Source organism: Schistocerca nitens, chromosome 2 (assembly GCF_023898315.1).
Source record: "Schistocerca nitens isolate TAMUIC-IGC-003100 chromosome 2, iqSchNite1.1, whole genome shotgun sequence".
In the NCBI taxonomy this organism is placed as follows: domain Eukaryota; kingdom Metazoa; phylum Arthropoda; class Insecta; order Orthoptera; family Acrididae; genus Schistocerca; species Schistocerca nitens.
The window spans coordinates 389,562,203-389,689,657 of NC_064615.1; the positions used below are offsets into that span (position 1 = coordinate 389,562,203).

The 127,455-nt window shown below is 42.0% G+C and overlaps 1 protein-coding gene across 1 annotated transcript; it reads left to right on the forward strand.

Moving 5' to 3' along the window:
* Nucleotides 1–5,079: 5,079 nt before the first annotated feature.
* On the forward strand, nucleotides 5,080–102,032 carry LOC126234415 (uncharacterized). The gene is made up of 7 exons (XM_049943105.1): nucleotides 5,080–5,211; nucleotides 25,993–26,056; nucleotides 72,125–72,189; nucleotides 75,527–75,562; nucleotides 90,784–90,928; nucleotides 100,133–100,197; nucleotides 101,807–102,032. Exons 1-7 carry the CDS (start codon nucleotides 5,125–5,127, stop codon nucleotides 101,840–101,842), a joined length of 498 nt encoding a protein of 165 aa, XP_049799062.1. The 5' UTR covers nucleotides 5,080–5,124; the 3' UTR covers nucleotides 101,843–102,032.
* Nucleotides 102,033–127,455: the final 25,423 nt, after the last annotated feature.

A 127,455-nucleotide genomic window follows, 5' to 3' on the forward strand; every position in this document is an offset into this window, starting at 1 on the left:
TGCGCGTGAAATAATTGGAGTGGAAGAAACAGAAGAGAAAAACTGTGGCTTGTGGTCGTCGCGACGACACAATGAGAGATGGAGTGGGATCTAGAATTAAACAATTATGTAACAAAAAATAGACACGTCCTCGTATTATCTGCCTTAGGCAATGTGGAAGAGCTACGGAAAACCTAAATTTCTCTCACAGAATTGGGAACTGAATTCCGTTTCTCTCGAACGAAAGTATAGTGCGTAAGCAGTTATGCGAGTTCCTGAAGTGTCATTGGAAACTCTCTTAAGAAATTTCGCAAAACGTATCCGACTTCTTACAAAGATGGTAGTCACAATAAACGTTTGTAATAGTCAGTTCTTGAACCACTGTTAACAGTTTAGAATACAAACTTAGTCTACTTATCAATTATAACTCAGTCACTTCTGTGTCTTACATCCATCGGTGTTTATGGCACTTGTTGATACGCTCATCTTGTTTCATCGACATTGTCTATTGCAACTGTCTCTTTATCACATGCATAACTATGGAGAGTATATGTAGTGTAGTTTCCCGCTCGTTTTTCTGGCAACGATTATGAAAATGACAGGAAGGGAGAGGATGAAACACGATGACGGCACATAGGCTACTCCATACATACATACATACATCGCCAATGTACCTGACAATATTAATGCCGTCATTCAAAGGTACCGATAACCATGAACACTGTTAACGTTTCCTTCCGGTTCGAGAACTAACGGGTCAGTGTTGTTTGCGATTAAGATGAAGAAATCAAGTTGAATTAAATACAAGTACAGATAGCGTAACTGAAAGTTTGCTGATCAGTTAAGGTAAAGCACATACGATGAAAGTCTGAATGATCCTTGTTGTAACAAAATTTGTCAAGTGTTCAGAGGTACATAGTATAGAAATATGTATGAATGTATTCCACAGTAGTTGCACGCCTGGAGAGTTTTAACAGTCGAGAAATTATTGCTTATCGGACATTTCAGATTTGTGGTTCAAAAAATGGCTCTGAGCACTATGGGACTTAACATCTGAGGTCATCAGTCCCCTAGAACTTAGAGCTGCTTAAACCTATCTAACATAAGGACATCACACACATCCATGTCCGAGGCAGGATTCGAACCTGCGACCGTATCGGTCGTGCGGTTCCAGACTGAAGCGCCTAGAACCGCTCGGCCACAACGGCCGGCCCACAGGATTGCGCGACCTTGTAGCGATGATGAGACGCCTTGCGCATCGAAACACGTGCCTTTGTTTACTGCCAGGTCTTCGTAGACACTTTGAAAGCGCCTATGAGTATCTGCGATGCTCTGGTTTTCCACCAAAACAAATTCAATGATACCTCTCTGCTTGTAATGCATCTCCTCTACAGACGCCATTTTGAAGGCTACGTAAAGCGCCGCCATATTGGAACTTCGTGAAACTACACGGCCTGAAGCAGGAACGCTCCACGATATCCCACAACAACTTCTGCATTTTTTCAACGAAACTGGCCTAGAAAAAGAATTAGTTACATTATTTATTGAATTTCCGTCGTATTATACCTGTCCAGTATATGATATCACGTATACCGAAGTTCTCGTGTTGTAACATGTTTTGGATAAGATTGTATATTTATCTGGCTTCCAGAATTATACATTAAGCTGTAATATTTCGGCTAATATCATTTGTGCACCATGTCTTTGCCGCAATTACATTGTTCAATAGAATATTGCATATGTCACGGCAGTGGTTGTGCATAATCCAAAATGTTGCACGGGCTTCTGATACTGTGAAGTCACCGTCAAATGTTTCGGTTGGCATCGTCGTTGCCTGAAATAATTGGAGAATTACCAAGGTCTCAGTAACTAGTACAACAGGGAACTTTCCTGAAAGAAGAGGGGACGATTTTGCAGCATCAGGAAAAATATGGTTTTGCGGACCCCCTTATGTGTTGAAGAAAAATGCTCAGCTTTCTACCATCTATCGATCCCATCAATTCTGATTATATTACTCGTCATGAACTGTAAGGGTAGTTTTTTCAAAAAGGTGGGAGGGGGGGGGGGTGTTGAGCCAAAATTTCTTAGGCTGCACACAAGCGACTTGCCAGATATGAGCCTAATTGATTGGCCTCTTTGAGCCCTTCCCACCAGTGAGCAAATGTGACTTCAGAGTCACCCAAGGTAACGCGATCAACGTTAATCTCTCCGAACAGATGACATTTTACACGTCATTCCTATTATTGTACCTAGAACACTCTCCTTCCAGGTGAATAAAGCAGAGCGCAAATTGAAGTGGCATTTATCTTCTCAGACCATATTCCTTCATTCCTTCAGCCTGTGATTTAGACATTTCTCACTGACACGAGTGAAACACCCAATGGCGGAGGTAACCATCTGCTAGGAGCTTCCGATACATTGTTTGGAGGTAAGCTGCCCAATTCTCGAGACTGTTGCCAGCTCCCTATTACAGATGTTGTTGCGTTTGGTCACAGAGACAAGGGACCATACCCATTCAGTTGTGAGACGGTTACTCTTTGTCGACGTTGTACTGGTCTGTGAAATGGCGTTCGCCGGCCAGTGTGGCCGAGCGGTTCTAGGCGCTTCAGTCTGGAACCGCGCGACCGCTACGGTCGCAGATTCGAATCCTGCCTCAGGCATGGATGTGTGTGACGTCCTTAGGCTAGTCAGGTTTAAGCAGTTCTAAGTTCTAGGGGGCTGATGACCTCAGATGTTGTCCCATAGTGCTCAGAGCCATTTGAACCATTTGAAATGGCGTTCACTGCGCACGTAAATACTACCAAAGCTTTGAAATGACACTTTGGTGCCAATACCTTACCGCCGAGACCACAGATTGTGTCTGATCTCCTTCATGAAGTCCGAGGATTCCACCACGAATGAAAAGACCTCACTATTTCCGCTGCATCATTAAAATTCCAACATTATACCACACTCTGTTCCCAGCGAAGGTTAGATTACACTGGTACTCTATGGATACATTGAAATGTTTTCGTTTTTTTTTTTTCTTGAAGAAATAAGGACGGATGTTTGGTGTTTAACGTCTCTTTCGACGTCGAAGTCATGTGTCAGATGTAATACAAGCTCGGATTAAGGAAGGGCTGGGAAGGAATTGGGCCGTGCCCATCCAAAGGAAGCGTCCCGACATTTGCGTTAAGCGATGCAGGAATATCACGGAAAACCTAAGTCAAGATGGCCAGACAATGATTTGAACAGTCGTCCTCGCGAATGCGAGTCCATTGTGTTAACCACTGCGCCAGCTAGTTCGGCCTTTGAATAAAGGGTGTTTTTCGGTAACATCCAGCCGACAATCGGTCATTTCACTCAAATCACAAGCGAATGAATTGGAAGTAAATAGTCCGTTTTCTAATTCAAATAATATTTCAAGCATTCGTGTTAAGAGGTATAGGGAAAACATGGGAAACTTAAATCGATCAACTGAAGACATTAAGTCTGTAAATGAGACTACTATCATTATAGGCTCTTTATTCATACACATACGTCTTCATTACATATATTTTACAATTCACAATTACCGGTTTTGGCTTAATGCCATCATCAGACCATTAAAGCTGTTGTATACAAGTTTCAATGCCGAGAAGTCTGTACAAGTAGATACATAACAAGTGATTGTTTGGCGTTGACACTGTTGTATTAGGTTTTATTTTTAATGATTTGATGACGGCAGTAAGCCAAAACCGGTAATTGTGAATTGTATAGTATATAATGATCAAGACTGACATTTATGAATAAACGAGAATCTGAATTCGTGAACGGGAGTTTCATTTGTCAAGCTCCCTAACGCTGGCATTACCAGAAGTCGAACGCGGGGCCTCCACACACAAGCCAGACCCACTCACTACAGGGCTATGGAGTAGGACGCGGCATTTTTAAATACCATAAAAAGTAAGTTCAATTCTCATATCAGCTACTAACAGTCTTTCGAGTCGAAACTTTCTGGCAGATAAAGACTGTGCTTCGAAATGTTACTCGAACTCGGGACCTTTACCCTTTGCGGGAAAGTGTTTTACCGACTGAGCTACCCACGCATGATTCACGATTTACTTCTAGCAGCATATTATCCTCTACCTTCTGAACTTCACAGACGTTCTCTTCCGAACCTGTCGGGACTAGTACTCCAAACACGGTCGGCAGAGCACTTCCTCGCGAAAGGCAAACATCCCGAGTTCAAGTCCCAGTCCGACACGCAGAAGTTCCTGATCACCGAACACTCCACTGCAGATGGAGAATTTCAATCTGTCTTTTGAGTCGATTACGGTTCATCACTGGGAGAGACGTAGAATCTGCTGTAAGGATCATAGGAGTAGAGATGGTTCAAATGGCTCTGAGCACTATGGGACTTAACTTCTGAGGTCATCAGTCCCCTAGAACTTAGAACTACTCAAACTTAACTAACCTAAGGACATCACACATATCCATGCCCGAGGCAGGATTCGAACCTGCGACCGTAGCGGTAGTGCGGTTCCAGACTGTAGCGCCTAGAACCGCTCGGCCACCCCGGCCGGCTAGGAGTAGAGTCATCAAACACAATACATAGCGGCGCAGCCTAATATTTCACACAGCGTGATTATCGTCAATTGCCAGTATCGCTGCGTATTTATCGTACGACATTCAGTGCTCTTTCAGGTTCCCGATTTTACGGAAACGATCTGAGCGAGAATCGACAGCTGATTATAATCGTGCATTGCACGTGGAGCAGGAAATGTGTCACTGTGTGCACAATGGTTCGGGTAATACTGAAATAAAAGAAATTAATGGAGACAAAATTACACAGGGTGCGGTTTAATGTGGAGGCAGTGGGTGTCGCAGAGAACGTAGTACAGTGCAGCAACGGAACTGTAGCATTGTTGACGAAGCTGATGCTTCACCGTTTTGAAAACAAAGCCATTATCTGGCAGCGATCCCGAATTTGGCCGGACAAGGACAGAGCAGTTACGGCAGTTAGCGAGCCCCTAGCTGCGTGTAGCTGGGAACGACATGGCTTCCTGCCGGGAACAAAGCCACCGATCGCCATCTGCGGAAGCGCCGGGGAAACCCGAGCTGCTGCCACTGCGTCAGTGCGCTGTCCACAGTGTCCAGTCACTCCGCAACCTACAGCCGCCCAACATGGCCAGCCACTGCCACGCCACCGTAGCCGCCGTGATTGTCGCTGCTGCCTTTGCCGCAGTGGTTGCTGAGCCTCCGCCACATATGGTAACTACTCCCACAGTTTTTCATTTCTTTTGTGTATGCTACAACACGCTAAGGTGACGAAAGTTATGGGGTAACTCCTAATATCATGTAGTATCTCCTCTTGAACAGTGTAGGGGTGCAACTCGACGTGGCATGGACTCCACAAATCGTTGGAAGCACTCTGCACAGATATTGAGCCATGCTGTCTCTGTAGCCGTCCATAATTACGAAAATGTTGTCGGTGCAGTCTTTTCAGCGTGAACTGGCCTCTCGATTATGTCTCATAAATTTTCGGTGAGGTTCATGTCGGACGATCTGGGTGCCTCTATCATTCGGTCGAATTGTCCAGACTGTTCTTTAATCGAGTCACGAACAATTGTGAGCCGATAACATAGCGCATTGTCACCCATAAAAACTCAATCGTTGTTTGGCAACATGAAGTCTATCAACGCCTGCAAATGGTCTCCAAGTAGCCAAACATAACTGTTTCCAGTCAATGGTCGGTTCAGTTGAACTACAACATCCAGTCCATTTCATATGAACACAGCCCACAAGGGGCTTGTAGAGTGCCTTGATGTTTCAAATGGCTCTGAGCACTATGGGACTTAACATCTATGGTCATCAGTCCCCTAGAACTTAAAACTACTTAAACCTAACTAACCTAAGGACAGCACACAACACCCAGCCATCACGAGGCAGAGAAAATCCCTGACCCCGCCGGGAATCGAACCCGGGAACCCGGGCGTGGGAAGCGAGAACGCTACCGCACGACCACGAGATGCGGGCGTAGAGTGCCTTGTTGACCACTTGAGACTATGGCTTCCTGGGAGCTGCGCCACACTCGAACTGTACCATCAGCTCTTAGCGGCTGAAATCGGGACTCATCTGACCAGGTCACGGCTGTCCAGTCCTCTAGGGTCCAACCGATATGGCCACGAGCCCAGGAGAGCCGTGTGCTGCAGTTAGCTAAGGCAGTCGGGTCCGTCACCTTCTGCCATAGCCCATTAATGCCAAACTTCGCCGCAATGTCCTAACGTTTACGTTAGTCGTACGTACCACATTGATTTCTGCGGTCATTTAACGCTGTGTTGCTTCTCTGTTAGCACTGAGAACTCTACGGAAACGCCGCTGCTCTCTACATCTACATCTACATGATTAATCTGCTATTCACAATAAAGTGCCTGGCAGAGGGTTCAGTGAACCACCTTCAAGCTGTCTCTCTACCGTTTCACTCTCGAACGGCACGCGGGAAAAACGAGCACTTAAATATTTCTGTGCGAGCCCTGATTTCTCTTGTTTTATCGTGATGATCATTTCTCTCTATGTAGGTGGGTGCCAACCGGATGTTTTCGCAATCGGAGGAGAAAACTGGTGATTGAAATTTCGTGAGAAGAGCCCGTCGCAACGAAAAACGCCTTTGTTTTAATGATTGCCACTCTTATTCACGTATCATGTCTTTGAAGTTATCTCCCCTATTTCTCGATAGTACAAAACGAGCTGCCTTGTTTGTACTTTTTCGATGTCATCCGTCAGTACCATCTGATGGGGATCCCACACCGCACAGCAATACTCCAGAATAGGGCGGACAAGCGTGGTGTAAGCAGACTCTTTAGTAGACCTGTTGCACCTTCTATGAGTTCTGCCAATGAATCGCAGTCTTTGGTTTGCTCTACCCACAATATTATCTATGTGATCGTTCCAATTTAGGTTACTTGCAATTGTAATCCATAAGTATTTAGTTGAATTTACTGCCTTCTGATTTGTGTGACTTATCACGTAATCGAAATTTAGCGGATTTCTTTTAGTACTCATGTGAATAACTTCACACTATTCCTTATTCATGGTCAATTGCCACTTTTCGCACCATACAGACATCTCATCTAAATCATTTTGCAAGTCGCTTTGATCATCTGATGACTTTACAAGACGGTAAATGACAGCATCATCCGCAAACAAACTAAGAGGGCTACTCAGATTGTCTCCTATGTCGTTGATATAGATCAGGAACAATAGAGGGCATGTAACACTTCCTTGGAGAACGCCGGATATTACTTCTGTCTTACTCGATGACCTATTACTACGAACTGTGACCTTTCTGACATGAAATCACGAGTCCAGTCGGACAACTGAGGCGATACTCCGTAGGGACGCAGTTTGGTTCGAAGACGCTTGTGAGGAACGGTGTCGAAAGCCTTCATGAGTAAAAAAGAGCTAGTTGTGTTTCACAAGAACGATATTTTCTGAAACCGTGTTGACTATGTGTCAATAAATCGTTTTCTTCGAGGTACTTCATAATGTTCTAATACAGTATATATTCCAAAACCCTACTGCAAATCGACTTAAGTGATATAGGCCTGTTATCCAGCGGATTACTCCTACTTCCCGTTTTGGGTATTGGTGTGACTTGAGCAATTTTCCAGTCTTTAGATACGGATCTTTCTGTGAGCGAGTGGTTGTATATAACATAAATATGGAGTTATTTTATCTCGGTCGTCAAGTGAAGACCATCGGCTACTGCGTTGTCTGTGGTGAGAGATAAACCTGAAATCTGGTATTCTCGGCACAATCTTGACATTGTGGATCTCGGAATATGAAATTGCCTAACGGTGTTTGTAATGGAATGTCCCATGCGTCTAGCTCCAACTACCATTCCGTGTTCGAAGTCTGTTAACTTCCGTCGTGCGGCTATGATCAGGTCGGAAATTTTTTCACCTGAGTTCAAATGACAGCTCCACCAATGCACTGCTCTTTTACACTCTGTGTACGCGATGCTACCGCCATCAATATGTGTGCACATCGCTACCCTATGATGTCTGTCACCCCAGTGCACAATGTGTTTGAAAAAATATTTTCGCATTTCAAAAGCCTATGTTTTCTCTGCGAATAAAGAAAAGACCTTAGGGTGCATTTTTGCTTTGTCATCGAATCTAAACTTAATCTGTGTGCCCGTTCCAAGTCTCAGACCCATGTGGTTGCCGGTGGTGTTCTCATGTTATGGCTAGCTTATTATCTCAGTACAAACTTTTGTGATCACATCTGGAGTTTTGCATTCCCTAATGTTTCTACGCTGCGTTGCATTCGACCCCCAGTTGATGGAATAGCAACTATCCCTATGAACGATCCACCTGTGAGGCAGCTCATTGTTAATAAAAGATATGTTTGCAAACTTCGGTGAATGGTCTCATAAAGTAAATGGAGAAAGAGTTAAAACAAAACAACTTTATAGGCAGTCAAAATAATTACCATTAGCGACAACACACTTCTAACATCTGTTATAAAGTAGTTGGAAAGTGTCACTTGACCATTCTTGTGGGATCAGTCAAGTCACAGTAGTCGCTCGTTGTTGGATATCCACAACGTATGTTTGCTTAATGTTCTCGCCCAACGCAAGGTGACTGTTCTTCTACCTACACCCTACTTATTCTCCAGATTTGCTCCAGCAGATTCCCCCACCTTAATTTAGCCCTGAAAAGCTTACGCTTCGCAGACGCTGCGTATGACCACGATGCTTCGAGCAGTTCCACAACAATCGTTTTCTGACAATTTCCAGCAGCTTTATAATCGGTGTCGGAAGTATATTGTAGTTAATAATGATTACTTTGAAGAGCAGCAAATGCAGTTTGTGTGCAACTCTTGGACCCCTGTTTCCTTTGTTTTGTGAGATCATTCATCGAACGTTTCACACACACTTCGTAAATGCTCTTATACGTAGATCTCAGATTGTTGCTGTCCCAGCCAGTTGAAAAATTACATTTTTGGCATATTCTCTCATTTTCGGGAAATGGAATCATGCTGTCTTTCTACAAAAAAGAATTCAGCGTAAATCTTACCACGTGAAAATGCGCAAACACATGATGCTTTGTAGAGCGTCTCCCATCGTTGCTGTTTTCTCTGCATTATTACGCTGTGACCGCTCACTTTTTCACTTAAATGAAATATAGTATCATCACTGAACACTAAATGTGAAAGGATTAATTCACGAAACACCCAGATGAAAACAGTTAATTATGTAAGGCACGTTGGACCCACCACTGAGAACTCGTACGTCTCTTGCTATATAACTAAAATTGATAGAAATTTGGATTTAAATTGATTACAACACAGTTTACAAATATCTGGTAAATGACAAAACATAATTTCAATTTCTAAAAAAAAAAACTCGGTGCTGCAGGTATCTGGAAAAAGACGAAATACAGTGTAAGTTAAAATGTTTTACGTGACTAAAACTGACGCGTTTCGATGGAGCAAGCACTCATCATCAGCAGTATTATCTTACTTCAATTTTATAAAAGTGTGCGTCGGAATGGTTTTCTGCTGCTTTCCTCCTAAAGCAGAAAGTACTCACCATAGTGAGCTCTTCAGATGCTCGGCCTACCTAGAAGCATAATGATCCTCAGCTGAGAAAAGCTGCAAAAATGTCAAGAGAGTGCATTGATGTATGTAGCCGATTTAACTGCATTACACTGTTGAAGTGAGTTAATTTTGTCTGACCGTAACTTTTAAAAGAAGGGAAGTGCTTGTTGTAGAACATCTCCTCTGCATTAGCACTTGGTGTACGCGTATTTGCTACTACTCTCATTCCAGTAAGCAGTTTCAAAAATAAAGGAACCAAAATAGAAACATATCTCACTAATCATTTCACACTTACAGCACCCTCTAATTAGCAGCCAGTTTAAGGCTTTAACTCTGACCTTCTACGCAGAGACAGAGAGAGAGATAGACAGATAGATAGATAGGTAGATAGATGGATGGATGGATAGAGAGAGAGAGAGAACAGAAATGAACAGTCGTTTGTTTGGCAATATTTGCTTCGTTAGTTGGGCAATATTTACGAAAAAGTAAGAAAAGAGGCATCAAGCGAACATACAATACCGACAGAAATCACGCACAATTCTCGTAAAAAAACTCCGCAGTTAGTGCCATATCAGTATTGGCGTTCAAAACCACAGCAATCATCTTGAAGTCAGTAAACATGAAAGCAAAAATATCCTAATGTGAGAAAATGTCAATGTTTTATAAGTGAAATGCCATTGTGATACTAGAGGCATATTTCGACCGTAAAAACGAATACCTGCAAATAATAATTTATTAATGTAAACATTTTGATAAGAACTGTTTTCTGATTTGAAAGTTTGAAAAAGACGTTTGTATTTATAATATGCATATTTATGTACATGTTGCTGATGATGGCCATGCCAAAAAACTTGTTAAAACTTTTAATCTTACCAGCCCAATTGCTGATGCTCCCTGACTGATTTTTCCGCTCGCACACCAAATTACATACGTTACCAGAGTGTAGGTCGGTTTTATTACTGAATTCACAAGCCAAAATATTAATATTATTAGGCTGTTATTCTGTTCGTAAACTGACATTTTTCTTAACATCAAAAGCATTTTGGTTCATTGTAAATACTGATGTTGCAAGTATTTCTTGCTCGTTTTCTGTTTTATTTTACTCATTCACAAATTCCTGTTTAATTTGCCTTCTAGGAAACACAACAGATTTAACATCAGCTTCCATTGCATTCTGTTCATTTACATCACCCTGATTAGTGCAAACCAAATTAGAAAAGCTAAAGTCGTTCAATCGATCGACTATTCTTAAAATTGAACCTGTTCGCCAAACTGGCACCCAACAACGAATTCTGCTAGAATTTTTCTTCCACAGTTAGAGGTAACTGCCGTACATTTTCAGTAAAAATTACTTTGTATTCCTGCTCCCTGTCTTTGTTCTGGGGTGTTAGTTTGACTTGCACCCACATTGAAACGTACCGCATCAACTTCCTACACAGATACTAAATTATCATTCATTTCCGTGCTAATAATTCTTGTAACACAAGTAGGCACCAAACGAAATAAGTCGAACTGGTCCTTCATTGTCTGTGGCAAATGCGAAGTGTCGTCACTGCGAGTCTGAAGATCATGCCGAGCGATGCCTAAACACTGGACTTCGCCCGCTATGCCACGCGTCAGTTCCACGCCAGCCAGGCGATCCGTTGTAAAATTTGCAGCTCCTGCCGCCTGCGGCTATGCTGTCTCCACTGTCGTGCGATTGACGTCTGGCTGTGGCATCATGCTGTAGTAATCCAGTTTCACCATCCAGAACTTTCCTCTTCTCGTTTGCCACATGTATTAATCCTATTTTTCATCTGTTAATAAACAGTTGACAAAAACATACGGTGTTTGATAGTTTTGAATGCTCAATACAGATAATCACTTTTGCACTGTGAAAGTTCATTATAATGACTCTACAGTACATCATGTTGAAATTGTACCCTCTGAAAGAAAGCCTCAATTACACTAAAAAGTGAGGTCTTCGCTACGTGACCAAGGAAATTACTCTACCAGCACCAAAGGACGCAAAGTATCTCTTGTCTCAACACAGTATTCAATCAGTTTCATATTTCAATCCATTTAACGCAAAACTGTCCTCCTTTGAACTAATCCCAGCTCAAATTACAAAATAACCCAGCCTCAAAAATCAGATAAAAGCGAGTTGACCCCATTATTAAACGTCTGAAGGACAGAGGTAAGTTTTACGTTTATGAAATACCGAAAACTGCTTGTTTTACAATTATCATTTTCTTCCTCATGTGTTACTCTTATCAAGATTATGCAGTCTGATTCCGACTCTGACTCGCAGTTTCAGTGATTCATTTTTTACATACTCCCTTATCCACTTGGACAACAAAACAAATGAAATGGGTATCTCCAAATTTACAGTGAAGCGGCAAAGAAACTGGTATAGGCATTCGTATTCAAATACAGAGATATATAAACAGGCAGAGTATTCTCTGCAGTCGGCAACTCCTCTATGAGATAACAAGTGTCTGGCGCAGTTGTTAGATAGGTTACTACCGCCACAATGTCTGGTTATCAAAGTTTAAGTGTTACAGTCGGCGCACTAGCTATAGGACACAGCACTTAATTGAGGATCTAATATATCGTTAACATTCTTCACTGCTCCACAAAATCACTGTAACTTGTCGGGAAGTTATCAACGAGAATGATAAATTCTGAGTTTTAGGTAATGTTTTTGTGCACCGTAAGTTACTTCAGGCCAAACCCGGAAATCGTAATGTCGTAAATATTACCTTTACAAGAGGTTGTACAAAGTTTCACAACTATCGGGTTATTAAAACTTTCTTTAAATTCATAGCCATTTATGCAATATTTGATGACTGTTCAGCGTATGCTCTTGAAGAGCCCGCGGAATTACATGCGAACATATGTTACTCTCAGCGCATGAAGCGTTCTCGGGGATCATGAGTAACTGCGTGTGCCATATTTCACACGGACTACTGTATGTACATTGCTACGCCTCAGCCGATGGAGATGAAAATGTAAATAAAAATATGAACAATTCTTGGTCAGTCTCTTGTAACCGTGTCACGTCTTTACCGAATCAGGGTTTATTACCTACCTCCTGAACATGCGGCTTGTGCCATATACAAAATGTCTCGTTTCTGAGTTTTTTCAGTGCTTATTCCACGTCATTCGACGTACGTGGTGTTGCCTGATTGCAACTGCATGTTTCTGGTGACATGGTCGAATCATCTCTGCAAATACGTGTAGCACCATTACCCTTTGCTATTGCATCTAATGATACATTATGTGAGTTGCATTTCTCTAGAGTTCACCTCTTTTTGTCTTATTTCACACACACACACACACACACACACACACACACACACACACCCTGTAGTAACCAAAACCAACTGTGGGAACGCCTTGGGCTGCGGATCGGAGCCGCCAGGCGGGGAAGCCGCGCCCGCGAGACTGCTACGGTCGCAGGTTCGAATCCTGCCTCGGGCATGGATGTGTGTGATGTCCTTAGGTTAATTAGGTTTAAGTAGTTCTGAAATCTAGGGGACTGATGACCAAAGATGTTAAGTCCCATAGTGCTCAGAGCCATTTGAACCATTTTTTTTGGGGAAGCCGCCGGCGGTGGAGCACGCACCACCCGGTAAACACAAGGACGAGTCGAGCGACAGACCAATGACAACTGACAACAATCGACCACGACCGACTATGACCGACACAACAAGGAAGAGATAAACAACGGAGGCTTGTGGAAACCACAACACCAAACACAAACAGTAAATCCACTCAGAACCAGAACCAGGCAAATGTCAACAACGAGCAATGACCAGAACGCAGTACCGCCGAGATAGAAACGAAATCAAGAGCGAGTACCAGACTGACTGGACTAGGTTTTTTTTTCTTTATTGTATTTCAATTCCCCATCGGGGCGGGCTGGCAGCAGCATATGCGCTGCTCTTCAGCCGAAAGACATAGAACAAACAATAGAAGACATTTAAAAATAACAAAGGAGAGAATATGGTAAACATAGATATAAAAAAGGGGGCACATCATGGAAGGCAATACACAAAAAACGGGGTGACTGTAAAATGGAGATAAAAAACTGTTTAAAAGTAGCACACACAAAAAGCCACACACTGCGATAGTTGAAAGAACACAAGGCACAGTATGACTGGAGCATAAAAGGTATCGACGGATGGCGTAGCACATAACAAACACTGACGGCGAACCTCAAGGCATTACACAATTAAAATCACACCTCTTGACGCACAGGAGAAACAGCACTAAACACAACACTGATGTGGCACACTGACGATGATCAAAATGGAGGATCTGCCAGTCGCAAGGAGATGAGGGAGACCAGAAGAAGGGAGGGAGGGGAAGAGAGTTGGGAGTTGAGCGGGGGGCGCGCTGAAGAGGGCCAGGTAGGGAGGGATGTGGGAAGGAGAGAGGCAAGTATGGGGTGCAGGGTCTCAGGGGGGGGGGGCGAGGGAGGAAAATCCGCTGTGGGAGAAGGAGGGGAGAGGAAAAAGGGGGCCCTGGGGAGGGGGGGGGGAACAAGGCCAGGTTATAGTTGGAAGGAAGGGTAGATGTCACGACGAAGTTCGTCATCTGGGAGGGGGAGGCGTTGGAAATTGCCCTGATGAAGGAGATGGAGGGTGTGGAGGTGGAATGAGGGAGGGATACAGCGATAGATGTGCGGCAGCGGGTGGGGAGTGGAGAGGAAGGAGGAAACCAGAGGGTGGGGGGGATCAAGCCTGCGGACAATGTAAAGGATGCAGAGATGTTGTTGGAACAGGAGGCGGAGGGGGAAGGGGATCAGTTCATACAGGAGCCGTGTGAGGGAAGGAAGGCAGATACGGAATGCAAGGCGCAGCACATGGTGTTCAAGGATATGGAGGGCCTTGTAAAAGCGGGTGGGGGCGGAGATCCAGGCAACGCTGGCATAACAGAGGATAGGACGGATGAGGGATTTGTAGGTGTGGAGGATGGTAGAAGGATGCAATCCCCATGTCCGGCCAGACAGGAGTTTCAGGAGGCGGAGGCAGGAATGGGCTTTCTGCTGGACGGTCTGGAGATGAGGGGTCCAGGTGAGGTGTAGGTCGAGAGTGAGGCCAAGGTATTTCAGGGTGGGGGTGAGCTGGATCGGATGACCATAAAGGGTGAGGTCGAAATCATGGAGGCGAAAGGAGCTAGTGGTGCGGCCAATGATGATTGCCTGGGTTTTGGGGGAGTTGAGACGGAGGAACCACTGGTTACACCTAGTGGTGAACTGGTTAAGGTTGGTTTGGAGGGTATGTTGGGACCGTTGAAGGGTAGGATAGAGAGCCAGGAAGGCGGTGTTATCAGCATACTGGAGAAGGTGGACTGGTGGGGGTGGCTTGGGCATATCAGCCGTATACAAGAGATAATGGAGAGGGGAGAGGACAGAACCCTGGGGGACGCCAGCCGTGGGATAAAAGATACAGGAGTTGGTGTTGTGGAGGGTGACATAGGAAGGACAGTGCGAGAGGAATGAAGCGACCAGACGGACATAATTGATAGGCAGGGCGTAGGTTTGGAGTTTAAAGAGGAGACCGGGATGCCATACACAGTCATAGGCATTTTGGAGGTCAAGGGAAACAAAAATGGTGGAGCGATGGGAGTTGAGCTGGAGGGACAGAAGTTGAACGAGGTTGAGGAGTTGGTCTTCAGCAGAGAGGGATGGTCAGAAGCCACACTGGGTAAGGGGCAGGAGGTGGTGTTGAGCAAGGTGCTGATGGATACGGTGGGAGAGGATAGATTCAAAGACATTACTGAAGATGTAGGTGAGGCAGATGGGACGATAGGAAGAGGCGGCAGAAGGGGGTTTGTTAGATTTGAGGAATAAGAGGATGCGGGAGGTCTTCCACAGGTCAGGGTAGAAGCCAGTAGAGAGGATGACATTATAGAGATGGGCGAGGACAGTCAGGAAGGAATAGAGGCTTTCTCGAAGGTGACGGTAGGTGACACAGTTGTGACCAGGGGATGTGTTGCGATTGGACCGGAGGATAAGTTTAATGTCTTGTGCTGTGATGGGAGTGTTTATGTCGGAGGGGGGGGGCCAACTGCCCCAAGTACTGGAGACTAGGAGCAAGTGGAGCGACCGAGGTATCGGCATGTTCCATGACGGTGGGGAAAAGAGAATAATCATCAGGGATGGAGAAGACCTCGGAAAGGTGGGAAGCGAAGTGGTTGGCTTTACTGAGGTTGTCAGGAAGGGGGCGATTGTTATGGAAAAGGGGGTAGTGGGGAGCGGAAAGGGAACCAGTAAGGCGATGGAAGGCGGACCAGTACTTGGAGGAGTTGATAAGGAGGGTGGTGTTGAGTCGTGTGCAGGTCTGGCGCCAGTCTCGGCGTTTCGTTGCTGTAATAAGCTTCCGTACGTGTCGCTGTATTTGCTGGTGGCGTTGGAGTGTATCCCTGTCACGAGTGCGCAGGAAGGAGCGATAGAGGCGGCGGAATTCACGGAGGAGGAGGACAGCCCGCGGAGGGAGAGTGGGACGGTGTGGGTGGATGGTTTTAGTAGGAACATGGGCCTACACGGCATCAGTAATTACCTTCTGAAGGAAGGACGAGGCGTGGATGATGTCGTCAGGATGGCAGTATGTAAGAGGGTGGCTTTCGACCTGGGTGGAGATGGATTCCCAGTAGGCATCCCAGTTGGCACGGTGATAGTCATGGATGACCTTGGGAGGGGGTGCAGGGTGCGGAGCCAGAGGGGGGCGGTGAGCAGACGTTATGGTGAGAAGGCCAGGGAGGTGATCACTACCTGTGGGGTCAAGGAAGGCGACAGCGATACGCCCAAGGAGGTTGGTGGAGGCAATGACAACATCGGGGGTGGTGTCACTATCAGGTCGGGTGTGCTGGGGAAGGGGAACAAGGTCACCTTGGATTGTGGAGAGAAACTGATGCCACTGCCGAAGGGCTATGGATGTTGAGGTCGGCGGCAATCACATAGGTGGAGAAGGTGCGGTCAATGTGCAAGATGAAGTCATAAGGAAGAGGAGCAGTGGAGTGGACATAGATGGTGGCACAGGTAATGGTGATGGAGGGGAAGAAGACGCTAAGGATAAGGTGTTCAGTGTGGTCATTGAGTAGAGGTTGTGGGCAAACGGGGATAAGCTTAAGGTGGCCAATCGCGACTCCACCCTGCGCACGAGGACCAGGAGCGTCAGTGCAGTGGAGGATATAGGGAGAGGTGCGGATAAAATGGTGGGGCTGGAGAAAGGTTTTGTTCAAGAGGAAGGTGTCGACCTGGTGGTGGGAGAGGGTGTGCATGAGGAGGTATTTGTTGGAGCGGAAGGAGCGAATGTTCTGGAAGAGGATGCGATACTCATGCTGCGCCATGGTGGGAAGGAGGGGGGGAAGAGAGGGAAGGGAAGAGACTTAAACTAGGGTGTCCAGGCGGGTGAAGGTGAAGTGGGCTCGGTTGTGGGAGCAAGTGGCGAAGGTGTTGAGGTGGAAAACGGAGGGAGCGGCAAGGGAGATTTGTTGGAAGGTGTGGGGGCACTGAAAAGGGTGAATGTTTTGGAGTACAACGGTAAGGAACCGGATGATATCCTCTGCCGTGGGGGTGGATGGAGGGAATTGGTGGCATGGACAGGGGGATCGATGGGACGAACTGGGACTTTAAGCTCAGGGGTGGCTGGAGGGGGTTTAGCTTTACACTTGTGGGAGTAGGTGGGATGGGTGCCATTGCAGGTATTACAGGAAGGAGGAGCAGCGAGGTTGGGACAGTTCTTAAGAAAGTGGGACGCCTTGCAATGGGGACAGGTGGGGGGTTTTTGCAGTTGGGAGTGAGGTGGTCATTGTACATCAGGCACCGCTGGCAACAGTAGGATTGGGGATGGGATTTGGAGGATTCAACAGGGTGGCGACGGTGGTATATCATGGCACCCTGGGTGAGGAGATGGTCAATGGATGGGGCGGACTCAGAGAATATCCGCATGAGGTAGGTGGGACCAGAGGCATTGTGGATACGGCAGGCAGAGCGGATTTCCAAGTCTGGGTGGGAGTTCAGTTCTGCCAACACTTCATCCTCCGTGATCACCGGGCTGAGCTTGGTGATCACAGCGGTGTAGGTGGGGGGCGACGAGGAGGCTGGGGCTGACGAGGAGTGGAAGCAGAGAGGAAGGGTGTCAGATAGGCGTGGGGGCCAAACATAAATCGTGGGAGTTTTCGCAGGAGGTCTGTGTGAAAGGATGGGGACGGGGACTTGATATGGACTGAGTCCCTGTGGGGAATGAGTTGGGAGATGGGAGCACCAGGTAAGTACTTTCGTATCTCCACAGTGAGGGTACGAGCGTCGAGGAACTGAGGAACTTAGGATTGGGAGTTGACAGGACAAAGGTGTGGAGGGTGGTGGCCAAGGTATGGGTGGCAGGAGGAGGGGTGGTGTCCGTGGAGATGGCAGGAGGAGGGGGAGGTGGCGTTGACTTTTTGTGGGAAGTGGCGGGAGCAGAGTCGGTAATGACGCGCTTTTGGGGTATTTTGGAGACTGGAGGCTGGGAGGAGGGGAGAGGGACGGGGAGGAGAGGGAGGTGGTGGGTGGCAGATCTTTGTGGCATAGTGGAGGCGCCGGGAGACGCAGCTGGTTCAGTGGTGGCGACGGTGGCTCGGCGCAACATGATGCGTGCGGGAGGTGCAGATGACGAAGCAACGGGGTGGATGAGAGAGGGGAAGCCGACCACCTGAGGGGCGGCAACAGAGGCGGCAACAGAGTCGTACGTGAGGGCGGGGGTAGTAGTGGGAGCTGTTGAGGATGTGGAGGATGGAGGAAGGGTGTAGAGGTGTGGTTATACAGCAGGGGAGGAGATAGGGGGATGGGTAAGTGGGGGAAGGGGAAGGGAGGTGTAAGGAGGGAGGCCAGGGGCGGCACTCCAGGAAATGATTGTGGGAAAGGGGGAGGGGGAGGTGTAGATGACAGTGGAGGTGGGAGTATTCATGGCAGACGAACGGCGAATGACAGACGGACGGGCAGCAGGCGGCGGCGGCGGCGTCGGAGGCGGAACCCTCTATGGGCTGACCACGTCCATTTGTTGTGGCGCGTGTTCGACTTCCGCGGCGGAAGGTACTAAAGTACGCGTCATATATCTTGGCGGCCGAGTTTAGGTTCGTTCTGCGCATCTGACGTCAAAACATACAGTCAGCCAATGAACAGAGAACGACGTTGCCAGATCTCGACTGTAGTACAGAGCACGGACGAGTCTCTTCAGTTTTAGAAACGTTCAGTCACAAATAAAGTAATAGAACAAAAGCAATGTCTTGATAGCAGACTTTGTTTTTTGAAAGTTTGGAAAAACCATTCTTTATGCCAATTGCTTCATTTTCTATTAATTAATTAATCCAAACAAGCAATAAGACTCTTAATTCAGGCGATAGCAAGGAAAGGTGTTTGTATCAATTTCACGAACCGCTTTTTCGCAATAAAGAACAGCAGTAATTGTTTATTTCCTATTGTACTTCGACGAAGTGCGAGTAATTCATAGGCATACCAACAGTGTTTGTCAGAATTCTGCGTGACGTGTTAGAGTCCTTAGGGAGTAGTATTGCAGGACGAGCTGCGTTAGCGTAATGGTTAAGGCGTTGGATTAGAAGGCGATAGGTAACGAGTTCAAACCTTGTGCGATGTTAAATATCTTTTTTTTATTTTAAAACAATATCGAAGTGTCTTACTTCACGAATTTTATTCGTTTGAATGCAGTTTTTTGAAATTTCTAGTGGTTTGTCTCTTCATTAACCCTTTCGCTGCTGCAGTCACGTGCTCCCCGCATTCCGCGCTGTGCGCAATTTTGTCATCACTGCACTGCTCGCCTGTGCAGACACATGGTGTTTCCACTTCTTTGACACACTTATCATTCGATTTCACAAAAACTATTTGGCCCAAAAATTAGATTTTTACACATCTTATTGACTGATACCTTCCCCCCATAAATGACTTAATTTTGTTTCGATGTTCAACCCAGTTATTGTGCAGCATTAAATGTAGTAAACCATTGCACGAAATTTTGAAGAGTTTGCAGAGGTAAAAGTCCATAGCGTATACTTTCCGTGTGGTCGATTTTAGTTGCCACAATGTTGAGAATGAAATGTGGACAAGGTACCTAAATTTCATATAAAATTTACTGTATAACAATATCTCATTTAATTTAAGTACCACATAGGTGTCGTATGTAATATTGAGAAATATTCCGTCTTTCGCGACTGTAATAAAAGTTTTATTTACACCGGGCGCGTTTGGCTTTATTTTAAAGCACTTCAGTCAGTCAAAGGAAGTGGGGGGAAGGTATCAGTCAAGAAGATGTGTAAAAATCTAATTTTTGGGCCAAATAGTTGTTGTGGAATCGAATGATAAGTGTGTCAAAGCAGTCGGAAACACCATGTGTCAGCACAGGCGATCAGTGCAGTGACAAAATCGCGCACAGCGCGGAATGCGGGGAGCACATCTCTGTAGCAGCGAAAGGGTTAATGCGGCCGTGGTGGCTTTACTTCATAAACTGCGCGCTCCCCCCTAAACGTAAGCTTGCGAACTATACTGTACTATGGCGCTGTTTCTCTTGGCGCGTGCGTCGTGTGCAACTGGCAACGCAGCAATCTCCCGCGTCTGGGCGGGCATGCGCGAGCCGCCAAGATAAAAGAATTCAACTATAGATACCCGCGCGCGCGCGCGTGCAAACACAAGCATGCATGAGATGCAATAGCGTTGGCTGCACAGTGTTTAACACATGAACTTGTATTGTGGAAGAGCGAAGCTCATTGTACCATCCGGCCACTGAAGGCAAATACTGTAACAACACCTTAAACAACATCGCGATTGACACCATTTCAATACGAAGTCGTGCTCTCCGTTTTCATCTACGCCAAACTCAATGGGATAGTGAACTATAATATTTCTTCGTTTGGCAAACGAACAAATACATATACACACATAAATTACATGCGAATGCCCACTATTACTGTCCTGTAAAACCAAAATTAGATGGTTCACAATATCGATAAGGGTTCTGACTTGGTACCTCTTCTTGGACTCAGGACTCTACGCCTTTTAGTGTAGTTGCAGGTGACAAATATATGTACGAAGTTGTGTTTGAGCTGGTGACGTTCATGGGGTTGAGGGTAGAGGGCGACCTCTGTGCCAGCGCGGTTGTCTACCCCACAGAAGCAGCAGAAAGGAGGCCACTGTCCATTGGACCGCTCGCGTGGTCTCACTCCATAAGACACTGTGGAATTGACTGCAATCCAAACCAGCATACGTACGTATATTCTAATGTTAGAGGAATGTGAGCGACAAGATTCCTTCACAACACCCAAATGATCATTTCTTTCACCAACAGGATTTGAAACGACTGCACTGGAGTGATCTCATGTACGTCGATCGATGGCACAGACACGGAAACAGTAATGTCAAAGAGAAAGAAGGCCTTTACTGATAGTAGGCTCTGAGCACTATGGGACTTAACTTCTAAGGTCATCAGTCCCCTAGACTTAGAACTACTTAAACCTAACGAACCTAAGGACATCACACACACCCATGCCCGAGGCAGGATTCGAACCTGCGACCGTAGCGGTCGCGCGGTTCCAGACTGTAGCACGTAGAACCGCTCGGCCACACCGGCCGGCGCCTTTACTAAGGTTACCACCTTTTCCTAAATTATGACGTGTAAATATTAGCACGATTCCCTCGAACTGAGTATTTTATATATTCTATAAGCGGAAAATATATAAATTAGTTTGATAGTCAGGAACTGTACGTGCTAAAACTAGTTTGGTTTCGGAATACACTGTTAGTTAAATACATTCGAATGAAATCGAACTGTCACAGCACCTGGAACTAAAAGGGACCATCAAATGAAATGTGCAGGAATGCTTTTTTCCTTGTCTCCTGTTTGCACATTACAGCAACCAGTTACTGCTTCAGCCATTTTCATTGTTTCATGATTCCAGAGTACGGCGTAATTATTCTGTGGCGTTATACACTGGAACCGACCAATGTATGCGACTCAATCTCTTGTTATGAGAAACACAAAGTGATAAGAAATATTCATGGATATTGTTATACACGTGGGCTTTGATACATACTTCAGATACTGGACTCAGGACTGCTAACTGCATACAACTAGTACTCCGCTCTTATGGCATTTCCACTTTTCGTGTTATGTGGCAGCCAATGTAATTTAGCTTTCTTAATGAAGCAACATGCCGAAATAGGTGATGCGCTGGATAAGAAAATTATATCCCCATCTAACCGCCCATATTAATGTTTCTCCATGGTGTCCTATCACTCATTCGAAATATTGGGATGTTTTCCTTCGCTGCTCTTTCCCTATACTACCTGCCCTTCATCTCTAATCGTTTTCTTCTTCGATGGGAGGTTGAAACCCAAATAAAATTAGTGTCAGCCATTCTCAAAGCGTAGATGATACCGCACGGGACAGCTCAGTGGTTTGCTTTGATTCGATCCATACTACCGTCCCATATCCAATTTTTGTATCGCTCTCTTATTCGGTTTTAGGAACGCACAAGAAGAGCACGTTAGGCGACAACTTCTACGGCTGACTGCTTGAATTCAAACGCGCAACAGCTTGGCTGGCTTACTTCAATGCTAATTTCCTCGGAAACGGAGCGACATATCGAATTTTTGTTCGTAACTATAATTTCTGAGCACGACCCATCCCGCAACACATTTACAAACTGTTCAGATTGTTTCTGACCACCTTGTACAGATATTTTTGGTCATCAACTTCTTCTATGCGGCTTGTCAAAATTTACTTTCCTGTTCCAGCCACGTTATCATTGAGTAGCACTTACACAAATAATCACAAATATTTGTTGCATGTATAAGTGCAATTTCTTCAGTGGCCTACGTTCACCGCTACCTTTACCTCCAGTTTATATCAGTGTTTCCATGATGCCTTAGCACCTCCCCTGTCTTTTCGAGCTTTTGCTGATCTGTTTTACTTATTGTGGAAGATGGATAGTTCAAATCTCCATCAATAAAATCTCATTTATACTTTCTGTGATCTCCCAAGATCGGTTAAGGCGAATGCCGGGATGTTTCCCTTCAATGGCCACTGCCGATTTCCTTCACTGTTTATTCCCAATGCGACCATGTGCTCAGTCTCTGATGATCTTGTCGTGGACGTGACGTAAACCCTAACCATCGGTCATTACTTTTTTGGTTATTGTTTTGCCACCTATGTTGAAGGGAACTTCCTCATGTCTTATTCAGTACCGTTAATGTTCAGCTCCTTCTCTAACGCTATGTCTCGAACTATTTCATTCTCTTCTTTTCCGATTTTCCCACAGCATGTCATTGCGTTCTATCTAACGCTGTGTTTCATATGAAAAATTCCTATACATTTATTTCTGATATGTAGGAGCAAGTTTTATTTAATTGGGGAGAAATATTGACTTTTCTTTGATAGTCTGTATCTTATGTCCTCCTTGTTCCGTCCGTATCTCACGGTCCCCAGTTCTGATATTTTTTGTAGGCCTCAAAACTTACATCTTTCATTGGTTCACGCTTTACTTTTACGCTCAGTAGACTGTTAATTCCTTTCAATAGCTCGTTTAACTAGCGATGTCACTAGAGAAACACATAATTGATATCCCTTCGCCGTGAACGTTAGTCACACTCTTAAAGCTTTTTTTATTGTTAAATCTTTATTAAATCTTCGATATACATGTCGAACAGAACAAAGACTGCATCGCCGGCCGCTGTGGCCGATGAGTATCGCAGGCAGGCAAAAAAAAAAAAAAAAAAGAAAAAAAAGCGGTTCTAGGCGCTTCCGTCCGGAACCGCTCGACTGCTACAGTCGCAGGTTCGAATCCTGCCTTGGGCATGGATGTGTGTGATGTCCTTTGGTTGAGGATTTCAACCAACATGCGCCATACATTTTTGGACATATTTCGTGTACCCATTTCTCTTAAACTCCAATGAACTTGATATTGATTTCATTTCTAACTGATATACGTTTTACTAGCTAATAAATCCGGTATTGCCCGAATATTTATTTTGCCAATTTTCTTTTACAAATGGACAGTTTCTGTATGCCCGGCACAGCTGTTTCGCGTGTCTACAACACGTTTTCGTGAATGTCTCTATGGCAACGCCTGTTCGTAGCTCTGTACACGGCTATTGTTTTTGACTAAGCCATTTGCGCTTCGCAGTTGAAAGCTGACAAAAGCACTCAAAAAGTGCCATGGATTTCCTTAATATGACTTCACCGAAGGACTGTCTTAGTAGCAAGGAATAAATGTATTAAGAATTCATCCATGGTGCTGCATTTTTTTTAACGCATCTCAGTTCATGGCATCATTTCTCTTGAACTATATGTGTTACCATGACATAATCCTGTAGGTAAATTCATCGCCATATGTGGATTCTGTGTGCAAAATGTGTTGCGAGTAGAGTTAGTGTCAAAGAAGTAATAAATTTGAACGTAATGTACATTGCGACAATTTTTCATGCATCTCATTGTGTATGACGTCAAACTACGTATGGTACAATTTTCTAGGTGCATTTAACGGCGTACGTAGATACTGTATGCGAAATTTATTGCGAATAGAGTTAGCATCACATAAGTAATAAATTTAAACGTCATACATGATGCCGCAGATTTTTACTCATCTCATTGTTTAACGTCATGTCTGCTTAACTATGATAGGGAGGTGATTCTTAGTGCAACGATGATTGTAGCCTGACAGTTACTGATATGCGTACCAAGTTTGGTTGATGTCGACTTGTCGGTTTAGGAGGATATGTGGAACGTACACATAGACATACATACACACATACATTTTTATAATATATTTGCATTCGTTTCATTCCCTAAACATTTTTGCGTTTCCTGCTTTCGCCCAGCTGAATTGTTTCTTATGTTACCACTCTTTTCTCTCTTCATCTTTGTTATATGTAAATTTCTCTATTCAAAACTTGTAAGTACTCTTGTTATCGATATTCATTACGGAATCAATCGTACCAGTTATTTTGATATTTACTATCGAAATATCTGCATGGCTAGGGAACACTGAACACACAATTCCAGAACACATAATTATACCACTTTCTTATACTTTAATTCTTCCTCGTAAACTTTAACGTATTCGTAATCAATTCTATGTTGTTATCAGAGTCTATATCTGTTACTGAACATCTTATCTCTAAATCTCTGTTTTACCATGACGTAAGGAAGCAGGAGTAATCCTGTGTCTCGTGGTCTCTTCGAATTATCCTCCCTCTTTAATGACTATCATTTCCTGGCATTTACTGTAGAAATCGAGAAGTCGAACACGTATCTTTCGTGTCCTGCTAGAGTGAGTCGTTCCCGCCTGACAGATAGATTTTAGTCTCCTTTGACATACTGTTACCTGCTAAAGTCCATCACACACCTTTCCCTCTCGTCCTTTGTTTGTCAAGAACGGATATTATGTCACAACTATAGTTGCTGGCGATGGTTTGGTTTCAGTAGGAAAAGTGTAATTCTATATCCAGACTCACTCTTTGGCCTTCCTTCGTATTGGTAGTCTCACCCTACTCCCATCAACACATTTTCTGTTGCTGCTCATATTGCCTTGTATTCTCCTGATCAGTGATTATCTTCTCACCATATTACTTCACTGTCCGCTACCACGTTTGGATACAGTCTCTACATTTCAGGCTTCGTATTTATAGTTTCCCTATCGCAATCAGACTTACGATGTTCCACGCTCCGGCTCGTTAGGCTTTCGTTGGTTATCTTTCTTTTTCTCATGGTCATCATATCCTAGAAAGTCCTCTCCTGAAGATCCGAATGGTGAACTAATCCGTAGTCTTTTTAAGATGGAGTATCTTCATAACATTTTTATATCTATATCCCATATTTTCTGTGGATACACATTAAAAGTCTTTAATACAGTGATTTCCATTAGTTTACGCAACCGTTTTGTCCGTTAATCAAAGATGATTCCTCCATCTTTAGAGCCGGTTTCCCACCTGAAGAGCAAGAAGCTACACAGAAGCTCTATTCAGTCATCCGCTCTCGTTGGAAAGGCAGTTGGTACAGTTAGTGTGACTCGTTATACCGGAGGTATTAGCCCAAAATTACCGTGATTTTTATCCAGTATGCAAGCAGTGGCAACAAACCAACCTGTGATCCACGACCTTTCGGTTAATAGTTTCAGAGGCTGCCCTTAGAGCATTATGATATATTCATTACAAACTGACAAATTCAAGGAATGGCGAAGAATTGTATGCCACTGTGCACTCACAAGGGGAACCACTTTATCATATTTGAAAACAATTTCCACCTCAAATAATCTTTCTCACAGTCCTTATATTGGTTTGAGGAACTACCACGAAAGACAACCCTTACGTGTAGTCATCTCACAACGTGTACTGATGTACATTACTCGTACATTATTACCAATGAAATAGCACCTGATGACATGCGCATTCATGGATTATCTTTTTTGTTTCAGGCAGCTTTGGCGTTCACGAAAGAAATGGTGAGCAAATGTCAAGAGAAGTCGGAGATATCACAAGGTAAGAATATGTTATTTCATGTAGTGTTATTAAAGGCTAACCTTTGTGAACAAAGCGATACTTAAGTCCAAAACACATACAAACTAAAAGATAAAATACTCTGCTGGTCTCTCTCCCTCTCTCTCTCTCTCTCTCTCTCTCTCTCTCTCTCTCTCTCACACACACACACACACACACACACACACACATCCACAGACGACAGACGAGAGAGAGCGACGGAGACGGAGAGAGGGAGAGAGAGGGAGAGCGAGAAAGAGAGGGAGAGAGAGGAAGGGTGGGAGGGAAAGTAACAGATGCTGAAGCAGACAGAGAAAAGAAGCAGGACACACGAAGCGTGGCCATGAAATAACGGGACTATTGCTTAAAACATTTTATTTCAACAATTTTCATATTTAGTTATTGTCATTCTACATATAGTCCACTGCTCTATCCCTAAAAACTTCCCATTTATGGGAACAGTGTTGAATGTATTCCTTTGTTAGCTGCCTGAAAACACGTGTCGTTTTCCTTGCACTACTTCAACAGACTGAAATCTTGTTCCTCTTAATGCAGATTTGATCTTGGGGTGCTAGGTCAGACGAATGTGGAGGGTGGTCTAACAGTCACTACGTTTACATGCGACACATCTTCCGTAAGACGAAAATCGAATTTCGGAAACCGATTTTCGCTATCGTGTTTACATGTTAAGATCTGAAACTGATTTCCTAGCGCAGGTAAATAGGGCACCTGGAAAACAGTGTGTGATTTAGTCAACACAATCACTATTTCTCTTTAATTAGAGGAGATGAAAACATATTTAATCTAAAATTTTTACTTATTCTTCAATGTAAAAAAAAAGCCACTCAGTCCATATTAACCGGAAATTTTTAAAAACAGGATGAAACCTGGCATCCCAAGCACGTTTCAAACCCGGGCGCGTTTACATGGGAGCAGAAATCGATTGCGGAATTGGAAGCGGATTTCCAGAATGGATTTTGAAGTGTTTACATGACCAGCCAGAAGCGGAATGGGATATCAGTATACGAAATCCGGTTTTGGGAGCCCTATGTAAACGCGGCGACTGGGGAAGCTGTACCTCACTTCAAACCTCTTAAAAGGTAACGCAGTGCGAGCCGATGCTTATCTTGATGCTCACACCATGACTTGTTCTTCCACAATTCGGGTCGTTTGTTTTCTTATTTTCTCACAGAGTTGAGCAAGAACCTCAAGGTAGTAATGTTAATTAATAGTTTGACCTTCAGGAATCCAGTGAAGAAACAGAATTCCATGAATATTGAAAAAAAAAAACAATTATCATCGCTTTGAACCTTGATTTCCTCATTGGGGCTTTTTTTACTGTCGGTGAGGTAGCCACAAGTGGAGAAACAAGTTTCGTCACATGTCAGCACTCTTTCCAAAAAATTGGGATGATTTTCAATGATATTGAAAGTGTCGGTACAAATATTTGACGATCTTCTTTTTGTACGAACATGGGAATTTGCGGCATTAGTTTCGCACACACTTTTCTCATGTTAAACAGATTACGTAAGATTTTCCTCCCATCTTTGTCAATTCCATCAGTATCAGCAATCGATCGAATACTCCACCGCGGTCATATCAAATCACATTACCTACTTTTCCGATATTTTCATCCGTTTTCGAATTTGGAAGAGCATCCTGGGCATGAAACCTCTTCAACTTCTCGGCCATCTTGGAAACGCTTGAACCACTCAGAGACTCGCGTACGTGATAAACAGTCTTCGCCATCACGTGAAAATTCATGACAATTCGTTGTTCTGTTATTACATTTATCATTATCCCGGCAAAGCAAATTAACAGCTCTTACTGAAACGAAACCCCACGCTACAATGATTTCTCTACAGAAACCAGAGATGCCGCAGTCAATCAGGCTTCACGTTTCACAGATATCGGGCGTTCATCTTTGGCACTAGCGTGCTTTGTGACGGCATCAGCCCCTTTACTTTACAGCCACATCTGAGTACAGTTATACCACTTATGCAACTCCTGACTGACGTGAATTACCTTTTAGACAGTTACTTCCTTTTCTTGCTGATCATAGTCATGATGAACATTGCTACATGTTATGTGCCAGCTAAAAAAAAAGTAAATAAATAAAATAAAATAAGAAAATAAAAAAAATTGTAAAGTTTTACTTGAAACTGAATATAACAAGCTTTCAAATGTTCAAATCTGTTTAAAATCTTATAGAACTTAACTGCTATGGTCATCAGTCCCTAACCTTACACACACACACCTATGCCCGAGGGAGGACTCGTACCTCCGCCGGGACTGCAGCGCCTGAGACCGCTCGACTAATCCCGCGCGGCAAATAACAAGCTTTACAGTCGGCTAGAAATTTCATTTCCGTGGTTGCACTGAGAGCATTCAGGTAGTTTTTTTTCACTCTTTCTTATGTGAAGACAGTCCCTACGGCCGCAGGTTCGAATCCTGCCTCGGGCATGGATGTGTGTGATGTCCTTAGGTTAGTTAGGTTTAAGTAGTTCTAAGCTCTAGACGACTGATGACCTCAGAAGTTAAGTCGCATAGTGCTCTGAGCCATTAGAACCGTTTTGAAGACAGTCCAGTTTATCCTTCGTTCTTGAATAGAATCTAAGAATATTTTTGTAACCATCAAACTCAAATGGATTATTGACCGAAACTTTCATTGGCGATCCAATGTACTAGGCAATTACTTGTTCATTATATGTTTACTATATTTACATACGTAAATCTCACACGTAAATCTACTGATTTTGCACAATGAATACGTTTCGCATGACTGATGAGTTTCCCAAAACTATAGTCGTATATGATTTTCATAAATATAAAAACACCACCTTGTAAATACGGCAGTCGAATGAAAACAAAACAGAGGGAAAAACGCTAAGTAAACGATATGTCATTACAAATGTAATTGCTGTAACTGTTAATACATTTATCTATCTGCGAGACAAGACGGTCAGTACTTTCGCGGAAAAATGTTTGCGGTTGCCTACAGAATTACGATTGTACCCATGACTGTACCCGAAACAAATCGACGGCAACCATTGTCTTTCTTCAGGACCCCAAACATACGGAATTCACGTGAGACGAGATCGAAGCCATGTATTGTCCACATCGTGTCGGCCACGCTGCTGAAGTGTCCCTGGAAGTCCTTACACGTCCTGCATAACTCCAGACCTCTCCTCACGTGATTTCCATGTTCTTGGAGCCCTGAAGAAAGACAAAGGTTGCGTCGATTTGTTTCGGGTACAATCATGGGTACAATCGTGGCTCTGTAGGCAGCCGCAAACACTTTTCCTCGAAAGAACTGACCGTCATGTCTTACAGTGGGGTAACTGTGTTAACTGTTCTGGCGACAACTTTTGAAATAAGAAACAGTTACATTTTTACCGTCTGTCTCATTTTCATCTCACTTCCTCTTATACACTCCTGGAAATGGAAAAAAGAACACATTGACACCGGTGTGTCAGACCCACCATACTTGCTCCGGACACTGCGAGAGGGCTGTACAAGCAATGATCACACGCACGGCACAGCGGACACACCAGGAACCGCGGTGTTGGCCGTCGAATGGCGCTAGCTGCGCAGAATTTGTGCACCGCCGCCGTCAGTGTCAGCCAGTTTGCCGTGGCATACGGAGCTCCATCGCAGTCTTTAACACTGGTAGCATGCCGCGACAGTGTGGACGTGAACCGTATGTGCAGTTGACGGACTTTGAGCGAGGGCGTATAGTGGGCATGCGGGAGGCCGGGTGGACGTACCGCCGAATTGCTCAACACGTGGGGCGTGAGGTCTCCACAGTACATCGATGTTGTCGCCAGTGGTCGGCGGAAGGTGCACGTGCCCGTCGACCTGGGACCGGACCGCAGCGACGCACGGATGCACGCCAAGACCGTAGGATCCTACGCAGTGCCGTAGGGGACCGCACCGCCACTTCCCAGCAAATTAGGGACACTGTTGCTCCTGGGGTATCGGCGAGGACCATTCGCAACCGTCTCCATGAAGCTGGGCTACGGTCCCGCACACCGTTAGGCCGTCTTCCGCTCACGCCCCAACATCGTGCAGCCCGCCTCCAGTGGTGTCGCGACAGGCGTGAATGGAGGGACGAATGGAGATGTGTCGTCTTCAGCGATGAGAGTCGCTTCTGCCTTGGTGCCAATGATGGTCGTATGCGTGTTTGGCGCCGTGCAGGTGAGCGCCACAATCAGGACTGCATACGACCGAGGCACACAGGGCCAACACCCGGCATCATGGTGTGGGGAGCGATCTCCTACACTGGCCGTACACCACTGGTGATCGTCGAGGGGACACTGAATAGTGCACGGTACATCCAAACCGTCATCGAACCCATCGTTCTACCATTCCTAGACCGGCAAGGGAACTTGCTGTTCCAACAGGACAATGCACGTCCGCATGTATCCCGTGCCACCCAACGTGCTCTAGAAGGTGTAAGTCAACTACCCTGGCCAGCAAGATCTCCGGATCTGTCCCCCATTGAGCATGTTTGGGACTGGATGAAGCGTCGTCTCACGCGGTCTGCACGTCCAGCACGAACGCTGGTCCAACTGAGACGCCAGGTGGAAATGGCATGGCAAGCCGTTCCACAGGACTACATCCAGCATCTCAACGATCGTCTCCATGGGAGAATAGCAGCCTGCATTGCTGCGAAAGGTGGATATACACTGTACTAGTGCCGACATTGTGTATGCTCTGTTGCCTGTGTCTATGTGCCTGTGGTTCCGTCAGTGTGATCATGTGATGTATCTGACCCCAGGAATGTGTCAATAAAGTTTCCCCTTCCTGGGACAATGAATTCACGGTGTTCTTATTTCAATTTCCAGGAGTGTATATGTATATATTTCTGAAAGTCTTAATGGATGCAGCGCGAAGGTGTTTTTTTTATCATCAGTGTACACAGACAATAACATAGCACTTCTTGACAACAACGAGGTCTGTTTGACAGTGGAAAACTAGTCAGTCGGTGATGGGAAAAACATGTACGTAATCCACACAAAATATCAATTTTCGTTTCCTACTACGACGCTTCCTTGCTCCGTTTCACAATAATACATTTACTATCTGTAGGTCGAAATTTTGTTCCTCGAGTCACATAAAATGGAATATCATTTACGCAAAGCAATAGAGGCAGTAGACGTATGATATAACTTGGTGTGATGTAGATTATAATTTCACCTTACGCAGATGATGTGCTGTTGTAACTTTATGTATCTTCCTTTGTAAATATTGTCTAAACGACGCATGTGCTGAACCATGAATGAACTAGAAATACGTATAATTCCTCTAATAGAATATATTTACAGAGCCAGTCAAATGCTTTCACTTGCAGTAGATCCCAAGTGATAGTACTTAATTACTTACGTGCTAAATGAATGTGTGTCAGTAGAGAGGTCCTTTCGAAATGCAAATGGTGACTGGCAAGTATCTCGTAATTTCAGAGAGGAGTGGAAAGCCCTGGGTACGTTATCTCTCAAAAAGTTATCGAAATTACAAGAGCGAGACTGACATGTACAGTGTGGCGTCTTTGGAGTCACCTTTCTTAGACCGATGTCTAATTACCAAAGACTTTAATTTATCTGCAACGCATTAAAAACCTAATTATGGAATCCCCACATTGCAGCGCCGAATAATATCTATCAGTAATCATTTGAGAACATTTTCTTTTCAGAGCCGTTATGATTTTCCTAATTTTGCTGGGAGATGTAAGAGACATTGTTGACTAAATTTTCTTTGCGTCTCTTCATCAATGTTAAGTCTTCTTTGCGTATGAACTTTTATCTCCTACTTTTAAGAATTAGTCATTAAAATATTTGTAACACAGGATTTGCCTTTAATAATGTTCCCTGTCTCTTCAACAGCACTAGCATCATCTCTAGATCTCTCCCTTTTTTATTTGATCATCTGAGCTGTCAGTTTCAGGTGAGATGGTCTTACTCCTGAATATTTCTACATCCTTTATTAATATGTTAGAAAACTGTTTATAACACAAAGTGGTTTCAGGTCATTGCAGGTAATATCTCGGGACAAAAAATTATTCTCCATCCAAGGGTACCTACCGGTCGCCCTGTCGTGCACTGCCAGTGACGCGTTGGAAGCGATATGGATGGGCGTGGGAACAGCATGCCGTGTCAAAAACAGTTCACAGATTCAGTTACCGTAGAACAAACTTCCTGAGCTGTTCGTTATTGTCGCTAATTATTCACAAATTGTGAGCCAAACCTGTTAACTGTTACGCCACTTTTTTACTCTGATACTCTATTCGAAACTGTCTTTATTTTCATGCAATTTAGACCGTATATATAATTGAATGTTAATTGTATTGCTGACTGATGTCTATATTCTACGGGGGATAATCGAAACGTAAGGAACGATCGGTCGCGAAATGGAAACCACAGTGAAAATCCGATGAAGCTTTGTGCAGCCGGCCGGTGTGACCGAGCGGTTCTGGGCGCTTCAGTCCGGAACCGCGCGACTGCTACGGTCGCAGGTTCGAATCCTGCCTCGGGCATGGATGTGTGTGATGTCCTTAGGTTAGTTAGGTTTAAGTTCCAGGGGACTGACAACCTCAGATGTTAAGTCCCATAGTGCTCAGAGCCAAGCTTTGTACAAATGTGTTGGACAGTGTAGCTAATATGCCAGTAGATAGCGTCGTGTCTCCCTGCTCAGTTCTGAGCGTACAGTGAGCGTGTAAAGATGCCTAGAAAACAAATGCCATTTCGTAGGTTTCACGGAAGTACTGCCACTTCGTGGCTGGACGTCCTAGGGGTAAGGGGTGAAGGGCTAATTTTCTCTTTATTTCCGCATGAGAAGGGCGTTGGGGACTAGGTTCTTTGGCCCTCGTAAGTTGTTAGTTACTCCATTAATTTTTTTTAAATGTTACACACTGTTCCAATTGACTTTAAATTTCTCTCACAAGACGTAACATTACTTTCTCTCCTTTTTTTGTTTATCTACGTATATAACTCTGTTATGTCATTGGCGTTCCACGATGAGGGCGTGGGGAGCTCTGATGACATGCCAACTCTCAGAGGCGACTGATCCCGTATAACTAAGGTATCTCGAAGTGGGCCCCAGTGCTTCGAGGCGCGGTGTTTTGGTGCGGATTCTACAATTACTTCCCTGATAGTTTTCATATGCAGTTCTTGATCCTTACCCATATAAATGCTCCAAGGATTAACCATAGGTATCGGTTTTCTCCCCCCATGATCCATGGACCTTGCCGTTGGTAAGGAAGCTTGCGTGCCTCAGCGATACAGATAGTCGTACCGTAGGTGCAACCACAACGGAGAGGTATCTGTTGAGAGGCCAGACAAACGCGTGGTTCCTATAGAGGGGCAGCAGCCTTTTCAGTAGTTGCAGGGGCAACAGTCTGGATGATTGACTGGTCTGGCCTTGTAACAATAACCAAAACGGCCTTGCTGTGCTGGTACTGCGAACGGCTGAAAGCAAGGGGAAATTACAGCTGTAATTTTTCCCAAGCATGCAGCTTTACTGCATGGTTAAATGATGATGGCGTCCTCTTGGGTAAAATATTCCGGAGGTAAAATAGTCCCCCATTCGCATCTCCGTGCGGGGATACTCAGGAAGACGTCGTTATCAGGAGAAAGAAAACTGGCGTTCTACGGATCGGAGCGTGTAACGTCAGATCCCTTAATCGGGCAGGTAGGTTAAAAAATTTAAAAGTGGAAATGCATAGGTTAAAGTTAGATTTAGTAAGAGTGAAGTTCGGTGGCAGGAGGAACAAGACTTCCGGCCAGGTGAATACAGGGCTATAAATACAAAATCAAATAGGGGTAATGCAGGAGTAGCTTTAATAATGAATAGGAAAATAGGAATGTGGGTAAGCTCCTACAAACAGCATAGTGAACACATTATTGTGTCCAAGATAGATACGAAGACCACGCCTACCACAGTAGTACAAGTTTAAATGCCAACTACCTCCGCAGTTAACGAAGAGATTGATGAAATGTATGATGAGATAAAAGAAACTATTCAGATAGTGAAGGGAGACGAAAATTTAATAGTCATGGGTGACTGGAACTCGATAGTAGGAAAAGGAAGAGAAAGAAACGTAGTAGGTGAACATGGAATGGGAGTAAGGAATGAAAAAGGAAGCCGCCTGGTAGAATTTTGCACTAACTTCATCATAGCTAACACTTGGTTCAAGAACCATAAAAGAAAGTTGTATACATGGAAAAAGCCTGGAGATACTGGAAGGTCTCAGATAGATTAGATAATGGTAAGACAGAAATTCATTAATCAGGTTTTAAATTGTAAGACTCTGACCACAATCTGTTGGTTATGAACTGTAGATTAAAACTGAAGAAACTGCAAAAAGGTAGGAAATTAAGGAGATGGGACCTGGGTAAACTGAATAAAGCAGAGGTTATACAGAGTTTCAGGGAGAGCATAATGGAACAATTGACAAGAATGGGGAAAGAAATACAGTAGAAGAAGAATGGGTAGCTTTGAGAGATGAAATAGTGAAGGTAGCAGAGGATCAAGTAGGCAGAAAGCGAGGGCTAATATAAACCCTTGGGTAACGGAAGAGATATTGAATTTAATTGATGAAAGGAGAAAATACAAATGTACAGTAAATGAAGCAGGTAAAAAGGAATACAATCGTCTCAAAAATGAGATCGACAGAAAGTGGCTAAGTAGGGATGGCTAGAGGACAAATGTAAGGATGTAGAGGCGCATATCACTAGGGTAAGATAGATACTGCCTACAGGAAAATTAAAGAGACCTTTACAGAAAAGAAAACCATTTGCATGAATAGCAAGAGCTCAGATGGAAACCCAGTTCTAAGCAATGAAGGGAGAGCTGAAAGGTGGAAGGAGTATATAGAGGGCGATGGTCTTGAGGAGAATATTGTAGAAATGGACGACAATGTAGATGAAGATGAAATAGGAAGCAGGACATATTCCGAGGCATCAAGGGATCACCAATTTAGTATTGGAGGTCAGCGTGGAGGATAAAAATCGTAGAGGAAGACCAAGAGATGATGACACTAAACAGATTCAGAAGGATGTAGGTTGCAGTAGGTACCGGGAGATGAAGAAGCTTGCACAGGATAGAGTAGCTTGGAGAGCTGCATCAAAATAGTCTCTGGACTGAAGACCACAACAACATCGGGTTTGTAGGGTTTGCGGCGGTTCAAGATTATCCCCCAGGAGGAGCATCCGTATCAGATTGACGGTAGGAGTGTTGTTCGGCAAATGCTTTCTTTTGTCTTCACGTTCAGATATTGACACGACTGGGTATGTTTGGTGAAACAGTTGCATAGTGCTGTTGTGTTTTCCCTGAACATGGTCCCTGAAGAGGATATTCCGGTCCAATATCACTCCCAGGCATTTCACCTGATGTGTCCAACGGAGTGCCTTGTGCAGTGTGAAACGGTCTCTGAGTTATGGCCGACGGCGAGTAAACACAATGGCCTGCGTCTTCTCCGCATTCAGGGTAATGCGATTCGCTGCTGTCCTAGTTGAATAAGTCTAAGCTGACTTGTAGGCGCCTTATCGCTGCATCGCTGTGGCAGCTGCTAAGGATCACTCTATCGTCTGCAAACTGCGCAAGGGCGACTTGTGGAAGAAATAGCTAAAAAATGGCTTTGAGCACTATCGGACTTAACAGCTGAGGTCATCAGTCCCCTAGAACGTAGAACTACTTAAACCTAACTAACCTAATGACAACACACACATACATGCCCGAGGCAGGATTCGAACCTGCGACCGTAGCGGTCGCGCAGTTCCAGACTGAAGCGCCTAGAATTGTACGGCCACCACGGCCGGCGGAAGCAATAGCAGGTTATTCACGAACGACAGAACGGAGCCGTGAGGGATGCCCTCCGGCTGTTGATGAATGCTGGACCACTGACCATCAGTTCAGACAAAGCAGCGTCTGTCCTGAAGATAGGTGTCAGTAATCTTCGTCCAGTAGTCTGGAATGGTGGGGACGCCATGCAGTTTGGTGAGCTGCTTATTTCTCCATACTCTATCATACGCTTTTCGAACAGCGTAAAGGATTGTTCTCACCGCTCATATTATATACTATGTACTCTGTAAGCCAGAGGAGCTGGAGTTCGGTCGGCAGGCGTGACTGAAAGGCGAACTGGTCTGGGCATATCGCTTTCCCTTCAGTGGTTTCTGGGCGAAGTCGCTGGAGTATGATCCGTTCAAGTACTTTGAAGAGTGGCGGCATTAAGCTGATGGGACGATAGTTTTACAGTTCGCCATAGTCCTTCCTGAGCTTTGTTAGTGGTGTTAAGTGTGCAATCTGCCAGTCAGATGGGAAGTATCCTAGTAGGTGGCAAATCCTAAAAATTCGAGTTATCAGCACCAGTTGTTCGTTACTCGTCCGGTACGGTGGTTGAGTGGTTGTCGAAAATAGTCTCTCGCGAAGTGTGGGTGTTTGTCGTGAGATTTGGCCTGATTTCAGGCACCCCATATAACGTAACTGTCATGCATTTCCTTCTTTATAAAAGTTCTCAGCCACACACTGTATGCCCAGCGACCGCTCCAGCACTGTTTTCGATGGGAAATGTTTGGTCACCCACCACAGAGCCCCGGCTTGGCTCCCTTTGATTCTCATCTCTGTTTAAATGAGCCGCTGGCCACGAAGTCAACATTTTGGCACAGACAACGAGCAGCACACAGCGTACAAAAATTGTGTGTAGGCAAAGGAGGGTGCCTTCTACGACGAGGGTATTGGAAAGTTTGTACAATGCTACGACAGATGTCTAAGTCGGAGTGGCGACTGTGTAGAGAAGTATCTGGAGGCGTACAGCAAACAAAACAATTTTGATTACTCTGTAGTTTCGACTTCGCGACCGATCTTTCCTTACTTTCTCAATAGCCCTCGTATTTCATATTACATGTACACTGTCTGCTTAGCTTTAAGTCAAAACTCATTAGTATGGATAATTCAAATAAGCTTTATTATGTATTAATTTACTGTAGTTGTTATTGCTTGCTAGCGTTCGCATCCAATGGGCGAGCTCCCACGACAAATTGCTGGTACGGTCAAACACGGTGAGATATCTCGTTACTCCAGTGCCATGCAGAGGCTTGTGATTCGGAGAATGGCGACTGGGAGAGGGCGTACAGCGCGGGGTGAGTTTTGGGGTAGGGGGAGTAAACGAGCCCGTCGGTACGTGCCATGGGCTATCGGCTGGCGACGATCGGCTGCACAAAAGCTGCCAGCGGCCGTGGCATGGCATACAAAAGGCGTCCCCCATTAAATGGTCAACTGCCTCTACAGAGGGGCTTTAATCTAGGGTGTGCAGTGACTGGAAGTAGGTGGCTCGCTACTGAGTGCTGTGCACCTCACGTAGCAAAGGATACGGGTCACAGAGTTTTCTCTGCAGCAACAAAGCGAAACGACTGCAATTGGATTTCTCGACTAGTCAGCACAAAGCATAATAAGGACTTTAAAAATAACAGTAGGATGGTCCAATAAACATCTGCCTAAAAACATATTACCGTATTTACTCTTCTTTTTAAACTGACCCACTTATGAAGGCTATTCATAAGGTCTACATTATTACCCCAAAAGAATCTGGCCTATCTCAAAAATATCTATTGGAAAATTTTAACGAATTCACATTGGTTACATATGGTACGTCGAGTCAGCGAACTTATATATAGAGTCAGTAACATTACATTTAAAAGTCAGTGAATACTATATGTAAGTCAGTGTAGTCTGAGCTGTCAGTACCAAAGAGCCGTGTAGGAACTATAGTTCATTCAGTTCGATGACAGGTGTAGTTGAACAGTTGTGCACAGTAGTACTTGATTTTAGTTTCAAATTCATTTTTCGGAGCAAAAGCTCCGTCATCGGGTTACCCAAGTATTAGTTGACACTTTTCGACATGGCCTGATGAAATAGTTGCACTTACCTAGTGACAAAATTTGCTTCGCCATCAACAACCTGTTTCAGGCAAAAAAACGTGAAGAAGAGAAGTAGGAAGGTAAAGAAGAAGAAAAGTGAAGTAAAGTTAGAAGAGAAAGTATTGGAGACCACTAAAATGAAAAGGGGGCGCCGACGTACGACAGTATGTCGAGAGCAGATTCAGACTGGATTGTGATGAGCAACATTTCCGAAAAGCCCACCTCTCCATGGTATGAGCATGCCTCTGCCTTGTTTTTGGCTATTAGATGAAGCTATTATCATCTTGCCAAGTGTACCAACGCAACGAAAGTGTCAAGAACATATTTTACGTTTGTTTTGATTGTTTTGGCTCTGCATTGTTCAGAAATGACACAGTGAAAAAGGAATCGCTGTATTGTTGCAGGTAACGTGACTCTTAAGTATGTGTAGCGCTACGTTTTTACTTGTGAAGAGATGAAAAATTGTGGAACAGTGTGCCTTTTTCTTAGGTTTAACGTCTTGTTGAAATCGATCTATGATTAAGCACCGATGAGGATTAAAGAAGACTGGACATATGTCGGTGGAAGAAAGGAGAGGAGTCGTAGGGAGAGGGGTGCAGGGCATATGGCCATGGACGCCAGTTACCCTCGGTAAATAACACACCACTCCTATATTCGACGGAAGTCAGTTCGCCATACTTACATTATATTGATAAACGTTTCAGGTTGGCCAAGGTTTGATTTTCGCTTTAACAGTGGGTTATCACACAGACGCATTGCTATGCTAGCTATTGTTGAAATAAAAGATTGTGACTTGAATGTTAAAGAGTATCATATTGTTGTGTGATCAACGGAGAACTGATACAAATACAAAAATAAATCATGACTGAATTGATTAAGGTAACCAAAGTCCAATACCTGTTGCAGATGGGTACGTAAAGGGCGAGGGACAGTGTAACTACAGCCTGATAAAAATGGTCATCACTTTCGAACACCTGTAATTGGACGTTTATGCCACCTATTTGACCTACGCTGACCTTCAAAGACCTTACTGTTACACATAATTGGATTCGTCTCGATAGCCGCTATCAGAAAATAAGTGCCTAACAACAGCATCCCATAAAAAAAAGTTGACCTTCATATCTCTGACACGACCCCACCTAGCAACAAAAAACCAACGTCATACTATGGCCCCCGTTGTCCCATGCAACATTTGTCCCACGAACTTCTCATCTACTATGATACTTTCGGAGTTATTCTAGGTGGCACTAGTTAGTGACTCACCCTGTATGTTGAATGGTCAAAGATGCAGTGGCCGCCTGGCTAGGAACCAACCAAGTAAAGCACGAAAAGGCATCCCCTAAAACAAGAATATACTTATTTCCATTTCTGGTACTAGGCAGAGGTCCGACACTATCGATATAGGGCTAGTCCATAGAATGATCTTCACGGATGGAATCCAAAATGCCTTTTCGATAATGTGTGTTGGATTTGGCTATTTTACATTTCTCGCATTCCCCCACCAAGCGCCGGACGTCCTTGTACAGTGAAGGCCACGTAAGATGTTCCCTAATTTTAGGAAGGGTTTTGTGAAGTCCCAACTGCCCCCCAAATAAAGAGTAGTGAAAACATGGAATACGGTAGGTATCAGATGTCTAGGAAGGCCTATTTGTAACCCACGACCCCGACCATCCTTAGCCCCTTGGTCAAGGTATAATCATAGAATTCTTCACCCGTTTGTAAACGACACTTAATCGAGTAAATACCTGGGTCTTAATGTTTCTTATGTTGTAAATCAGAAAATAACTCTGAGACTACAGTCTGCACCTATGAAGCAAAAAACCCTTCTCAGAGCTAGTCATCCTTTTGAAACATTCGATTGAGGGCGTCGGCAACTTGGTTGTGAGTAGCTTTAATTTTTCCAACATTAACTTGAATGCAGATATACGGACCACCCTAAGGGCAATTCTCCCTGTTTTTCTTGGGCGCCCTAGAACCCACTCAAAGCTTAATCGACCGTCGCGAGCTCAAAGTCCCTATGCTCCAAATAAAATTTGAACTTTTCTAATGTAAAGAGCATGGCAAGGATTTCCCACTCGTACACAGAGTATTTTAGTTTGGCTAGAGATAACCTCCTCGTGGGGGGTTAGGCTATAGGACGTCTTTGGCCCTCAGGCTCTTGCAGAGGGACTGCAGTAATTTCTGAATTAGAGGCGGCCGTTTGCACAAAAAACGGAAGTTCAGAATTAACGATTCCCAAAACGGGACGGTTAGCTAGTGCTTCCTTAAGAACTTCAAAGGCCGCTTGTTGGCTCTCACCCTGGTTAAAGGACTCCACATTTTTGGCAACTTATTACGAGAAGCTGCAAACTGCGCAATATTCGAGACGAGTTTGCTGAAAAAAGTTTGCCATTCTAATAAGCCTGGCCACCCGTTTCTTCTCCTTTCGTGGGGTGAAACCTACAAAATTCAACATATGTTCCTGATCAATTCTAACCCAATCAGCTTACACCAAATGGTGAGGAAATCTGAGTGCCATACCAGTAAGAATTGCCACCCCTTTCTTGTGCTTGGGAGGGGGAAACCAACGCAAATCACACGTACGTTCTTGATCAATTCTAAATGTATCAGCTGGCACCAAATGGCCCAAAGAGGAAATCTGAGTGCGGAATAAGTTAATTTTAGATGGTTTAACCTTCAATCCAGCGCATCTAAAGCGAAGCAAAACTTGTTCGAGATGACTCAAGTGCTCGTCAAAAGTTCTGCTATAAGCGACAACATCATCGAAATTTGATATCTCCATGAACATTACCGCAACCCTGTAGAAAGGCCGAAAGGAACCCTCTTAACGTAATAAAGGGTCCAATGGGTACAGAAGGCAATAAGATGTTTGCAATCCTCTGTCGAAGAAATCAGATAACAAGCTTGCGATCTAGGACCGTAAAGTAACAAGCTCCAGAAAATTACGTAAAACAGATTATAAGATAATCTCATTCAAGTCCCTGTAGTCAATAACCGCTTGGTAATCTCCTCCCTGCATTTTAGGATCCAAGAAAACTGGAGAGACACAGGGAGAGGTGGGCGCCTAACAAAATTACGTTTGCCCCCTCCCCCACCCCCCACCCCCTTACTGAACAGGAACAGGGAGCAATAAGTATACTCGGAAAGAAAGTGTTACCTCCATAGTCTAGAAAGAGATCTGTATATCATACTAACAGTCCAGCAATAGTTTAACAGTAAGATCCTCAACCACCAACAAATTAATCGGCCATAAAAACCCTACGATACTCAATTTGCCCCACACTTGGCCCATCAGAGGCGAAATATGCCCATTCGCCGCACGTCATCTCTGATCGGAAGCACGTAAGGAAATAGAAGAGCAACTGACGAAAATCCCAAAATTCAAGGTACGATTGATAATCAAGAAGTGAAAAGATACTACCTGAATCAAGTGGTCCACAGACAGGCTCCTGATTACGCTGTGGAAAAGCGTAAGGCAGTGTCCCATCTACGGCGGGTCTAATATGAGCACAATGTCTAGATGGTTTCGAAGCACTACCCACACTACTCCTATCCCGACGTCAGCAGTTCAGACGGGGACCTCGCTTCATTGGGCAAGCTGACATCAAATGCCCTCCAAAATGGTTTAAATGGCGCTAAGCACCATGGGACTTAACATCTGAGGTCATTAGTCCCCTAGACTTAGAATTACCTAAACCTAACTAACCTGAGGATATCACACACATACATGGCCGAGGCAGGATTCGAATCTGCGATCTTATCAGCAGCGTGGTTCCGGACTGAAGCGCCTGGAACCGCTCGGCCACAGCGGCCGGCAAATGCCCTCCATCAACACAGCGATAATATCGCCTAGCTTTAGGCTGAAAGGGCGGAACACATGCCGAATGCCTGACATCCTCATAATCATGAGGGACAAGATTATTAGTTTCCTTATGGCTTTCATCGGCAATCCTCAGCGCCTCATTATAAATTACTAGTTCCCTGTCCATCATGTAAGTAGGCTTATTACAAAATAGGACATTCGTATCATGCCCCCTAAAATATTCTGAACAACATCTAAGTGACCTGAAGCTCCGGGGCAGCCACAGCAGCGTGAAACCTCTCAATATAGTCAACAAAATTTTCGCAGGTCGATTGTATAAGCCAAAAATGCTTGTGCTGAAGCTCCCATTTAATACGAAAAGGCAATTTAAGCTGTATTAATCGCTTCCTCAAGTCACTCAGGAACCTTGATTGAACAATACTTCCAAAAAATCCTATTTAAAATTTGGGGGGGGGGGGTCAATAGGTGTCGTAATTCCATAATGACTCTTTGCGAAATCCGTAATGCGTCTGCATGATATTCAGAACGAACTGTTAACCACAAAATGCTTTCGACTTGGGGCAGCTCGTTCAACAGAAATATCAGAAACTTCACGCTATAAAGAAACAAGGCGGTTAGGCAGTTCAGCATACTCTTCGCCAACAACCCTACTTGCCGAGAACTTTCCCACTCCAATGGCGTTTTTAGAAATCTATCTAGTAACTCCAACCTGATACTGAATAATAGTTCTAGCCTGTTCGAGCCCACCGACACTGACACTAACCTGCAACTTTTTGACTTGTTTAAGAAACCGTCAACCAAACTAAAGTGATCCACAGTTAACTGTAGTGATTTTAAATAAGAGACTCGGTTTCCCCAATGCGCAAGTTGCTCTTGCACGCAACACAACTGTCACGGGCAGGCTGACTATCCTTAAAGAATGTGATATTTTGAGTCGGTTCTACAAGAGATGAAGAGTAACGATTGATTGCCAGACTTACCTCACCAATACTGTCAGGGACGGCGTTCACAAGACGCTCAACAGCAAGACATAAGCCAGTTGCCAATCACCCACATTTTCCTCGGTTGATTTATCATGAACTTTCATATTCCAGCTGATCATGGCGAAGAATCGCTATTCCTGGGGACGTCCAAGCCTCCATGGTAGAAGTGTGTTTACCTGCAACAGCACAATTCTTAACAGCTAATATTGGGAAGCAGCCACCAATGAATGAAGGTGTCTGGACTCAAATTAAATAAAATCTCCTCCATCACCAGAGCACAACCACGCTCCGCTATCAGTTTAAATGGGAAATTGCACCCTCTTAAGAGGCCAGAACGGTTTATAGGTAAGGCTAGGCCCAAGGGATTTCAAATGCTTCGACTTAATACACATAATTTATGAAACAATCTTCGTTACAAATCACATAAACTTGGTCATAATATTTAATATAAGGAGAGAAATACGCTGTCACAAACAAAGCAAGTACCCCAAGTAACAAGGTACTTTTGAAAAAAAAAATTATAAGCACTTATATTAATGATTAACAATTTTAACAAGGAAACTGAAGGAAAAATATAACAGAAAAAGTTAAGCGTAGAATATGCTTAGCAACAGTAGCAAAATGTAGAATGGGTTACGCGGAATCAGCACTTTCATTGGTTATGTACAAAATATGCATTCCCGCACTCTTTGAATATGGAATCCAAATTTCTGAAGGCATCCTTTTAAACTAACAATAACTAATAATATCATGATGCTACGAATAGCTGGAGACCGTGTTTACGACTTTCCTACTACCTTGTTACATGAAAGTAATCGTTACAAAGAAAATACAGGATAGAGTCAAGGAGAAATGTTTATACAAGGGCACAGACGATTAAAATAACCTGGATCTAAGAAATCTCTCCTACATTTCCCGAATTATTGCTCGTACTGACATAACCTGTTAACACGATTGTGCACAAGCTTGCTCGCAGTAGCTTACAAATTGAGATATTCTTTTGTGCGACGGCTTCAGCTGTATGACAGCATCTCCCCTACCGCCCGGTGGCCGTTTACAACGGCATCTCCACCACCATCACTGTTCCCACCCCTAGAGCCTCAAGCGCGCAAGTATAGGCCAAGTTACTTTGGGTATTCTCTACCTCGTGTAGTGGGAAATAGCAAAGTATAATTAAATACTTTCTGGCAGTTACTCTTTTACAGGGAAAGTTGGAGCAATTCCAAAGTATGTTTCAAGTTTTAAGAAACTACTGTTTCCGTTGTAAAGGAAAATTTAATGACAGAAAATGAATGACCGTTTATCTTACAGAGAACATTTAAGCCGAACTGCAAGCTCGTCACCTTTTTCGAATATTCGAATTGTATGTACCATGAGAAAGCTGAGTCTGAACGGAGTGCATGACGTCCTGAATGTGGGAATCGCACGCCGAGGAAAGTTGCTCGCAGGCAACAAAATTCGCGAGAAGTTGAAGCTGCAACTGCGCTTCTGCCCGAGGGAGGACGTGTCCCAAGTTTCCCCCATCCCTGCACAGTGCCCGATGGAGGGGTGCTGACATGGAACCACGAATCTGGGTCACACCAGCTATGGCGGAGAAGAACGTCCTTCCCACGCTGATAAAGACTCGTCCTCACAAATAGGTCGCAGTAGGTTTGTCGTTCGCATTGAAGACGACACGATCAAGTCCCATTCACATTTATCAGCCGGAAACCCAGTGCAGTATATAGTGAAGGGAAGGTATAAGACCACTGTCTGCTACTGTTATACCATAACCTAAAAGTTGGAGTCGGGTCGTGAAATAAAACTATCTTATTAATGCAATTATTGTATAAAGCAACAGAGCAGTGTTACCCTCTGAGAGGAATTTTGTTATGTTGACCGTGTTGTACCTAACGGAGGTGGCTTATCGGAAGTGATAGTCAGAATTACGTAAATGTTTAAACAGTAAAAAACAATATTTTACCTAGCTACACTGTTCAAAGAATAAAGAGTAACTTTAACGAACAAACGCAACCTATACAATGACACACACGAGTGCAATGTACTCTGGCAACTGAATACAGCATGTTCACGTTAAGGTTGGAGTTAACAGATCAGAACAAACTATTTGCATAAATATAACAGATAACAAAATACACTATTACCTTGAGGACTTAGTCAAACTGAATGGTCTCAACAACGCTACTATTAATATTCACTGTAGAATCCTAAATTTGACATAGGTTTAGTATTACTTTTCAAACAAATTCCTATCTGACATGAAATATGGATATGGTTCACAGCAAATTTGGTTACTGCGCGTAGATTAATTCTCTCACTGTCAAACACCTTTCTACTTAGAATGAAAATTAAGTGGAGTTCACTAACAAATTAATACTCACTCTCCTTTTAATAAAGAAGTTACTGTTTTCATAGATAGTAGTTTTTCTGTTACTTGTTACCTAGCATAAGCACAACAGACAAACTGCTGATCCTGTTACAACATTAATATGCACTTTTAATACACAAGAGGAACCCAATATTGTACAGAATTTGACTTGACTAGCAAGAGTAATTGAAACTTTCTATAATTAAGTAACTTGGTGCATTTGAACTACCTTTAATCGAGGGGGGCCCTTAATCTTGACCACTGTAGCAGAGTAAACTAAACACACTTTCAATACAGTAGAGAAACAAGTACTTAGCAAGCATTAACATATAACTCTCAATAGTTGCAGTTCTGAGATCCTTTCAACAAACAATATTAATTTTAGCACACTATACTGCCATATTAATTTTAATATGCCTTCAATAAAGGACACTCGGCAAACAATTTAGCGTGGGAGGGACCCTAAGTGGATATGTGACTAAGGATAAATCACGGTAGGTGCAAGAGTTCAGTCAAATTTTACCTTATATTTGGGTACGCTATAACATCCTATGAGCTGATTCTTCACTGTACATTATTATAGTGTTCCATTGCAGTGATTGCGCAATGTGGTGGCGATTGCATGTTGGTAGGTGGATTTGCAAGTAGAATTGCTGGACTATTTCTTGGTGGCGATGATAGATACCAATTCCAGAATAGTTTCAGCTCTTTATCCATTGATCTGAGGCATTGGAAAGCGTCAGGAAGAGCCTTTCTCGGAGCCAGCACAATACACAACTTTTACATGAGCAGTTGATAGTTTGATAGCTCGTCCCCCAATGACTCTTGTTTCCATGCCAACCACAATTTGCGCGCGCTACGAAGTTCCGTTCCCGAGGGGAACCACAACACCTTTTACATATGAAATAACTAAGAACCATAAGTGAAGGTCAACATTTTACATAACAGTAACCTGAAAGTTCCCCTTAGAAAAATTAATGAATTACTGTGCTGATAAACCCCTTACGTTATTTGATTTTCAAACAGCTGAGCAGAACTGGACGTACTCAGCCGTTTCTCTCTTTACTTATTCTGATCAACACTAAACTGACACACAATATTTTTAGCGCAACGCAATAAGACTCTCAAAAATCCCTAGAAAAGAATGGCCCTGCCTAAAAATAACCTATAACTTTCATGAATCACTTACCTCACAAAAATCTCCGTTACTCGAACTACTGCAATACAGCGAGCGCCACTACTGCCAGCTAAATAAAAGATTCTAACTACTGAAGGGACTAACTACTGATAGGCATAGTTAGTAAATGAAAGATTTTGATAAAGAACAAACAATGTATTTACCTTAATAGTGTTCAAAAGTCATATATATATATATATATATATATATATATATATATATATCAGTTCATGACATCCAGTCTTACAAATTTACTGTCTCTGATGGACACACGTCCAGATCATCCGCTCTCAAAACTCCACCATCTCTCTCCCCACATCCACCACTGCTGGCGGCTCACTTCCAACTGCGCAACGCTACGCGCTGTTAACAGCCAACTGCCCAACACTAGAATAGCGACTATGCCAACAATGCCACCCAGCCACAAACTGCTGACAGCACAGCCAGTGATTTTCATACACAGCGCTACGTGGCGTTACCAATATAAAAACCTAAACAGCCTACTTACGAACCAAACATATTAAACAAAAGAGAACATTTGCACATATTGACATTTCTACGAAACATTATTTAAACAAAATTGTTCAACCTCAAAGTTAACGAAAGAGATTATGTAAGAAAGACAAAACATATAATTTGCTCATATTGTACATATTACAGAGAATACACTTCCTACATTCTAAAAGACATCAAAGTTATTAACAGAGAAAAGAATAAACATTCTCATGGTGTCGATTCAATCCAACAACATTTACAGAAACACAATGTTATAACATTAAACAAAACAAAAGGCAAAATAAATCAGTATTGCATTAGAGTTATGGTGTTATAAAAGTTGTGCAGAATATTTATATTTTATTCTACCTGGTGAAAGCTACTGTGTGCTCCTTTCTGTTTGTGTTTATTCTTTCTCATTTCTACACTTGTGTGATGTATGTGATGCGGAAAGTAGCATTTTTTGTAATCATCTGACAGCAAAGCCACTCGAGATTTTAGATGACAAAATCCTCTGAGTTATTTGACTGCTTGACATTCCGCCACAAACTTCACTGATCGACGTGTCGATTCCACTGCTGGGACTTCCTTCAGGGTTCTGCTGGGATTCAAAATCATGTAGATGAATGAACCATTAGAGACTGAGCATAAGTCGGACTACACACGTATGGATAGACATCGAACATGCCCTTGCCCGAGGATTCACTACGGAATTCGCATTAAGCAATTTAGGAGAACTATCGGAAATGTTAATCTCGATGGTCGGACGTGGACTTAAATCACGCACCTCGTAACTCCACAGGGTGTTCCAGGGGGAATGATCAGTATTCAGGGATATGACAGGAATTATTACTTGAAGCAAAGGAGTCTAGTTAACATGATCTCTAAAACGAATATCAGAATACTTATGAGCGTTTGTTCAGTAGATGAGATGTGTTTCACGGTAGCGAAGGTGAACTAATACATATATTTCTTAAGATATGAACATTAAAGCCAATGTTTACGGTAATTTTTTTCTTGTTTTGGTATAAACTACCACCTCAAAATGTGGAAAGCGAACAACCTTCAGCAGAAAAGATTTTTTTCACTGTATCGGAGATTGAGAAGTGCTCATATCTCTTAAGTTATGCGTTTTGAAGCCCGTGTTACTAACTGTTTTGCTTCGAATCACGGAATACTTAGCATACCTCTAGGACATCCTGTATCGCTCAAACAAACGTTAACCACAGCACCGTTTTTGTCGCTTCTCTGGTGCCCTAGTTTGAGAAATGACGATTTTCGATGGCTTATCAAAATAAAATGTATATCACTATTGTAAGGCTATCCACTCCATGACAGTTTTAATTATGTTTCTTTCTTTAGTTAATTTTCTCTTGTTTCCTAATGGAATAGTGCAGTTCAACAAAACGAAATGGGGAGTAGAAGGGGAAAAAAAGAAGTTGACAATTTTTTCCTCATCTTGTTCAGTCACGTAAGTACCCAAAATACAAGCGTAACTTTGAGCAATTGTCTAAAAAATGCAGCTTTATTAAAGTCGTAAGATTTATTTCCACCAAGATGTAAAATGTTTCTGTTTCGTACAGTGGCTGTTATGGAATCGAGGCTAATGAAATAGCCCTCCCCAACAGCTTTTCGTAACGTACGAAAAGGACTACGAAATTACTCTAGAAACCGACAAAAATATTGCAAGACCAAATAATTAATGTAGAGCAATTAAATTTCCGGAAAAAATTGGCCTATGTAACATAATTATTTAACATTACAAGATCACAGGTTAATGTAAGCACGAGATAAGCCGCAGGAAGTGTTAAGTGCTGGCACACTAAAAACCGGTGTAACCGATAGAATGTTGAATGTAAGTACGCAAACTTCTATACATTGTGTTGTACAGGTGTCGGATGTCACTTTGTGGGATGGAGCTCCATGCCCGTTTTACTTCATCTGTCAATACAGGGGCGGTCAACGCTGTTCGTGGATGATACTGGATATCGTCCGATGGTGAGCCATATGTGCTCGATAGATCTGCTGATTGAGCAGGCCAGGGCAACATGTCGACAGTCGGTAGAGCGTGTTGGGCTACAATAGCGGCATACGGGCGAGCGTTATCCCGTTGGAAAACACCCCCTGGAATTTTGTTCACGAATGGCGGCACAACAGATCTAATCACCGAATTTTGCTGTCAGACATCGTGCGATAACCACGAGAGCGCTTCTACTGTCATACGAAATCGCACCCTAGGCGATAACTGTACGTGTAGGTTCAGTTCGTCTAGCATGCAGACGTGTGGGGTCCAGATCCTCAACTAGCCTTTTTCTAACCAACACACGGCAATCACTGGCATCGAAGTAGAATCAGGTTTCATCAGAAAGCACAACAGACCTCCACCATGCCCTCCAGTAGGCTACACCACCGAAGTCGAGAATGGTTGTGGTTTGGAGTCAGTCGAATACCGGCTCGAAGCTTGATTTGTAACAGTTCGTTGTATGTTGTATCTCTGTGGCGTCAAGTACTGCTCACATTGCTGCTGCACGATGCACCAGAGATATACGCATGACACGAGGGGGGGGGGGGGGGGTGTCTCCCCTCTCGATCTTCTTGTGAACCCAGCTGCCAGCAATCATGGACAATGGTTACATTCCTGCCGAGCGTTTCTGCATTATCACAGAAGGAACATCCAACTTCTCGTAGTCCTACTACGTATTCTCTCTCAAGCACACTGAGGTGCCGATAATGGCGTCTTATTCATCTTAAAGCCATCCATCACTAACATCAAGTGTCCAATATCAGAGCTAATTAACGCTCAAGACCGTTAAAGCGTATGTTTTAAGCAAACCTTGCTTGCGTCCTCATAATGGAATTACTAACTCCACCCTTATGCGACTGGAGTCAAATATGAATAGACATCGTCTTTCAGATGTAGAAGCACACATATCGACTTTCGTTTATGTCGCACTTCTTGGTGTTGCTATTTCTTTTTCCGTCGGCGTATAATAAATAATGACTACTGCCAAAAGAAGTCTCAAAAAGCGTCACACTTCGACCTTCTCAGACACTTAACTCTGCTTCCAATAGTATCTAAGTGGAATAAAAGAATGTAAACAGAGAAATAGTTTGGTATACTGTTCAGATATACAGGGTGAGTCACCTAACGTTACCGCTGGATATATTTCGTAAACCACATCAAATACTGACGAACCGATTTCACAGACCGAACGTGAGGAGAGGGGCTACTGTAATTGTTTAATACAAACCATACAAAAATGCACGGAAGTATATTTTTTAACACAAACCTAGGTTTTTTTTTAAATGGAACCCCGTTAGTTTTGATAGCACATCTGAACATATAAACAAATACGTAATCAGTGCCGTTTGTTGCATTGTAAAATGTTAATTACATCCAGAGATATTGTAACCTAAAGTTGACGCTTGAGTACCACTCCTCCGCTGTTCGATGGTGTGTATCGGAGAGCACCGAATTTCGTAGAGAAGCAAAGGGAACGGTGATGGACCTTAGGTACAGAAGAGACTGGAACAGCACATTACGTCGACATGCTAACACCTTTTTATTGGTCTTTTTCATTGACGCACATGTACATTACCATGAGGGGTGAGGTACACGTACACACGTGGTTTCCGATTTCAATTACGGAGTGGAATAGAGTGTGTCCCGACATGTCAGGCCAATAGATGTTCAATGTGGTGGCCATCATTTGCTGCACAGAATTGCAGTCTCTGGCGTAATGAATGTCGTACACGCCGCAGTACATCTGGTGTAATGTTGCCGCAGGCTGCCACAATACGTTGTTTCGTATCCTCTGGGGTTGTAGGCACATCACGGTACACATTCTCCTTTAACGTACCCCACAGAAAGAAGTCCAGAGGTGTAATATCAGGAGAACGGGCTGGCCAATTTACGCGTTCTCCACGTCCTACGAAACGCCCGTCGAACATCCTGTCAAGGGTCAGCCTAGTGTTCAAATGGCTCTGAGCACTATGGGACTTAACATCTATGGTCATCAGTCCCCTAGAACTTAGAACTACTTAAACCTAACTAACCTAAGGACATCACACAACACCCAGCCTAGTGTTAATTGCGGAATGTGCAGGTGCACCATCATCCTGATACCACATACGTCGAGAGGTTTCCAGTGGGACATTTTCGAGCAACGTTGGCAGATCATTCTGTAGAAACGCGATGTATGTTGCAGCTGTTGAGTGGTACTCAAGCGTCAACTTTAGGTTACAATATCTCCGGATGTAATTAACATTTTACAATGCAACAAACGGCACTGATTACGTATTTGTTTATATGTACAGATGTGCTAACAAAACTAACGTGGTTCCATTTAAAAAAACGTAGGTTTGTGTTAAAAAACATACTTCCGTGCATTTTTGTATGGTTTGTATTAAACAATTACAGTAGCCCCTCTCCTCACGTTCGGTCTGTGGAATCGGTTCGTCAGTATTTGATGTGGTTTACGAAATATATCCAGCGGTAACGTTAGGTGACTCACCCTATATAGAGGCGTCTCTAAATAAACTTTATATGATATACTAATGTGTAAGAATAGTAGAAGATTATGTGCAGATGTAAAGTGAAGACAGGTGTTACAAAACGAAATCAAAGAAACAGGAACTTTAAGCGTCAAGATGTATTTGCAACGAAACACTGACTGGTAACTCCACCATACGGCTCACTGCACACCTGACATCTTTACATCATCTACAGTACCTATATTGAAAGACAGTAATCGCCAGTGGCGTTGCCTCTGGTCTGACTAGGAGCTCAAGAGCTATTTTTTTTTATCAGCCTTTATGTCTGCTTCGGCTAGCATAATTTGTGAGGTATTCTTGCAGAAATTTTTAAAGTAATGAATACCGACTGGTACGTGGTACGTGATTTGTCTCGCAGCAATATTCTCCATTTCCATCTACATATAAGACTATACGACTATACTTCGCAGGTCAAGGTGGAGAGTACGTCTTGCCAGTAATGTTGATGATCTATCCGGAGGGTAAAATGACTGTCTATAGAGCTCTAGAATGGAGATAATCTATTGCACCTTTGTTTTCGTGATCCCTCGCAGGGTATTGGTGTACGGTGGTGGCAGCATAATGATTGCACAATTTTATTCGAATGCAGGTTCTCTGAATTTACCCTAGCTGGTATCGCGAGAGCTACATTGTCTGTCTGCCAAAGATTATCAGTTAAGTTCCCCGAACATTTCTGCTACACTTTCGCAAATTCTGGCCTGGTGGCAGCATAATGATTGCACAATTTTATTCGAATGCAGGTTCTCTGAATTTACCCTAGCTGGTATCGCGAGAGCTACATTGTCTGTCTGCCAAAGATTATCAGTTAAGTTCCCCGAACATTTCTGCTACACTTTCGCAAATTCTGGCCGGCTTATTACGATCCGAGCAGCGGGTCTCTGCACTCGTGCTATGTCTGTTGTCATGCCTAATTTATAAGGATTCCAAACGTTGCAACAATAAAATTATGCGTCTCAGCTTGTTGTATGATATTTACTATACAGATGTAATACAGTTTCCCATACACCTTTCAACAAGTCTGCCTCTTGTGTTTCATGTGATCCTCCCATTTGATATATTTTCTAAGTACTACTCCGTACACTTACACAATGTGATGTTTCCACCTCTTATCTTGTAGTCAGACACCACCCAGTATTTTCTGATCGTTATAGGAATTGTCTTACATCTACTAACGTTTAAAGAGAGCGTTCAAGTGGCTGTTTTGTCCAAGTCGCTCTGCAATTCCTTATGAACGTTCAGCACTTTACATAATAGCATCGTCAGCAAGCCTGGCTGTAAGGGAACAGCCCGTCTTTTAAGGCGGAGGTGTGTAAGCTGACACTGTAATCTGACAAAAATTAATTAGATGCCCTCCAAAATAATGGATCAGGAATTCAGTGGGTACTAAATGGAACAAGAATTACAATTAATTCGGTTCATTTCGTTAAATTTACTTGTAAAACACTTCTACATCTACATGGATACTCTGAAAATCACATTTAAGTGCCTGTCAGAGGGTTCATCGAACCACCTTCACAATTCTCTATTATTCCAATCTCGTATAGCGTTCGGAAAGAATGAACACCTATATCTTTTCGTACGAGCTCTGATTTCCCTTATTTTATCTTGGTGATCGTTCCTCCCTATGTAAGTCGGTGTCAACAAAATAATTTCGCATTCGGAGGAGAAAGTTGGTGACTGGAATTTCATGAGAAGATTCCGTCCCAACGAAAAATGCCTTTGTTTTAATGATGTCGATCCCAAATCCCGTATCATTTCTGTGACACTCTCTCACATATTTCGCGATAATACAAAATATGCTATCTTTCTTTGAACTTTTTCGATGTACTCCGTCAGTCCTATCTGGTAAGGATCCCACACCGCGCAGCAGTATTCTAAAAAAGGACGGACAAGCGTAGTGTAGGCAGTCTCCTTAGTAGGTCTGTTAGATTTTCTAAGTGTCCTGCCAATAAAACGCAGTCTTTAGTTAGCCTTCCCCACAACATTTTCTATGTGTTCCTTCCAATGTAAGTTGTTCGTAATTGTAATACCTAGGTAATGTAGTTGAATTTACGGCATTTGGATTAGACTGATTTATCGTGCAACCGAAGTTTAACGAGTTCCTTCTAGCACTGATGTGAATGACCTCACACTTTTCGTCATTTAAGGTCAACTGCCACTTTTCGCACCATTCCGACATTTCTTCTAAATCGTTTTGCAGTTATAGTTTTGCTGTTAAAGTAAAACCATGGCGCATCCGAAGAAATGGTATAGGGTAGGAGTGTATTAAATGCGTAAATGAAACAATTGTCACGAGGCTGCACCGTGACTGATGTGATATCAGTATAAAAGACAGACTGTACTAAAGAAGGGGATGTGTTGCATCTGTGGCCGGAACTGAAAGAAAGACTGATTATTAGAATCTGAATGCAGCTTCGAAGTGAAGCCTTAGGTTATTGAAGGTCTATAGGAATGACTTCACTGTCCCTGTCTCGCGGTCACAGCTCGATCTCACCATAGCAAACTGAAGGTGGAGGATGAAGCTGATGCACAATCAGTCACTGGTGGCTCACCAATGGCCTTCCCCAGCGCCTAAGTTACAGTCAGCCTGAAATCTTCCTAAAACTTTCAGCTCCTGTGCTCTGGCTGCTTTGGAGAAGTCCGGCGGCGGAGTCTCCCAACGGAGAATAGTCGAAGCAATTTTGTACCGAAAGCTAACTAAGAGGAAAACCCGTATTTCTAAAAATATTCCTTAGAAAATGTTGGACCCCTTCCCTGAGTTTTCTTCAGGGAGTTAACATAACGACCTTCCTACCATGTAGTATTTAAAAAAAGGCATCTCACCGTCCTTCTGTCTCCCTGTGTCGCCACTGAGGTGGATCCTCGTCTGCACAGTCAAGTTTTTCTCTCTAACCTACAGTATATTTACGTTACACACTCCTGGCTGGTCCCGGCGGAGGTTCGAGTCCTCCCTCGGGCATGGGTGTGTGTGTGTGTTCGTCCTTAGGATAATTTAGGTTAAATAGTGTGTAACCTTAGGGACTGATGACCTTAGCAGTTAAGTCCCATAAGATTTCACACACATTTGAACACACACAATCCTGGCAGCGGCAGCGTCTCGAGCTTTCAAAGTGCCCCAAATTGCAATTCTCATTGCGTTCCCTAGATGTTATCTACAGTATCCTGTGCATTTCAAACAAACACGAACTTCTACGTTTTGTGCACATTAATTCCTTGCTGGACCATTCTAAAAACAGAACTGCTTCTTTTTCCACTTCTGGGCCATAAAATGGTTGCTGCTGGGGGACTTCCTAATTGCGTGACCTGCCGTGCGACCGGTGCCCAAGCGCGATAATACAAGATACAGGAGAGAGTCCGGTGGACTGTATGGAAGTGACCTGTGCACTTCCCGGCACGCCCTCCTGAGAACTTCTCCAAGGGTGGTTCCTCTGTTGGCCATCGGGACTCCGCTGATCGCCCGAGCAATGTCACCTCAGCCCAATCGGCTTTCGACATCCTCCTACTTATGTAACGTACACAAATTCGAATGAAAATGCAAAGAACGACAAATGACTGACGACAGTCACTAGTACTCTTATGCATTACAGTACTCGGTGTTGATTAATTATTCCGATCTAACTGATCTTTTTATTCTGATTTTATATTCGTTATGGGACAGTTTTGGAAAAATTGGATACGTAACATGACCCTGTATGATAAATCTTTGAAAACGTTAACGCTCCTATCCTTGGGACACACCAATAAAAACTTTTCCCATTTCTGTGTAACATTCGCCGTCCAGTATAATGTCTACTAGTCAAATATTCTTCGATCCAGTCACATATCTACGAAGACACTCCATTCGATCATATCTTGATTAGTAGCCAATGAAGTGTTACAATGCAGAATGCCATTTGGAAATTTGGGAAGGCGGAAGCTACCTGTTCACCAGTTGTTTGCAAGATGTCGAACATTAAAAAGGCAAGCTGTATTTCGTGCAAGTGCTTTTTCCTGAATTCGTCTCATTCTTGAAGAGAATCCTGCTTCACTCCAGAAACGTCATAAAGTTTGAGCTCAGAATGAGCTCTAGGATAAAGTAACTGACGCAGGTTACCAGTGATGCTCAGTAAATCTGTGCAACCGATTTTTCAGCCCTTTTGTAAACAAGGGCGTCCTGCGCTCTTTACGAGTCACTTGTGATTTCCACTGCGGAAGAGATTCTCGATGTATGTATTCTAAGAAAGGAGCTAATTTCGCGATGTATTCAATATATTCAATATAAAATCCAACTGTAAATCCGACAGGTTCTGGTGCCTTGTTCGCTATAAGTATTACTACTGTTTTTCAATCCCAAAGACGCTAATATCAGCATGTCTCATTTGTGAGTCTGTGCAACGATCCCAAATATGGGGATAGAGTAAAATACTCTCGCGTCATTACATTTTTAAATGCGAAATTTAAAATTCGTGCTTTTAGTCCGCTGTCTCTCGTTACGATATATCTTCTGAGGTTTCATTTTGTGTTAGCATCGATAAACACACACAGTGTAAGAGGTGTCTTGATAATTTTATGTTTATAGCAGTTCTGTCGGCTACATTTTGGCTATAAGTACTATACAGATTTAACTACTGTATTACGTAATTTTGAACGAGTGTCTAGACTCATGTTAGATTTGGTGTAAAATCGATAGTAAAGATGAATCCCTGATGTTCGTTTATACAGCAAATTATTATGGAAGCAAATTATTATGGAAGCAATGGATAACGATAATTGCCGGCCAGAGTGGCCGAGAGGTTCCAGGCGCTACAGTCTGGAACCGCGCGACCGCTACGGTCGCAAGTTCGAATCCTGCCTCAGGCATGGATATGTGTGATGTCCTTAGGTTGGTTAGGTTTAAGTAGTTCTAAGTTCTATGGGACTGATGACCTCAGAAGTTAAGTCCCATAGTGCACAGAGCCATTTCAATCATTTTTGATAACGATAACTGTCACGAAAATCGTAAAGTCGACTTTTGGAAGTCCACAAATACTTACCTTCTATGTGAAGCAAGTGCTTGTTCTTCGACGTGGCATAATGTTTCGCGTTACCTATTGTTCGAGAACATGTTACGTTCTTAGTGCAAAATTAACACACTGGCAAACAGGCGTCACACTGTAATCATAGTAGTACACAGGTAGACAAAATCATTTCACCTTTACTGGATTATACATTTAGCTTATGAGTAACTAGTGCAGTAAATGACTTGTATAAGCATACTTCCATGGGCACAAGGACCAAATTCTTTACATTTGTAACTCTTCTATATTCCTTTTTGTCAGATTTGATGGCGTATCAATATAAAACAGATCCTCATCAGCGTTTTGTGTTCCGTACCTCTATCATTAAAAAGGGAACTCTTATAGGATCACTTTCTCGTCTGTTAAGGTTCCTTTTTCTCAGGAACGGGAGAGGTATTAAGCTGAAATTTGTCGATGTAAAACAATTAAGCTTCTAAGTCAATGCATTAAAAAGATACGGCTTAGTGTGTTATAGATTTCGATACCCGGTAAACCACTCATCAAAGCCTGCAGATGAATTGTGTAGACAAAGCTAAGTTTGTTCACAGCTATCAGGGCACGAGTCCTGCTCGAATTTTTTACGGTTTTTGTGTTTTTTTTATGTTTTACTGACTTGAAATATTGTACAGGTAAACGTTCTCTACAGATTGTTCCGAAACTACTCTTTCACATTAATGCCGGTGGTAGAAGGCTGGCTCTGAGCACTATGGGACATAACATCTATGGTCATCAGTCCCCTAGAACATAGAACTACTTAAACCTAACTAACCTAAGGTCATCACACAATACCCAGTCATCACGAGGCAGAGAAAATCCCTGACCCCGCCGGGAATCGAACCCGGGAACCCGGACGCGTGAAGCGAGAACGCTACCGCACGACCACCAGCTGCGGACTGGAGGTAGAGAACATCAAAACAAATATACAGGGTGAAACGAAATTCGCGCACTCGGACTTCGCAGTGCAACTCATCACATGCCAGCGATAAAAAAATGTCACAAAATTTCGTCCAGCGAGTACATCCGGCAGAAAAAGGAAGTTAAAGAGTGGCAATCTGGCAACACTGTAAACACATGTAAGGTGTCAGCACTTCAGATTGGTGCTGTACGGTTGGTGCAGTGGCTATAGTTTTGGGTTAGCATACAGCAGGTCGATGGTTCCATCGTGGGTTGAGGCCTATGTTTATTTGGTAAATGTAGTGCAGGTGGTACGGTATCTGGCATCTTAATCGCCAACAGAGATTGCAGCCGGTCCTCTAGAAAACACTTGCAGTTACATACTACAATCGTAGAAATGGAAGATTGGTCAGCTTTGAAAGTAGCCCTTTTCATGTCATGGAATTTCACAATTACCTCATCCACTAGATGCGATATCTGTTCTTTTTGTATCCTCCTCCAGTGATCCCAGAGATCAGTAGCAACTATTATTCTTGCCTCATTCAGGTCCATACATTTCGTTAGGACCTTACCTTACCAGTAGGACTACCAATGTACTTTGCGAATAATGTCCGAACTCGATTACTATTTGTATGTGTTATCAGCATGGTTCCATGCCTTTCAAGACTGAGTCTGGTAACTGCATGCTGTTCAGTACGTATTTCAGTTCATTATTATTATTATTATTATTATTATTTCTTTACTTTCTCAGACTTTTTTTAAGTCTGGTTAAGAATGGAGTGACGCGGACCTTTATCAAGCGTCACTTCCTTTTTGCTGTACGGTACATGTTATATTGCATTTATTATTATTATTATTATTATTATTATTATTATTATTATTCAATCGATGGGATTGTGTAATCATCACATCCATTACCGTTAGGGACACAGTGTAATTCGAAACAGAATATTTCACAAATAGCGATGTCGGTATGATCATGCAGAATAATGTCTGTCAAAGGGGTAATGCGCATAACATGGAACAGGAGCATCTTAAGCATATCAAAACTGATATTGTTTTTGTAGTAATTCTGTCCTATGACAGATGATTTGCTCCAACTGTCTATTTCTTATTTGTCTCACATATTTCTTACGTTCAAAGTTACAAAATGTTGTAAATTTAGGATACATATGACGTATGAAACGTCTTATATTACAGTATGAAATGTCAGAATGAAATAAGCAAATAAAAAAAAATGCGCCACAACACAGGATCGAACCCACGACATCCTGCATGCTAACCCGAAGCTCTATCTTCTGCACCAACTGTGTAGCAGATCTAACACCTCCTAAGAAAGCTAATTACCATACACGTGGTTACAGTGTTGTAGATTGCCACTCTTTAACGTCCTTTTTCTGCCGGATGCACTCACCGGACGAAATTCTGCGACAGACATTTTTTTATCGTTGATATGTGAGGAGTCGCGCTGCGAAGCCCGAGTGCACGAATTTCGCTTCACGCTGTATTTAGTTACGGTACCAATGGTCCCTGACAGCAGTTTCTGATGATAGGAACGTTGGCGCGGGAGGTAGTTTGGCACGCTACTTACAGCAGCGGCATTCACATGAACTGCCATGTATGCGCGCCGTACATCGTCGGACCACTGACTGTCACGCCGCCGGCCGCGATGGCCGAGCGGTTCTAGGAGCTTCATTCCGGAACCGCGAGACTGCTATGATCGCAGGTTCGAATCCAGCCTCGGGCATGGATGTGTGTGATGTCCTTAGGTTAGTTAGGTTTAAGTAGTTCTAAGTTCTAGGGGACTGATGACTTCAGATGTTAAGTCCCATAGTGCTCAGAGCCATTTGAAAGTTTTTTTTTACTGTCACCCCCAAGCGAATATCCCCGGCACGTCCACAATGATATCAGTAGCGACGTCAGTTCTAGCTCCGAGGTCTTCCTCTGTTTCCACAACGGTTTCTTACACCTGCAGAGAAAGAAATCCAGTCACGTGAGGTCAGGCGACCTGTGTGGCCAGACCACAGGGCCACCTCGGCAGATCCATCGATTCCCAAAGGTGGCTCTCAGATGATTCCTCCCAGAAATGCTGAAATGAGCTGGCGCTCCGTCAACCTGGAAATCTTTATGAAACATAAAGCGGCACATCCTCCAGCAGTTGTAGCAACAGAGGTCCACGAAGATACGATATCTCCGAATGGAGGAATGTATGGCCCAATCAGCGTATCACCGTTGTTTTTATGCGGTGGTGATGTGTATGAATCGGTGTGATTCCAAAATATCTCAGAGTCAACTATCCGGAAACAGAGCAGTTCTGAATGTAGGCACACGTTCCCAGTCAGCGACCTCAACACAACAGCTTACGCCAGCACCGCTAACAAAATGTTCCGCAACATTGCAAGCTGGCTTCAGAGACCATGTGTTCCTCATCATAGAATATTCGTTGGGATATTCTCTACCTCCTGTATTAAGCTGAACGAATAGTTTCGGAACACCCTGTAGATTCGCCATTACAACAAAATTCATTAGAGCCACGGTAATTCGTCGAAAATATGTTTTACGGAGACAGCAAAATATGTATGAAGCGCAATGGCTGCAAACCTTAACGCCGAATGTGTTGTAAGGTGGCTATAATTTCGCACCTTACAAGCACTCATCCACATACTTTGCAGTTCAAATGGTTCAAATGGCTCTGAGCACTATGGGACTCAACTGCTGTGGTCATCAGTCCCCTAGAACTTAGAACTACTTAAACCTAACTAACCTAAGGACATCACACACATCCATGCCCGAGGCAGGATTCCAACCTGCGACCGTAGCAGTCGCACGGTTCCGGACTGCGCACCTAGAACCGCGGCCGGCTACTTTGCAGTGATCTACAGCCACATTAGGTATTATTTGATGGGTGGTACATCGTATATATGAATATTTAAAGGAGACTGACATTGTCACATACGGCTTATAAATAATTGTTAACGTTTATTGCTTGAAAGGTGACGGAATGTCTTTTATTATCATACTAGTAGAGGTTGGAACGACAATGGAAATGAAACGGCAGACGGATCTCAAGTCCTGGGTGGAAGGCGCACACAGGTGTGTTGGTCCTGCTTAAACACAGGAAATTGCAAGACGGACGTTGTAGCACCTAAGCGCCGGAGCCGAACCGGAAGAATTATAAGTCAGAAACTACGAAAATCGTGGACGCAGGTGAGAGGAACGAAGAAGCGGCGCATCGGAAACCACGCAGGCTGGGTTACTTCCTAGGATTTTTACTCAGAAGCATACCATTGTACGAGTATAGGTTTTTGCTCGCGAGCTTTCCGCGCTGGACGACAAAAGACTAAAATATGGGTGGTCGGCGTTCGGAAGAATCTGTCGACAGGGAGAATATTCCGTGATTTCGGGAATATGATTAGTTTTCGGAATTACGATGGTGCGGAGCCGAGGCTTGCTGGTAGACCACGGGTGGAGAGAAGAGATCATACGTTGTGAGCGCCCGTGTGTGACGGTCGCATTATCTTGCTGAAATGTAGGATTTCGCAGGGATCAAATGAAGGGTAGAGCCACTGGTCGTAACACATCTGAAATGTTACGGCGACTGTTCAAAGTGCCGTTAATGCGAACAATAGGTGACCGAGACGTGTAACTAATGGCACCTCATACCATCACGCTGGGTGATACGCCAGTATGGCGATGACGAACACACGCTTCCAATATGCGTTCACCGCAGTGTGGCCAAACACGGATGCGACCATCATGATGCTGTAAACAGAACCTGGATTCATAAGAATAAATGACGTTTTGCCATTCGTACACCCAGGTTCGTTGTTGAGTACACCATCGCAAGTGCTTCTGTCAGTGATGCAGCGGTAACCGCAGCCATGGTCTCCGAGGTGATAGCCCATGCTGCTGCAAACGTTGTCGAACTGTTCGTGCAGATGGTTGTTGTCTTGCAAACGTCCCCATCTGTTTGCTCAGGGATCGAGACGTGGCTGCGCGATCCGTTACAGCCATGCTGATAAGATGCCTGTCATCTCGACTGCTAGTGATACGAGATCGTTGGGATCCAGCACGGCGTTCCGTATTACCCTCCTGAACCCACCGATTCCATATTCTGCTAACAGTCATTGGATCTCGACCAACGTGAGCAGCAATGTTGCGATACGATAAACCGCAATCGCGATAGGCATCACAACAACGTTTCACCAGGCAACGCCGGTCACTGCTGTTTGTGTATGAGAATCTCAGCACGTTGTAGGGGTCGCCACCGGCGCCAACCTTGTGTGAATGCTCTGAAAAGCTAATCATTTGCATATCACAGCATCTTCTTCCTGTCGCTTAATTTTCGCGTCTGTAGCACGTGATATTCGTGGTGTAGCAATTTTAATGGCCAGTGGAGTAGTTTAAATTTCAGTACCAACGCTCTCTTTGATATGAGAATGGACAGTGCCGCAGTCATGGCTTCTCGACGACTCTTGTACGTAAGAGAAAAGCCCCTGACCTATAAATGCACCAGTAGGAAAAGCTGAGTTCGCTTCATTCGGTCTGAAATAATAGGCGCAGCCATACGAAAACCGAACACCCTCTACAAGGGGACCATGGAATGGTTCCATTCAAAAATAATCACCAGACGCGTTAAGATATTTAGCCCACAAGGAGGCAAAACGATCCGTTCTTGTTTCGTAGAACACGGTCGTCCGCTGACAGCGACAACAGCGTCCGCTCGTGCATTTCCTCATCCCACTGAAACAGCTGTCCACTCGTGTCTTTCTTCAGGTCGTGAACGATGTAAAAATCATACGTTGACGATCCGACCTGTAAGGAGGATGTTGCAGTGTTTCCCAACCAAATCGCTGAAGCACAACCTTCGTCCGATCGGCAGTTTGGGGACGGGCGTTGTCATGCAACAGCATTATTATTGGGAAAGGATGGAAAAGAATTCGACTGTGGCCTTATCATAAAGCATTCTACTCAAGTGATTTAAGGAATGCATAAAAGGCCTTCATGAATACATGTGGAATCTGAAATCACAAAATCGAATTCAGAGTCTGACAGACTATACCGTCTTGATCTCTTTCGACTAGTATACAATATGCCATTAATATCAGCATTAACCATGGACCTTGCCGTTGGTGGGGAGGTTTGCGAGCCTCAGCGATACAGATAGTCGTTCCGTAGTTACAACAGCAACAGTGGGGTATCATTTGAGAAGACAGACAAACACGTGGTCCCTGAAGAGGGGTAGAAGCCTTTTCAGTAGTTTCATTAGCAGCAGTCTGTATGATTGACTGATCTGGCCTTGTAACATCAGCCAAAACGGCCATGCTGTTCTGGTATAGCGAACGGCTGAAAGCAAGGCGAAACTATAGTCGTAATTTTTGCCGAGTGCATACAACTCTACTGAATGGTTAAATGATGATGGCATCCTCTTGGATAAAATATTCTGGAGGTAAAATAGTTCCCTGTTCGCATCTCCTGGTGGGGACTACTCAGGAGGACGTCGTTATCAGGAGAAACAGAGCTAGCTTTCTACGGAACAGAGTGTGGAATGTTAGATCCCTTAATCGGGCAGATAGGCAAAAAATTTAAAAGTGGAAATGTAAAGGTAATAGTTTAATATAGTGGGAATTAGTGAAGTTCGGTGGCAGGAGGAACAGGACTCATGGTCAGGTGAATACAGGGTTAGAAATACAAAATTAAACAGGGGTAATGCAGGAGTAGGTTTAATAACGAGTACAAAGGATAGGACCGAGGATAAACTTCTATGAACAGAGCAGTAAACGCATTATTGTAGCCAAGATAGACAAGAAGCCCACAACCACCACAGTAGTACAAGTTTATATGCCAATTATGCACGCAGGTGAGGAGGAAATTGAGGAAATGTATCGTGAAATAAAAGAAATTATTCAGATAGTTAAGGGAGCCGAAAATTTAATAGTCATGTGGGACTGGAATACGATAGTAGAAAAAGGAAGCGAATGGAAAGTAATAGGTGAATATGGACTGGGGTGGAAAGAGTATATAGAGGGACTATACAAGGGAGATTTACTTGAGGGCAATATTATGGAAATGGAAGAGGACGAAGAGGAAGATGAGAAGGGAGAGATGATATTGCGTGAAGACTATGATAAAGCTGTGACAGACTTAGTCGAAACAAGGCCCTGGGATTAGACAAAATTCCGTTAGAGCTACTGATAACCTTTGGAGAGCCGGGCATGATAAAACTCTTCCATCTGGTAAACAAGCTGTTTGAGACAGTCTAAATACCCTCAGACTTCAAGAAGAATAAAATAATCCCAATTCCAAAGAAAGCACGTTCTTACAGGTGTGAAAATTACCGAACTAAGTCAGTGCTGCAAAATACTAAAACGAATACTTTACATAAGAATGGAAAAACTGGTTAAAGCCGATCTCAGGGAAGGTCAGTTGGGATTCCAGAGAAATGTAGTAACACGCGAGGAAATACTGACTCTACGACTTCTCATAGAAGATGGGTTATGGAAAAGCTAACCTATGTTTATGGCATTTGTCGACATAGAGAAACCTTTTGACAGTGTTTATTGGAATACTATCTTCCAAATTCTAAAGCTGGCGGAGGTAAAATATAGGGAGCAAAAGCCTTTTTGCAATTTGTACAATTTCTGGAAAGTATGAAAAGTAGTCGTCCACGAATGCCTTAATATTTCCATTGCACACAAAACATGTTCGAACCCATAACTTTCTTTAGATGTGGCGGCAGAAGGAAGTTAAAGTGTATTACGTTTGCCAAGTGGGATAGGTATTCCCACAATTCGTCCTCAGAATCCCTCAGGATCTCTAATTGTCTGAGAACGTATATGTTAAAATGAAACATCTTTTTGAAATGCATATTTCAAATACTTTGCAATCAAAGGCTCTTATCAAAATATTTTAAATCGTTTAGTTATGAACACTTCAGTAATGTGTCAGTTATTGCTGTACTGTTAGCGAGATAATCATAGGAACATCACGTTTCCTTCACAACAAACACTGGCTGTTATTGGTACAGAGTCGCTCACTTCGTTTTGGTCGCGAAATGGCGGACTCGTATTTCTTCTTCAGTGTCAGATGTATGTGCGAAGCATCGTACTTGTTAATACCACAGGGCCGGCCGCGGTGGTCTCGCGGTTCTGGGCGCGCAGTCCGGAACCGTGCGACTGCTACGGTCGCAGGTTCGAATCCTGCCTCGGGCATGGATGTGTGTGATGTCCTTAGGTTAGTTAGGTTTAAGTAGTTCTAAGTTCTAGGGGACTAATGACCACAGCAGTTGAGTCCCATAGTGCTCAGAGCCATTTGAACCATTTAATACCACAGGCACTGCAATATCGTATTTAGCCGCCGACACCGGGCAAGCTACTTCCACATAAAATGTCTCCCCCGTACGGAAATATGCATAATGGGTGAATGTGTGCAGGTTATAGACACGTGGTTGACGAGATACGGAAGTTTTGGTTTGGGCGTGAAGCGTGCTCCATTAGTCTAATGGTAAGGCTACCGCTCACGATAAGTGGGAAATCTGGGTTCCTGTGCGTTCCGGCACAACTTTTCATTGCCGTCATTCCCTTACACAGACGATGGTTGCCCATATTCACAACTGCGAATACATTCCATAGAATGCACTTTGCCTATTTCGTTAATGTTTGTGATTTATAACCTTCATTTAAATATTTTACCTTTCCTAATATTTATTTCTTCAGTGCGCTACAGATTCTTATGACGACGAATGAAATTAAACGAGCAAGCCGTCGACAAATAAATTACTATACAATGAAGACAATAGCGATACCATTTTAGTTTCGTTAGCTTTCTTTGTACGTAAGATTGCTTATATTATGATTTCGCTTTTGCTTTGTGAATAATTGCCTCTTAAGTCTATGCATATGTAATCTTAATTTTATAACATTCCCAGCTTAATGTTTTATGCACTCCTGTGCAACTCCTATTCTTAAATAATCTTCTAGCTTTGTGTCAGTTTTCACTGTAGACCTTACGGCACCTGTGCCTTAGGAATCTCTAGACCTGTACAATTGATCTATATTTTGGTAAATTAGAGTCCGCTTATAGTGTTGGCTCTATTTTATCATTGTGAAGTCCACTTTTAAATTTATTTTCTACTTAAAGAATTTTAAAAGAACAAATATTTTTATGTTCTCGGCAAATTCTACTAACGTCTGACCTCTGGCATTTCTTGTATCAGATGCACAGATTCCCACTCACGAATCGTTACTTCACGTTTCTCTTACTTTCACATTCAGTTCTCCCACTATCACACTGTAGCGAGATTGTTATCACTTGTCAGTATTTATACGTGTTCGGTGGGATTATCTACCACCTTACCACAATGTGGGCGCTTAGGATCACTTATTACTAGGCAAAGCGAAGTGGCAGTCGCATCATGATGACAGCACCGTCGTGATTACGCCCGAGAAACGAGTACGTGGAAGCTGTACGGGAGTACACTCCTGTACTCTTAAAGGTGGATTAGTGTCACATGCCGCCTATCTATCACCTCGTTTACAAGCTACATAATTTACGAAAGACGAAAATCTGATTTCTAAATATGAATGTAATGATTTCTGCCATGTCTACATGTCAGGCCAGAATCTATTTTAATAATCTCATCAAATATCGATTTCCGAAAGCCACTTGTCTAACCATATAGATTACGCAGATCTGCTGTTCCGACTTAATCAACTCTGTGAAGCAAGATTATCAGCGTCTTAGTCGTTCCTTTTGTTCCTTGTTTAATAGAGAGAGAGAGAGAGAGAGAGAGAGAGAGAGAGAGAGAGAGAGAGAGGAGGTTGTTCAAGACGAGATGTTTAAAAATTTTTCCGTACGACAACGTTTTATTATTCCCGCCAGATCACGTGCATTGTGGAAAGTAACTACGAAGCGTTTCAGTGGTTGAACGTTATTCTAACCAAAAAGTTAGGACACTTAGAGGGCCTAGAAATATTCCCAAGATGTAAAGATTTTGCTAGTAATCAAGAAAAACTATTTCGCATGATTTTACACAGCATTAAGGAAACATAATACAGCATGCCGTTTCTGCAACTATGTATTCTCGTTCGCAAACAACATGTTCAGTAGTGTTGTCCAAACTAGTGGCGTAGCGTAGTGGATTGCGACATGGTTGAGATGAACCACAGGTTATCAGTTTGCGTCCCAACAGTGAGCTGGAAATAATTGCTTTTAATTCTTGATCAAAATGATCGTATTCATTAATTTTATTCAACCAACTGTATTTGTTTTATTTCTTACCCTTTGCCACGTCTTTTTAATCGTCGTATGAACGTTTTTATTAACCCAACACCATATAGATGGTTTCGAAAAGACGATGCCTCCAATCCCATTTAGATTACCGAGTGTTTCGTTAGCAGCGAAGGATTGCGGACGAGAGCGTTTTCCCGTAAGTGAAATTTGGTATAACGATTTTCAAATTAACCTGCTGCGAAGGATAACACAGTTGTCACCAGTTTGTTTTCTTTCATTCCTTTAGAAAATACTTCAACATTTCTGTATCTTGTTTCGTCAAAGAAAGATAAAACGTGATTTCCTTTAAATAAATAAAGTAATGAGTTCATGGTCCACTTTTTGAGTGATACCCCGATCTCTTGGTTTTTGATTCACATATGAGAAGTGAACGAAAGCTCAATGAAACCCATCTCTCTACTTACATGCACGACAATTAAACGCTGACCTGCACTTTCATGGGACAATATTCCTCGCATAGTATCATTTCTCCAATATTTATTTACGGTGTAGAGTGTGTGAAACCATGTTTCAGCTAAGCAAACCATTGACCTCTTTGATTCTAGTGCTTCATTGTTCCATGAAAACCTAATGTAATACACCCTTTCTGCAGCTACGTCTTCTCGTTCGCTAATAACATAACAATAACTAAATTTTGCCACCTTTTAAAAACAAATGTCATAGATAGAGCACTTATTTTTCTAAATGTTTCCTTGCTAGCCTTGAAGTTCAGGTCTGTGCGTCGAAAGCTGTGCAGGCTTCGCAAAGTTGACACTTCTTTATATTGTTCGTAATAGCGTGGAAATCATTGCCGAATAATACATTTGTCCATATCGTCAATTGAATACTTACAGCGAATCCCTCCCTTCTCCTTCTGTGGCGTAGGAACTTAAATTCCATTCTCCTCGGTTTCGCGTCCCTACTTCGTAATTTGCAAACCATTCTGTTGCTCAACTTTGGCATTATCGCTGTACGTTGCATCGCCTTCTCCGCCGGTACGATAAATCCCTTCTCCACGTTAACCGGAAGCCGTCGTATCGGCCCACAAAGACATTTTCCCCGCTCACCTGCCATGCTTGCACTGCGGCCTATCAGTGCACACTACTTCCGTCGGAGTATCACTGTTCCCTGTCACTTGACCAAGTTAGTTCTTGCTATTGCCGCGTTACCACTTCGTCTTGCCGAAAAATACGTGAATTATATCATAATACACTAATGGCCATTAAAATTGCTACACCAAGAAGCAATGCAGATGATAAACGGGTATTCATTGGACAAATATATTATACTAGAAATGACATGTGATTACATTTTCACGCAGTTTGGGTGCAGAGATCCTGAGAAATCAGTACCCAGAACAACCACCTCTGGCCGTAATAACGGCCTTGATACGCTTGGGCATTGAGTCAAACAGAGCTTGGATGGCGTGTACAGCTACAGCTGTTAATGCAGCTTCAACACGATACCACAGTACATCAAGAGTAGTGACTGGCGTATTGTGACGAGCAAATTGCTCGGCCACCATTGACCAGACGTTTTCAATTGCTGAGAGATCTGGAGAATGTGCTGGCCAGGGCAGCAGTCGAACATTTTCTGTATCCAGAAAGGCCCGTACAGGACCTGCAACATGCGGTCGTGCATTATCCTGCGGGGCCGGCCGAAGTGGCCGTGCGGTTAAAGGCGCTGCAGTCTGGAACCGCAAGACCGCTACGGTGGCAGGTTCGAATCCTGCCTCGGGCATGGATGTTTGTGATGTCCTTAGGTTAGTTAGGTTTAATTTGTTCTAAGTTCTAGGGGACTAATGACCTCAGCAGTTGAGTCCCATAGTGCTCAGAGCCACTTGAACCATTTGAACCATTATCCTGCTGAAATGTAGAGTTTCGCAGGGATCGAATGAAGGGTAGAGCTACGGGTCGTAACACATCTGAAATGTAACGTCAACTGTTCAAAGTGTCGTCAATGCGAACAAGGGGTTACCGAGACGTGTATCCAATGGCACCCCATACCATCCCGCCGGGTGATACGCCAGTATGGCGATGACGAATACACGCTTCCAACGTGTGTTCACCGCGATGTCGCCAAACACGGATGCGACCATCATGATGCTGTAAACAGAACCTGGATTCATCCGAAAAAATGAAGTTTTGCCATTCGTGCACCCAGGTTCGTCGTTGAGTACACCATCGCAGGCGCACTTGTCTGTGATGCAGCGTCAAGGGTAACCGCAGCCATGGTCTCCGAGCTGATAGTCCATGCTGCTGCAAACGTCGTCGAACTGTTCGTGCAGGTGGTTGTTGTCTTGCATACGTCCACATCTGTTAACTCAGCGATCGAGACGTGGCTGCACGATCCGTTACAGCCATACTGATAAGATGCCTACCATCTTGACTGCTAGTGATACGATGCCGTTGGGATCCAGCACGGCGTTTCCTATTACCTTCCTGAACCCACCGATTCCATATTCCGCTAACAGTCAAAGGATCTCGACCAACGCGAACAGCAATGTCGCGATACGATAAATCGCAATCCCGATAGGCTACAATCCGACCTTCATCAAAGCCGGAAACGTGATGGTATGCATTTCTACTCCTTACACGAGGCTTCACAACTACGTTCCACCAGGCAACGCCAGTCAACTGCTGTTTGGGTATAAGATATCGATTGGAAACTTTCCTCATGTCAACACGTTGTAGGTGTCGCCACCGGCGCCAACCTTGTGTGAATGCTCTGAAAAGCTAATGATTTGCATATCACAGCATCTTTTTCCTGTCGGTTAAATTTCGCGTCTGTAGCACGTCATCTTCGTGGTGTAACAATTTTAATGGCCACTAGTGTATATCTGTTGCTGCTTGGAATGTAGGTTCTCTCTGCGAATTTCATTGCTGAAATATTCTCGGGTTATCAGTCGAGCCGAAGCATCATGTTCTTCGCAACGTCTCGACGAGTTTCCTGGCCTTGATCTTCAGGCGAGTCTTCTTCCTTAGGTTAATGTTCAGCGGAGCCGACTGCCATTCGGAGAAGCCGGGTTCGATTCTTGGTGCCGTTAGGAATTTTTCGGGGTGGGGGGACTGCAACGCAGTGCACTCAGGTTCTTCATGCCATTTGAGGAGCTACTTGACCGTGTGGTGGTGGCATCAAGCCTTCTATCTCGACATTGGCCGAGATTGTGATGTTCTGGCCTGCACTCCGCATCCGCATAATACGAGGGGGGTTTGAAAAGTCCGTGCAAAGTACGAGAGATGGCACCACCGGCGCGTATCGATGTCATCTTTAGTTAGCAACATCTTTGGAAAGAACGCACCCCAAGTTTCAGTTATATTGTTCCGTTTCTTTGTGTTTGGCATTCGTGTGAAGCAAGGAAGTCGAGTGATTGTCAAAAAATGGACGAAAAAGAATTTCGTGTGGTGATTAAACATTACTTTATGAAAGGTAAAACGCCTCAGGAGACTAACGAGAAGCTTGATAAACATTATGGTGACTCTGCACCTTCCATTAGAACAGTTTATTAGTGGTTTCAAAATTTTCGGACTGGCCATATGGGCACAAGTGATGTTGAACGTTCTGGACGCCCTGTGGAGGTTAAGACTCCAGAAATCGTTGATAACATCTGTGATATGGTGATGGAGGACAGAAGAGTTAAGGGGCGTGAGATTGCTAGTGCTGTGGGCATCTCGAATGACCGGGTACGGAACATTATATTTTGCATAAACATTTGGACATGAGAAAGCTATCCGTAAGATGGGTTCCGCAATTGCTCACACTTGACCATAAACTGAATCGTGTGAAGTGTTGCAAGGATGGTTTGCAGCTGTTCAGGAAGAATCTGCAGGACTTTAAGGGTCTTTTCGTCAATGTGGATGAAACATGGGTACATTACTGTACTTCTGACACCAAACAACAATCAGAAGAATAGGTTACCAAGGGAGAATCTGCACCAAAGAAGGCGAAGACCATTCCTTCGGTCGGAAAGGTTATGGTGACTGTCTTTTGGGATTCGCAAGGGGTTATCCTGATTGGCTATCTGGAAAAGAGTAAAACTATTACAGGTGACTATTATTCATCGTTATTGGACCGTTTGAAAACCGAGCTACAAGGAAAACACCGGTGATTGGACCACAAAAAGTCCTTGTCCATCACGACAATGAACCAGCACACACCTCGGCAGTTGTGGTCGCAAAATTAATGGAAATATGATTCCAACTCATTTCACATCTCATCTATTCTCCAGACTTGGCTCCCGCAGACTACTGTTTGTTCCCCAATTTGAAGAAATGGCTGGCAGGACAAAGGTTTTATTCAAATGAGGAGCTGATTGCAGCAACTAATGGCTTTTTTGCAGACGTGGACAATTCCTATTATTCGGAACTGATCAACAACAGCGTTGCATGAAGTATGTAAGTCTAAAAGGAGACTATGTCGAAAAATAAAAAAGGATTACCCGAAACAGGTAAGTAGTTTTTATTTTTGCACGGACTTTTCAAACGCCCCTCGTACCATTGGCTGATGGAGGGCACGGCAGTCGGTCGGACGTGCTTGGCCTGTCTGTGGTCAGAACAGTGGTGCTTACCTTCAAGTGAAGTGTCGATTTCATATTCAGTTCGTTCGTTTTTAGCCTCTGGACAGCAGACTCCTCTGTAGAGGTTAAGATGGGTCAGTCTCTTGGCTACGTAAGATCAGGGTTGCAAGATGTTTAGAACATGTGAAAAGCATTCTCCTCGGTCAAACTGACAAGTCTAGTGACTCAGCGCAGTATCAACGGAGGACACAAAGATGCCATGCCACGGTACGGATTCTGGGACTCGATCGTAAAACTATCAGTAAAAATAAGAATATACGACGATCTTGTCAGCACTTTCCATCTGAGGTCAGCATGGGATATGACATTAGCAAAAGTTAGTCAGCAGCGATTTGATGTGAAAGCAGTGGAAGGAATAAGTAGACAGCAACAGGACTTGGCACCTGGTCCTCCCACCACTCTTTCTGGGTCCCTCCCATCACTGGCTACTTGTTGGGCCCTCGGAAGACGTTTATGTGGTTCAGCGGCTATAAAGAAACGAAGTGGGTGTGAAACCGATACTTTGCCTGAAGTCGATAGGTAAAAAAAACACATCGAAATGTAGTGACAATACGACACCTCAATTCTGCTGAAAACTCAAGAAATTTTCATCAGTATCTTTTGTTTATTTTGAAAATAAGTTTTGTCCCTCTTCCTGAGATTCATTCAATATCTGTAATGTCGTTTTAATTTATTATTTCTTATTTTCTTTTGACGGATAACAGAAACTTTGCAAATTATATTAATAATAATAATATATTTCTAAACTTTACAGCTGAAAACGATTCATGAAACACATTAAAATCAAAGGATATGTCTTAGCAGAATAGTTCTCTCACGATCTGTTCAAAATATGATACAAAAATATGCTCAAATGTGCTCTGTAAGTCATTATTACCTAATTTATTTATGAATTCTTATGAAATGTTTATAGAAGAATGTAGAACAAACAGTAAAATCATATGTACCTTATTTTCAACAGTAATTTTCTCTTACTTTTCCAGAAATCGTTGACGAAATGCAGAAGAACAAAGGCTTATTACCTGATGAGAGTTCAGTTGCGCAAAGGGTAAGTGTATTTAACAATTCCATAAGACTAAACATGCATTATTCTATTAAAAAGATTGTGGAAATCAGTTAAGATGCTATCAAAATTAGAGCCGAATTTTTAAAGTATAACTTGAGGTAGCCATAGATTTCGATATTGTGGTTACATTTACAAACAGTTTTAGTACTTAAGAGTCCAAGGATTAATTAATTCACGAAACTAGAAGCTCAATAAAATAAATTTGTTGGACACAGTATTGAAATACTTACCTGTTTTACTGTTAAATGACTTTGCAGTATAGTAGAGTTAATGTTCACAATTGATGAGTTGCAATTAATCATCACACATCACAAAACTTTGTATCTCTAAAGATGAAAATGTGTTCATGTTTGATGCCTACCATTAAAGAATCAATTATAATGTAAAACATTTGTATTCTCAGTAAGAATGTCTGCTCTCAATTACTTAAACATCGTATGCAAAAGTATTCTCAGTAATATACTTCAGTACATTGGGTGGTTGTAGCTTCTTGATGGCAGGTTCAAACGTATTTTTATGGCTGTTTCATACGTACTACATACTCCTGTGGACTCTTAATGGCATGTGTATCTTCTCACAGTTGTTAGTCGTTTATGTGTATCTTCATTTCATTATCAGTTTCTTTGTGTGGATGAGGTTCTATTTGCTCATAATTTTATTTCTAATATCTGAAAAATAAGCGAAAAGCTCCAGTTTTACATAACACAAAGCATGCAGTTATTTCACCCCAAACCACCCTACGGTTTAGAATGTGTGTGTCCACATTTCACTTTCCGCTATGTTCTACTAAAAGCTAACTTCGATTATGTGTTACTTGTAAATCATTTGCATTTGCAGCTCATCTTGAGTCACGGCGATAAAATTAGGAAGCAATGACACATGAAAATCAATAATCGTTAGTGACGGAAGGTAAGGTTAACTTGTGTGTTGCAAAAGTGAACTTCATATTACTGTCAGGTTGCAAGACAAGACGTTAAAATGAATGCGATAAAAGCAAGCCACGCTATATGAGTAATTCGATCTGTGATAAGACTTCTAACTTCAAGAATTGGCAATACTTGTGAAATTCTCGATTAACTGTGTGAAAAATTCAGGCCTACCGCAATGAGGAAAGAAAAGTGAGATTGCAGTGTCACGATTTCAAGATATTGCGTTAAAATTTTCACGATGAGCAGAAAATTAGTATACCTAATGTTTGGATTGATCATATCTTTGCGGGTGTAAATGCGGAACTGGAATAGAAACATCGATAAGGTAAGAAGTATTTACCTGTAGTTTCCATAAACTTATATACGAGGGCCGTTCAGAAAGTAACCTCTGGTTGATTTAAAAAAATACACCAAGTTAAATAAAAATATTTTAATATATACATCTTACAACTACATCTTTGCACTATTTTTCTACATAGTCTCCATAGCGATTGAGGCACTTATCGTATCTCTTCACAAGCTTTGAAATTCCTTCTGCATAAAAATCACTCGCTTGTGCCTGGAGCCAGCCTGTGACCGCATCTTTGAGCTCTTCGTCGTCATCAAACCGCTGTGACCCGAGCCATTTCTTCAAATGCATGAAGAGGTGATAATCACTTGGCGCCAGGTCTGGGCTGTAAGGTGGATGGTTGATGACGTCCCACTTGAAGGACTCAAGAAGGGCCGTTGTTCTGCGAGCAGAGTGAGGACGGGCGTTATCGTGCAACGTTTTCTCGTCCACTTTTAAATAAACGTACCCATTCACGGACAACTCCTTCACTCATAACTCTTGGTCCGTACACGGCACAAAGCTCACGATGAATAGCTACTGCAGAATATCCTTTGGCTGTAAAAAACCTTATGACAGCACGCACTTCACATTTGGCGGGGTTTTCTATTGCAGCACACATTTCAAACTTCCACAAAAACTAAACTAGCGCAGGTACGACGTTCACTCGACCACGGCTTGATGCCGACTGACCTGTTGAGTGCGTGAACGCACAGATGGCGTCGCTACTCCCCCCACAACCCGCACTGTGACCAATCGGAGGTTACTTTCTGAACCGCCCTCGTATTTCTATTTACCTGGGACACGTAACTGACGCACCAAGCTTTCACTTGTTACATTCTCGATGGACGCCTCAGCTGTACTTTTGCACACGCCTGCAAGCGCCACAAATGCAGTTACAATATTTGGGTGGGAGATATTTATCATATCCGTTATCGCATTACTATGGTGTTCTCTGATTTCTGTTTTCCTTGAAATCTCAGACTGAAGTGCGTCGAAACAATATCAGGAACGTGAGAAACTTGAAATCACACTGAAAAACTAAGCCCCCAATAAGATTTATATGGAAGGTTTACATAAACGTTTTGAGGAATCCTGTGTTACCATGTAAGAAAAGTTAATTGTTTAATCACTATAGTTACGCAATCCATCTATTCAGAATCGTCAAAGCGACTTCGGCATTGAATGCAGGGTTTTTCAGAAAGATGGATCCAGTTCGATTAATTTTTGTTTCATAGTTTTTAAATTAGACGTTAATAACTTATGTACAGTGTCCATCGGTAGACCAGAATTGTTTCAATAGGTTGAACGTAAATTGGCTCTTTTGCCAGCCGCACAAACGTCATATGGCGTGTGGTCAACAGATAATGGTGACCAGATAGTAAAAGCCAAGTCTCTTCCTATGCAACTTATGTAACTATTGCCATCCAAAAAATCAGGACCAAATTGATAAAACGCACATGAGGACAGAACACCATGTCGCAATAACGTTGACCGGTCAGTGTCGTGTTGAAAGATTTGGAGGTAAATACGTCCATATAACGTCATACCTCTCTACACCATAATACCCAGATCACTAGAACGATCATGTTCGACAGTGTTCTTGGGTGCATTGGGTACGCTCATGAGGCGAGAGATGTGTACACGTAATGCTGAAACTGCCTTGAGGCCTACGTCTTTTGGTGTTCTGTATGAAGGTATGAGTGTGACAGAGAGAGTATCCCAGGGTTGCTGAGTATAACTTTTTATATTTTCCCTTTGGTGCATACTTTTCACGCATTCATATCTAACTAGTTGAGTAAGGGCGTTAATAACCTTGCTTTGGAACGCCTTATACATACCATTGCCACCAGCATTCATTTATCCCAAAGAGAAGAATTTTCTTTATACATTATTTATCCTTCCCTTTCACTTGACTGCAAAAACAGAAAAATCGTTTTGTTCGTGTATAACTTTTCTTTCTTTGGTTTGTACTAAACTATATAACTGATAGTGTGAGTCATAAAAACTAGTATTTCATCTAACTTCTCATGAGTTTTCTGAGACACGTTTTTTGTTTCAGTGTTTTCAAGAATGCATGGCTAAAGAGATGGGACTGGTAAGTTAATACAGAGTGCGCACTGTGTAAGTAATTCATATAAAAGGTTCACACAACAAGCTGCAGAGGATGGTTAATTGATAGACGAAGTCTGTAGGTTAATTATGTTAATATGTTATACACTCCTGGAAATGGAAAAAAGAACACATTGACACCGGTGTGTCAGACCCACCATACTTGCTCCGGACACTGCGAGAGGGCTGTACAAGCAATGATCACACGCACGGCACAGCGGACACACCAGGAACCGCGGTGTTGGCCGTCGAATGGCGCTAGCTGCGCAGCATTTGTGTACCGCCGCCGTCAGTGTCAGCCAGTTTGCCGTGGCATACGGAGCTCCATCGCAGTCTTTAACACTGGTAGCATGCCGCGACAGCGTGGACGTGAACCGTATGTGCAGTTGACGGACTTTGAGCGAGGGCGTATAGTGGGCATGCGGGAGGCCGGGTGGACGTACCGCCGAATTGCTCAACACGTGGGGCGTGAGGTCTCCACAGTACATCGATGTTGTCGCCAGTGGTCGGCGGAAGGTGCACGTGCCCGTCGACCTGGGACCGCACCGCAGCGACGCACGGATGCACGCCAAGACCGTAGGATCCTACGCAGTGCCGTAGGGGACCGCACCGCCACTTCCCAGCAAATTAGGGACACTGTTGCTCCTGGGGTATCGGCGAGGACCATTCGCAACCGTCTCCATGAAGCTGGGCTACGGTCCCGCACACCGTTAGGCCGTCTTCCGCTCACGCCCCAACATCGTGCAGCCCGCCTCCAGTGGTGTCGCGACAGGCGTGAATGGAGGGACGAATGGAGATGTGTCGTCTTCAGCGATGAGAGTCGCTTCTGCCTTGGTGCCAATGATGGTCGTATGCGTGTTTGGCGTCGTGCAGGTGAGCGCCACAATCAGGACTGCATACGACCGAGGCACACAGGGCCAACACCCGGCATCATGGTGTGGGGAGCGATCTCCTACACTGGCCGTACACCACTGGTGATCGTCGAGGGGACACTGAATAGTGCACGGTACATCCAAACCGTCATCGAACCCATCGTTCTACCATTCCTAGACCGGCAAGGGAACTTGCTGTTCCAACAGGACAATGCACATCCGCATGTATCCCGTGCCACCCAACGTGCTCTAGAAGGTGTAAGTCAACTACCCTGGCCAGCAAGATCTCCGGATCTGTCCCCCATTGAGCATGTTTGGGACTGGATGAAGCGTCGTCTCACGCGGTCTGCACGTCCAGCACGAACGCTGGTCCAACTGAGGCGCCAGGTGGAAATGGCATGGCAAGCCGTTCCACAGGACTACATCCAGCATCTCTACGATCGTATCCATGGGAGAATAGCAGCCTGCATTGCTGCGAAAGGTGGATATACACTGTACTAGTGCCGACATTGTGCATGCTCTGTTGCCTGTGTCTATGTGCCTGTGGTTCTGTCAGTGTGATCATGTGATGTATCTGACCCCAGGAATGTGTCAATAAAGTTTCCCCTTCCTGGGACAATGAATTCACGGTGTTCTTATTTCAATTTCCAGGAGTGTATAATGGTGACAACAAGCTGAACTGAAACCTTAAAGACTGAAATGAAAATACTAACATTCACAATAAAGGGGATTTTGGTGCAAAAGAAGGGCATACAATTAAGAACATGTCATCAGTGGAGAAATTCATATACAGCAACTGAAAACACAAAACTGAAAAATGATCCAAAACAAAAACATATCAAATGTTCATCTTTAACTTGAAAATGATCATGTGGAACTAAAATTTTAATTTTTGCTGTTTGTTATTAGAATAAAAAGAACTGTATATTACAAAATTTCATTGAAAGGTAGTATGCCATATTAAATTTAATGTTTTCCATGTCATAGGAAATTAAGGTCATACTCATCTACAGGAAAATTGCAGTACCTAACACGGGTGATTATGTTCACAGTGAAATATGTTGCATGTATGAAGAGAAAAGGTGTGGTGAGAGTCTGAAGGAAACAGTAACAGGAACGTGGTGGAAGACGCCGACATAAACTAAAATTATTTGTGAACATTTTCAGTAGGATAAATGAGAGTACATTGGATATTTTGAAGACAGACGATTAAAACAACAAAACCATAAATAAAATGAAATAGAGATTTATGCTTGGTTATCACCACACTTAATTCAACATCAGTTGCCATGGTTACTAACAACCAATTTTACAAGCATTCCCCATTACTTTTAAAATTTTGTGCTGTACAAGAAGTTGATCAGAAACACATATCCTCAATAATGAAAATAACAGCGTTCCAAAAGTAAAGCCAAGAGACAAGTAAAGCTATTCCAATAGAAAGATAGGAAATTACCTATGGGGCTAATTGTCTGTCAGTAGAGATGACAAACAGGAGGAAGCTACAAAGAAGGATTACACAACAGTAGTTTCAGAATACTTGTGAAAGTAGAAAAATCCACAAAATTTGAATAGTTTAGTAACCATTCCCCTTAATAATAACAGAGACAGGCTATATTTAGTAAACTATGATTACCTGAACAACACATCTGTAATGTTCATGTCATTCACTTAATTAAGTGCAGGTGGGAGGGACATTTAACCATGTGAATCGGGGTGTATGGTGAAATGTAGCTCTGCGGGAAATTAACAGATAAGAGCAGCCAAAACACCAACTTAACCCGAAGTGGGTAGATGATGTCATGAAACAAGATGCAGCAACAGCGGTGCCTACAACTGAAGCAGTTCTTCATACTTCAGTAAATATGAAGTGAATGATAATAATGATGACAACGACAAAGATATATTTGTCAACACATCTCTTATATTGATATTGAACTATTTTCACATATTTCTTAGATATTTGGCTCATAGATCTGAATATTCCCATGGATACATACATAAACTTTCTTATTAGTTCTGTTGTCATATAACCGAATTTTCATCATTTTCATTGGTTTTCTATCTTGATATTATTGGTTAAATCCGATATAATTCGTTTCACATTGTGAGATACGGTAACAAAAGTCATAGAAAACTCCAGAAGGCAAATACAGAGCAGCGTTTATTTAAAATACAGCTGTAATCGCTGTGAAGATAGAAGGTATGGGGTAAGTGGATGACGACAGTACGTGTAGAATTGAAGTACAATGGAGATTATATTTGAGGACCATTGAAATTTGAACACTAGAAATTTTTGATTTCATGAACTTCACGTGGTTTCACATCATAGGTGTAAAGTATATCTGTATAAGGAGAGACCCAAAAGATCGAAAACAACACTTTTCGCCAGATGATAATGTTTCAGGCAAGTTCCCCCCGTCCCCCGTCTCCCCCAAACTTATACTTGTGTGGAAGTGAGCACTCATCATTTATTGACCTTCAAGCTACCATGTGTCTATGGTGGAACCATAGCTCTGCTCAGGAACCAGAAAATTTGCAAGCTTATTCAACACCGAGATCTATATTCTGAGAGAGACATTGAAATGTAACAACGAACTGGAATGTTCCTAGCTACAGTATTCTTTGGTACGTTTTGCAGGACTCAAAACCAGAGTTGGCCAACCAAACAAAATGGCATGCCCACCGAAAATTTTACCGTTTGCGGTGGAAGATACCTGGTTCCAAAATAAACTCAGTCTGCTCCTACTTCTAAAGTTGGACACTTCAGAATTTGCTATTTTAAGATTTTGATCATCAACATAACTAATGATAATTTGTCAGTCATTTCTGCAAGATACCTGGTCCATTCCATGCTCGATGCAACTTCTGCTGGCTGTCGATGCTGGCTTCTTCCACCCTCAGTCTTAATGCCACATGTCAGCAAATGCACCAAGCACCAATCGTCGCCCAGTAATGTTATACACTAAAGTACCACGGTAAACGCTCACGTGTCATTGTTCAGTGTGGCACTAATCACTAACACTCAAGATGGTGACCTTGATACAATTATTCAAACAATGGGTACTTTATTTTCTTTTTAATATTAGTTTGTGATATAAAAATTGAAACTGTTTTTGTTAAAATACTTCAGAGTTAAGTATTAATTAACACTGTTAAGAGTGAACTATTAATTTAGCTGTCGACAAAAATGGGTTACTCATAAGGGAAGAAAAGCAGTTATGGTTTACTGTAATTACGTTACTGCAGCTGCCGCATTAAATCTTTACTTTTGCCACTACGTTTTCAGTATTTTGGTTGGAGTCACTTCAGACCATAACGCTTGAAATCTCTTGTATCAAATAACTGATATAAGTAGTGAAAATTAGCTCCATGTTCTGAAAAAGTATAACGAATTCACCCTGGTGTAAATGACTTGCCCAGAATCGCTAATTAACGTACGTGACATCTCCTCTCGCACAGTGTGCACATCACCCCATTTGCAGTTAATTTGTATAACTGCCTGTCCCCTCAAAACGCTATGTACTTTTACATGTTGGTTACGTTTAACAACTCTATGCTATTAATAAATATAAACACAAGGAATTAATTTATTACATATTACAAACAAGGTTCATAGTTTCCTACGTACCTCTGCTATAGTACATCTCAACACGAATGGCTTTCGACTCAGTAGTTTCCCAGCCTGGGATTACTATTTCACTTTGATTCATTTCTCTCTCTTCTTCAACGCTGAATTCCCTTGGAGTGCGATCACTTCATTTCCACTTTCTCTTCTGGGCCTCCTTTCTTGCCTCTAGTCGACGATCCCTCAAAGATGCTATGCGGAAATGGTCAGCCACCGTAATCCATCAATGCTGATCAAACATTTGCTGAAGATGATCTGTTAATTGCTTACGTTTTACGATCGACATATTCTCTGATTTATTGGTTCTGCATCGCTGCCACACATCAGATCCGTGCTACTGTGATTAATTTGAGTTCATTTTCAGGCTACTCGGAATTGTCTGAATGCGTCCTTCGTCCTGTGAACACGTCTCCGATCACCTTAAGCTCCAAAATATGGTGTGAAGCATTTGTTCACTTAACAGATCACGTTAACCTGATTTGCCAGCAAAACGTTATTCGGAATGTACCACGTTGATTCGTTATTTCGTTTTTAACTATTTACTTTCGGTCTGGTAGCGTGAAGCTCCGCATTGTGCACTCTTCCGCTTTTTTTAGGCGCCGGTTACTTGACCTGAAAAAGTGATAAGGAAGGCAGCAATGGGTATCATATGTGATTCTTCACAGTAACTTCTAATGCTTTCACAAGTTACTGTGAAGAATCACATATGATATCCATTGCTGCCTTCCTTATCAATAGGAACAATCGCGTTCAAAATAGCATGTATATGTTCACATCTACATACCGGTACACACGTGGTCAGACATTACACGGTGCGTAGTGTCACTGCTCGTCATTTCCTTTCCGCTTCCACTCGCAAATACAGCCAGAAAAAGAAAACGGCGGTCCATATGCTTTCATACGAGCACTGATTTCTCTAATCTTGTCTTCGTGGACTTTATGCTAGACGTATTTTGGTAGTTGCAGGATCATTCTGAAATCTGACGCAAATGCACGTTCTCGAAACTATCTCAACACTGTTTCGCAAAAGATGGTCACCTTCTACCAGGGATTACCGTAGTCGAACTTTCAGCTACCCTACAACCGACCTTACGTGCTCGTTTTATTTCATGTCACTTAGCAACGCCATGACTGAGTCAAGCTGCACACCACTAATACTGATTTCGAACAATGCAGAATGCTTTTCCTGCTTATTGTATTAACTTATATGTTTCGATATTTAAAGCAGGGCGCCCCTCACCATACCAAATGGAAATTTCATCGCTGTCACCCTGCGTTGTGATACAATGCCGTGAACTTCAGCGTCGTTTGCGAACACCTCCATAAACCGACGGGGGTGGGGTATGGTGCGAATCGTGCCTTCACACGGGGAGGAAGGTTGTTGGGGGCGAAAAAATCTTGAATTTTAATCCCAAAAGGATAAACTAAACAAGTCAATGTAAGTTGTGCACCCATGAAGAAGTGAGAGAATAAGACAAAGAAAGAAATAATTCACTAAATCTGGTGTCTTACTGGAAATTGTTTACGGTGTTGTGAAACAATTGACATGTTAAGTAATGGAGCTGGTCACCTTGGGTGAGTCTTTCAATATAGCAAAACTTACCAGTGACTGTGTTGCCAACTCAGCTTCTAACATGCACCTACAAAACACTTGAATGTAGCTATGTCAGCATGAAAGCCCCTACAGCAGCGCTTAACTTTATAGTAAATAAATAGAAATAAATGTGAGAATAGAATGGCCTAACTTTTCCTATACCGCAAACTTGAACACCTATAGCAACATCGCCGAGAAAAACACTTTTTAGCAAATAATTAAAGAATAAGCAAGACAGGCACTGCCTTTCAGATGCTATAATCTTTTGAATCCAAACATTGCTCGTGTACACGTGGAAAATTACATGAAATCCTTCCCCAAATACTCCCTCTCCCTAGGATCTGTCATTAATACAATTCATATTCCCCTTCTTGCCACGCTCCTGTAAATTACTTTTTTCTGCTTCGTCTGTAACGTCTTTTAAGTTTTCTCTCATCCCCTTTCCTTTCTCGGTTTGAAGACATAACCAACAGTTTTTTCAATCACACTGAAAAAACGTACCAAATCTCACTTTGGAAGTGAAGCAAGTTATCAACACTGTACAAGCTGATTATCCAGTTTCGTCGTATTTCGCTCTGCGTTTCAGCATCTCTATTTTGGATTTAACTGTTACTTTTCACTACAACAAGTGACAGTGCTTTCAAAACTGCTTTTATTGAAGAATAAATAGTGGCCGTGGCTTATGGGATAGGATAATATCACCTTTTCGATATCCGACCATAGCCGGTTTTCCTTAATATACTACAAAATCAAATGGCTGAGCACTATGGGACTTAACTTCTAAGGTAATCAGTCCCCTAGAACTTAGAACTACGTAAACCTAACTAACCTAAGGACATCACACACATCTATGCCCGAGGCAGGATTCGAACCTGCGACCGTAGCGGTCACTCGGTTCCAGACTGTAGCGCCTATAACCGCTTGGCCATCCCGGCCGGCTTATATACTAGAGACACACCGGCTGATACACAGCTATTGTCAATAATTAAAGCATTTGTATGTAATCAATGGTCCTACGATTTCCACTTTTTTCTCCAACAGAAGCTCAGACTACACCGTCAAGACATTGCTCAGCTGTGCTAGCTGTTGGGGGTCTCTCCCCGTACGCTCTCCTCTCCTTGGATAACGAGAAGAAGTGGACAGATTTTAGTTATGCGTTCTGTTTGACATAATTCGTTTTGGAGTTATAACTCAGAATGTATTACATTGTTATCCTTAAAGATGTTTCCACGTCAAAAAGACGTATGTGTAAGTGTGATGTGAAAATAAGATGTCATTGATGAACGGAACGACATAGTGAAAAAAGTCTGAATACGTCCGAAAATGCATGGAAGTGGTGTGGCTGGAGGCGGTTCAAAATGGTTCAAACGGCTCTGAGCACTATGGGACTTAACATCTGATATCAGTCCCCTAGAACTTAGAACTACTTAAACCTAACTAACCTAAAGACATCACACACATCCATGCCCGAGGCAGGATTCGAACCTGCGACCGTAGCAGTCGCGCGGTTCCTGACAGCGCCTACAACCGCTAGACCACCGCGGCCGGCGCGGGGGGGGGGGGGAGTGAGGGTCCGGTGCGAGAAATTTTCGTGTCGAACGCTTGTCGGAAATCTATAAATACTGGACCGACCTGTTGCCTTTCACCCACGATTTGCAGAATGTCGCACGAGAAACAGAAAAGTTGAGTTTCTAACGAGCGATAATTTATACATCCATGCTGATTTGCGGGCGGAAACTATCTTTCTCAAGGACATTTTTTACTTCGAACTTAAAATTTGCTCAAGACTTTGCAGCAGTCTGGTGATACTGATGTCACGGACGTTCCTATTCTGTATAATTATCTTCTCCAGGATTACGAAGGGTCTCATTGCCTCCCCATACTTAGCTTCAGTTAGTGGAACAGAACGGATTTTCAGAATCTACAAACTCATCTCCCTGTGTTTAAAAACCAAACTAATTTGATTAGGTTTTAAATTACTCTTATAGTGTCTCAGTTCTCCTCCCAACTGGATCGAACAGATTTTAATCACGGATTAAGAACGGTGAAATAAAAGACTGTTGAACTGAAACTTTGAGTCTCACAATGAAGTTTGCTTTGATGGATCAATTGAGAACAAGAAGGTTCAAGCTTGAAGCCAGTACCACCACATTATTTTAATCTGTCGTTGGTGCTACTCTTAGCGGATATTCCATAAAAAAGTTGCAGTTCAGAGATACATCACATTAGGAAAATCTTTCTGCCCTATCTGTGTGTAACAACCACACGAACAAGCGAAAACACTGGCACATGCACATAATATATTTGGGTAACATACAAAACCAAACGAAGGTTTCCGGGTGGAAAACGTGCAGACAAATCATTTGGGATGTGAAATGAAGAAAGTCCTTCTGAGGGCTGTTCTGGGAACTAGAATTACTGGTCAGATTTCCTATATCTCAATTCGTTAATGACACTTGTCATAAATAATGTATTTCTGTTTAGAACCAGTTAATAAAGTTCATATTAATAGGAGCCCAAGGATTTGTTAGAGGCGAACTCATTGTTCTCCATTAAAGAATTTCGTAGGAGAACTAATTGTTGTATATTTTGTTAGTAAAATCAAGTAACGTGAATCTTTTTCAAAAATTGGCTTCTACACATTTTCAGTGTAGTAAAGTGCTCAGTGCAAATGAACGTTGTAAGTTGCTTATATACTTGATAATGAGTGGCTCCGATGCCTTAAAAATCATCATATGCTCCTCAGACAGTACATGTATGTGTTTTGTGACAAATTTGTCCTTATTGCTTAAGCTAAATTTTTTGCAGGTTTCTCCCACGTTCATGAGACCATTCAACTTAGAATCTGTGGAAGGAACATTACAGTGCTTTTCTTGCAAATATGTATTATGTGTTTGACACACAGTGATAACGGTTACTACAAGCCACACCACAAGTTGGGAAACGGGGCCAAATTTCTAGTAGTTTACTGTCGAGTTGAGATTTTCACAAATGTTTTATTCGTATCTTACAGAAACTAGCAGTGCGGCAATAAACAGCCTTTTAAACACGCCACTAACGGCAATCAAGTAATTTATAGCAATACAACAATTTAAAAAAATTAAAAAAAACACAGAAGCTAGCAGTACGGCAATAAACAACCTTTTAAAACACGCCGCTAACGCCAATCAAAGTAATTTATAGCAATACAACAATTTGAAAATATTTGGAGAACATTAGTAAACAGGCTACTAAAGTAAATACAGAACTTTGTTAATAAAGTACGGTGAGGTAGTGAAGCTTCCAACACCGCCATTAAAAAAAATTAAACAGGTCTCAGCCAACACACGATTAATGGCAATAAAAAAAATTTACAAACTTGTAGGAATTTTAAATTTTTTTTAAACAAAAGTGTCCTGGAATATCTTTAGAACATAACTGATATGACGAACCTGTGTAAGGCGGCCACAAATCACCCACTCAGGAATGCTCAGGCTAGACAGAATACTGACCAATTTAAATACGCCCATAAACACAATTGCCACTCTCAGGGTAGTCACTGCACCTACTTTTAGCCAGCGAAAACTTGTTATAAGATGGCTTAACTTGCTGACAGAATTAGAGCTAACCTCGTGCAAGGAAACATTACACCACACAGTCCTTGATGAGCGACCACATGATCAACCAACAAGAAGCATGAATTTACTCATAACCCACGACAAAATAGCGAAACAACTAAACTGCCAAAACTACACCTCCCATCTGACAGTAACGAGAGGAGGAAAGATCACTGTCTTCAATTACACCAGTGTCAGGGACAGGAAACCAGGTCGTCGGGGGCCACAAGGCAGAAGAGATGCTGGTTACACAAAATTATAACTTAATGATTAAACCTTCCACGAACTTAACTTGCAATTATGCTCGAACAGGAAGTACACGACCTCCGATGGCAAGGATCCACACATCAGACCGCGCACGCGTCGCCAGCGTACCCAACACGGTCGCGCGACAACACGCTCTGTCACCGGAGTTCACGTCTTCTCTGCAACGTTGACGGGTAGTGACCGCTCCTTCATGTTAAGTGTCTCCTTTTAAACTCCAGTGGTGAAACGGAGGATTGAAAGAAGCTTGTTAACGTCCCACCAAGGCGAAATGAACAGCAACTACTCGTGGGGCGATTCTGTATACAACCAACACGCGGGGAGCTCTTCCGCCAACTCGACCCGCTCGTTACACACAACCGACATACTTCACGTGGTGACTCGGTACAACCGACCACGCCTGCTTAGCGCTGGAGAGCCACACTGCCCTCCCGTGTCCACCACACTCTCTCCGAGCGCAACGCCCCTACTTCCGCACCACCACACGAGGTTACAACCGGTCAAAGATCTCACTTCCTCCATAGCAGTTTCCCGGAAGCAAAAACGCAGATTACTTTTGAATGCATTACGGGAACAGCAGTGATCAATGTCTTATAAATAATTACTATTAAAAACAGTCTTGATCACGATTTATTTAACATGGTGACCAGTTTCGACCACTACTGTGGTCATCTTCAGACCCATAAGTTGTATACAAAGCTCTAATTAGAGGGCTACATACATTAAACAAAATACATAAAGTTATAAAGCTATAAAACGTTGAATTACCATTGAGTAGGAACCTCTTTCTGTTGGAGAATCACTACTGGAGAAACCAGTGCACATCTTACTATATATAATGGAGGCTCCACCCACTTCTGACTGCATGATGTCATTATTAACCAATGAGTTATAAGTCGAATTACAATTTAAAATTTCTTAGTTAAAAGAACATTGTCAAGAATTAGAAATAAATACACACTAAACTTAACTTATTAAACAGCTATTGTCAATTAAGAAGCGTTAAAAATATTTAAATATGTAGGAAAATGAACTTCGGTTTGGCAGTACATGGGTTGCCCTCTCAAGGCCTGTCAGTGAACCATTTGGAACAACTGGTTGCTATGGTGAAGTTAGACGCCGTTGCAAAGATGAAGCAGCAGGCTTTTTTCACTGAAGTTGTTGTAAAGTCGATAGTCGAACTAGTGGTTGCCATGGTGAGGACAAACGCCAGTGCAAAGATGTGGCAGCAGGCTTCTTTCCAAAGAAGTTGTTGCGAAGTAGAATGGCAAAGACTGTGGCGTCAGACGATGTATTATTGAGCAGCAACTTGTCTTTATTGAAACGAAAAGAGTAAACTACAATAATCTGTAGCTGACATGTATACTACATGCTGCCCAAATACGATACGAAGTAGTTGTCCGTATGTATGAAATATTATCTATGAAGTTGATATGTAGATTACATGTGCTTTTTTTTAAGGCATTGCTATTCCTCAAGTTATATGCCAGTCATATAAGCAAATAAAAATGAAAGAATTTAAAATTATAAAATTATGAGCCAGTGTCAAAAATAAAACGATGTCAATTAGCAATATGCAGTCTAAAAGCATAAAAGCAAAAATTCTAAAACAGATAGTCAATCATAAAATAATGCTTGGTAAAAGACAATTATAATGTAAAGATAAAATATTTGCTAAAAGTCTTTATAATTAATATATATATATATATATATATATATATATATATATATATATACACTCCTGGAAATGGAAAAAAGAACACATTGACACCGGTGTGTCAGACCCACCATACTTGCTCCGGACACTGCGAGAGGGCTGTACAAGCAATGACCACACGCACGGCACAGCGGACACACCAGGAACCGCGGTGTTGGCCGTCGAATGGCGCTAGCTGCGCAGCATTTGTGCACCGCCGCCGTCAGTGTCAGCCAGTTTGCCGTGGCATACGGAGCTCCATCGCAGTCTTTAACACTGGTAGCATGCCGCGACAGCGTGGACGTGAACCGTATGTGCAGTTGACGGACTTTGAGCGAGGGCGTATAGTGGGCATGCGGGAGGCCGGGTGGACGTACCGCCGAATTGCTCAACACGTGGGGCGTGAGGTCTCCACAGTACATCGATGTTGTCGCCAGTGGTCGGCGGAAGGTGCACGTGCCCGTCGACCTCGGACCGGACCGCAGCGACGCACGGATGCACGCCAAGACCGTAGGATCCTACGCAGTGCCGTAGGGGACCGCACCGCCACTTCCCAGCAAATTAGGGACACTGTTGCTCCTGGGGTATCGGCGAGGACCATTCGCAACCGTCTCCATGAAGCTGGGCTACGGTCCCGCACACCGTTAGGCCGTCTTCCGCTCACGCCCCAACATCGTGCAGCCCGCCTCCAGTGGTGTCGCGACAGGCGTGAATGGAGGGACGAATGGAGACGTGTCGTCTTCAGCGATGAGAGTCGCTTCTGCCTTGGTGCCAATGATGATCGTATGCGTGTTTGGCGCCGTGCAGGTGAGCGCCACAATCAGGACTGCATACGACCGAGGCACACAGGGCCAACACCCGGCATCATGGTGTGGGGAGCGATCTCCTACACTGGCCGTACACCACTGGTGATCGTCGAGGGGACACTGAATAGTGCACGGTACATCCAAACCGTCATCGAACCCATCGTTCTACCATTCCTAGACCGGCAAGGGAACTTGCTGTTCCAACAGGACAATGCACGTCCGCATGTATCCCGTGCCACCCAACGTGCTCTAGAAGGTGTAAGTCAACTACCCTGGCCAGCAAGATCTCCGGATCTGTCCCCCATTGAGCATGTTTGGGACTGGATGAAGCATCGTCTCACGCGGTCTGCACGTCCAGCACGAACGCTGGTCCAACTGAGGCGCCAGGTGGAAATGGCATGGCAAGCCGTTCCACAGGACTACATCCAGCATCTCTACGATCGTCTCCATGGGAGAATAGCAGCCTGCATTGCTGCGAATGGTGGATATACACTGTACTAGTGCCGACATTGTGCATGCTCTGTTGCCTGTGTCTATGTGCCTGTGGTTCTGTCAGTGTGATCATGTGATGTATCTGACCCCAGGAATGTGTCAATAAAGTTTCCCCTTCCTGGGACAATGAATTCACGGTGTTCTTATTTCAATTTCCAGGAGTGTATATATATATATATATATATATATATATATATATATATATATATATAATTTTTTTAACCTTTTAAAACAAAGGACAGAAGAGTAAACATTCTAAAGCAGATCATCGAAAAGCTCAAAGAAATGTTTGTCTTTGAACTGAAGTTGTTCGTTTAAAACAGATAATGGATTACTTTTGTGAAGTGAAAAAATTTCAATTTCTTATAAGGTATTTAGCAGTGGTCCTTTTGGCACAGTATGTAATATTTTCAAATTGCTAGAAATGCAACCCTCAGAATGATTGTATCCATCAAGATGTTGACCAAATATTGATTTGATACGTGTTAAAAAGTTACGGCCAGTTTGGCCAATATACTGTTTCTCACAGTCATTACATATTATTTTATAAACGCCTGACTTTTGGTATCTATATGAGTCTCCAATTGTGTGTTTCAGTTTCATCTGTAGGGGGTTATTAGTTTTAAATGCTATTGTCACGCTTGTGTTCTTAAATAATTTATTTATTTTATCTGAGATAGGTCCCATGTATGTCATTTGTGTAAATCTCTTCTTGGAATTTATAACAGCGTCATTTTTTTCCTGTAATTTTTCCTGTTTTAACGTGCCACAGCAATGCCTGGGCGACGTGGTTACCGTCGTCGCTGGCGGCGCAGCGTTCCTGTTTATCGTTCTTTGAAGGCGATAGACATTGATCTTGCTGGACAGTTTGACAAACAACAACTAATTGGAGGTCCAAACGTATTTCGTGGACTACGTTTGAATTTTACATGTGATGTACAAGCCGTGTTTGGAGGTAGTACATGGCTCACACTTGCAGTTGTGTGGGGCAATCATTGTGATTATGGTGGCCTTGAAGCATTTCTAGATGCAAATATTCTTACATGGAAGACGTGGAGTATAGCAGAGACAACAGGACTTTTGGCTAAACAGCCGTATGGTACACTTGTTCCAAGTATGCCATTTGTGTTGAGTACTAGAAGGAAGAAGAAATTTAATGCAGATGAATACCTCTTTATCTGGGCTGACAGGTCTTGAGAGGGCAACCCATGTACTGCCAAACCGAAGTTCATTTTCCTACACCTTTAAATATTTTTAACGCTTCTTAATTGACAATAGCTGTTTAATAAGCTAAGTTTAGTGTGTATTTATTTCTAATTCTTGACAATGTTCTTTTAACTAAGAAATTTTAAATTGCAATTCGACTTATAACTCATTGGTTAATAATGACATCATGCAGTCAGAAGTGGGTGGAGCCTCCATTATATATAGTAAGACGTGCACTGGTTTCTCCAGTAGTGATTCTCCAACAGAAAGAGGTTCCTACTCAATGGTAATTCAACGTTTTATAGCTTTATAACTTTATGTATTTTGTTTAATGTATGTAGCCCTCTAATTAGAGCTTTGTATACAACTTATGGGTCTGAAGATGACCACAGTAGTGGTCGAAACTGGTCACCATGTTAAATAAATCGTGATCAAGACTGTTTTTAATAGCAAAAACGCAGATATCGATAGCAGAGGGAAAAGACTACCAAGCAGTCACTTAATGACAGACAACATATCAAACAAACATGTCAGGGGAAGAAAAGGAAACCCAATGGAATCTAAACACAAGGTGTAGCACGAGTCGATACACGGCTCAGTGTTCTTCTTTCATGACAAGTTTTACTTTCTTGGGGATCTTCTCAAATTGCGAACCGATTCATTGTTAGGAAATTAGACGTCCCAATGACTTCAGTCAAGTTGAAGGTAAAGAGATGAAATAAACTAGTACTAAACAACAAATAATGTAAGAAAATAGGGAGAATTTCGTTACAGATTAGCTCCAGTCTTATCGCTAAAGTAACAAGTAAATTTGCAAACACATATGTGTTCCTTTTGTTGTGTTCGTAGATCTGTGAAGTAGGCTAAGAGTTGTAATTAGGAAAAGAGAAAAAAGAGAAAATATCGTATAACAGCAATGCAAATAGTCAATGAGTAGATCTTAACATTAAGTTAACCTTAAGACATAATTTGCTACGTATATTAAATACTATAGCTCTGTCGCTTACACTCTCAGTGACTAGTTAATGGCCTATGTGGCTGTCTATTTAACAGCTTAAAAACGGTGGCGGAGTTGCGGTGGACAATATCGTGACGGTGCTGAAAGCGACGCTTCAGATGGCTTCGGAAGGGTCCGAGGACAGATACACGATCGACACGGATGCAGTGACGCGGGATCTCGAGGGCTGCGATTTCGAAGGTACGTACTGTATGTCGATTCACGCCACACGTTTAAGCTGTAAGGACCGAAAACCACAGACTGACTCATACTGATCCTTATTATGTGTCCGTCTCTGGATGTTGTTGTTGTTGTGGTCTTCAGTCCTGAGACTGGTTTGATGCAGCTCACCATGCTACTTTATCCTGTTCAAGCTGCTTCATCTCTCAGTACGTACTGCACTCTAAATCCTTCTGAGTCTGCTTACTGTATTCATATCTTGGTGCCCCTCTACGATTTTTACCCTCCACGCTGCCCTCCAATACTAAATTGGTGATCCTTTGATGCCGCAGAACATGTCTTACGAACCGATCCCTTCTTCTAGTCAAGCTGTGCCACAAACTCCTCTTCTCCCTAATTCTATTCAATACCTCCTCATTAGTTATGTGATCGACCCATCTAATCTTCAGCATTCTTCTGCAGCACCACATTTCAAAAGCTTGCATTCTCTTCTTGTCGAAACTATTTATCGTCCATGTTTCACTTCCATATATGGCTACACTCCATACAAATACTTTTAAAAACGACTTCCTGACACTTAAATCAATACTCGATCATAACAAATTTCTCTTCTTCAGAAACGCTTTCCTTGCCATTGCCATTCTACATTTTATATTCTCTCTACTTCGACCATCATCAGTTATTTTGCTTCCCAAATAGCAAAACTCCTTTACTACTTTAAGTGTCTCATTTCCTAATCTAATTCCCTCAGCATCACCTGAGTTAACTTGATTACATTCCATTATCCTCGTTTTGCTTTTGTTGATATTCATCTTATATCCTCCTTTCAGGACACTGTCCATTCCGTTCAACTGCTCTTCCAAGTCCTTTGCTATCTCTGACAGAATTACAATGTCATCGGCGAACCTTAAAGTTTTTATTTCTTCTCCATGGATTTTAATACCTACTCCGAATTTTTCTTTTCTTTCCTTTACTGCTTGCTCAATATACAGATTGAACAACATCTGGGATAGGCTACAACCCTGTCTCACTCCTTTCGCAACCACTACTTCCCTTTCATGCCCCTCAACTCTTATAACTGCCATCTGGTTTCCGTACAAATTGTAAATAGCCTTTCCCTCCCAGTATTTTACCCCTGCCAGCTTCAGAAAGAGAGTATTCGAGTCAACATTATCAAAAGCTTTCTCTAAGGCTACAAATGCTAGAAACGTAGGTTTGCCTTTCCTTAATCTATTTTCTAAGATAAGTCGTAGGGTCAGTATTGCCTCACGTGTTCCAACATTTCTACGGAATCCAAACTGATCTTCCCCGAGGTCGGCTTCTACCAGTTTTTCCATTCGTCTGTAAAGAATTCGCGTTAGTATTTTGCAGCCGTGCAGTAGTTTGGTAATTTTCGCATCTGTCAACACCTGCTTTCTTTGGGATTGGAATTATTATGTTCTTCTTGAAGTCTGAGGGTATTTCGCCTGTCTCATACATTTAGCTCACCAGATGGTAGAGTTTTGTCAGGACTGGCTGTCCCAAGGCTGTCAGTAGTTCTAATGGAATGTTGTGTACTCCCGGGGCCTTGTTTCGACTCAGGTCTCGAGATATCACTAGAAAACAAAAGTTAAAGGTAATGAGGTATTAACTACCGAGTATGATGTATCAGCGAAGAATGTGATGGAGTTTTGACACAACATAAATGAGATAACATGACACAAAGGTTTATGATACAATTGAAGTCGCTCAAAACGCTTGTATTTGTCTCATCAAGTCTACTGCTGCGAGATGCAGTGGTCTGCAAAACGTAAGTACGAAAGTAGCTGTCGCATGAGTGTCGACGCCAAGTATCGCAGCTAGATGAAACTTGGACGATACATTTTAAGAACTGCAAGGGAACTGAAAGAAATACACAATAAGATGAACAGGAAAGGCATTTTTATTCAAAAGCAATAATTACATTGAAGACACCGTGGTACATGATAGTTTCCTCGAAATCACTGTTGACAACCAATGGATGGTCGTCAGTGCACGTGGACGAGCCGCAATACGCCTCCACGACGCGCCACACACGCGCACGATGGGATTTAAGTGGGGGAACCGACAGGCAAACCCGTTCGACGAATGGCTCTGAGCACTATGGGACTTAACATCTGTGGTCATCAGTCCCCTAGAACTTAGAACTACTTAAACCTAACTAACCTAAGGACAACACACGCATCCATGCCCGAGGCAGGATTCGAACCTGCGACCGTAGAAGTCGCGCGGTTCCGGACTGAGCACCTAGAACCGCTAGACCACCGCGGCCGGCCCGTTCGACGAATACCCTCCCTTTGCAAGAGCTTGTCCACTTGCACAGTTCGATGCCGTCTCGTATTGGCACCCATAAAAATGCACCCCTGAAAAGACGCAAATGGGGAATGAGTATAGCACTGTAATAATGTTGCCACTGTAGCGTTGACAGGTGTGGTAGCTTTTTGAAGTGCTCAACAGAGGTGCGCAACTGGCACAGATGGTGCTGCCGAACTGAGATGTCTTAGAGGGACTCTCTGTCATCTTTTACACTCATGTCCCAATGTCGCACCGCTCCCTGCACCCCAATTTTCATGTCACAGGAGTGTGTAACACACGAGTGCTGGAAGCGCATACGCACCCTTTGCCGCTTCGGACCACGTACAGATTTTTCGAATGGTTTTGAGCGGTCCGCAGTGGTTTCACCCAACATACCAGAGGCAAAATTGTGGTCGGGCTACACTCCAAACTATTGTGCTGATGTTCGATGGACTTGAAGGCACAAGATATCCATGAAGAAGGGTTGAATCTTCCTGGGGGTGTTGGCAGTGATAAAGGTTACGTCGCCCTACTGTTCATCGGACAGCGAACCGTCGTTTTCGATCGCGAATTGGGTGTGACTGTTGCCCTAAGGGAAGGAGTGGGTTCATTGACTCCTGTATGCGTGTCGACACTGAGCAACAGTGTGCTCGAAATGCTTTCCTCGGCCACCCATAAGAAAAACGAGTGATGTTAACTGTGCATCGCGATTCTGACCTCCATCGCACCGGAGTCAAAAGAAGAGGTGAAATTTTGGTAAGAGGTGGAGTGGTGGCCTTCCCATCACGTGACGGGTCGGCGCTGGCAGAAGGCAGTCTTTCTGAGGCTGTAAATAAGCTGCAAAATGTCTCTCGTGCTTATGTATGCTGTGTATCCGGCTTCTTGTAGACATAATTTTCGGCAGTATCTGTAAAGTAATCACGAAAAATCTTTCTAACTACAAGAGGCTCGGGAATGGCATTATTATTCACAGTTAATTCGACATTATTTATTTTAGCATCTGTTGCGTTGATTCTGATTTCGTTTACAGTTGACCAGCGGGAAATTGACACGTTATCTGACCTTCGTATCTGTTGGATAATTCTTTCTCCTTTTAATATCCTCACTTCTTTGTGGTTCTGATTGTGTACTGCTTCTAGACTTCTTTATGAAACTCGGAGTTTGTCTGTGCAAGATAAACGTGTTTTCCATTCTTTCTTTCAGGTCTTTAGTTTTAATATGTAATGGCATAATTAATGATTTTATAGGTGTATCTTTTAGAGCACTCACCTTTTTTAGTTGGATGGTACAAGTGCTATTTATGGGCCTAGTCAAAGGTCTAAGAAAATGTTCCATTTATTGCTGACACCAATGCTAATAATAACTGACTACCAAGATTCTTAAGTTGAACTATGTCCTAGCTTAACAATGTTGTTTGCGGATGTTATTCTCTCGTTCTCGACCATTTTTCTGGGTTTGAACTTGGTATTACATTTTAGCACTAGTGTCTGACCTATATGATGTGAGAAGTGACGATTTATGGTGTTTGCTCAGATGATGTGGTCATAATTTGTTTTAATATGATCTACTGGACGGTGTGTGTTATCCATTTTAGTGTGTACTAGTCCAGCTAGGTCCTTAATCTCATGGAATACAGTCTGTAAAATCTTAACTTCTCTGACAGTTATGTAAAACGTTGATTTTCAGATTCCAGGTGTGCTGAAATTTACATTTCTACGACCTGACATTAATTCATTCAAAACTCCATCAAGTGCTTTCAGGAAAGCATAAAAATTTCCACAAGGAGATCTGTATATACCTACAACAAGGAAACGGACAGTGCAAAACGTGAATTTAACAATTCCAGTTTCTAAATCTTTATAAACGCAGAACTTCAAACTTCCTGCACGATCATCACTGTGAGCCAGACCAAGACTCGAACTCGGGACCTTTGCTTTTATGACCAAGTGCTCTATCGACTCAAGAACGGCTCAGAGGCCGTCCTCGTATCTAAAATATCTCCAATACTTCATTTCTTACCATACAAACTTCGCTGAAGTTCTCCTGCGAATCTTGCAGGTCTAGCACTGTTCGAAGGAAGGATAAATAAAACTTGTTTATACAAAGCAATTTTTATTGAGTAAATGGCAACACCACTACCTTTAGTGTGGCTTCTACGGTAGACTGTTGATAGGTTATAGCCTTTTGATTTTAAATGTTTTACGTTATCTTCAGAAATCTGATGTTGTGTAAGAGCAACAACATGTGGAGCCATTACTTTGGTAAATGATTCAAATCATCTGTTTTGTTTCCTAGATCCTGTACATCATATTGAAAAAATGATAGATTATTCTCGTGTAAGTTTCAGTCTGCGTAAAGTATAGGCCTATGCGAATCACAACACTGGCGTCATCTTCCACTTGTGTACTCAGTAATTGTTCTGGATTGCTACTATTGGGCCAGATCCCGTTGGAATTGGCCCCTTTCGCTAGTTCCCTGCTTGTGACTGTTTAGGGCGATGGTTTGTTTCCACAACTGCTTTCGCGCATTATTTCATCAAGAATTTGTTGCATTGTGAAACTAGATTTTTCATAACTGTTGACTTCAAAAAACCCTTCCTCTTTAAACTTCGAGTGGGAGTGTCTTAATTTTTTATACGTTTGTCGAATTTCGTTATTCATACAAATCAAATCTCAGAGGTACATTCCTCGCTATCACATGTGTAGTCGCAACTACGAGATAATGGCCAATTTCTTACAAATGCACTGATTTCATTATAACAAATACCGTTTGATTCTGCTATGAGAACAACAGATTCACTTTTAGTAGAATTGTCACATTCTTTAGCTATAGTAGAATTGGCACATTCTTTTACTATATTGCTGATCACATTTCCGAAATTCACTCCAAGCTTGACAACAGCTGACACATTCACCATCTCTTCCGCAGAGTTTGGTACAGTTTGAAAGATTGCATGTTCTTTGCAGGTTTCGTGTTTGTTTTCGACGGTCCACTTTTACATATGGTTGTTAATAATGCGTTGCTAACCTCTACATTGTTACAAGCACATTTTTTATCGGTTACAATTTCGGATGTTTTTAGAACTCTGTGCCTCTCCTGTTATTGTTCCACTGATTTTCCGAATTTTCCTTTGGATTTTTCTCAGATGCAACAGATTTCTTGGTTACACTTGAGCTAAAGGTTTCGAAATACTTATTTTCGTAGAATTTTTAAGTGATTGCTGTTCCCAGGAATTTTGCACCTGTCTCCTAAGACAGCACTCACATTTTCAGGAGAAAAAACACGCACAAAATATCAGCCGCAGGAAACGACCCCTGGCGAAATTTTGGACCACAATTCTGATAGTACGCAGTTATGACTTTTTGAAAGTACAGCTCTTAAACTTTTGAGCGAACTGTTTGTTTTCCCAGTCGCTCCGGCCCGCTTCAACCACCTAATGCCCGAGAGCGAAGTTTTGTAAATACGAGCGACAACCAGGGCCATCCTATTCGCGGCTTTTTGAACACTATGGAAGAGTAGGTGGGAAAGTGGACACATCCGCCCAGCGTGTTATGTTAACCTCACACATTCACAGACAGAAAAAAAATCGCAGCCCTAAGAGACACGATTCTACATATGAAAGATGACGTCTATTCCAATTATACTACTGGCCATTAAAACTGCTACACCACGAAGATCACGTGCTACAGACGCAAAATATAACCGACAGGAAGAAGATGCTGTGATATGAAAATGATTAACTTTTCAGAACATTCACACAAGGTTGGCGCCGGTGGCGAAACCTACAACGTGCTGACATGAGGAAAGTTTCCAGCCGATTTCTCATACACAAACAGCAGTTGACCGGCGTTGCCTGGTGAAACGTTGTTGCGATGCCTCGTGATGGAGGAGAAATACGTACCATCACGTTTCCGACTTTGACAAAGGTCGGATTGTAGCCTATCGCGATTGCGGTTTACCGTATTGCGACATTGCTGCTCGTGTTGGTCGAGATCCGATAACTGTTCGCAGAATATGGAATCGATGGGTTCAGGAGGGTAATACGGAACGCCGTGCTGGATCTCAACGGCATCGTATCACTAGCAGTCGAGATGACAGGCATCTTATCCGCATGGCTGTATCAGATCGTGCAGCCACGTCTCGATCCCTGAGTCAACAGATGGAGACGTTTACAAGACAACAACCATCTGCACGAACAGTTCGACGACGTTTGCAGCAGTATGGACTATGAGCTCGGAGACCATGGCTGCGGTTACCCTTGATGCTGCATCACAGGCAGGAGCGCCTGCGATTGTGTACTCAACGACGAACCTGGGTGCACGAATGGCAAAACTTCATTTTTTTGGATGAATCTAGGTTCTGTTTACAGCATAATGATGGTTGCATCCGAGTTTGGCGCCATTGCGGTGAACGCACGTTGGAAGCGTGTATTCGTCATCGCCATATTGGCGTATCACCCGGCGGGATGGTATGGGGTGCCATTGGTTAAACGTCTCGGTCACCTCCTGTTCGCATTGACGGCACTTTGAACAGAGGACGTTACATTTCAGATGTGTTACGACCCGTGGCTCTACCCGTTATTCGATCCCTGCGAAACCCTACATTTCAGCAGGATAATGCACGACCGTATGTTGCAGTTCCTAACGGGCCTTTCTGGATACAGAAAATGTTCAACTGCTGCCCTGGCCAGCACATTATCCAGATCTCTCACCAATTGAAAACGTCTGGTCAATGGTGGCTGAGCAACTGGCTCGTCACTATACGCCAGTCACTACTCTTGATAATCTGTGGTATAGTGTTGAAGCTGTACCTGTACACGCCATCCAAGCTCTGTTTGACTACATGCTCAGGCGTATAAAGGCCGTTATTACGGCCAGAGGTGGTTGTTCTGGGTACTGATTTCTCAGGATCTGTGCTCCCAAATTGCTTGAAAATGTAATCACATGTCAGTTCTAGTATAATATATTTGTCCAATAAATACCCGTTTATCATCTGTATGTCTTCTTGGTGTAGCAATTTTAATGGCCAGTAGTGTAGTATATGGGTGGCGCTAGTAGCATGATAATGAGGATGCAAATCTGGTTTTCTTTTAATACACGCTGTAACGGTCGTGAGTGTTAGTTACCTTTGAGATTGGACATGGTGAGTTGATGTTAGGCAAGGATGCCTTTAAGGCGACAAATACGCCACACTGTGTTTAAACGAGGCAGTGTAATAGGCTTACGTGAAAGTGGGTGTTCCTTCTGCGACACTGCAGCAAGACTTGTCTGGGATTTAGTCACCGTACATGATTGCTACCAGCGTTCGTCACGAGAATGTACGGTCGCAAGGAGACCGGGCTCCGGACAGTCACACGGTGCTACCAAGAGGGACGATCACTATGTACGACGTATGTCATTGACGCATCGTACTGCAAGTTTATCAGCAATTTGAACAGCAGTTGTCACGACAGTGAAACAACGAGCTGCTGCTAATTGGTTACTCGAAGGACAGCTCCGAGCCAGACGCCCTGTAGCGTGAATTCCACTGACCCCAAACCACCGCCGTTTGCGACTTGAATTATGCTGAGTGAGAGCTCATTTGGATGGCACGGTGGAGGTCTGTTGTGTTTTCCGATGGAAGTTGTCCCTGCCTTGGTGCCAGTGATGGTCGTTTGTTGGTTAGAAAGAGGCTAGTTGACGGCCTGCAATCAATCTATCTTCGTGCTAGACACACTGGATACACACCTGGAGTGTGATTTCAGATGACAGCAGGAGCACTCTCGTGGTTATCACGCGTAGATTGCAAATTTGTACGTGAGTATGGTGATTCGACGTCTTCATGAACAGCAATCCAGGTGGTATTTTCCAACAGGATAACTCTCACCCACCTACCGTTGTTGTAGCCCAACCTGCTCTTCAGACTGACGACATTTTGCCTTGGCCTGCTCGATCGCCAAATCCGTCTCCAATCGAGCATATACGAGACATCATCGGAGGACAACTTCAGCGTCATCCACAAACAGCTTTTACAGTCACTGTATTTACCGACCAAGTGCAACAGGCATGAAACTCCCTCCCAGAAAGTGACATCTGGCGCTCGTACAACACAATTCACGCAAGTCTGCATGTTTCCATCCACAAGTCTGGCGGTTACACCGGTTATTAGCGTAACAGCATTTCAGATTTGCAACGGCTTGTCTCGCGCTCACATTAACCTCTGATCTTCAATGTTAATCAACTTAATACGATACCTAGACAAATTTATTCCAGAAATTTCCTTGCTCTGCATTAATTACTTTTTGGTGTTGCGATTTTTCCCTTCAATGAATATTGAGTCAATGCTATTTTAACAGTATTCCTGTATCGACATTTAGCAGATATGACTGTGCCTTAAAATGAAAATGAATAAATCTAAGCAACTGAAGAATTATTATGAAGTGAAAATAGTGATTCCCGATTTATAATTTAACCATGCCAACCACGTTGACGAATTGCCGATCTCCTTGGACTCAGTTAGGTGATGATTTTCTCACTGAAAACGCATATGGGAATTTACTTGAGAAAGTGATACCAGAAATTATACTGTAGGCTGTACTGACAACGTTGAACGGCTTTACGTTTGGCTCTCGTTCGTTACAAAAGAGATTTTTCTCTCGTACATCAGTATCTTTTTTTTCAATCATGATCTGGTGGAAGGAATTTCGTTAGTGAAAGGACTCCAAATTTGAGAGAAAACTGTAGCACGCTAATGCAAAAAGACGCAAAAATACTAAATATTTGATTTTACCTCGTTGGCGATGCCTGAATAAATAATCAATGAACAAAACAAGCCAATAATAATGAAATGGCGTTGTCACAAGAGAGACTTCATCTAAAACCAAGTTGCGCTATTATTCCTGAGACTGACGCGTTTGTTTGTCATCTTTTCCAGGTGAAGACGACGAATGCATCAACTCCCATGATACCATGAAATGCTTGCGGGGTTTAGGAAATCCGGTAAGCTACTTTCATGAACATAAAGCTGCTTTTCGATGCACTGTTTTTTCTCTATGGTGTACGACTGTCAGTTCGTTTGTACTGTACGATGTCGACAGCTACAGAGATAAGTGTTTTATAATGCCTAGGACGTATTAAAGCCGGCCGGTATCGCCGTGCGGTTCTAGGCGCTTCAGTCTGGAACCACGTGACCGCTACGGTCGCAGGTTAGAATCCTGCCTCGGGCATGGATGTGTGTGATGTCCTTAGGTTAGTTAGGTTTAAGTAGTTCTAAAGGTGTGTTTACACTGCGATTTGTATCGGCACATGTATGAGATACATGTATATGCGACTTTGCGACATGTATCGCGACTTGTATGAGTTGACAAGTATCAACCTCATATATGTATGAGCGTGCGTTTACACTGGTTGATATGTATCACTGTGCGATAGCTTCCGACGACGATTTGGAAGGTTTCACATTTTTATGTGCTGATACACTTGCTCTTTTGGAAGATGATAGGAAGAAAAGACGGAGGAAGCGTAGATGGTGGCACAAAGAGTTTCTCGCGAATTAACGCTAGAGGATGGCGCATATTTTAGAAATTATGTTAGGATGAGTATGGAGGATTTCCGCGGTTTGTTATCACTTGTGGCTCCTCTTGTGTCCAAAACCAACACAAACTTTCGGGAAGCGATTGCACCAGAGGATCAGTTGGCAGTAACACTTCGTTTTTTAGCCACTGGGGATTCCTCGTAAAACGAAGATTTCATGATAACACATTTGCATTGTCGCGCGATTGCTAATGCCAACGTCTCACACACGATTGTCGGCATTAGCATCAGTTGTCAACATTATCACGTGAGGCCGCCGGAATAATAGCAAAACATTGATATACGTGCCAGATGCACGAAAAAATTATATAATGTATTACATACTCTGATATATATAAAACTTCTACCTTCACTTCTTGGGATAAAACTTGCACAATGGCCTCGCAAACACGAAGAATAATGTTGCATATGGCAGTTTTTGATATTCTATGCAGATACATTAACGTCGAAACGACAGTCGGCACCTTCAAAACTCAAACAGCCGCCAAAGAGCCTGGTACTACGCATGCGCTAATCGTCGAAATAAGCGGCAGACGACAAGACGACAGGAAATGATAGTACTGCGCATGCGCGAGTTCTTCAAATGTCGCTCATACATGTCGCGTATATGGCCAAAAAGCGATATACAAAATGTATACGCGACATGTATGAGCTGGAGGGTCCGCATACAAGTTCCGTGAATTTTTGTATGAGGTGATGTATCGCGACATGTCAAATTGACATGTCGCTCATACATGTCGCGATACATGTATCCCAGTGTAAACGTACCTTAAGTTCTAGGGAACTGATGAACATAGATGCTAAGTCCCATAGTGCTCAGAGCCATTTGAACAACGTATTAAACCCGTAGCCCAGAAGTAGATCTATTATGATATCTATGATCGCCTTGCTTTAATGAAGCCTGAAGGCATTCTATCATGAGTTCTTCATGTAATTAAATGTAGATAAGTAATGTTCTGGTAGATTCTCTCGTATATCAGTTACATGCTAATGTATCTGCTTTGTTTACTTGCAGGAGAATATGAAGCGCTACATAACAAAGGAATCATAATATCTTTGACTGACAACAGCGGTTTTCATGGAACTGATAACGCCATGAGTGTACAATATAATGATCAATCCTAGAACGAAGGAACAACTGAGAAGGTGTTTCACATGTTTGGCCATCAATAACTGCAGCTTATTAAAAACTATACTTAATGTAAAATGCTATATTTTTCATTAAATGGTTACAGAAATCCTTCATTACCTCTCACTCTCCATTTAAATGAACGTAAGAGACCACTAAAGACGATATTTGCATGTTTCTTAACCTTATAGTTACATACAAGAAAATGCCGTTACAGAAAGCAGAGAACGGATTGTGTCAGTCAGTCTTGAGTGAACAAATGCAATATAAATTTTCGGTATGCTTTTGTAACAGAGACTGTATGGTGAAATCATTAGCCATCCAATTACTACAAAGTCAGATATAACGTAAGAACAGAAATATTAATATTCCTTAGCAAGCGTGTAAAGTCCATGGAATTTTAAGTTCTTACGCTCAACTGTCTCACAGCGGATTCGATTGTTCGGCATGTGCGGCATCTGTGCACAGTCAACAGCAAAGATCACGATGCTACGTTAAATTTTCAAGTACTAAAAAGATGGAAACAATTACCGGTTCATAAGATGACGCTTCCTTATTATAACATCGGGAAATAACTTTCTTCATAACCAACCGCGGGAACTGGTATGGTCGTACCCTCGTCACCGGTAAGTAATATAGCCGACCATTAAACTCAAACAAATTTCAATATCTATTAACTCATGTTTTAAGTAAGACAACGGGGCACCTCCTATATGTTTTCCGCTGCGTAACTCCGAACTTATAGTGGAGATTATGGTTATGGGAAATATTAATATCCAGGCTTAATCAGAAGCGCTATTAACAATGTACAGACCAGTAATAGGTTAATGTAGTGGGGACATAATTATCGTCATCATTAACAGTTTCCAGGCTCAAGCCAGGTCTGTCTGAAACATTGCATTCTCCATTCCTATGCTTCCTACTACTTAAAATATAGTTTTAAGATGGAAGCAAGCTGCATGTTATAGACATACTCTTAGGAGATGTCTTTCACCAAATTAAGTACGTACATTACCAAACATATATGGAACGAAAATACTCGGACTGAGGATTATTCAGTACTAATAGTCGGCTTTGACTGTTGACGTTGGAAACATGTGACAAACATCGTAAACAACATGGCGACTATGGCGTGATGTTATTGGTGATTTTATGAAACTGGTTTAACTACAGAACGGCCTGTCACCACAGTCTGGTTTTTTGCTTTCACATTCGTTGGCTTCGCCAACTGACAATCAAACTTTGAATATTTATAGCAAAAGGTGACATCACAGCAGCCATTAACATTACGTCATTAGTGAAAGATGACGACTTGTGTCGAATATTTCTTTTGACTCAATTACTCGTAAGGAGTGTTTATGTAAATGGAAATATACTGTCTGAATATGGGCAGAGCTGAAAGCTGCCTTAACGTTTTCAAATATGAGAACCAATCAGAGAGTAATATGTGTCCACCTGACGTCTACCAAAGCACTTGATGTAATGCAGAAAAAACTATGGTAATATGTCTTAAGCAGAACAACATTCCGCCGCACGAAATGAACAATAACAAAGTAGTAATATACGCTGTCACATCCCGTCTCGTTCACAGACCCAAGATAACTAAATACTCAATATCTGTGCTATCAGAAATTTATGGTAACTGACTACCAAGGAATTTTAATAAAATTTAAATTTTAGTACATTTTTAAAACGTAGTCCAACTAATGACTCGCCAGCAAAAAAAAAAAAATCCATATGTCATGTGGCTAGAGCCTCAGGTCAGGTAGACCGGTTGACTGGTGCAAGTCTTTTTAGGTGACGCCGCTTCGGCGACTTGCGCGGCGATAGGGATGATACGATGATGAAACCAGCACAACACCCAGTCCCTGAGCAGTGAAAATCTCTGACCCAGTAGGGAATCGAACCCGGGCTCTTTGCATAGCATTCTACCGTGCTGACAACTTTTTTTTTTTTTTAATTTCATTTTGTTCGCTTTCGTTCGTTGCATCTGCTCTGGGCGGACGTCGTAAGACACCCGTTTTAGTTCGTTGTTAATCGGTGAACTCAGTTTTTTTTATTACAGAGGGTAGCAAACCCTCTGACCGAACACGCTGAGCAACCGTACCGGCATCACTCAGCTATCGAGGCGGAATATTCCAAGAACCGATAACAACTTATCCTCCTTACGAGTTTGTACGGTAGTTTTAATTCTTTTCATTATAGTATGTAATTTATTTGTGGAATTTCACAAAAAGCGATATTAACATTAGCAGACTGCTTATTATTGGCTACTGCCCAGGCGTCTGATGCCATCGCTATTTAAAACAGTTACATTTTTAAACATTTGTCTCTGAATGCAGTCGTTACACAAGTATTTTAAAACCTCCAACAATTTAGTCATGAAAGAAGGGACGGGAAGGGGGAAAGGCAGAACTTTATGCAGAACGGGAGAGGCCTTGTGTATAATTCCTCGGCCGATGATGCTCATGACATTTTCCACGATTTCTCTGCAGCGTTACAAACGTTTACATCGTGCACGCTCCTTGAAATCCGCTAGTAACGACGTCGATGTCAGTTGGTTTTAACCCTAAACCTATGCATTTTTGCTACCGACAAATTAAATAGAGTTGGTGTCTTTAAATTGACTTTCAAATGAGACAAAACCTGAGTGTTAATAGATGTATTAATTGTTCTTGATTTCCTATTGGAACATTTTAATGAATGGAAAACATTGTGTACACGCACTAAAGGTCGGTCAGTAATATACCAGATACGTGTTCAAATACTTAAGCCACGGCTAGTAATATAAAAATTTAATTAATTTAATAATTTAATTAACTACAATATGAAGAATTGATTGGAATTTTAATGTCTGAAAGTAATCGAAGTAAATATTAAAATTGAAATGTCATTGCACAGCAAGGAGCATAGACCATAATCCTGTTTCATAGTTAACGTGTTTGATGTAAATCGCTCACGATAATATGATATTGTTATGCTTCAGTTATTGTTCTCATTTGTATTCAGATTCACTGAACGGAAGCTAGCATTCAACATATCCTACTAGACGTTCGTTGACAAGTATTCCCTGCGAATATTCTTTCTTTAAACACGGTGCGTCCATTGCCAGATACATTATTCGTTATTTTTTATTTGATAGATACAAATGCAGTTCGGATGCAGCACATGTGCACTTTGATTTACACCGAATACTTTTATCGCTAAAATTTACCCGTTACTCAAGAGTTATGATAAATACTGTCCTTACAGATTTCCTTTCGCGATGCTGCTAATATTAGTCTGTTCTTCCAAGCTAATGAAACAAAGTGGTAGCTCTCAGTCACTGTCATTAATTATTTCCTCAAATGATAAGCACATAGTCTTACATACATCACAGAAAATCCTTTCCTATTTATGAGGAAAGCTTTTTTCCGATAATTATATGCATTTATCATGGAATATGTTAGATTTTGTGTCTACCTTTGAGTCGCTATGAATTTCATCCCGGGCCATAAATTATAAACTATTTTTTGAAGTTTTGGCGTGGAGTCATTAAGTATTCTTACCGATTTCCACTGACTGTAATCTATAGCTTAATGCACTATCATGTTTATCCTAACTGTGTCTCATGATCAGAAACAAATCTTTGCTACTAGGTATACGTATATTTTCGTGCTTTGAGCTTCATCAAAGAGAATATTATCAGTCATTCTGCTGTCTTTATCCATTCATGTCGCAACGTTAGTTACTGATTTAAAACTGTATGAGATAAATAAACGTTAGAGATAATATTATCTATCAAAATCCCTTAGAAAATATACACCGAAATCACCACAGACTGTTAATTGCTTCTTGTTGTCTGACTGACAGCATAGTAAGCAATTCACAAGCCTCATTAACAGTTCTAATTTTCCCAGAGAGTATCTATGAACAGCTACAATTAAAAATGAAATACTTTTATTATTGACTCACTAGCATACGTTTGTATGTTCTCATCTCTACCAAATCACCTTCTTTCAATGTATCTGCAGTAGTGTTCTGTCTTTATACATGATGAGTCAAGAGAAAAGGTACATGCTTTGAGGGATGACAATATTGGTGATTCCGAATGGTTTCCGATAAAGAACACCTTCAATGTACATTGATATCTATTTTCTGTATTATTCTATCATCGTCATCGATTAAAACGTAGCACACTAGTATAGGGGAGTGAGAGACGAACAATTTGATATGGGACACTTGCGGACTATGAAATCCGGCAACTACTTCAAATTGGTCTACGAAACAACCTAAGCTACTGCGCATGCTCGTCGCATGAGACTTTCAGTCTTCTCACGCTCTCTTCGCGCAGACTATTTCCTCTAGAGAAAAAAATGAATAGGATTTTTTTGGGAAGTTAATGTAGTTTAATTTTATACTGCGATACGTTTCTGCTGTAGCGGTTTTCAAGTTATTCGAGGAAAATTTACAAAACTGACATTAAATGTGTTGTGGTTGGGAAATCATTCGGAATAGGGTATATGTCCACATGAAGTTCCTTGTTCAGAATCATCAGTACTATCACCCCTTAAAGCATATGCACCCCCTGACAAACTCTGTATCTGAAATGACTTCCATTTTTATTCTACGTGATTAATGTGCTTTATATTTAACCTCTTTAATCCTGTGGTTATGTGCTGTTCAAAATGGCGAAGGATGTCAATCATTTCACAACAGGATGTTAGTATCGTGTCTCAAAACTAAAAAAGATACGTGTCTGACAACAGTAACCACAGAAATTTTGCTTTGCGTGATGTTGGCTCGCCGTACATTACTTAATTTTTTCTTCTCTTATTCAAGTGTAGGCCATGTATAGCGCATCCCCTTTGTCAGTTGTCCTAATATATATTGCACTCATGACAGATTTAGTCAGCAGTACACTCACAGCAGTGTCTGACTCATGGCTGATCTGGTGCTGCCAAAGACCACCACAACACTCACCCTAATATGTGCAGTTGCTACTTCTATGCCATCCAAGTCAGCATTAATGCTGTAACTCTGTTTATAGCCAGGCTGCTCATTGCTCCATCCACAATGGCTAGCGAATGCTTTTTGTTAAAATCCTTATAGAAATTTCATATGTCCTCTGCCACGTGACTACGGATAACACTCGCATCTACAAGAACTGCTATCTGGCACCCTTTTCCTAATTTTCCTGATGCCATCTGGCCTGGACCCCTGCAATAAATTTATTTTTTCCCGAATTCGGTTCAGTTTTTCCTCATCAGTAATCCGAGTTACTCCAAATATTCACTGTTTCCTGTAATATCGCATTCCAAAAGTGCTATCCTTTTCAGAAAATGTTATCGTCCCTGTCTCAGTTCTGTAAAATACTACACTCGTCAGATATCTTCAGAAAAAAATTGCTAAGATTTAAATTTGTAATGGATATTAAGAAATCCTTCTTCCTCTTAAAACAATTAATTGCCAGTCCGCGTGTTATATCCTCTCTGCTTCAGCTATAGTGACTGATTTTGCTCCCCAAATAAAAGAAACTAGTCTAATTTTAGCGGCTTATCTGATTTAATTCGATTACATCACATTAACTTTGCGTTATGTTTGTTGTTATTCCTCTTACAATGCCTTTAAATACAACAATCATTCCAGTTATCTGATTTGTAAGTCCTTTGATGTTGCTGCATTATAACAGTGTCATCAAAAAACGCCTTTCATTTCCGTTGTTAGTATTTGCAGCCTTTTCCCCTAGTCAGTATTATATCATTTAATTATGAACGAAATCTCGTATATAGCACCTAAATATCTTATTTGTGTGTACCAGGTGTGTTTGACTAATGCGAGCTATGTACATTCAGTGGTCTATAACACATGAGAAGTTGTTTAATTATACGTATTTTGATAGGCGAGCTATAGTGATTCTTGGCAATTGATTTAAATCAGCTATTTACATATATATGTTTGTGATTTTTTATACTTATATTCATTTTATCTCCTCACATATCCATATATTCTTCTACGTATACTAGGTACACATAGTACAGGTTTCTTTCAGCCTACCTCCCTGTAGCCCCACTCCAACACTCCACTCTACTCTCATTCGCTACAGTACCCATCTCTGTCAGCCCTATAGCATGTGAGCAAGACCATATGCTGTGTGCTATGCCATAGTTTATGTGCAGTGAAATGTTTAAATGTGAAATTTCAGTTGGAAGACACTTGCAATATGCGCATCTTCTAGATACAGACTAACGCACGGATACCTGAAAAGGACAAAAATCTATCAAAATATGTATAATCCAATAACTTAGTTTCTACTGTAGATCACCGAAGATGCCTAGCATGGATCGAAGAGGCTTGTTTGATGCACACGAATAAAGTATTGACTTGAAAAAGATGGATCTCCTTTCTTAACTATATGATAAATTAATTTTTTTTCTCGTTGAACATTAATTTCCTATCCATATACTTCCTTGGTTTCTATCTGCGTATAAATTTCAAACTCTATGTTCCAGTCGACGTTATTAAATTTTTCTCTAATTCTACAAATGCTGTAACGTAGGTTTACCTTCCTGCAGTCTATCTTCTAAGAGGAGCAGTAGGTTCAGCATTGCTTCGAGAACTCCTGCATGTATTCCAAAGCCATTCTTTGTACGTAATGTTTTGCAACTATGATTATTAATTAGGTGGATCTCTAATGCTCACACCTGTCTGCACCTGCCTACTTTGCCATTTCTGTTATTACATTCGTCTTGGAGTTTGAGGGCTATTTTTACTATTTCCAATTTCTCACATAACTAGTGTAACAGTTTGGTTAACGTAGGTTTTCTCGTGCATCTTAATAGCTCTACTGGAGATATTTTACTTCGACTAAGTGCCTTAGTGCTATTTCTAATACATCTCACAGTTTTACAGCCTCCATTTCATTTTCATCCACTTTCTCTTTGCCTTACATACTATTCTCTTCAAGTTTCATTCTGTAATACAGACTTCCACCTTTCAGTCTTCACTTCTTTGCTTGTCATCTGAACCCTTAAAATACGGACAACCTGTCCTCTCTCCTATAAAGTTTCCAGTAATTTTCCGGTACCCTTCTTGCTTCTACAGCTTCACGTTTCTTCTTTAGCCGTTCCTGCTTAGTCGTTTTACACTTCCTCTCACTATCATTTGTAGACGTCTGTATTCCCTTTTGTTTGCTTCACTGCTGCATTTTCTCCTTTCGCCCATTATATATTATACCACTTGTGTTATCCAAAGAGTCCTGTACGAATTAAACTTTATGCTTAGTTTCTCATCTGTTGTCTCTGCTACTTAATCTCTGAAAGCTATACTTCGATCTTTTGTGTTTTTCCTATTTCAGTGGGGCATAACTAATGCTCCTCAACAACCACTGGTTATTTGACCTAATTCAGATCTCGTTTTTCGGTTTCCTAACTTTCAGGAATTCATTCAGTTTTTATATGTATTTAACAACTAATGGTCATGATCAACATCTGCCCCTGGAAATGTTTTTCGGTGTAAAATCTAATTTCAAAATCATTGACTCCATTCTATGTCTACAGACCTCTTCAACGTGTACAGCCCTCTGAAACGATTACTGGGGGAATGTTTGCAGTGATGAAATTGTGTTTTGCACAAGATTGTACCTGGCGGATTTCTCTTCAATTCCCATTCGCAATTACTGTTCACATACTGCTTCCCCCTTCTCTGCCTTATCCTACTACTGAGTTCTATTTTCCCTTAAAAGTATACTTTCGACTTGTATAACGTTCTGAATAATTTCTTTTAATTACTTCTGTAGTGGCCGTGGATATGTGTCTTATCTTGGCTGCTTTAATCCGTTCACTATGCTATCTACATCTACATCTACATTTATACTCCGCAAGCCACCCAACGGTGTGTGGCGGAGGGCACTTTATGTGCCACTGTCATTACCTCTCTTTCCTGTTCCAGTCGCGTATGGTTCGCGGGAAGAACGACTGTCTGAAGGCCTCCGTGCGCGCTCTAATCTATCTAATTTTACATTCGTGATCTCCTCGGGAGGTATAAGTAGGGGGAAGCAATATATTCGATACCTCATCCAGAAACGCACCCTCTCGAAACCTGGCGAGCAAGCTACACCGCGATGCAGAGCGCCTCTCTTGCACAGTCTGCCACTTGAGTTTATTAAACATCTCCGTTACGCTATCACGGTTACCAAATAACCCTGTGACGAAACGCACCGCTCTTCTTTGGATCTTCTCTATCTCCTCCGTCAACCCGATCTGGTACGGATCCCACACTGATGAGCAATACTCAAGTATAGGTCGAACGAGTGTTTTGTAAGCCACCTCCTTTGTTGATGGACTACATTTTCTAAGCACTCTCCCAATGAATCTCAACCTGGTACCCGCCTTACCAACAATTAATTTTATATGATCATTCCACTTCAAATCGTTCCGCACACATACTCCCAGATATTTTACAGAAGTAACTGCTACCAGTGTTTGTTCCGCTATCATATAATCATACAATAAAGGATCCTTCTTTCTATGTATTCGCAATACATTACTTTTGTCTATGTTAAGGGACAGTTGCCACCCCCTGCACCAAGTGCCTATCCGCTACAGATCTTCCTGCATTTCGCTACAATTTTCTAATGTTGCAACTTCTCTGTATACTACAGCATCATCCGCGAAAAGCCGCATGAAACTTCAGACGCTATCTACTAGGTCATTTATATATATTGTGAAAAGCAATGGTCCCATAACACTCCCCTGTGGCACGCCAGAGGTTACTTTAACGTCTGTAGACGTCTCTCCATTGATAACAACATGCTGTGTTCTGTTTGCTAAAAACTCTTCAATCCAGCCACACAGCTGGTCTGATATTCCGTAGGCTCTTACTTTGTTTATCAGGCGACAGTGCGGAACTGTATCGAACGCCTTCCGGAAGTCAAGAAAAATAGCATCTGCCTGGGAGCCTGTATCTAATATTTTCTGGGTATCATGAACAAATAAAGCGAGTTGGGTCTCACACGATCGCTGTTTGCGGAATCCATGTTGATTCCTACATAGTAGATTCTGGGTTTCCAAAAACGACATGATACTCGAGCAAAAAACATGTTCTAAAATTCTACAACAGATCGACGTCGGAGATATAGGTCTGTAGTTTTGCGCATCTGCTCTACGACCCTTCTTGAAGACTGGGACTACCTGTGCTCTTTTCCAATCATTTGGAATATTCCGTTCCTCTAGAGACTTTAGGTACACGGCTGTCAGAAGGGGGGCAAGTTCTTTCGCGTACTCTGTGTAGAATCGAATTGGTATCCCGTCAGGTCCAGTGGACTTTCCTCTGTTGAGTGATTCCAGTTGCTTTTCTATTCCTTGGACACTTATTTCGATGTCAACCATTTTTTCGTTTGTGCGAGGATTTAGAGAAGGAACTGCAGTGCGGTCTTCCTCTGTGAAACAGCTTTGGAAAAAGGTGTTTAGTATTTCAGCTTTACGCGTGTTATCCTCTGTTTCAATGCCATCATCATCCCGGAGTGTCTGGATATGCTGTTTCGAGCCACTTACTAATTTAACGTAAGACCAGAACTTCCTAGGATTTTCTGTCAAGTCGGTACATAGAATTTTACTTTCGAATTCACTGAACGCTTCACGCATAGCCCTCCTTACGCTAACTTTGACATCGTTTAGCTTCTGTTTGTCTGAGAGGTTTTGACTGCAGTTCATTGTAGTTCATCCTGATCCCTCTTCTCTGGTTATTTATTAAACCTACTGCTGCATTATCCCTATTTTATCCTGTATTTGATAAACCTCTGCTCACCAAATCAAACATTCTGTGCTTCCCGCCACAGCACTTCGTTAATTCCCACTGTAACGTCATCCTGCCCATTTATCTTATCAAATTTTTTACCGCACCTTAATGTAACATTCTATGAGAATGTTCCTAAGGAAATATAACGTCTGTTATTTCTCTTGCTTCAGACGTGCAAAAATACCAGCTTAGTATAGCCAAGTTGCCTTTTATTACAAGGCCATGTCAGTCACACAGTCTGTAATCCTTGCAGCTATAGAAAAGGCTGCTGAATCTTTTCAGGAGCTGTATGTTAATTTGATCTGTCTAGAGACATCTCTCCAATGTGGCTGCATCTACGGTCTTGTTCTCTGTGTTTTTCAGACAAGCAAGCCATACAATTGCCTCAAGTTCCATAGTTCATACTGGAGGGAAATACAGATACAAAAGATATCATTCGTAATTTTATATCGTTTGGACAAAACTGCTTTGTGGTTTGTACTCTTCGTTTCCAGTATATACCAGGTGTGCATCCTTCGTCTGTTTCCTGAGTTACTTCTTTGTTTGTTGTTCTTGCGCTTGACATAGCCCTGAATTGCTTATCAACACCTGTCAACACCTGCAGTTTTATAGTCAGTACATTAGATCTAGGTGCTCATAACATAATGACTTATCCCGAACAAATGTAATCCATCACGATCATCTCAAAGTTTTTTAATCGAAGAATATTCTAAACAAAATTTTCAGTCTTTAAAAGTGATTGTAGAGACATCCAGGTCAATTATATATTTCTCGTCCATCTAAAAGCTTTCTATGCAGTAAAGACCTTCACTCGTTATAGACGATACACGGCTTATGGGAGTATTTTCCAGTCAGGACGTAGCGCTGCATCAAATCCTATCAAACATAGACAACAAAGCAGCATTACAAATGTTAACATGACTTCACGTCATTCATTCAGTTGTACTCTTATAATTTTAAGTGAGCACATAATTGATTATTACGAAAGGCTGTTCAAAGAAAAACTAAATAAATTACGTCGGCTGAGTAAAATTTTGGCTTTATCCAAGGCTTGTCGCTATGTGCATGAAAACAGTATGTTGACAACTATTCAGAACGATAAAATAAGTGACCTATTTCGGCTACAGGGTGAATGAGTAGCAACTTAAATCAGTAAGGGGTCATTCCATATCAAATCATCCAATAAAAAATAAATTTTACACCCACCTCAGATTTTCATGAAATTTGGCTCAAATGGTTCTAATACTATCCTGACAACACCTGCAAATTTTTTTTGATGTATCTCTTATAGTTTTTTTTATAAATTTTTAAAGTTTTTATGTTTTGCGTTTTCCGAACCTTCGGAAATGGTAAATTAAATTTGTATTCAAAACTTTAAAATAGCTAATCTTAAAAACTCTTTTAGATAACATTATGAATTTTTGCAGCAAGTTTATTTATTATACATATTTGAAGATAAAAATTATACTATTAAAATATATTAATATTTTCTGTGAAAAAAATATATATGTATTTTTTCTTTTTTTTTAAGGATGTTTTGTTTTATAAGAATTGCAATATCTAGAGTCTCAGACCTGATAGAATGCTCAAATTTGTTTTAACTTACTCTTAAACATATAGGCTACTTGATAAAACACAAATAATGATGGCTTTGTTAAATGTTTATTAATTATAGTAGATTACATTAGAATTATGTACAAAGATAGTGTACTTAAGACACTTATGTATAACTCAACTGATTGCTTGAAACATTGAATTTTTTGAGTAATTTTGTCTTTTTAATAAACATTAATGCTGATTCAAACTGTTTTTTCACTTCATCCAAGAGCTTTCAGTTCTTTTGAGACAGTCTTTTTTAAGTAATACATTCTTCCAGTGCTGCTTGATTGAGGTGCGTCTACTACACAGACTATGTGCTCCAAAGGCACTACGCAAGAATCTTCTCTTCCAGGTCAATAAAATGATGCAGCTGGTCCTGAAGGATGTAGAAATAGAATTTCTGCATCTTCTTCATCATTGAATATTGTTTTTACCAGTCCAAAGTACCAGTTACCATCATAATTTGCAGCCACATAGCTATTTATGGATGGTTCTACACGAATCCAATCAGAAGAAGAATGGAAAGAAAAGACTAAGGAGGGTTTTACACTATCTGTAGTCCTTCTAATTTCAAGGTTGTTTGTTGGAAGTGGTTTGAAGTTATGAAAACTTCTTGTTCCAGGAATGGTTTGGGTTGCTGAAAAAGGTTTTTCTAGTTTTAACCGTAGCAAATCAGCTTCGTTTTTGTCAATAAAGTGAAAATGAATGTTTTCAATATTTTTTTTTCACAAAACTTGTACACATCGATTGCTGTCATTATTTGTTCTTCGTCTGAAAGCTGTAGACTGGCTTTCCTTAAAATTCTTTTAATAGTTCCTCCTAGGCCATCATAAATTGACTTCCCACGACTTGTTGCAAAAAAAAGAGTGTTGGGCCTTCAAATTAAAGTCTCTCAAGTGTTCAGTCAAATTTTTAAAACTGTTTCTATTTTTGTACTGCCCAGCACAATCATCTGTAAAGTAGTGAACTGAGTCAATGTCAGTATGACGTAACGACAGTCACTTTGTAATTTCTTTTTGTACAAAGTTAACAAAACCAGTGTCATGTTCTTGGTCATCACTAATAAAACAGTGGTTGGAAACAAAAACATTGTTTTCCTCATTTCTTAGAAAAACTCCAACTGGGTGCAGAGTACAACCACCTCGATTCCAGTGGTAACTTTGGATCTCATTTTGTATAACAAAGGAATTTTGTAGAACAAAGGAATAATTTTCACTGAAATCCATCACAATAATTGCTGTTTTGGGTGGTGGGGCTTCTTTCAATCTTTTAAAGGCTGCTGATTGGGATTTTGCTATAAACGAGTGTGGGGTGAGCTTTTCCAATGACCTAACCAATAAAGAAATGTAGTCTTCAACACTGATAGACTGTTTGATCATTTTGCCCTGTCTGTGTTAACCCACTGACTGATTACAATTTCTTCTTCTAAATCATATTCTTCACTTAGTTTTTCAGTTAAGTACTCAGTTAGTGCAGTATTTGCGGGACAGCTGTCGCAATGATGTAGCATACAGTTTTGGTTTTCCGTGTTGCACACAAGCATCTTAATTAGGTCTTTATAAGATTCTTCAATTTTCACAGCATCCACTAATAGTTTAACATTCTGGTGGATACTGCATACACATACAGTGTGTGTGCCTGCAGCACCAGTAAGGATACACCATTTAGGTCTCAAGAAACAAAATTTTGAAAATCCTATTTCTACCTCGGGATTCTCCCATTTGAAAGAATAATAGAGTTCTCTCAAGTTACAGAAAATGAGTCTTTTTTGCATGTGCAGAATTTTTTGAACACTTACTTTGTCTTTTGTTCCAGGTAGCACTCTGGAACTATCATCCTTTTCATAAAAATCTGTTACAAGTCTTACTGTATTTTCAGAAAGAGTTTTACCTTTTCTTGGACCAGGAGTTTCCAAAATACCCTTTTCAGATTTTAGCTTTCTAGCTTGTCGCACCATGTACTCACTTACATTAAATTCTTTCATCACTTTATTTCGACTCCAACAATCTGGAGCCAAGGTCAGAACCTGGATTTTTCTAGACCTCCCAACAGATGAAATCTTCTCTTTCATAAGAGAAATCATTACATCAAAATCCTTTGCTTTCTCAACCACACTTGTATCTTCTTCGTCATCATCAGAAATTGGTGCATGATATTTTAATGCTTTTGAAACCGCCTTTTTTGCAGTCTTTTCAATACTGCTAACCTTCCTTTTAAAATAATACCCTTTACTTTGTTCTGACAAGCCATGAAGTTTTATCGGTGTTAAACCTAAATTATCAAGAGCAATGTTTGTTTGTACGAGGGATTCATTTCTGGATTCCAATGATTCTAATTCAACCATGACTTCATCATCTGTTTCACTTTCATTGACTTCAACTCTTAATTTTTCCTCACAAAAGTTACGGCATGTTGAGCAAAGCTTTTGTCCAGGTTTTATGCTAATATTTTTTGTCAGTAATTGTTTAGAAAGATCCAAGCCCACACTTCTCAACGATTTTTTGATGGGCTTTTTGTGTTTTTAGTGGGTGTACACATGTTGTTTGATACTTTTCAAAAACATTTAAAAAGTAGTAGCTGTGGTGTGAACATATATTCTTAAATTCACACAGATTAATTCCAGATCGTAAGTGGATCAATTTTTTTTCTTCCTCACTCAATTCAGATACCGGTTGCAACTTTTTTGATGGCGTATAGGTTGTTTGGAAACAGTCAGATTTTTTAAATAACCCTACGCTACAGGTTTGAATATCTGACATACTGTTTTCACTTTTGGTCTGATTGCTGTTCTGGTTACTTTTATAGGATATTGGAAAGGAATATCTGTAAACTAAGTAACAGTACTTATTGAAAGTTCGAATAAACTTAATAAAATACTATCCAAGCACTATTTAACACTGTAATAATTTTTTACTTCAAAACACAGGAGTAAAAAAACAAAATCCAAGCGTACATTGTCACTCCAAGAAGACGAAAACTTATTTTCGGTATCTAAGTCACTTGGTACTTTTTATTTTTAAAATATAATTAATATTATTTAAAAAATTAGATAACTATTAAACAGGTTAAAAAGCCAACATAATTTTTCTTTTATCTAATAGCCTATACAATTAAAAGTATTTTAAAACAAATTTGAGTTTTCTATCAGGTCTGAGACTCTAGATATTGCAGTTTTTGTAAAACTAAAGATCCGTTAGCAAAAAAAAAAACATAAAAAACTTTTAACTTTTTTCATTTGGAAGATTTTAATATATCTTTATAGTAATTTTTTAACATTTAGATATAGTACACGAACTTATTCCAAAATTTCATACTGATATCTTGAGTATTCTTTAATATACAATTTTTTTAGTTGTGGGGACACGTTTAAGTTACGATTTCCGACTGCTGAAACAACGCCAAAACTAAAAACTTTAAAAATTTATTAAAAAAACTATAAGAGATAGAGTAAAAAAATTTTACAAGTGGTTTCAGTGTGATAAAAGAACTAACTGTACTAAGTTTCATCAAAATCTGACATGGTTGGTGTCGAGGCCTGGGTGACTTGACATGGAATGACCCTAAGACAACTGCTTAGTAGTTAGGAAGAATGCTTAATATTACATGAATCAGTGACCAAGGCTTTCCTTCTAGTGCAATACAGTAGTAAACTGCAATTAATCGTTTACGAAAGTAATATCTATAAACCACTAGGCGTCGGTATTAAGGAATAACATTCATTCATGTGTGCAGAATGATGACCAGAGTAAACTCATTAGAGATATCAAATGTATGAGAAAACGTGGTGAGAGTCTCAGTTAATTTCTCAATTTACGAGAAAGGATTGGAACATCTAAGTTGTAACAGTCTTGAGAAATATGCTTAGAATTTCAAAGAATTTTCTTTCACCAGACTCGAAGGAACATTCCAGGTGTTAGTTGGGTCTCTTCTCGCAGTGATTGTGACACTCTATTACAACTCACTCACTGGCTCATAAGTAACCATTTTTCATAAGCTCTGAATGCGCCAAGGGTTGGAAGAGTAGTTAATACGTTGCAAGTGAAAACACCTTAAAGCTACACTGTAGAATGTAGAGCATAGAGTCGAGTGTTTATAGTGAAGTACAAGCATGGTAGCACAATAGCACAGAATGCCTTTTTAAGTCACTCTTAACTTTCAGGATGCAGAACAAACAGATCAATGTGCTAACGGCATAAAACTGACTCCGTTCTCCGATAGCGAACGAGAGGGTTTAAATGTAAACTGTCTCAAGAAACTTGTATACTGTAATATGTATACCTAGCGGAATATAGAAGAATGGTGGGATTAGTTAGAGATTAAAATTAACAAGGGAGGTAATATTTTAAACATGAGGGCAGAATAGCAACCATCCCAACAACTGCTCCAGGAATGAAAAGGGCACACTATAACTGTTGGACATAAATCTCTGTATAAGCGACATGAGTCATCTACATATCTCCTGATTTTTTTTTATTTCTTAACAAATAATTCAGTGACTAAGTACAATACCATTAAAAGTTTCGAGCGAATTTCTTATGGAACGTGAAAAACCTCACAGCAGGCGTAGAAGCAGTGTCTAACAGCAGGGGAATGTACTCTGTCAGTCTAGAAACTTTTGAGACAGAGAAAAGTCCTGATATTAGTTTTAATGTTTCGGGTGTTCTGCATAGTCTCCTCCCCCCTCCCCACCTCCCCCCCCCCCACACCCTACTCCATCCACAGACACTAGACAATGCCCAGAATGTTCATACCGTCATGTGAAACTTCCAGATAAGCCCTTCTTTCGGATGTTCCCGATTTGCATTTTAATCAGGTCGCAGCAGGCGTCCACGAGTCCACGTTTTTCATCGAGAGTCGAGGTGTGCGGAATAAAACCTTCTTCAAGTCATTCTGATGAACGTCTTGAACACTTGTTTTCCATAATTTTCTGAACTACTATTTGTGACACAACAACGTTGACACTCTACGGCCGCACATCCACTACTTAACACTACTTGTTCACAATTGATTCGTCGAATGCGCGTCTGTTGCTGACGGCAGTTAGTTCAAGCAGCCACGGTAGCTACAGCTATGACGCTGCTAATACTCCAGAACCAAAATTAGTCTTAGAATTTTTGGTCGGACAGTGAATCTCTTTTCTTTCTTCTCCGGCGCTTTTCGATGTTCTGTTCAAATTCTTCCTATTGAAAGTCGAATATTTCTTAGCAACTGTCGTTGCTATTGAAAAACGTCTCTTCCCACTCTGGAAAAACACACGCACTTAAGAATACCCAGAACATGGTCCACAAAGCTGTAAGACAAAATGGGACACAAAACTTGAAGATACTGACAAACAACATTGTTAATTCTGAAATATTTCACAATTAATTACTTGTCTGTCAGTATCTTCAAGCTTTTTGTCCTATTTTATCTTAAACTTTGTGGACCTTGTTCTGGGTTCCCCGCTGTCTACTATCGTCCCGAGATGCGTACGAAACAAGCTAAGGTCCCTCCCGCAAGTTCAGCGGCGTTCGAGAAAGAGCATGTGGTTTTATTGTAAGGTGGCTATAATTTCGTACCTTACAAACACTCATCCACATTCTTTGCCGTGATCTACAACCACATTAGGTACTATTTGATAGGTAGTACATATCAATATTTAAATGAGACTGACATTGTCACATAGGCCTTGTAAATAATTGTTAACGCTTATTGCATGAAAGGCGAAGGAGTGTCTTTATTATCATACTAGTACAGTTTGGAGCGACAGTGGAAATGAAACGGCAGACGGAACACAAGCCCTGGGTGGAAGGCCCACACAGGTGTGTTGGTCCTGCTTAAACACAGGAAGTAGGAGACGGACGTCGTAGCACCTAAGCGCTGGAGCATAATAGAGTCGAGACTGGCGGGTCTTGTAGCCTAACCGGAAAGATTATAATTCGGAAACTACGGAAATCTTGGACGCAGGTGAGAGGAACGAAGAAGCGGCACATGGGTAACCACGCAGGCTGGGTTATTTCCAAGGATTTTTACTCAGAAGTGTAAAATTGTACGAGTATAGGTTCTTCCTCGCAAACTTTCCGCACTGGACGACGAAAGACTAAAATATGGTTGGTCGGCGTTCGGAAGAATCTGTAGAGAGGGAAAATATTCCGTGGTTTTGGGAAGATGATTCGTTTTCGGAATTACAATGGAGGGGAGCCGAGCCTTGCTGGGAGGCCGGCGGTGGAGAGACGAGGTTTCCCGTTGTGAGCACCCCGTGTGTGACGGTCGTGCAGTATCAGCTTCGTTGGTACAGACGGACTTGCTGTCTTTGCTCTCAGGAGAGTTTATAGTTAGAACAGTTAGGCACTGTACTGTTTCGAACATATACGATTCTGGACTTCACCTCTGGGTTGGAAGTCGTCGTTGAGTACGCTGCGTTCAGTAATTGAGAGCACTTCCACTGCCTATACTTACATTGAGACGTTATCTGAACTCCGTCCTTGTGGCTAGTAGTTCGTATTTCTCGTCTGTAGAGCACAGAGAGGAGAAAACCGTATTGGAGTACATTAGTCAGAGGACCGTCTTCTGCCGTCCTAGTGTGTGAAGGAGTTTATTTGTGGCTGGAGTTCTTCCATCGTCGCAGACGAGTACGAGAACCATCACTTCGACGTACCAGTCGCAGCACATACGGTGATATCGCAAACTGCTGCGGCTTTTTAGAGCTATAAAGTTAAGCAGCTGTGATCACGTTATTTTATATCCACTGAGGTTCCACACCACCGTAGATCATCTCTGTAAGTAGTGTCTTCTAGTGTTTGGTACGTAGATGATGTCAGTCATTTCTCGTTGTTATTAGATCGCGCAAGTCATAATAAGTCATAATAAGTCAAATACAGGGTTATAAATACAAAATCAAATAGGCGTAATGCAGGAGTAGGTTTAATAATGAATAAAAAAATAGGAGTGCGGGTAAGCTACTACAAACAGTGTAGTGAACGCATTATTGTGGCCAAGATAGACACAAAGCCCACGCCTACTACAGTAGTACAAGTTTATATGCAAACTAGCTCTGCAGATGACAAAGAAATTGAAGAAATGTATGATGATGAAATAAAAGAAATTATTCAGATAGTGAAGGAAGACGAAAATTTAATAGTGATGGGAGACTGGAATTCGGTAGTAGGAAAAGGGAGAGAAGAAAACGTAGTAGGTGAATATGGATTGGGGCTAAGAAATGAAAGAGGCAGCCGCCTGGTAGAATTTTGCACGGAGCACAACTTAATCATAGCTAACACTTGGTTCAAGAATCATAAAAGAAGGTTGTGTACATGGAAGAAGCTGGGAGATACTGACAGGTTTCAGATAGATTATATAATGGTAAGACAGAGATTTAGGAACCAGTTCTTAAATTGTAAGACATTTCCAGGGGCAGATGGGGACTCTGACCACAATCTATTGGTTATGAACTGTAGATTAAAACTGAAGAAACTGCAAAAAGGTGGGAATTTAAGGAGATGGGACCTGTATAAACTGAAAGAACCAGAGGTTGTACAGAGTTTCAGGGAGAGCATAAGGGAACAATTGACAGGAATGGGGGAAAGAAATACAGTAGAAGAAGGATGGGTAGCTTTGAGGGATGAAGTAGTGAAGGCAGCAGAGGATCAAGTAGGTAAAAAGACAAGGGCTAGTAGAAATCCTTGGGTAACAGAAGAAATATTGAATTTAATTGACGAAAGAAGAAAATATACAAATGCAGTAAATGAAGCAGGGAAAAAGCGAATACAAACGTCTCAAAAATGAGATCTACAGGAAGGAAAAATGGCTAAGCAGGCATGGCTAGAGAACAAATGTAAGGATGTAGAGGCTTATCTCACTAGGGGTAAGATAGATACTGCCTACAGGAAAATTAAAGATACCTTTGGAAAAAGGAGAACCACTTGCATGAATTTCAAGAGCTTTGATGGAAACCCGGTTCTAAGCAAAGAAGGGAAAGCAGAAAGGTGGAAGGAGTATATAGAGGGTCTATACAAGGGCGATGTACTTGAGGACAATATTATGGAAATGGAAGAGAGTGTAGATGAATATGAAATAGGAGATATGATACTGCGTGAAGAGTTTGACAGAGCACTGAAAGACCTGAGTCGAAACAAGGCCCCCGGAGTAGACAACATTCCATTAGAACTACTGACAGCCATGGGAGAGCCAGTCCTGACAAAACCCTACCATCTGGTGCGCAAGATGTATGAGACAGGCGAAATACCCTCAGACTTCAAGAAGAATATAATAATTCCAATCCCAAAGAAAGCAGGTGTTGACAGATGTGAAAATTACCGAACTATCAGTTTAATAACTCACAGTTGCAAACTACTAACGCGAATTCTTTACAGACGAATGGAAAACTGATAGAAGCCAACCTCGCGGAAGATCATTTGGGTTCCGTAGAAATGTTGGAACACGTGAGGCAATAATGACCCCACGACTTATCTTAGAAGAAAGATTAAGGAAAGACAAACCTACGTTTCTAGCATTTGTAGACTTAGAGAAAGCTTTTGACAATGTTGATTGGAATACTCTCTTTCAAATTCTGAAGGTGGCAGGGGTAAAATACAGGGAACGAAACGCTATTCACAATTTGTACATAAACCAAATGGCAGTTATAAGAGTTGAGGGGCATGAAAGGGAAGCAGTGGTTGGGAAGGGAGTGAGACAGGGTTGTAGCCTCTCCCCGATGTTATTCAATCTGTATATTGAGCAAGCAGTGAAGGAAACAAAAGAAAAATTCGGAGTAGGTATTAAAATCCATGGAGAAGAAATAAAAAACCTTGAGGTTCGCCGATGACATTGCAATTCTGTCAGAGACAGCAAAGGACTTGGAAGAGCAGTTGAACGGAATGGATAGCGTCTTGAAAGGGGGGTATAAGATGAACATCAACAAAAGCAAAACGAGGATAATGGATTGTAGTCGAATTAAGTCGGGAGATGCTGAGAGTATTAGATTAGGAAATGTGACACTTAAAGTAGTAAAGGAGTTTTGCTAATTGAGGAGCAAAATAACGGATGATGGTCGAAGTAGAGAGGGTATAAAATGTAGACTGGCAATGGCAAGGAAAGCGTTTCTGAAGAAGAGAAATTTGTTAACATCGAGTATTGATTTAAGTGTCAGGAAGTCATTTCTGAAAGTATTTGTATGGAGTGTAGCCATGTATGGAAGTGAAACATGGACGATAAATAGTTTGGACAAGAAGAGAATAGAAGCTTTCGAAATGTGGTGCTACAGAAGAATGTTGAAGATCAGATGGGTAGATCACATAACTAATGAGGGGGTATTGAATAGGACTGGGGAGATGATAAGTTTGTGGTACAACTTGACTAGAAGAAGGGATCGATTGGTAGGACATGTTCTGAGGCATCAAGGGATCACCAATTTAGCATTGGAGGGCAGCGTGGAGGGTAAAAAGCGTAGAGGGAGACCAATAGATGAATACACCAAGCAGATTCAGAAGTATGTAGGGTGCAGTAGGTACTGGGAGATGAAGAAGCTTGCACGGTATAGAGTAGCATGGACAGCTGCATCAAACCAGTCTCAGGACTGAAGACCACAACAACTACATTAATAGTTTGCTCTGAAGTAGATAATAGTTAGGGCCTACATTGGGAACTCTGATATATGTACATCTTGTGCCATATTTCTTAACTTTCGATTGACAGTTATGCAGTCGATAACACTGTTTCTGTGCGGAAAAACGAGATGATCGGTAATAAGCCCTCGACAAAATCACTGCAGAAATCCCCAGTCTGTCTCCACTGCATATGCCTTAGGATTTCTGCGAAGACCTACTGCGGAAGGCACTGCTGTCAGTGCTCTCTATCACTGGCCGGAAAGCATACGGTGTCATTAAATAAACTTTTTAGTAGAACCCGTAATTTATAATCAACGTAATTTTCCTCGACCTTTAATTAGAATGTCGATTTACTTCGTACAATGAGAATCATTTAACTCTGAATTAACAAAATAGATAATGAAACCTTTTGCACATTTATCTACCTCACTGTACGAAAGTTGAACTGAGACGTGCTAGTGAGAGCTCCAGGCAGTTGTAATCCTTCGTTGCTCCAATAATATGAAGTGAGTCTACCGTTAGCAACTCAATAAGAAGCTACTGGATGCCAGGCATAATAATGCGATTGAATTCCTTCATCAATGTACACTAAGTGTTCTTTTGAAATTTATATCAAATTTATCTACTTCTTCTTTGAACTAATTTTCATAAACTTAAGAGATGATTCGCAGATACGTGGAGAAATTAGTTCAGTGATCGGACACGCATTTACAGGTTCTGTTTTGGCACCAAATTCAATATGACTCACATAGCGCGTACAATCTCTTTTTTAACACACTCCCTTGTTTAGGAGAAACGAATAAATACATAAGCATGTTTACATTGTAGTCAGATACATCGAAAATCTAAAACAAGGTGGTACGTTAGTACCACTGTTAACGTAAGCTGAAGAGTAGATAGCCCCTACCTAGCTTTTTCCTTCTCAGAACTCAGAGAAACAGACATAATACAATAATTCTCTCTTCACCACTATTTTTTTTTACTCTCCTTAAGCGTTTCTATTACTCGCAATCTTTGAAGGCTGTGCCACAACAAAAATAGGGTATAAAACAGTTACGCAGTTAAACCGTATTAACATTCACAAGTTCCGGCGAACCATGGACCAAACTCGATACAGAATACCTCGGTACGTTCATTGCTAAGAGCATAAGCGCAGACTGAAAGATAGGGGCCACCAATATCCAACAAAACAATTTTGTGCATCAGATGGCACTGTTGAACACTCCATCAAAGTAACAAAAATGACATCACGATAGATGACAAACTCTTAGTGCATCCTTACATGTCGATAAGCCATACATTTAAAAAATCGTTAATTGTGTTATTAATGCATGTTATAACGCACAGTTACAATCATTCGGTGGCCAAAATCTCAGCGCTACTCAGTCAAACTCCTGAAAGGAACCCAGGCATGTACAGGGTGTCCAAAATAAAGGATGCTCCGTGTCTTATAAACAAATACACACAATTCACTCGTTTACTCTAAACACAGAATACAAAGTAGAAAATAATTATTATAGAAAATAGCGTACTCAGCGTTCAGTAGATCAATAGTTTACGGGAGGTACTGTTAATGCTCACCACAAACTTCAATACACAATTCACCACGTCTCAAAATGTTTCTTGAAACTTTCCTTAATTCACATAGTGTGGTTTCCGCAATAGCACTGCGAATGTTTGTTTTCAACTCTTCAACTGTATGTTGGGTGTTACTGTTGGCTTAACCCTTTGAATAACCCCACAAATAAAATTCACAGGTAGACAAATCGGGTGATATAGGAGGCCATGAACCTACAGAAACTGTACGTTCTTCTCAGCAAGCTTCATGGACGTATGACACTGAAAACTGTGAAATATGTGCCGTAGCGTCATCTTACTGAAAAAACACATACTCTTGTCCTTCCTCCGTTAGCTGCGCTATTAGTCGTTCCAAGAATTCCGTTACAGGTGCCTAAGAGTTCACGGTGTTGTTAAGGAAAATGAGGCTTACAATCCGTTGGCATGAAAATGCATAACAAATACCTACTTTCAGATCATACAGAGGCAGGTCAAAGTGTTCTCTCGGTTTGTCTGTTGGCCAACAGCGTCCGTTTTGATAGTTCATGTACCCACTAAGGTGAAATCATGCATAGTCTGAGCTGAAGAAAGAATTTGGATCCAGACAACCATCAGTGACATTCGTAACCATTCGCAATAGTGTTGTCGTCGTGCCTAATCTGTAGCTTTTAATGCTTGCATTACTCTTATTTTGTATGCTCGCATATGAAACAACTTCAACATGTTCCGCCACGTTGGGAGGACGTGAGTCTAGTTAATTTCGGCGCACTTTTTACCACAATCTCATGAACAGATCCATTATTTTCCGGCGAACAAACTTATTTTGCAGTCGCATTTGGCGTTAGCGACTGAACCTGTTGCTCTAAATTTAGTAATCAGTTTCTGCACAACACTTTTTGCAGCAGAAGTTGACTCTGGATATTTTATCGTCAACTTTTCATTTAACGTTTTAAACGATTTGCATCCAAAAAACGTTTCAAGAGTATACACTCATAGATAAATTGAAAAACACATTCTCCAGAACTATATTCACAACAGGCTTGAAACCGACGACTGACGACGCACCACTGATAACAAAACGACCGCTCAACATTATCGAGAGCCGCCATAGCATTAAAGAAATAACTTCAGATATCATGTTCGGTATAACACGGGGCCTCTTTTATCTTGATCACAACGTAGTACTGAGTAAGAAACCAACTAACCTATTAAAACAAGTCAGTCATATCGAATCCATTCAATACAGTGTCTAATGCGTATGCCCACCAGCAAGCTACGAAAAATGAACCCGGCGAAAGTTATTTTTCCTTGTACTGTACACGTACTACGATCGAAAAAGTTCTAACACCATTTGTATGACAGCACCGCCTACCATTTGGAATTTGTCAGCATCGATATCACAAAGTTTATTTCTGTGTGGCCGTTTTGTTATATGAAAGAAAAAAACCTCATGGTTTAGTGATTAACAAATATGTTGTGTTCCGTTGAAAAAATCCCAAAAATCGACTTACCCAAGTACTGTCTGTAGCAATTGCATGATGTAAACATTAAAATTCGATTACTGGTAACCCATTCCTTCTGTCATAATTTCGAAATCATTTTTGCATATGAAGAGTGCATCCGCATAACCTGGACCACCGACACACTCTGTTTCCATTATAAAGTGATATAGTCTCATCATCTTGCAGTGGTACATATTTCATTCTTCAATCATGGGGGAGGGGGGGTTACTGATACAGCAATACCATCCTATAAAGCTCCCCTTTACCAAGATTTTAAATAGATCGTGATCGTGTGCTAATGGAAAGGTGATCGGACTTTATTTCGTTTCCTGCGTGAGCTCTCTATTGAAAGAAAGAAAAATTATTCTAGTGGAAATCCAACCAAAGATTTGTTATCACTGAGTATAAGTTTATGGTAATGCAAACTAAAGTCGGTCGCCACCCTACAAAGTGCAAAAGTAATTCCAGCCAAAGGTATAGCAAAAGTTGAAACAACTGCTGCATTAAGCTTTTCTCCAATAACGATTTTGTTTAGTAATAGGATACGAGAGACGCTAGCATGTATCGACAAGTAACCAGTCATGAAGTAATTATAGCAGCCCATATCAACACAATGTGTAACAAGAGCATAATGCCCGCACTGTGCCACTTAGCAAGGAAACAATACTAATTACTTTGACGTGGGTTGGCCATGAAACTTCAATACTAGTAAACAGTAATTTTGAAATCGTTAGAAAGCTCTTATTTTAACTAACATGAACGCAATTTATTTTCATTGACTGTTTGTAAGCCTTTGCATTGCACAAGTCATGTATTTTGTATCGAGGCCGTGAATCTGATATAGCTTAATTCAGATACTGCAACTCATAATTTTAAGGGCACAAATATTTCACGAACAATTAACTGAGCTTTGCATCAACTTCCACTGTAGAATTACTGAAAGAATGACTAGATCATGGAGGGAACCAAAACTGTTCTGTCTTACAACGAGCTCTGGCTGACATTGTAAGTATGTCACCTTATTAACTAACTGTTCGCCCAAAACCTATTTTGTGATGGTGTTTTGTTTCAACGTACTACTTTCGGGAGTTGCCCGTCATCAGCGGTACCTATACTACACAAAAGACACACATTCATTTAGTAAGTTACTTACAGGGTGTATTGTAGGGTTTAATGTATTTGTGATTTTTCATTTCACTTTAATTAGATTTTCCTTATACGTAATGTTTTCTAGCGTATCCCAGTGACAATATTTCGTAATGATCCTATAATAATATAATTACATTATTTATATATCTATACACATGTAAACGGAATACTGATATTTTACGAAATATATGCAGCTGTCAATGGCTGTTCCTGTACTTGGAATGATTACTCTTGGTACAAATCAAAGAAATGTCACCTCTGATTTGTATTAACTCTGTTAGCAGAACGAAAAACTGAGTTTTTACTAAAATATACTGGCTAATTTTTCATTATTTTTTGTGCTTTTGTTTTTAGATCGGTTTGTTCG

Excerpts from the sequence above, each read along its gene's own strand:
- LOC126234415 (XM_049943105.1), top strand. The coding sequence starts at position 5,125 with ATGGCCAGCCACTGCCACGCCACCGTAGCCGCCGTGATTGTCGCTGCT. Across the intron at positions 5,212-25,992 it reads CTGAGCCTCCGCCACATATG|GCAGCTTTGGCGTTCACGAA; the intron begins GTAACTACTCCC and ends TTTTTGTTTCAG. Across the intron at positions 100,198-101,806 it reads TGCGGGGTTTAGGAAATCCG|GAGAATATGAAGCGCTACAT; the intron begins GTAAGCTACTTT and ends GTTTACTTGCAG.